Source organism: Thalassophryne amazonica, chromosome 5, assembly GCF_902500255.1.
Source record: "Thalassophryne amazonica chromosome 5, fThaAma1.1, whole genome shotgun sequence".
Classification (NCBI taxonomy): Eukaryota; Metazoa; Chordata; class Actinopteri; order Batrachoidiformes; family Batrachoididae; genus Thalassophryne; species Thalassophryne amazonica.
This window is the reverse complement of record NC_047107.1, coordinates 88,150,024-88,271,919: the sequence shown is the minus strand read 5'-3', so window position 1 is coordinate 88,271,919 and position 121,896 is coordinate 88,150,024. Positions and strand designations below refer to the sequence as shown.

The 121,896-nt window shown below is 41.8% G+C and overlaps 2 protein-coding genes across 3 annotated transcripts; both read left to right on the top strand.

Moving 5' to 3' along the window:
• Window positions 1–1,653: 1,653 nt before the first annotated feature.
• dmrt1 (doublesex and mab-3 related transcription factor 1) lies at window positions 1,654–96,271 on the top strand. 2 transcript variants are annotated; one of them, XM_034170800.1, is made up of 5 exons: window positions 1,654–1,971; window positions 3,733–3,907; window positions 15,445–15,602; window positions 32,055–32,232; window positions 96,070–96,271. In XM_034170800.1, the coding sequence occupies exons 1-5, from the start codon at window positions 1,771–1,773 to the stop codon at window positions 96,228–96,230; spliced, it is 873 nt and encodes a 290-aa protein (XP_034026691.1). In that variant the 5' UTR covers window positions 1,654–1,770; the 3' UTR covers window positions 96,231–96,271. The 2 variants fall into 2 exon arrangements, with proteins under 2 accessions (XP_034026691.1, XP_034026690.1); XM_034170799.1 differs by having other exon boundaries at window positions 32,052–32,232.
• Window positions 96,272–106,746: 10,475 nt separating this feature from the next.
• dmrt3a (doublesex and mab-3 related transcription factor 3a) lies at window positions 106,747–109,795 on the top strand. The gene is made up of 2 exons (XM_034170798.1): window positions 106,747–107,238; window positions 108,646–109,795. The coding sequence occupies exons 1-2, from the start codon at window positions 106,839–106,841 to the stop codon at window positions 109,647–109,649; spliced, it is 1,404 nt and encodes a 467-aa protein (XP_034026689.1). The 5' UTR covers window positions 106,747–106,838; the 3' UTR covers window positions 109,650–109,795.
• Window positions 109,796–121,896: the final 12,101 nt, after the last annotated feature.

Sequence of the window (121,896 nt, the reverse complement as noted above, 5' to 3'; positions counted from 1 at the left end):
TGTCATTCCTATTGTTATGTAATAAATTGCTATAATATAGTTTTTTGCTAGTGCTAATGTATAAATTGGGCGCCGTGTTTCACTCACAACACAAATTCATCGATAACGCAGACGGCACTGTGAAGTGAAAGAATCCACTTGTTGAGGAAACGAGGAAACTTAATTCCTTCAGTATCAGTAGAAATATCTTATGTACCTTTAATCAAACTTTTATTGAGAGACTTTTAACATTTTCTTTTATATGCTGGTTTTATGGTCTATCTGTGAAAAACGGTAAGTGTCTGAATGACATCATCAGGGTGTGCTGTAAAGTGATTGGTGTCCAATTTATGAACCTCTGCTCTCTCTGGAAAATGCTGGTGGTCCAGAAAGCGCACAAAATATTATCACAACCTGATCATGTACTCGGCAGTGACTTCATAACCATGTCATCAGATTGGCGGTATTATGTGCCGATTTGGAAAACAAACCGTTATGCAAATTCTTTTATTCCTTCAGCCATAAGGTTCCTAAATGTACAAGTGCAGAGATGAACTGTGAATGATTCTGAATATTGCCCTGCTGTGCTGTCACTGGTTGTGATTATTGTTGTTGATGTTTGATTGTGGATGTTAATGGTTGTTATCTCTTTTATCATACTTATTCTGTAATTGTGGACGGGCTGAATGTATAAATGAATTTCTCTTCTAGGACTAATAAAGTTATCTGACTCTGACCTCATAGCTCTCCAAGCTCTTCTCAGTTGCCTCTTAGTCTTATGCTGCGTTTACACATAGGCAGGACACGTTACGAATGTCATATTTGCGTTATTCTTGGCACATTCCTGACATTCTTAACTTGACTTAACGCATGCTGAATTACAGTGATGCCAAGTCAGCTAAAAGTCTCATTCCAATGCTCATCAGTGCGCTCCTGCAGGTGTTCCACTTGCTGCTGCGCCCGATGTTTGGGAAAACGAGTGAGACGAGAGCCATGTGGAGCCACACATCTGATTCTCTCCGTCTCCTCCTCCTCCTCTCTGCTCCACTCCATGGCACAGAGCCCACTAAGCACGCAGTCACAACATTCTTCTGCTGTGGATAATCTAGATTTTGAGGAGCAAACTGGAGCGATCTGAATTGTTCAGCAGTTGGTGGTAGGATGAATATGTGTGTGTGTGTGGGGGGGAGACAAATCGCCTCATTCACAACGTGACAGAATGTAATAGCGCGGAACATTATTCTTGAGCGTGTGTAATGGTTCCTGATAATTCTCCAGCAACGGGTGCCATTAATCGTAATGCGTGGTAACAGATTGCAACAGTTCCTGAGGAGACCTGATGCCTCTGCCTCAAATCATCACATTCGTGATCAGAAGCGGCCAAGAATGTACACTTCGTGACTTTCGTGACTTGTTGTTTTTATGTGTAAACGCACCCAACGACCCAGAGACGTGTGCCACTGGGAATATGTGATGTCGTTACAAGTTCAACTCCTTCACCACAGACAGATACACAACTGACAGCTGAATCGAGGAAGCCATTAAAAACCTTAGTCTTGATCCAAAACGATCACAAACCCAGACACACTGATTCCTCCCATCACGCTGTGGGAGAATCCCTCCCAGCAGGACAGGGAGGGGCTGTGACCTTATAGCCTCCATTCCGGCACGGGGACCAGCCACAGCTGGCCGAATTCAGAATTGTTAACTACAAGACACTAGCCAAAGTCTGACTCCTGTCTGTCTTTTTTTCTTTTCTTTTCCTTTTTTTGGGGGGTGGGAGGGTAGGCAATGAGCAAGGACAAGCAGAAAACCAGTCCTCTGTCCCCATACAAAGGCCAGAAACCTCCCAAGATGCCCAAGTGTTCCCGTTGCAGGAACCATGGCTACATGTCTCCACTTAAGGGACACAAACGCTTCTGTAACTGGAGGGACTGTCAGTGTCCAAAATGCAAACTGACTGCAGAGAGACAGCGGGTCATGGCGGCGCAGGTAGGAACCCAAAGCTTAACACCAAAACAACAAAATACCCACACATTGTTTTGCTGCTGCTGTGTTTTACTCCAAAAACCGTTTTACTCGTATTGTGCAAAATCAGTTTTTATAGATAAATATATTTAAGGTCTCACATTAAACATCCACAAAGTGTTGTGTGCATGTCTGTAGACTTTCTGCTTGGTTGAGACAATTTATTATTCTGTGACACAGTCTTTTTAATTTCACAAAACTATAAATAATCTGATTTCAACAAAAACAAATTACACTGTTGTGCACCAGATGACAAACTGTTTAAACTGCTTTTGAAATGCTCCAGATATATTATAAATTGACCACATTGTACAAAATCTGTTTTAATTTACCTTTTACAGTTAGATATATTTAAGGTTTCACATTAAATACTCCCAGTCTTATAATTCATTATATGTATAGAATTTCTGCTAGTTTTTTTTCTGGAACATATGTAGCATGATCTGGTTTAAAAAAAACTTTTGAACAATTGTGCACAGATGTTAAACTGTGCTTTTGAAACATTTCAAACATGTTTTACTTGTGTGTAGAAAATTTCTGATTGGTTTAAATGGATCATTTTTCTGGGACATATTTGACATAATTTTATGCCAAGTTAATCCACTAACCTACACTGTAAAAAAAAGTCTGTGAAGTTAATCAGGAAATCCTGTGAAATCATGACATAAAAAACTGTAAAAATATAAATAATGGAGTCGTGATTAATTTACAGCAATAATGTGTAAAATGTGGAATTAAACTGAAATGTGAATTTAACAGTACAAATGTATTTAAATAATCATAGACCCTTGTAGACTTTACAAATGACTAGTTTAGACACAGAAAAATCACAATACCAAAACCTGTACAATACAGTTAGACTTTACAGATTATAATTTTCACAAATACAGTAAAATACTGATAATTAAGGGTTTGAAAAAAGAGGTGATGTGTCTGTTTAAAGTACATTTTAAGGATATTTAAACGTGAACATTTTACAGAAATTTTATCTTCTAAATAAACAATAAAATTACAACAGGTTTGCACTGTAAAATTTACATATTTTATGTAATTTTACATAAAACTTGTAAATTACAGTGATTATGTAAATGGTTAAAACCATTTACATAGTCACTGTAATTTTTACAGAATTCCCCTGGCAACCACAGCTGCCATAATGTTTCTGTAAAAACAAGGGATTTTTTTTTACAGTGTATGGATAACCTGGCTTTAATTACTTTTAAAGTGTTGCACAAAGACAATAAACTGTTTCAAACAAATTGATTTCAGACAGATACCAGTTAATTTTTGAAGATATTTTAAAAGAGTTTAAACCACTGTTAAACTTGTGTTGTAAAAACCAGACAATATTAGTTATATACTTGTTGCATCTAGTTTAAAACTTGCTGGGGGGGGTTGAAGTTGTTGAGGGTTGACTGATTAAACAGGATCGACACTTCAAATGTGCTGTAAATGATCATTCAGCTATTGTCTTAAAAAAGTATTCCTTTTAAGTCAGTGTAGCAGATAATACAGTCATTACGTTTATTTTATTTTTTTTTGCGTGTATTACATTGTTTTCTTATGTAACTTTAACACTGAACATTTATATTTACAATGCGCACTCCCCATTGGGAGAAAAATCTTAAGAGCAGTTTTTGTTACTTGTTTACGTCACCTAGTCTTCTGTAGCTTGATGTATTTTTTTAAAATGCTTCTCAGAGCTTTATCTCTCTTGTCTTCCAGGTCGCCTTGCGGCGGCAGCAGGCTTCAGAGGAGGAACTTGGGATTTGTATTCCAGTACCTCTTTCCAGCTCAGATGTGATGGTGAAGAATGAATCGGGTACAGACTGCTTGTACTCTGTGGAGGGGGAATCCCCCACACCTACCAGTACCACCACACCATCACTTGGAGTCACAGGTGAAATACCTCTTAAAGCTAGAGGGCCACCCACATTTCACTAAACTGACAAAATTCAGTTTTTCCTGAAATCCAAGCACTATAATGCCAGTTTATTTTTGAAATGTCTTGTAAAATTACAGCTCATTTTAATTAAGAGAGCATATTTATCTGTGAGGAATCCCAGAATTAATATTCTCTTTACTTTTTAATGGTGTCTGCAGGAGGCCATGCGTGTGCGCATGCATGAGCTTTTGAAAAGAACGGAAATTACTTTGATGCAATGCGCGATGCTGACATCCGTGAAATGTCTTGTAAATCACTCCAGAGGCGTTATCAGGTTACAGACACAGCATTTTTAATTTTAGAAGTGTTTATTTCTCACAAGTTTTTACATAATATGTGAGAAACATGTTAGATTTACACATTAAAACTGCAGTTAGTGTTTTCCGCAGTGTTGGAGGAGGAGCCACAGAGAGACGAGCCTCCTTTACTGTACCTCTTTACTCTTATTGGCTGCCACCATGTGCTTCCCATAATATTTCTCGCAAGTCTGGGGAACCCCAACGTGATGTATGACATCACTATTGGTCTCATCAGTTGCTGCCGTAAGTAGTTCAATCTGTGCTTTTGAAAATTTACCCTTCTGGGGAACTTTTTATGATTTTTTTATAGACCATGTGACTTTTTATTGTATTGGTAATGCCATATTATGAATCCCCTACTTAAAGGCTAATAAATAAAATGCCAGTCAAAATTCTTTTTCTGCCTTAAATCTTGAAAAGCTCAGTGGCCCTATACTTTTAACTTATTGGTCCACTTCCTGCTCTCACTCCACTACTAATGTGGAAGCTTTGTCACAGGTTCCTATTTTTGTTATGGTGCATTAACCAGTGTAAACACAACTATTCTCTCTGCAACTAGCATTCCAAAATGGGGTCAGTTGATGAGTGAGTAGTTGTTCAAAAATTTAATTTGTAACTCCATAAAAACTACTGCAAATTCAGCTCTGTAACAGATACAGGTTTATTTCTCATGAGAGAACAGTTTTGTCATTTAAGCGAGAGATACAGACAAGTTGTACTGTATTTGCAAGTGATCGTCTGGTGGTGTGTCGACGTCCATTCATGGCAAAAGATGGGTGTAGACAACAGGCTCGTACATGAAGTATGCACACTTCCCCAAATGACAGATTTATAAAGTAAAACAAGGCTTACACACAACGTTTGAATTTTGGCAAAAAAAACAAACAAAAAAAACCCCAAAACAACCAACCAAACAAACAAAAAAACAAAGAAAGTGCATTTGGATTTCTGCCTTTGTACTTTCACACAATTTATCCGTGATTCTATACAGAGTTTAATAAATGAGGCCGCAGGAATTGAATGGAACTTTATCAGTCACCAGTTTTATTTCAATAAACTCAACTCTCTGTTTCACTGAAGGTGTTGTGATCACTGATTTGCTGCACCATTTGTCTCTACCTTAAGGTTGTTAAAAAGTACAGTTGTGCAATATTTGTTGTTACCAGGATTTTGTACCTTTAAAATTAAAAAAAAGGTCCATAGCTATTATCTTTAGGACAGTTTTTGTACCTTACAGAGAAATGTACCTTTGGGTACAGAAGTGGTACCTTCACTATCTTTATCAGGGCTGTAACCAGAGGGGGCCAGTCAACTCACATTTATATTGGTAAAGGCCAAAATACAAAGGGTTTGCTGAATATGTTGGACTAAACTTCTAACTTCTGAAAAGCCTAAAAATATGGCAGGTAGTTGCTTTAGGTCATGTTTATGTTAATGATATTTCTTCGGTTTTGATCATTATATATCTGCAGGCTACTGAATTAGCATATGTGCCATAGACTGATCTGATTGCTGACTGACCAGGGTTTTGTAAGAATTATTGCTATTTCCACAAAACCTTTTCAGCTTATTTGTTTTCCACACAGTTGCTTGTGGAGAATCCTGGGAATTTGCAGGATCCCCAATAGATTGCTGGACATCATAGCCAGTCAATGCACAGGTACTGTATGGGCTGTGCAAACTGGGGGAAGAGTCCTTGACCATTTCTCAGTGACGTTTGGTGTTTGTCAAGGATTGTGGCTCCTATTCTGCTCAGTATGTGTATGGACTGGGTGTTGATTAAAGTTGTGGAGTCCAGAAAGTTAGGTGGCTTTGTCAGTGAGGAAAGGTTTTTGTGGAATCAGTGGATGCCCTGATTGCAGTATTGAGTGAGGACTCAGTGTCTAGGTTTACCATACATAGGTGTCACTGTGTTGAAGACCACCACCTAGCTGTTGGAGATAGATGGCTACTTTCAGCAGGTGGGGGATGGCCTAGGTGTGCACCTGGGTGGTTGACAACCTGGACCTAGGTTGATTCCGTCATGTGGAGGTTGTGGCAACGCGTGGCACCAACATATGCTACCATTGTCAACCTGACATGACCTCACAGTTCATTGCTGCTGTGCTTCAAACTGTTGTAGCTCTAGGGTTTGGTAAGGTTAGACCTTTCGTATGCGTTTCACCTGAGGCGGTGTTGTGATTTGGCGCTATGTAAATAAAATAAAATTAAATCAAATTAAATTATTTCCTACTACGTTTTACTCTTTATTTTACTTTGTCTTTTATCTGTTTTATTGCCTGTTATAATTTTATTGTTGTTTTTAATTCATTTATTTATGAGAATCATAAACTTGGTGCCCATTTTTAATTATGTACAGCACTTTGGTTGAGTGCTGTAGTTTTAAATGTGCTTTAGAAATAAAGGTTGAGTAGCAAATTTTTTTCTTCACAGCGATTGTCAAGAGGTGGTTGTTCTGCGATATTGTTTCTGTAGCTCTGTAAAAACTAACAACTTTTGCTTTCCTTTTGAATGTAAACTTCATCTCACATATCAAACTTTGTTGTTGAAATGATTTAGGACATGATAAAAATGTTGTTATGGCTATGACAAAATCACAACAATAAAATCAATATGCTGAAACCAAAAACTAGATCAGTGTGAGAATAGTTTGTGGCGATATCATCGATCCATCACCAATCATCTTAAAACAAAAGTAGAATTATCATCAAAAACACATTACAATGTTCCGTTTCATTTCCATTAAATATACATATGAACATATGAGTTTAATTAACATTGATTTACTATTCAATGTGTTGTGGTCATTCAATTTACCTTGTTTAAAAAAGTGAGCACAAACAAAAAAGTGAGCTAAATTACAGCCATTATAAAACTGGACTTTAAAACACACTAAGTGTGTCGTAGGTGAGATAAAGTGGATCAAGTTTGTAATAATCATAAACTGAAATAATGTTCAGTCTTGAGAGTGTCTTAAAGTGTACGCAAAATATAATTCATTTTATTTAGATTTTTATAAGTGAAACAGTCTGCAACAATAAAGTGTAGCTTTGTGTTTGATTATCTTTACAGTTGTTTTCCTGGATCTGCTTGTTTATTTCTGTTTAGGGTAAAAAAGGTTGGATGTAGCCTAAAATAGAAACCTTTTCATTTTTGTTTGAATCAATAAAAATGTAACATTGTGGACTGGGTGTATTACAGATGGAGTGAATTTCACATAACATGATAGGAAATAGAGCTGAAACAACTAATCGAGTTAATCGATTAAAATCGATTATTAAAATAGTTGTCAACTAATTTAGTCATCGATTAGTTGCTAAATAGCTTTGTTTTACCACAAATGTTTTGTTTTTTCCATATAATCAACGGAGCTTTGCTTTGAATCTTGAACCAATGCTTCGAGCTGCTGCTTCGTTGGTTTCATTTGTTTATTTTGCTTTAAAGAGCATATGTCTGTGAGGAATATTTACCTTTTTTTAATGTTAAACTGATCTGTTATGGTCTTCTGAAACAGTTGATAGATGTATTTTATGCTAACGCCGATGCTAAACTATTAGCATGTCTATGGCGTTTTCAGTGATAAAGTTAGCATTAAGCTGCTGGCATTTCAGCATGTTTGTGCATTTGTTTTCTGTATAATAATTAATGGCTCAGCGTTTGTTGTCGTAAAAGAGTCAAATGTATTACAAATTATAATATATATATATATTTTTTTTATTTATATATTAATAATAATAGCAACAATGATAATAATAGTAATAATAACTAATAATGCTACAATACAATATTAGAGAAGAGACATGAGTCACATGTGTCATTGTGAAATGACCACATAGTTTACAAGTTATACAGAGAATGTTGCACATATAATGAGTCAGGCTAAAGTTTTTGACTTAGGTTTTATGGTTAACTGGTTATGCTAATTGCTCATTTGCAGCAACAAAAATACCTCTTTTTTCACCATATATTTTATAACATTTACATGTTTCAGTGTTGTTTTATGGCAACTCAGCACTTTGATAAAGCAATGCCATTTGAAATAATAATTTTTGTTCTTTATTATAAACAGTTTTATTCTTTATTATTTTATATTTCAACAGCCAAGGGACATTTGATGATTTGTTGATTTTCAAGTATTTTAAGTTTTCAAATAATGTTCTGTTGTTAAATAAAGTGATGGAAGGAGAGAAAAATTGTTTCCCTGGCACATTTTTAAGAAATTCCCTGCTAATCCGATTAATCGTGTCGAAACCCCATCAGATTCATCGATGATCCAAATAATCATTTGTTGCAACCCTAATAGGAAAGATAGGACAGGCCTAATATTGATAGTTATATCTTGTGGAAATATCTGGGCCTTGTTGACAGATCGTGATTGCTTTTAACAAGAGTGTTTGTTTTAATTTCTCTACTGTTTTGCACGTGTGCTACACTCCCAAAGCAGCACTTCAGGCGCTTATGTTCAAGATGATAAGAAACTCTTATCAACTGTGTTGAGTTTCTCGTGATAACTGTGTTGTAGTCGCACCAACAGCAACTGCTTGTGGTTTACATATACTGCAGCACACATGAACCTTCAAATCAAGCAACACTTTAGTTATTGATGTCATCCCATGATAATTTCTGTGTTCAACAAGCAAAAGAAAGAATTTAAAAAAAATAGACAGTAGGTGACAAACACACGTGAGGATTTAAAGGAGAAGAGAGATGGAAACTAAATACACAGTACAGTATCAGGATGGCCATCATTTACAGTGCATCTGGAAAGTAATCACAAGGCTTCAGTTTTTTCGCATTTTGTTATGTTACAGCCTTATTCCAAAATGGATTAAATTAATTTTTTCCTCAAAATTTTACACACAACACATACCATACCAACTTTATTTATAAAGCACCTTAAAACAGCCAGCACTGACACATGGTGCTGTACACTTCACACATCATACAAATTAAAACACAATATCATAAAAAAGAACCACAAAATAAAACTAAAATGCAGTTTAAAAAGTTACCAAACTAAGCATCGTGTGTCAAAAGCCATGGAAAAAAATTGAGTTTTTAAACCAACTTTAAAAATAACTGAAGGTGGTGCCTCCCTAACACCCAGAGGTGAGCTGTTCCACAGTTTGGGAGCAATAACAGAAAAAGCTCTGTCCCCTCTGAGCTTTCTTTTTGACCTTGGCACCTGCAGGTGCAGCTGATCAGCCGACCTGAGAGAATGACTATGTATATAAGGCTGAAGAAGCCCAAAGAGATACGACAGAGCTAAACCATGGAGAGACTTAAAAACAACCATAAGAATTTTAAAATGAACCCTAAAATATACCCAGTGAAGTGCGGCCAGGACGGGAGTCATATGCTCCCTCACCTGAACCCCTGTCAATAGCCACACCGCAGCATTCTGGACAAACTGCAAACGGGAGAGAAGCGACTGATTCACTCCCACATAAAGCGAATTGCAGTAATCCACACGAGATGACACAATAGCATGAATAACCGTCTCAAAATGTTGTCTGGAAAGAAATGGTTTCACTGTTGCCAAACATCTCAAATGATAAAAACTAGATTTTACTACTGCTGCAATTTAACAATCCATTTTAAGATCACCATCCATCTTAAAGCTAAGATTAACAATAACATGTTTAAAATGTTCTTCCCCAATACCCCATAATGACAATGTGACATTTTTTAACAAATTCATAAAATTATTAAAAAAAAAATTTAGCAATCACATGGGCATAAGTACTCGTATTCACAGCCTTTGCCATGAACCTCAGAATTCCAATCCCGTTTCCACTGATGATCCTTGAGATGTTTCTACAGCTTAATTGGAGTCCACCTGGGGTAAATTCAGTTGATTGGACATGATTTGGAAAGACACACACCTGTCTACATATAAGGTCCCACAGTTGACAGTGCATGTCAGAGCACAAACCAAGCATGAAGTCAAAGGAATTGTCACACCTCAGAGACAGGATTGTCTTGAGGCACAAATCTGGGGAAGGATACAGAAACATTTCTGCTGCTTTTAAGGTCCCAATGAGCACAGTGACCTCCATCATCCATAAATGGAAGAAGTTCAGCATTCACCAGGACTCTTCCTAGAGCTGGCTGCCCATCTAAACTGAACAATTAGGGTAGAAGGGCCTTAGTGAGGGAGTTGACCAAGAACCCGATGGTCACTTTGTCAAAGCTCCAGCATTCCTCCTTGACAGAGGAGGACCTTCCAGAAGGACAACCATCTCTGCAGCAATCCACCAATCAGGCCTGTATGGTAAAGTGGCCAGGCGGAAACCACTCCTTAGTAAAAGGCACATGGCAGCCCACCTGGAGTTTGTCAAAAGGCACCTGAAGGACTCTCAGACCATGAGAAACAAAATTCTCTGGTCTGATGAGACAAAGATTGAACTCTTTGACATGAATACCAGGTGTCATGTTTGGAGGAAACCAGTTTGGAGAAAACCAGGCACCATCCGTACAGTGAAGCATGGTGGTGGCAGCATCATGCTGTGGGGATGTTTTTCAGTGGCAGGAACTGGGAGACTAGTCAGGATTGAGATAAAGATGAATGCAGAAATGTACAGAGACATCCTGGATGAAAACCTGCTCCAGAGCGCTCTTAACCTCAGACTGGGATGTTCATCTTTCAACAGGACAGTGACACTAAGCACACAGCCAAGATATCAAAGGAGTGACTTCAGGAGAACTCTGTGAATATCCTTGAGTGACTCAGCCAGAGCCCAAACCTGAATCTGATTGAACATTTCTGGAGAGATCTGAAAATGGCTATGCACTGACGTTCCCCATCCAACCTAATGGAGCTTGAGAGGTGCTGCAAAGAGGAATGAGCAAAATTGCCCAAAGATAGGTGCACTAAGCTTGTGGCATCATATTCAAGAAGACTTGAGGCTTATTGCTGCCAAAGGTGCATCAACAAAGTATTGAGCAAAGGGTGTGAATACTTATGTACGTGTGATTTATTTTTATTTTTATTTAAATTTGCAAAAATAAAAAACTTTTTCATTTTGTCATTATGGGGTGTTTGACCAGAATTTTGAGGGAAGAAAATTAATTTACTTCATTTTGAAATAAGTCTGTAACATAACAAAATGTGGAAAAATTGAAGTGCTGTGAATACTTTCTGGACCATCACTATATTTTTGAAAATTGCTACCTAACGCTAAATGAAGTCCAAGACATGTTCAGTGACTTGGAAATGCACATGTATCCATCTGCTGACTTGGCTCAGTAAAACTGGTTGTAATCTCACCATGTCATTTAGGTCCTTCATACTTTTTTTGGAGCAAATGCTTCAGGGGGAGTATTAGCACGACTAAAACCTTTCAGCTTCTGGCCTTTTTAAAGCATTTTTCTTTATTTGCCTGTCACATGCCTAGACGCACCTCACCATCTTCAGACTTTTTTCAGTAAAATGGTTCTGGGGAGCACGGGCATGGCTAACACCTTTCAGCTACCAATTCAAGAAATACAAAAATATAAAGAATAAAAATATCTAAAATGATCTTCCTCAAACTCAAACTGAAAGCAAATCTCTAAAACTTGATATGACCTGTAAATAATAATGTTTTATTGCCAGTTTTCTTCAGACAAGTCAGGGGATGGAAACATTAACATTTCCAAGGCACTAAATATGTTTTGGATTTTATTTACCTCAATTATGAAGAAATACAAAAGTTTCTTTCACCAAAACAACAAATCTAGGCTTGTATCTCAGATGTACACTCTGGCAAATTGTAGTTGAACTATCCAGTCTTTTTGTTAAGAAAATCCTCCTGTACACCACTTCATCACGAAGCTGTATTTTATATTTTTTAATTAATTTATATCAAGTTGTAGAGATTTGCTTTCAGTTTGAATTTAAGGAAGATAACTTTAGATTTATTTATCTAAAGTTGTGTCACTGGTGTGTCACTCAGACAGCAACATTAAGAGGTTATTTAAACATAAGTCCTTCAGAGAGCACAATTCAGAGGTTACACAGGTTTTATACAGAACAAAGGAGGAGTTAATTACCTGTATTTCTTTCAGCCTGAGCATCTTCACATTATATTGTTATTTCTCATGAATCAGCAGTTGCCTGCTCGTTTAAAATCACTGGAGAAACATGTATATATAAGGCAACCCAAATTAAAGGAGAAATGCCGCTTTTAACACCCTGGGCCTCATGTCTGGCATAAAATACGGTTGTTTACTCACAATATAACCAGGGGTGCACATAACTGGTACTCATCATGCATGTGTACTCAACATCATTGATGCACAGTAGAGGTAAACACTTTTCCTACAATCTGTCATTGCTTTCCTCTATGAAGCACTTTCCTTGTTTTCTCCTGTGCATTTATTTTTAGCACGCACAAGCACCATAAGTACATTATATGCATGCCTGAGTATAACTTTGGTGTCATTAGGAGTCCACAGTTCAAACGAAGTGTTCAGTTCAAATCTCAGTCAAACATTTTTCTTGTTCTACTAAGGTGTATTAGAACTTTTTGTGGTACACAGCACCAGCTACTGTACAGGAGGAACCTAGCAGTCAGTATGACTCACTGATTTCAAAATGCAGCTCTTTTCAATCATGATATGTCAATCATCTGTGTCCAATTAGATTTCAGGAGAGGCCAGTACAACCTTAGCTCATGCCAGGAAGTGTTCAAGATTTGACATTTTCTATTTCACTGTGGACTCAAAATTGGGCACTTCCTGTTTTAGTCTCAACTTGCCACTGAATTCCCGCGAGATCCCACGAGATCTCGGCTCGTAGGATCCAGGAAGTGTTTGACATTTGACATTTCCTGTTTCACTGTGGACTCAACTGTGTGAGTCCCTGTTCCATGAGCGGGCTTCATGCCGCTGCGCATCGCTTCGCTCGTATTAAAGAACACGCAATTTTCTGGTGTATATCTTGCACCGGAGAATAAATCTAATAAATAAACCTTCTAAAGTGGTCAGAAACACCCAGTGACTTTTACTGTGGAAAATACTGTAATATATTTCACCACAAATAGGTACAAGCTCATTTTCATTCTGTCATAGCTCTGACAACAAGTGCATGTACCGTATTCAAAACAGAAAATTATCAAGCATGATAATAATATTAATAATAATTATGCAGTAAACACTGACGTTAAAGTAACATTACAAAGGGCATTGTTTTGACATCCTCAGTTATCCTATATACATATATATATATATATATATATATATATATATATATATATATATATATATATATATATATATATATATATATATATAATTTTTTTTTTATCAAGAACAACAAATCCATGTATATACCTAATATAAGATTGGTGAAGACATGCTTGAGTGAGAGCACATTCAATGAAATTAGCTGGATCTGCTTGAAAGCTGTCCAGGTTCTCATTGACATAACAAACCTGGTGCACGTTTGATATTTCAGGTTCAATGTGTAGAATGTTCTCAGCTCTCGCACAGCAGATTCTAACAGCATTAGATGCTTGATTGATTGTCAGTCTTCTGTTGTCCATCACCACCTGATGGATAATATTTTCCTTGGTGGTGGCAGTTGTGGGCTGTCCAGTCCTTGGATCAACTCTCTGTAAATTTATTTGCACGCATTTGGCGTGTTGATAAAGCTACACCATCATATCTTAATGTAGCGACAATATCAGCATGAATGTCCTTGGGAGATAAACCCTTTTCAGCTGATAAGTGATGATATGATGATGCCAAATATTTTGACAGGTACGTGTACTTGCCACCGCCAACTTTCAACATTGCTATGACATGACAAATATGAACTGGAAAAAAAGCATTTAGTGATTCAAAGAATTTAAATCAACACATTATGTGTTAGATTCATCACTGGGAGAATGCAGATGAAGTGTTTTGTCCAAGAACAGATTCAAGCAGCCTGAACGGGAATCAAACCCACATCTATATATCACTCTGGGGCAAAGAGGGAAATCATAACTGCTCATTTTTAAAGTTCATTTAAAACCTTATCTTTTTTCCTTGGCTTTTGACACCATTGAGGCTTAGTTTAATACTTTTTTAAATTGCATTTTAGTGATTCTTTATATTTTTATTTTATTGTGTTTTAACATATGATGTTTGTTGCTGTTTTAAGGTGCTTTATAAATAAAGTTGGTATTGTGTGGTAGCTCATTAATTCATTAATCATAATTCAAATGTCTGGAAGACAAAATATACTCAAACCATATTCTTTAAATGTCATTTCATGGTCTGCATCAGGAATTTCTCTTTTTCACATTTGCTTTGGATTGTCTAATTGCTTCCCTTCTGTTACTGTATTTACTTAAATTACATCAGTTTGAGTTGTTTTCCCCTTTTTAAAATGAAGTGGTCTATTTCAGTCATAATTAATATTGCAAAAATCATAACACTTTAAATAGTGTGAATACCATTTAAAGGCACTGTAGAGGCCACTGTAAGCATTAATGGGAAACGTAAACAGACACAGATAAAATGTTCCTCCCTGGACTGATAGTGAATGAAGGAGGTGGAATATGTCCCTGGTCAAGGCTGCAGAGGAGTTCTGTGTCTGGATTCTGGGTATGAGAGACTGTAATCTTTGGTCACTGGCTTGGCAACACAAATGAAAGAAAGAGGTGCAAAAAGGAGTTGAGTACTCTGTGATTCGCTGATGACAAGAGAGGACAGCAGTGGCCTTTGCTTTCGGTAAAACTACAGTGTCTTCATTGTCTAAGATCAGGGGCTCCCTGAGAAGAATGTGGCCTTGTTGATAAGGAAAGTGCAAAATAATGAGCACTGATACTTTTAATTGCCAACTTCATCCTGATATGCCCACTTTTCTGTCGCGTGATGATGTGTCATGTCAGGTCCGTTGATTTGGAGCCAACCACACTTGTCACCTGCAGATGGTGCTATGGACACTAGTTGAAACCAGGGATGGCTGTGTTTAAAGAAAAAAGGCATCTCAACAGATGACCAGAAAAATTTACAAGATTCTAAGCCTTTTTTTTTTTCTTTTTTTTTTTGTGATTTGCCATTTGTGACATATGATCAGCGGAAGGCTGCTTTCTAGGAATTGACTGACTTCACTAGTGTATCATTTTGTCATAGGCTCAAATCTATGAAACTAACAAACTTTAACCTATAAATAAGCTTTTTGTCTTCTTCATTGTCTCTTTCCTGTGTGTGTTGATCCAGGGGGTCGCTCAGCGTTGTCCTCCAGTCCGTCCCCTGGTGCCAGAGCTCACATTGATGGCATGTCTGACCTGCGGTTGGAACCTTCCTACTGCAACTTCTACCAGCCTTCTCTCTACTCCACCTACTATGGAAACCCCTATAACTATCAGCAATACCAGGTGACTATCCATCACCACAGCATTGTTCTTCATTATGGTTAATAAAATAGGCATTTACAGTATTTTAGTGGCATGCACAGTTTAATACATATAAATGTTATCCCCAAATCACAATTTACAGAAGGACGTAAAGTATTATAGTATGTTTAACTTGACCTGAAAGTAGGGATCAGTCATGCAGAATATCAACATGATACGATAATGATATTTTATTTTTAATCTGCATTTTACTGTAGGGTAACATATTTTGCAGTGCTATTTAGAGGTATATAACATTCTATAAATGATGGTTTGTCTCATTAAGCTATTTTTGCCAAAAAAAAAAAAAGGGTTCACTAAACTGAAAAGCTCCTGAGTGCACAGCATCTCCACCTCCATCATATAACGATACCCAAGCAAAATGAACGAGTACTTCAGCCAAACCTTCTACCCTGGTAAATAGACTGCATTAATATAGCGCTTTTTCGCATTTGCATCAGAAGCTCAAAGCGCTTTACAATGATGCCTCACATTCACACAAACACACTCACACACCGATGTCAGGGTACTGCCATGCAAGGCGGTCACTACACACCGGGAGCAATTAGGGGATTAAGGACCTTGCCCAAGGGTCCTTGGTGATTTAACGGTCTGGCTGGGTTCTGAATTGAGGATCCTCCAGTCTGAAGTCCAGCACTTAACCACTAGACCATCACCTCCCACAAATACGCCTGTTCAGTTTTGGATTGTAGCAAACAGGCTTCCTCTGTGTTTGTAAAAATTTTGACTATCTCAGACCAACACAGTGACATAGTGACAAAAAAAATTATTAAATAAATACATTTTCATTATTAGCATTTTTTAAAAGTTAATTGAGGATTGTGATGGAAGAAAATAATTTTGGCACATGAAATGTAACGCATACTTTCAAACGATTAATTTTACCAGCTGGTGCACTCACATTAATTCCATTTTCTGCTTTTGGAATTGTGACCTAACGGCATTACTTGGCTTGTTAGTGCTGCTGCAAATGTCTTCAGCATGTTCAGTCTGCTAGAAACATCAAGTTGAAGAAACTTCCTCTTTGTGATGTTGAGTTTTGCTGCAATAATCCATGCACTATAAACTGAATGAATGCAATATCGTCTTTGTTCACAGATTTAATCTCTTTACCTGTAAAGTAGATTTACGTGATGTCGTAAGGATTGTCCAACCTGTGCTTTAAAGGGGAACAGAAACGCCCACGGGTTATTGATAGCATGAATAAACACAAAAAAAATGCATTCTTTTGATAGTTCAAGAAACACCAAAGACCATAAAACATCTATAGAAAACGTTGTTTTAGTCATGGTCTGAGACACTTTGACATCGACCGGCTGCTGCCATTTATGCAGGTCAGGCGGGTGACGTCACTGGTTGGGGGGAAGATGAGCCTCGTTCTGAGATTCCCTGCCAGAGGCACCAACAAAGAGGTTATCTATGACTACTAGAGTCCGCATTTCCAATGCTGCTCACTAAACGCGAACGTCCCTTCATGGACAGCGACATGACGCCTCCTAACCGCACAAAATACTGACAAAGTTCCCGGATGTTAATACATTTTCAATGGGGATTCGCGACTGAACACACTCAGAAAAACACGTAAAATACGTGTTAAAATCCCATTCTGACCTGGATATTGAGCCAGTAAAATTAATTAACATTAAATCATGTTAGGAAAGCATTAAACTTACTCTGACACACACATTCCGAAATATTAGTGTTGAAAGTTACACGGATCTGCGCTGTTAAGCTGCGCTGCTGGGCTGAACCCAGCTGCTGCTGCTGTTTTCAACATAGCGCGGCTCCTAAAACCATTATGAAACATTTATTTATATATATTATATTTTTACACAATTATCCTTTATTGACCGAGTTTCATTCATGAAGCCAGTGGTGTGTGTGCACATCTCTGTGTGTGAGTGGTGTGTGTAAGTGTCGTCCATGTCCTTGGATGATACAGGCACAGGCAGGAAACATACACCTGTTTATCAACCAAATGTCACGGACAAAGTGACAAGAATAACCAAAACCACTTACTTATGGAAGGAATTATTGTCTCCCTTGTTCCTCCGTTTGTGGCTTTGCCAACATGCACAGCTTTACGGCATATTCCACCTGTTTCTTGACGAGACTAATAGAAGTACACAGTAAACTGCACTCGTCCACAGCGGAGGAGACCCCAACCAGTGACGTCAACCGGACGCACCCTCCACTGATTTCAGCCAATGGCGATTTACACGTCATTTTAGCAGCAAATTTAATTCAAATAATATTATCTATGCTGTGCTCAAACATTCTGCAAGTTATGAGTAACAATTTTTATAAAGGAATGCACAAACAAATTCTCAAAAAGCTTTCTGTTTCCCTTTAAAGCCAAATTCCAAGTTATATCCTTGCATATTATACCTGTATTAAATTCAAAAGGTCCACAGCCACAGGGTTGGAGGATGAATAATTTACCTACTTTAAAGGCTCAACCAGTGACACTTAGTAGGTAGGAGTTCAAGATTCAAATGGTTGTTTTAAAATGTTTCTTTCTGTGTAGTGAGGTAAACATGTACAGAGACCCTCTCTGTGCTACTGGACACTTCTAATGACATCTTCATTTGTTCAACGGTGACAAGAAGTGGTTTACTGAGAGTGTTATCATTAGGGTGACCAAACGTCCTGTTTTCCCAGGACATGTCCTGGGTTGTTTTTTAGAAAGTGATGAAAATGTCCTGGTTTTCATTCTTTTTCATTGGACCATTAAATTGTTTAAACTTCGAGTATCATTTGAGTATCAAAATATGGTCACCCTACGAGGGGCGTTCAATAAGTAATGCCCCTGACCCACTTCCAGTTGTTTAATCTAGCTGAAATTATTGTATTATCATTAATTAGCCGGTTAGCCTACTATGATTACATTCTAAATCAGTGTTGTTCCAAATTAGTTTTTGTCCTGAATGAAAATATGACTCCAAAACATTAAAAATTAGAGCCTGACTTGAAAATCTTTTGAGTTCCCATTTCATTTTGTTCAGTCAAATGTGATTCGGGCCGTCTTACCCCAGCCATCATATAAAATAAAGCTCGTCTGTTACCTCGTGGGTCCTTGTAGCTTGTAGGATGTCATAAAGAGACATAGTGCAGCAAATAACAGAATATTTACAGAGGAATCCTTCAAATGGTGATACAAGCACCAAATCTGGCAAAAGTACACCTTAGATATTACTCTTTTGACCGACAGGCCACTTGACTTTTCAATAGGCGGCCATGTAGGGGTCAGTTGAAGAATTACATGAGGTCAAAATATAAAAATGCTCCAGTCATATTAAAAATTATGCCACATTATTTGTCTGATTGTGAAGATTCCAAAAAGGTAGAGTTTGGACTATCTGTGACTGAATTCTATAGAGTTATGGGGTAAAAACAACAAGAATGGTGACAAAGTTCAGTTTCAGTTTGTACAGTGGTCAAAAGTTAGAGTTGCTCCAGTTTTGTTCAAACGTGGTGCAAATTATTGGTTGTGTTAATAGGGTTTCAAAAAGGAATAGTTTGCACCATGTATCATGCTTAATTAGCACGTTACGGGGTAACATATGTCACATGTCATAGAATTCAATGGATCTCAACATTATTTGACCTTTACTTTAGAGACCAAGCATTCAACACAAGTAGCTCCATCAACAATTTGCACCATTTTTTACTAAAATTGGAGCGACTTTAACTTTTGACCCCTGTACAAACTGAAATTTACCTTTGTCACCATTCTTAAGGTTTTTACCCCATAACTCCATAACATTCAGTCATAGATAGTCCAAACTATACCTTTTTGGAATCTTTATGATCAGACAAATAATGTGGTATAGTTTTCAATATGATTGGAGCATTTTTATATTTTAACTCCTGTGTAATTCTTCAAATGACCCCTACGCGGCCGCTTATTGAAAATTCAAGTGGCCCGTCAGTTTTTTCAAAAGAGCAATATCTAAGAAGAATTTGTGCTGGATTTGGTGCTTGTATCACCATGTGAAGTATTGTTTCAGTTATTTGCTGCACTAACAGAGGTGTACAAAGGAGCACAGATCTGTTTGTTGTTACCATAGCGCTCTACACAGCACGTGCTGGTTATCCTCGTATACAAAGTAACAGTCACACAGTGACGCTCGATCCTGCCTTAGGAACTCTTTCTGTTGTTTCAGTGATATCAGGACACTATCACTTGTTCTCTGTTTAGAGAACACTCACTGATGTGTTTACAGTGCCATGTCTTTGTGTGAAAATCCCCAGTAAAAGTTAACTTTCTGTGCATGCAGCAGTAATTTTTTATATTAAAAATGTGTATTGCTCACTTTTTATTCAAGATGAATAAGAGGGATTTCTTTAATGTTGCCGCTTAAAGGGAGACGGAGACATCATTGAAACCATAAATATCGTTTCACACACACACACACACACACACACACACACACACACACACACACACACACACACACACACACACACACACACACACACACACACACACACACACACACACACACACACACACATTTGTATTTTCACACTGATTTATGCTCAAATGTATCTCTATTGTGTCCAATGAGATGAGGTTGAGCATTAAACAAATTAGGTCTATAACTCTTCTGTGATCCCTGATGAGGTGGTTTACTTTTTTTATGACAAACGTGTGTCTGCCTCCTCCTATTCACCCAGTAGTAACATCTAGTTTTGGGATCACTGCCTCTGCTAACCTGCCGGCACACGGCAAAGCCTGAATTGCAAAGGTTAATGGTATTGTCTGTCGGCAGAGGAACAAACCGCTACGCCTCAGCGCACAACAGAGAAAGTGAGCACATTAATGCTAATCATTTAGCACTCTTTAGCATAATTTAGCCATCCGCTGTGGTGATTTATGATCTTTTCAGTGATGTTGTCAGGTGCAGACGGCTACGTGCTAAGTTATTTGAATTCAGGGAGCATGTTTTGTTTGTGCATGAAATGTTGATTGTGTGAAGGTGGCGGTCTCGTTTGTGGTGTTGCAAATGCACAGCTGAACAATGTGAGGTTTTAGAAGCTTTATTACTATTAGAAAAAGTGCCGGAACATTTTCAGAAGCAGCTGCTCTTCATTTCATAGGAGTTAGCAGTGAGTGCCAGTGGAATGGGAGAAATATGAAGCTGAGAATCATAGACTGTAGGTCTCTAGGTCACCAAAACACCAGCAGAATCTTTTAATATCTTTCTAATTTCATGTCTCAAAGGGTGAAATAAAATATGTTTTGTGCCAAAGGGCACTCAAAATGTTTGTTTTTTGCACTATTTAAAAAAAAAAGACAAAAAAAAAAAACATTCCATTTGTTCCAGTGGATGTCCTTCTGCAACACACACTTGTCCTTCCTCAGTCTGGCTATGCTGAAGCACAGAGGAATTTCCCTTCTGCAAAATAGTTTTTTTTTAGTTTCTTTCATGTCTCTTCTTACCTGTCCAAAAGAGTCATTTAATGTGGTGCATCCCCAAAATGCTGTGGCATCCTTGAGGTACTCCTTTTTGATTTTGTGTCAGTATTTGTTGCTAAGCACAATGCCATGTCCTTTGTTGGACGTGATCATATATCTTCACTGTATCCTAGGTGATCACAGATTAGTTAAACATATAAATGTCTGCGATTTTCTGATCAAACAGTTTAGGATTTTATGTTTGCATTCAACTAATATATTGAATTAAGCCAAATTTTACTATTTCTATAACAGTTTGTACCTGTAAAACTGAGTTTTTATCCTGTGCATTGGCAAAATTGAGACAGCGGGGTATTGTTTTCACTGGCAGGTTTATGTGTGTGTATTTCTATGTGTTTGTGAATGAGGTGATGTAAAAACAGCTGTTTGGATTTTGCTTAAACTTAGTGGGAATATTATTTGGATAGATATGAATGAATGAATGAATTTATTCAGCACACACAGTCCAAAACAACAACAAAAAACTTACAACGAAGAAAGAAAATGGATTACAATGCATCCGTGTGCCTGAAAGAGTATAGGCAGAAGCAAAGCTTATTAACACCTACCCTTTTCACCAAAAATAAAATTATCTAGTCCAAAAGGAGTCGGGGTAAGTAAAAAAAACCCATCTATTCCCAGTCCCATTTTCATCCACTTCAGACTCTTCAGTTTAAAGACACAATCTGAATGCTACCAAACAAATTCACATTTACAAATTTACATTTACAATTGGCAACACACAAAACTCAGCCTTCTTCAGCAGATACATATCTTGAAAACATCATGTCTTTATATTGATTTTTAAACTGATTGATATTTGGACATCGTTTGGGTTCATCCATCAGGTTATTCCATATTCTAGGGCAACACATGGAGACATAGAAACCTTTCCTGGTCGTCCAAACGCCAGCAATTTTAAAATGATACAAGCCCCGTAAATTTTGTTTTCCCTCTCTATCTAGAGGTGATTAGATTTTGGAGTAGTTTGTTCAAAGGTAAAAGAAAACATGGTCTTGAAAAAACATCTTTTTTTTTTTTTTTATTTCAACAATCCAGAAGCACAGATGGATGTTCTAAAGTGTATATTGATCAACAAAATATTTGTGATTGATTGGTATGAATAACTTCATAAAACACCATTAGACCCCATGTATATTAACTTGTACATTTCATACAGTGCATCCGAATGTTACAGCCTTATTCCAAAATGGATGAAAATCATTTTTCCCTCAAAATTCTACACACAATACCCCATAATGACAACATGAAACTAGAGACATTCATCACGAAATGCCCCGCGCACAGTATTATTTTCCATGCAAAGTGCAGTAATATGTACTTGTATGGGGTAGGTATTTGGTTGAAGGCTTATGAGATCTGTCAATAAAGTAACGGTCCTTTTTATTTTTTTCAAAAACTATATGGATTTCACTCATATGTTTTTACGTCAGACATGCTTGAACCCTCGTGCGCATGCGTGAGTTTTTCCACGCTTGTTGGTTACGTCATTCGCCTGTGAGCACGCCTTGGGAAGGAGTGGTCCCGCCCCCTCGTCGGATTTTCATTGTCTGGAAATAGCAGAATGAAAAGGACTTTTTTTCCATCAGAATTTCTTCAGAAGCTGTTAGAGACTGGCACCTGGAAACCATTCGAAAAATTTATCTGGCTTTCGGTGAAAATTTTACGGGCTTCACACAGAATGACTGTTTTAAGGACGGTCAGCGCGCCGCGCTCCGAGCTGCGACGACGAGGCACAAACCACCGGATCATTTCTAAACGGATGGCTCTGTGGATACGAGACCGTCGTGTGCTCTTTCTTTGGTTATCACAAGAGCTGGACATCAGCCATTTTCTGGCAGATTTCACTTTAAACAAGAGATTTTGTCATGGAAAGCTGCGCGGAGGCTTCGCGCGTCACGACCGATTCGCTGATGAAGCGAGACAAAGGAACACCTCCGTTTCAGAGTGTTAGAGGACAATTTTGGACATGCCTATCTTGGCTTTCAGTGCTTACCAGTTGAGTGAGTATAAGAGAAATTGTGGAGAGCTGGGCATGTCCCAACCTGTCCTCTAACACTCCAAAATGGAGGTGTTCCTTTGTCTCGCTTCATCAGCGAATCGGTCTTTACGCGTGAAGCCTCCGCATGGCTTTCCATGACAAAATCTTTTGTTAAAAGTGAAATCTGCCGGAAAATGGCTGATGTCCAGCTCTTGTGATAACCAGAGAAAGAGCACACGACGGTCTCGTATCCACAGAGCCATCCGTTTAGAAATGATGTGGTGTTTTCTGCCTCATCGTCGCAGCTCGGAGCGCGGCGCGCCAAGCGTCCTTAAAGCAGTCCTTAAAGCTGTAGTAACAGTCCTTATTCTCTGTGAAGCCCGTAAAATTTTCACCGAAAGCCAGATAAATTTTTCGAATGGTTTCCAGGTGCCAGTCTCTAACAGCTTCTGAAAAAATTCTGATGGAAAAAAGTCCTTTTCATTCCACCATTTCCAGACAATGAAAATCTGACGAGGGGGCGGGACCACTCCTTCCCAAGGCGTGCTCACAGGCGAATGATGTCACCGACAGGCGTGGAAAAACTCACGCATGCGCACGAGGGTTCAAGCATGTCTGACGTAAAAACATATGAATGAAATCCATATAGTTTTTGAAAAAATAAAAAGGACTGTTACTTTATTGACAGACCTTGTATGTGTTTGATGTAAACTGGGATATACAATGAAAAAATTGGAGATTGGCATAATATTTATTTAGAGGATGTGACAAACAGTGACCATAAAAAGTCGGTCACAGTCGCCAGCCTTCGAAACAAATACAACCACTGGTGACCTTGAAACGGAGGTCAAGGTCACCGGCCTTCGAACCCATGCAAAGTACTCCTCCAAGGCATGTACCCACCAAGTATGAAGTTTCTGCGAGCAATAGGTGCTGAGCTACGTTGCGGCGAACAAATTGTGGCCAAACAGACGGACGGATGGACGAACTGATGGAAGGACGGACGGACAACCCGGATGCTATATGCCCCGCCTCACGGGTCATAAAAAGGTTTTTTGAGATTTTTGCAAATTTATTAAAAATAAATAAACTAAGAAATCACATGTACATAAGTCTTCACAGTCTTTGCCATGAAGCTCAAAATTGAGCTGAGGTGCATCCTGTTTCCACTGATCATCCTTGAGATGTTTCTACAGCTCAGTTGGAATCCACCTGGAGTAAATTCAGTTTGGAATAAGGCCGTAACATAACATAATGTGGAAAAAGAGAAACACTGCAAATACTTTCCGAATGCACTGTATATTGTGGGGTCTAGAGCACTCAGACTGTGCATCAGCCCTCTGGTGCCTTTCATTTGTCATTTTGTTTCAGAACAACCTAATGCTGTTTTCAAGCCTGGTAAACAGCTGTTTTCTGATTACTGTGACTTACAGATGGCTGTAAAATGTCATTGTACATTAGGAAATAACACAAAGATTTATGAACATACCAGACACCGTATGACTGAAAACCATATATTCTTCATGCAAAATGCCATTTATTATTAGCTCATCTGGGCCGAAGGTCGGCGTCTTCAGCATGTGTAGACATCTTCTTCTCCAAAACTGCTGGACCAATGAAGCTGAAACTTGGTGTGCATATTTCTACCCATGAGGACAGCAAAGTTTGCTCAAGGCATTCCGATCTGATTTCAAATATGGCCGCCATGGTGGCCATATTTGAAAATGTCATATATAGCTAGTTGTCAGCCATTTATTCAACAATTGAGCTGAAATTCGCTACATAGGTAGTACTCAGCAACCCTAAAAATATATCCGAGAGGCTTGGATCTCAGGTTTTTGTGTGATTTCAAATATGGCTGCCATGGTGGCCATATTGAAAATGCCACTGCTGTCCAATTGCTTGGTCAGCAGTTTTTAAAGATATTGAGCTGAAATTTGGTACAAGAGTGGGTAGTAGGTAGCTCCAACAAGTTTTTGACCTTGATACAACCTTTGGAGTTTGACCATGCCCACTTTTCTAACTGAAACTAATGTCTCGTATCATCCAGGTGACTTACAGTGGCCGAGGAACTATTGTTACAGTTTGCATATGTCCAATTTATTGTTACACCACTTCCTTTTGTATGAGATTTTAGTGTGTTCCGATACAGTTAGGTGTATATAATCTATGTTAAGAACAGAATGGCGCAAAAACAGTTGATACACAGCTGCATCTTGTGTCTATGTATGTATACAAGCTTTTTAGGGTGGGTGGGGGATCCCATATAATGGTAACACAAACATGAGCTCATCCTGGTCTGGTATTAGTTCCTGGTAGTCAGATAGCAAATTTTACACAGCTGTAATATACCACAGTACTATTTGTGTTAGTCAGCATATAATGAGAAATATTAAGGTAGCTGTTGTCTTGCAGCTCTTCCTACTGCACATTAAAAACATGAGAGGAAACACTATGGTCTTTATCAGTGTAAAATCATCTACCACCTCCTGTCACCTCCTCTGCACTCACACTGTCATGCTGGTGGATGATAATAATATAAGAATAATATAAGGGTGGTGTAGAGCATCCAGACTGTAGATGGTGCCAGATAAGAAGAGCGGCCCTCTCAGGCAGGGAGGTAAGAAAGCCCTCCCATTGTGTGTCTACCTAAAGAAAGTGTGTGTGTGTATGTATATATATATATATATATATATATATATATATATATATATATATATATATATATATTCAGTGCATCCTGAAAGTCCTCACAGCGCTTCATTTTCTCCACATTTTATTATGTTACAGCCTTATTCCATAATAGAGAAAATTCATTTTTTCCCCTCAAAATCCTACTCACAACAGCCCATAATGACAACATGAAAAAAGTTTTTTTGGAAATTTTTGCATATTTATTAAAAATAATAATAATAATAAAAAAAAACCTAAGAAATCACATGTACACACCCTTTGCTCAATACTTTGTTGATGCATCTTTGGCAGCAAGTACAGCCTCAGGTTTTCTTTGAATATGGTGCCATAAAAATAGTTTGTCATCATCACCTGCATGCCAAAATTATTTATTTATTTATGGCAAATTTGACTGACTCCCTCGCAGGGGAGGTGATAGTCTAATGGTTAAGCGTTGGGCCTGAAACCAGAGGATCCTTGGTTCAAATCCCAGCATGACCGGAAAATGACTAAGAGCCCTTGGGCAAGGTATTTAATCCCCTAGTTGCTCCGGGTGTGTAGTGAGTAACCTCACATTGGGGTGAATGTGAAGCATCATTTGTAAAGCACTTTGAGCGTCTGGTGCAGATGGAAAAGTGCTATATAAATGCAGTCCATTTACCATTGACGGCAGTACAGGTGATGCAATAACCGACACATCTGCAAAAGTTATGGAATGATTTGATTTGGTGTGATATGGTGCAAGCCCCTACAATTATTTGTATGGGCTGTCCACTGTTTACTCTGCTTCTCGCCACATGACCACTAAGATAGGCTCCATCCCCCCTGTGGTCCTTAATTGTAATAAGTGGGTATAGAGGGTATAGAAAATTAATGATTGAATTAATTAATTCAATTTTCATGGTCGATTAGAATGGGCTACATGTGGCATTACGTAGCAGTCAGCATGTAGCACTGTGTAGCCTGGAGCAACTTGAGACTTAATTGGTAACACAGGTGTGGGTTCAGTACACATTCAGTCAGTTTGTTCAGCAAACGGCGTTCGTTAGGGCAGCAGCATAGAGATAATCCAATGACGTTAGCAGAAGGTCAATCAACAGTTAAATATACAATGTCGGAAGTCCAATATATGGCAAGTTAAACCCAAGAAACAGGCAAGCACAGAGTTGGTAAATGGAGATCAACATACTGGAGATAAATGCAAGAAAGCTGGTACACAGATGAGAAAATCTGGCACTGCAGTGAGTGAATTGACAGTTAAATAGTGTATAATCCAATTAATCTGGAAACAAACTTGCACGTGATTCCGAAAACCAGAGTATCTAGGAAGTAAAGTCATCAACATGCACCAGAAGCAGAACTGTCAAAATAAAAGTACAACCAGAAGAACACAGAGGAGATATCACTCATCGACTAGTAGATTACTCTAGTACAAACCATGATATAGACACTTCAAATATAACACGTTGGAGATCATAATAGAAGGAATAGAAACCCAGTCATCAGGACACTGGAATGTGAACCATGACAAGTTTATGATAACACTGTGTTGTGAGAAGTAGCACGCTAAACAGACAATAATTTTGTTAATCCCAGGGCAGTATTTTGGGATTGCTCTGCCTTAGTGAAGGCACATGCTGTCTGAGTACCATTCCAGTTTGTAGGGTGTCTTCATTAATAAGCACACTAATAAGTACATTAATAAGTCGTAATAAGTCATACGTACACACACAGAGCCTCTTGGCTGTTATAATGTAGATGCTTGCTGTGTCTGACGGTTTCCTGAGAAGTTGTCTGCCTCATTTTGAAAGACATTTTGATGCACATACTGTTTGTCATTTTAAAAGAGCAGTAAAGTGTCACTGCTCTAAATAAAGAGTCTTTGTCATCACATGGTGATTGCACGTCTCAAAGAGCAGCGTGTAAATCACTGACAGCTGCTTAACAGTCTGCATACAGTAGAATGCAGCCTCAAGTCTACTCATACTTTCGCTACATTTATTATACAAAACATCTGAAACGTCATCTCTAGCACCTTGTCCTGTAAGTGTATGAAATTATTCTGTCAGATATAGCTTAACACCAGTTACTCAGAAAGATATTTATAATGTGTGAAGCGGTCAGTTCATCTATCGAAAATGGTGTTTATGTACATTCACACTTAGCAGGCAGAAAAATATTCCGGTTCTTCTCACATTTATTTTTGCACCGATGACAACTACCAGACCGACACTGACTACAGTCAGACGTCTCACTGCATTGCCAAGTCAGGTATGCTGATGCTGACATGTTTTTCTCCCCCATAAAAATGTACAAATTCTTTTTGGCAGTTCTCCTAATTTTGCTCCACTGATGAACTTCACACATATTCACAAAATATTGATGGAGTTCATTAAAGTGATCATTGATTCAGCCTTATTTATCTGTGAGTTACTATTAAAAATGTAATAGAAATTATACTCATCTCACCAATGTATTTTGGGAAAGGTTTATAAAGTGATAACTACTTATAAGGAATCACACTGTCAGTGTGAACCGCTGATTTAACCTTTGCTGTCAGCCTGTGAAAACAGTCAACTAATGCAAACCTTTGTTATGACTATGCCAGAACTTTTGCAAAGGTTTATTTATTTATCTTTTTTTTTGGTGTTCTGTGTGTCCTGTATAATGTAAGCTTACTACACCTTCAAGACTCCAATCTCTATTGTATTTTTCATGGCCTAATACTAGAGTGAGTGTAGCTTAAATAACAGTTTATAAAGCTGTCTGAGAATTGATGGTGTGGACAATACGGGTGACATATTACAGGCTGACAGGAATCAAATTCCATAAAAGTGAAATTGAAAACACTCAGTAAGATGGCCTTGCTGCTGAGTAGACAGCATGTTTTAAAGTTTTCAGAGGAGTGGAGAAAGCCACTGCTCCATGTTGCAATTCATTTTCTTTATAACATGCCATGGTCTTGTGAATTCACCCACTACTATTTTTCTGTCACATTTCACTTCACTTGGACATTTTTATAATTGTTTTTGTCATATTAAGCTACTAGTGTGACATAATTGTAAAATAAATGTAAGGTAAGTGAGTAGTGTTCATATGAGAGTAAAAAAAATTCAAATGTACAAAAATGCAATGTTCTGTGACAGACCCCCCCTCCCCCCCCCCGCCACCATATCCATTATTATTATTATATTATTTTACTAAAATGCTATTATCTCACTGTGCATATGTTGACTACAATCATTATATGCAGTAAAATACACAAGTGTGAATGGAAAATCATTATAACTAAAAAATAAACATAGAAAATTTCAAAACTTCACCTTACTACTGCACTGCTTCACCTCAGGAAGCTTTGGTGGCTTGTGTGACACTCACCTAATATTATTGTTGGTGTGGTCGATTGCATGCAATAATACACCTGGCATACATTGTTTCAGGTGACAACAGACACAGTAACATGTAATATCATACACAGCAAAAGTGAAGTTAAAGCAATAATTAAACTACTGTATTTTCTGTACTATATGTCATACGTTAGTATTTGTCTCATCTGTCTAAAAATGTGCCATTACGAGAAAGAATGTGGCAATGCTCTAAAAGTTGCATTAGCTTTTGAAACATGATATTCCTGTTTCATGCATCAAGAAACAAAATTTATAATGCAAAATATGTGTTAGCTAGCAAATGCTAATGGGCCTATTAATGTTCTTGTGCACTGCACAAAGAACTCCACTGCAGAACTAAAGTATACATGTTTATGTCTCTAAATGTAAACATTTTTAGATGAATATACATTTTTTAAAACTTTTATACAGTTAGCCTTACCTTAGCCTGGCTGCACTCCTCATTGCAGTTCCGGTTGTCTCACAAGTTGAGTGTCAAGCATGTGAAAGTTATTTCCTATCTTTATTCAAGAATACAGCCTTTCAGTTTGAGAGCATAATTTATTAAATTTGTTCTGTTGCTAGACCCAGCAGGTTGTCTTTATTCAGCTCTTAGGAGGTTGCCATCCAGGGTCATGGTGCAGTACCACCACTGTGTTTACGAGAATGTGTATCAGACAGTGCATCATTCAGATAAGTTTACATGCCACATGTATAGACATATATCAGATGTACAGTAGTGTTCAGAATAATAGTAGTGCTGTGTGACTAAAAAGATTAATCCAGGTTTTGAGTATATTTCTTATTGTTACATGGGAAACAAGGTACCAGTAGATTCAGTAGATTCTCACAAATCCAACAAGACCAATCATTCATGATAATGCACACTCTTAAGGCTATGAAATTGGGCTATTAGTAAAAAAAAAGTAGAAAAGGGGGTGTTCACAATAATAGTAGTGTGGCATGCAGTCAGTGAGTTTGTCAGTTTTATGGAACAAACAGGTGTGAATCAGGTGTCCCCTATGTAAGGATGAAGCCAGCACCTGTTGAACATGCTTTTCTCTTTGAAAGCCTGAGGAAAATGGGGCATTCAAGACATTGTTCAGAACAGCGTAGTTTGATTAAAAAGTTGATTGCAGAGGGGAAAACATATACGCAGGTGCAAAAAATTATAGGCTGTTTATCTACAATGATCTCCAATGCTTTAAAATGGACAAAAAAAACAGAGACGCGTGGAAGAAAACGGAAAACAACCATCAAAATGGATAGAAGAATAACCAGAATGGCAAAGGCTCACCCATTGATCAGCTCCAGGATGATCAAAGACAGTCTGGAGTTACCTGTAAGTGCAGTTAGAAGACGCCTGTGTGAAGCTAATTTATTTGCAAGAATTCCCTGCAAAGTCCCTCTGTTAAATAAAAGACGTGCAGAAGAGGTTACAATTTGCCAAAGAACACATCAACTGGCCTAAAGAGAAATGGAGGAATACTTTGTGGACTGATGAGAGTAAAATTGTTCTTTTTGGGTCCAAGGGCCGCAGACAGTTTGTGAGACGACCCCCAAACTCTGAATTCAAGCCACAGTTCACAGTGAAGACAGTGAAGCATGGTGGTGCAAACATCATGATATGGGCATGTTTCTCCTGCTATGGTATTGGGCCTATATATCGCATACCAGGTATCATGGATCAGTTTGGATATGTCAAAATACTTGAGGAGGTCATGTTGCCTAGTGCTGAAGAGGACATGCCCTTGAAATGGGTGTTTCAACAAGACAATGACCCCAAGCACACTAGTAAATGAGCAAAATCTTGGTTCCAAACCAACAAAAGTAATGCCTCGCAGATGTGTAGAAATCATGAAAAACTATGGTTATACAACTAAATACTAGTTTAGTGATTCACAGAATTGCTAAAAAAGCAGTTTGAACATAATAGTTTTGAGTTTGTAGCGTCAACAGCAAATGCTACTATTATTGTGAACACCCCCTTTTCTACTTTTTTTTTTACTAATAGCCCAATTTCATAGCCTTAAGGGTGTGCATATCATGAATGCTTGGTCTTGTTGGATTTGTGAGAATCTAGTGAATCTACTGGTACCTTATTTCCCATGTAACAATAAAAAATATACTCAAAACCTGGATTAATCTTTTTAGTCGCATAGCACTAATATTATTCTGAACACTACTGTATCAGCTACTGCCATCTTGTCGTAAGTTGATTGAAAATATGCCGCAGGACCACCCAAACAAGTAAAAAAACAAACAAACAAAAACAAAACAAATATACCCCCCCCCCCCCCAACAACTTAACTGTCAAGAAAAATACAAAAATTTACCTTACTGCTTCACCTTAGGAGGCTTTGGTGGCCACTCTGCCACTATAGTTGGTTGAAATTATGTACTGTACTCAACGCGCCCATGATTAATGCATATGGTAAGTCCAGTAGCTTTGTGCCCAGATTTGTGCTCAGTTTGTGCACATTTTCAGTTGCAAAAAATGAAATGCATTTGTGCCACTCATTCTGTGATTCATTTATTCTCTCTGCCATGAACTTAGCACCTCCAGAATGAGAGTAGTGTGTGTGTTCCTCTTATAGTTATTTTTGTGGTTTTCTTGTCTTGTGGTCTTGAGCCTTCCCTCATGACATGCAATTTTATATGATAATGCAGCACATCAAACCCACATTATAAACAATTTTCAGAAAATAGATTTTGATATTATCACAGAGGGGAACAAGCTGTCCAGAATACATGTGCTGATGGATCGAAGAAGGCCTTACATTTCTACTTTTAGAACCTGAGACTTTTTGTAATAGTTTCTTCTTCTTTGTGCAGTTTTCACAATAATCTTGAAAAGTTTTGTTCTGTTTGTGTTAACTTATATAAAGCAGATGCCTCATGGTGATGGTCGCCTGTCTACCCACAGCATGTCATCTCAGTTTCGAATGCATTCATACTACCCACCACCCACCTACCTGGCTCAAGGCTTGAGCTCAACTTCCTTCAGCAGCAGCAACAACAACAACAACAACAACAACAACAGCTTCTGCTCTGAGACTGTGGCAGCCTGTGAGTAACTGACACACTTACTTTCTCAGGCATCCTAAACATTTAATGGGACTTTATCATAAGTATAGGATTTCAGTGTTTGAACCCACTTGATAAAATTCCATTTTCTGTGACATAGGTTGAAATTTAAATACTTGATTCCTGCCTTTCCTGAGTACCATGGTGTTCATTTACTTGTGATATATTGTTATAGTCAAGTTGCTGATACTTAAAATGGTTTTGGGTTAGTTAATACATGTTATATGACTACTAAATAGATCTTTGTCATTTGATTGGTGGATTCTGTGTCACTTGTCATTCATTATTTGTCCCATTGTATGGATGACGTTACTAGAGTGCATTTTTGGGCTGTTTGCTGTCCATTTTTTTCCCATCTGTTTCAGTCTATTGCATGGCTGCATTAGCTTTTTGTAAAAATTATTCCATGATGCAAGGAGGCTAAATCCACAGTTGGCACAGTGTTTGTGGAGACAACTTTAGAAGCACCTGCAGAAGCTCTTTTCACTGGATTCAGGAAAGCAGATGTGTGTTTCTACATATATATATCACTGAGCAGAGTGTCAGTGAGCTGCCTGCTGGCTGAAGTGCATTGCTGGCCTGACACAGAGCTTACTCTACCTCCTGCTATCAGCTTCCTATAAGTCAAATTTCAAATCATGTGGATCTATTTTGGTGTCATATAAAACAAATAATGGAATTTTTTCCAATCATGTCATGTAAAGAATATTTTGATTCATTGAATGATGGAACCCTATGACAGACTAACATCCTGTCCAGAGTGTGTCCTACTTCATGCCCTATAACTGCTGGGGTAGGCTTTTTCACAATGCACCACCAGAAAGTGTATCCAGTTAACACTCATTGTGATTTGTTCACAATGACCTATTGCATCATCCAAGACCATTTTCAAGTAATAAAAAATTGAATTCAATAGCATACTAGAATTAACCCATTGGCTTCCATTAAAAGTAGTAATTTACAGCACATTGGAAAGTATGCACCCCTTGGGATTGCAATTTTTTTTAGTGTTTTATGATATCAAACCAATTTCAAAAATTCTGGCAATTTCAGACAATAATTTTCAAGAATATGCCTTTCAGTCTCAATGGGAAAACAAGTCTTTACAATGTATATTTAAAAATATGAAACTCAAAATAATGGAATGCACAGGTGTGGGCCCCTTTTAACCCTAACTGTAAACCCTAACTCTTTTACAGCCGGTGTCACCGACTGAACGGTCCTCCCTAAAAATCGGTTCCCCCTGCCTTCACAGCGCATGTGTCAATTTGGAGCTTTCAGCAGCGACTCCGATTATCGCCTTGTTTATGCTTGAAGCTGCCTTGTTTCTGCTTGGAACTGACTTTAGAATGTCTTAAGAGGTTTTACTTTGTCAATCTGATGGTTAATAATCACATTATTCCCTTTGATCAATTTGGGTGCAGAGAGTCAGACTCTCTGAGTCAGACTCTGACTCAGACATGCTGCTGTCATGCTCTGATCACTCCTCCATTTTTTATTATGAAATAATGCTGAATTTATGTGGAAATTATATCTGTCGCTGAGATATGATGACTGGAGTACAGTTTTAAGCAGAAACGAAGTAATATTCGGTGAATTGCTGCTGAAGCTCTGGAATGATGCATGCGCAGTGAAAACAGGAAGGGACCAATTTCAGTCCGCGACACCGGTTTTCTTTTCACAAATCAGGGAATGGATATAAGAACATTTCCAAATGGAGTTCATTTAAATCAGTCATTAGCAAGTAGAAACTGAATTGTATAGTAAATCTGTCTGGAGTAGGCTGTCCTCAAAAACAGAGGGAAGCCACCAAGACACCCATGACAACACTAAAAAATGACAAGCTTCAGAGAAATAAATTATATTTATTCAATTATGAAAAGAGAGGTCAACTGGAGTGAATTTGGAATCAGTGAGACTTTTTTTTGTCTCTGTCTTTACAGTAAAAGGTGTATTGTTTGGTTCTTTCTGAACTTTCCAGAATTGGTGTGTGACTCAACCAGCCTGGGTGGTGCTGCCGATTCAGTTTTTCTGTTGGTGGCGCTCTTGTCTTGTCCATTATTGTTACACTGCTTGTGAATGTTGAACATTTTCTGAGTCAATTCTTCTGGTCACCTTGCTGTCTCTTCAAAATTAATTACTTCAACAGTATTATAATAGTAGAAATAGAGAAATAGTGTGTGAAAGCTGTGGCTTTCCAAAACTGAATGGTAACTTCACTAAACCAACCAGTTGTGCACAGTGAGTACAGAGGTCACTATAACAGTTAACTTAAAAAAGCGTGCATTAGCAGCATTAATAGTAGTAGACTTGTAACACATTTTAACAGCTTCACTGTTCATAGTGACAAACATTTCAAATTCATAAATATTTCAAATATAAATTTGTGAGGGGAAATAGGGACTTTGATTTTTGCAGCATCAACGTCCTTATTTAGTTGAACTAAACCTGTGACAGCACCATCTCCACAAAATAAAAACACCCACATTTGTACCTGTATTTGTTTATGACTTTCACCTGTTCGTCTCCTGTGAGGGTCCCATGTCAGCATCATGCCGTGAACGTCTACGCTCCATTACAAGACAACAACAGCCAACGGGTGGTCCCTCATTTGGGATCAACTCAGACTCCCACATCAGAGAACAGGACCTCCTAAACTACTGGCTGCAAAGATTTTTTTTTTTTTTTTTTGCTTGTAAACCCTTAAAAGAAACCAGTTTCTATGTACAGATTGCATGTTCTACCAAAGAATTGTGTTTTACAAATCCATTTAAAGATGTTTGAATTTATCAGGCTGAATCTGCAGGCAGCACACGGTGGCTTAGTGGTTAGCGCTGTTGCCTCACAATGAGGTCCTGGGATCTCTTCCCGCTTGGTCCTTTCCGTCTAGAGTTTGCATATTCTCCCCATGTTTGCCTGGGTTCCCTCCGGGTGCTCCAGCTCCTTCCTACGTCCGGACACATGCAGGTTAGGTGAAGCGGTGACTCTACATTGTCAGTAGGTGTGAATGTGTTGGCCCTGTGATATATTGGTGGCATGTCCAGGGTGAACCCTGCCTCTCCCCCAATGAATGCTGGGATACGTTCCAGCCCCAACCTGCCCCCATGGCCCTAAACTGTAATAAAGGAGTTTAGAAAATGGGTGGATTGATGAATGTCTCTGTTGGTGTTGTGTCCAGATTAAAGACGGTCTCATTTGTGCAATTTTAGCAGCTAGTTAAAAAAAAAAAAAAAATGAATCTGCAACATGATAGTGAGAATTAGGATGTTTAGCATGTAGTTGCAGGCCAAACTTTGTGAATATTAAACACTTTCAAATACCTCAGACCGCACAGCTCCCTTCATTCACAATGGGACTGAAGAATTCATGGAGCTGCTATTGTTATCATGACTAGACATTAACACAATAAATTAATCACGAATGATAAATTCAGAGCAATAATCAGTAGCGATAACTAGCAGGGGTGGTGGCCAAGTGGTTAAGGCGCTTGGTTTCGAGTTCAAATCCGGGTTCAAATCCCACCCCTGCCACATTTCTCCATGTAATGTGGAGTTGCGTCAGGAAGGGCATCCGGTGTAAAACCTGTGCCAATTCAACATGCAGATCCACCTTGGATTTGCTGTGGTGACCCCGAGTGCAAACAAGGGAGCAGCCGAAGGGACTTACTAATCAGTAGCGATAACTACAAGTCACAAAGGTTAATAAAATGCAGAGTGCATCAGATGTCCCATGCACATGTGCAGTGGTTTCTGAGAATGCAGCAGCTGGTGTCACCACCTTTTATCATGTATTCCTTCACCTTTCTGTTAGATCAAAAGAAAAATACAAATTAATCAAAGTGGACCTTTATCCAGGTAGTGCAGATGAATAACAGAGCACTGCATCTGTAACCTTTGGATTTAATATGTCACAGACAGTGAAAGCAAACCTGCCATCAGGTCAGGTCATGTCTGTGCACACGTGCTGGCACCATGCATCACCGTATCCACCATCACACTGAACAATCATGGCTCTGATTGACAACCACCCAGGCAGACGTCTGGTGCACCCCCACCTCCAGAGAGCAGCTGTCGAACTGCTGCAGTCAGGTGATACGTGGGTGTCCTCTTGACTTTTTTCTGCGACTGGGGTTCCTCAGCTTTGAGGCACGTGCATGCTGGATCATGCTCAGAGAAGGGCACCGCATGTCGTAACTCACGTTCCTTCACAGTCAAAGTAATACACCTCATCCGGGTCTCACTAAGTTACTGCACCTTTGACACAAAGTCATTCCAGCAGTACCTAGTGATTGTTTGACGAGACAACACCAAAAATCTCCTATTATTGTGTTAGATCACTAGTTAGAGTCTAAGTCTGACAACCATACAGTAACAATGGAAGAACCAGGACCCACAAGACTTGGACCTTCATTCTCATGCACATATACTGGCATCACGTGATGGTTGTTGGTTGAGTGCTTGGGTGTGAAAAGAGACTGCTTTGGTCACAAACAGCAAGTTGCTGACACTGAATCCCACTGAGAATGACTCTTGCATATTCCTTGCCTGGCACAGAGAGCAGTGTAATACACCTGTAGCTACTGCAGTCCAGGTGCTCACCCTTTCTTCCCTTTCCTTTCTGGAGATGGATTGCAAAACCTGTATTGCAGTCTCTTGTGAATGAAATATATAAAGTCAGAATTTAAAAAAAGGCTTGAAAACTAAAAGGAAATAAACATTTTTTGTTGCCTGCTAATAATCCAAAAAACAAGGATGAGCTTTGATCCCCTCTCACTGTATTGCCTCCTTCACTGTATGAGAGTGTCAGTGTGAGCAGAGGTCAGCTACAAAATGCCATTCCTGTTAAATAACTTGGTTTGAATGACTCGTTTCTAAAAGCTGAGTGGGAGGTTTGGTGAAGGAGGCTTTCTGGCCAGGATTCATTCACCACCCCGTCTCTCCGGTGACTGAAGTCAACTAACCACTGCCAGCTCACACGAACAAGTGACCTTGATGTGGTGCCTCGCTCGGTCGTATCTTATCCACTCAGTAGTAAACAGCTGAAGTTGCGGTGTTCTCGTGTGAGCAGATGTCTAACATGTAACTGTGCTGCTAATATGTTTTAATTACACCATCATCAAAAAAAGAAAGGGCTTAAGTTTTTGTATTTTCTTCTACTTCTGGAACAGTGTGGATTTGACTGAACATGTTTTCACCCCGGGCCCTGGATCCATCCAAATGGAGGAGATAGCTGTGAGTGCTGAGCTCCTACCTGCCCCTCCCTGTCTACCTGACTGCCAAAGAACACCCCCTCAGATTTATCTCCCTCCCTGGATAAGGCTAATCATTTGGCCAAATACCGAGATCCAAATAACCTTCAGGAGTGCCACGCTGTCCTTTCCCTTCTTTGCCTCCTCCTCCTCCTCCCCCCTGCTCCTCGCCCTCCTCTTCCACACACCCCGCTGTCTCCGCAAAATTGCCTTCTGGAGTTAGTGAGCGGGAACAGTTAAGATTTACAAACAATGATGAAGCTTGTCATGCGTCTTTCTCCATCCGTCACGGCGGGCCAGGCGGAGCTGTGGGGAGAGCCATCCTGGTGTTCTTCATAAAAGCCAGCTCTCTGTGAAATACGCCCCCGGTTGGCCTGTTTACTGCCCCGCACTCGTCAGCAGCCCTGCCGCCGTAAATCGCCAAGCAGGAGGTGACAGTGCAGTCCATCAAACTCCCACCCCACCTCACTGCCCGCCCAACATCTCACCTCACACTGTCCCCCCTCCAGATATACATATACAGACACACACACACACACACACACACACACTGTTTCTCCACAGACACCAACCCCACCCCATCTCCCTCCTGGGATCCAAGCAGGAGGCTCAGATCAGCGCCACCAACAGAGTTATGGCTGTTTCAGGAGATGGCTTCAAACATAATAATCATCTCAACTCCAAAAATGTTCTAACTTTGCACTGTATATTTGCTGCAGCAGCTTTCTGCAAAGTTTGTTTTTTTGTAAAATGCTAATCATGCTTCAGCCAGGCGTAAAATCAAACTCTTGCGTGTATTGCTCGCTATACATTTGTCTGTTTTGTTATATTAGTGTCAGCACTGAGCCAACAGTAATTTAAATGCAAATCAGATTGTTGAGATATTGCAGATGTTAATGCACCTAATCGATGGACCTGTGTGAGCCCATTAAGTTAGAAAGCCATTACTATCTTTCTAGATGATATTCTATTGATTTTTCTCACTTGAATCCATAGTGTACTGTACACCAAAGTGAGTTACTGCATATAAAGTCTGTTGTTTCAGGTTCTCAGCCTCCCCTAAAAAAAAAGGCTCAGGAAGGAAAAAATGACAGATTGGAGTCTTTGTTTCGTGTGTAAAATGGGTTTTTACCTGCTTGCAGATCAAATTACTTGAAACTTACACTTGCTCATGCCCACACACTTTCTCTCTCTCTCACGCACACACACACACACATGCACATACATACCACACCCGTGGCCGTGTTAATGGCGGCAGTGTCAAAGGGTTTTCTCACTCTTCTGGATTTATTCTACCCAAGAAAAATCAGTATGTCTCACCTCAGAAGTCACCTTTCAAAGAGGAGTGTTGTTTCCTGTCGTGTAGCTGCCAGAGTTCGGTCCCGTGGTCACCAGCAGGCTGAGCATCACTCACCCCAATGTATGACAACATGTGCACTGAGGTGAGTGAGGTTTTTCTACCTGAAAATAGAGTTTTGCTACTTTTGAGGTTTCTTGAAAACACTTTTTGAGTTATTAGTGAATACTTAGTGTAACAGGAATACTACTACTACTACTACTACTACTACTACTACTAATGCATTTTATTTGTACAGTGGTCCCTTGTTTATTGTGGGAGTTGCGTTCTAAAAATAACCCGCGATAAGCGAAATCCGCGAAGTAGTCAGCGCTATTTTTTGCAATTATTATAGATGTTTTAAGGCTGTAAAACCCCTCACTACACACTTTATACACTTTTCTCAAACAGGCATTAACATTTTCTCACTTTTCTCTCCTGTGTAAACACTCTCTTTTTTCTTCTGGGCGAGAAGATTATAAACAGACAAACGCAGAACTCTCCCTTTGCTCACTGCCTCCGGAGGTACGGATGCGAGACCTGCAAAGATTCCAAGTCCTCTCTCGGTGGTCACGGAGCTCTGCGGCTGCGGTCAACATCCGCATCAAAACAGCGAGCGTAGTCTCTGGACCTGTTGCCAGATTTGGCGCAGCTCCGCACAGCAGACAGGAGGGCAGTGTGAGTGGCCCGCTGCTGCGTTTACCGAGCCCGCAGACTCAGTAAGCGCATCGGAGGCAGTGAGAGCAATCGCAGTGATGCCGACCGGTGCCGCGACCGGCCCGCCTGATAAGGACGCAGAACACAATGCGCTGTTAAAAAAAAAAAGCATGCAAAATTGCACTAAAAAAAATTTGCGAAACTGCGACACCATGAAAGGTGAACCGCGTTATAGCGAGGGACTACTGTATAGCACTTTTCAATGCACTCAGACAGTTTACAAAGTTTACAACAGAATATCACATTAAAAATTCAATAAAACATACAATACAATATCAAACATTAAAACGATTTAGAAAACTGTCTGCTGGTAATTAAATTGTGAAGAAGTAACCTTTTGATGCCTTAGGTATGACATAAGTACTTACACTGGCAAATATTTAAAGCACGTATCTCTTAGTTATCTAGAAACGGAGCTTTATTACTGCAGAACGGTTCGGAAAATTTCCATTGGGATTAACAGCATCATGACATGTTTGTACAAGTCAAGGTGGCAACCAGTATTTGCTTTGTGTTTAGTGGAAATTGATATACTATATTTTAGGATCACTCACTCACTCACTCACTCACTCACTCACTCACTCACTCACTCACTCACTCACTCACTCACTCACTCACTCACTCACTCACTCACTCACTCACTCACTCACTCACTCACTCACTCAACAGCTCCAGCAGAGGACCCCAGACTTCCCTTTCCTGGGCCACATTGACCACCTCTGACTGGTGGATAAAATCTCTCCACCTAGTCTTGGGTGTTCCCTGGGGTCTCCTTCCAGATGGATGTGCCTGGAACAACTCTCTAGGGAAGTGACCAGGAGGCATCCTTACCAGATGCCCGAACCACCTCAGCTGGCTCCTTTCAACGTGAAGGAGCAGCGGCTCTGAGCTCTCCACAGATGACTGAGCTTCTCACACTATCACTAAGGGAGACACCAGCAACCCTCCTGAGGAAGCCCATTTCAGCCGCTTGTACCCGCAATCTAGTTCTTTCAGTCATGATCCAAACCTCATGACCATAGGTGAGAGCAGGAACGAAGATTGACCAGTAGATCGAGAGCTTTGCCTTTTGGCTCAGCTCCCTTTTTGTCACAACAGTACAGTAGAGCGATACCATCCCTGCTGCGCTAATTCTCCGGCCAATCTCACGCTCCATTGTCACCTCACTCGTGAGCAAGACCCCGAGGTATTTGAACTCCTTCACTTGGACCTCATTCCCTACCCGGAGTAGGCAATCTATCGATTTCCTGCTGAGAACCATGGCCTCAGATTTAGAGATGCTGATCCTCATCCCAGCAGCTCCACACTTGGCTGCGAACCGACCCAGTGAGTGGTGGAGATCACAGGCCCATGAAGCCAACAAGACCACATCATCTGCAAAAAGCAGTGATGAGACTCTGAGCCCACCAAACCAGAAACCCTCCTCCCCTGACTATGCCTCAATATCCTGTCCATGAATATCACAAACAGGATTGGTGACAAGGTGCAGCCCTGGCAGAGGCCAACCCACACCAGAAACGAGTCCGAGTTACTGCTGAGCACCTGAACACAGCTCTCGCTTTGTGAGTACAGAGATTGGATGGCCCTGAGAAGGGACCCCTTCACTCCATACTCCCACAGCACCTCCCACAATATCTCCTGGGGTACCTGATCATATGCCTTCTCCAAGTCCACAAAACACATGTAGACTGGATGGGCATACTCCTAGGACCCCCCAAGAGTGAAGAGTTGGTCAGTTGTTCCACAGCCAGGACGGAACCCGCATTGTTTCTATTCAGTCAGAGGTTTGATTATTAGAGCAGGAGCCCACAGGGGTCAGCCTAGCTGGAAAGGTAACAAAATTTGTTGTGCCCAGCAAGGATCTATGTACTTGGACAAACAAAGAAACGGAAGTCTGCTGGTTCCCTGCTGGTGGGTTTGGTCCTCAGGGACAGGATAATACATGGAAAATGTGAGCTAGCTTAGCTCTTATAAGTAACAAAGAAAAGCAAGTAAAAATGTAATAAGCATAATAAAGTGTAGTAGAAATGACAAATAACAGAGGTTTTTGGTGGTGGGGTACCCCTGCTAGACCTAAAAAAAAAAAAAAGGGCACCAAAAATCATGCTAGATTAGTTCGTTGGGGTAACAACTTGAAACCAACTTCAAATTTATCAGTAGGGCCCACTTCAACAGAAATGAGCAGTGACAGACATTTTCAGTGGTGGGGGGTCCAAGCCAGACACCCTCAAAATACCATGCCAGTAACTTTTTTCATAAAATACCCAGTCAGCATGGATAAATCTAAACCTTTTTCTTTGCTCCAGTCCAACAATATATCAACACATAACCCATCCAGTGAATCTTGCATGACCAATGCCAGAGGATATTTTCAAGCCAGAGTCAATAGGCTTAGATAAATCACAAACATGTATACAACTGAATCTGTCTGAAATTTCCTGATTACTTCAAAGCCCTAATTTTAGAAGCCAGATATTGAAGCTCTCTAAATCAAGGACACCAAATCCAGCTACCGCTCAGAATCTGAAGGAGTCTGCCCCAAACATTCCAGCACAGTTAGACCTGCTTTTTAGGACTCTTCTAGGTGGCCTAACACCAAACTTTCGTGGGGTGCATAAGGATGATATTGACCGTAAGGTGACGTCGATGGCATCCAATGCCATTTTTAATGTCACCAGAGGAACAGTCAAACCATGGAATCACACTGCTTTGGGATTAGGGATAGCTTCACTTACTGGATCCATGCTCATGCTGCAAATTTTGAACAGGTCAGGGCACAGTATAAGTTACAGCGAGGCGAAGGGTCTAGAGACAGAATTTGCTTATTCCATGGAGTCGTGCGATCGCCATGCAACAGATGGCATAAAGTTGAATCCAGGCCTTGCAACAGCATCTGTGTGGGATAATAATGACGCCAATGTGACGCCAATATGACTTAGCTGTTGCTTTGAAGGCTTACTCAATTCAAGAAATCGAAAGGCCACTCTTTGACAAATTGTTGATAACACTTGGTAACTTTCATCTAGAACTTGCATCTTCAGAGCAGTTGGTAATTTCATTTCAGAAAGCGGGATAAAATATATCTTGGCAGAGGCAGACATACTGGCGGAGGGATCAATGCTTGGCTTCATAAATGGGAAGTTCTATAATACGTGCAGTCGTATCCACGAACGTCTCACAAACGTTCTGGAGTAGAAGATGTACCAGCGATTTCTCTTAGAAGTGCCAGTCGAGGAGTATGAAGGATTGCAGGAAGTGATGAAGAATGTCCCCACCAATCCCACTGAGATGGAAGAAGGACACCTTGAACATCCAGTCATCTTGGAACATTTGAGAAAGTTCAAGGATTTCTTTCTGGAGGTGCGCAACTGTGCAGTTTTGGGGTATATACATGTTCCTCATCAGTCGCATCCACAGGGAGCTGCAAAGATGCATGTTATGGATGGCTACATCAGTGTCTTTCCAGCAGTGTTAGATGTGCTCTTTCTCCTACACTGTCCAAATTATGCCAGATGGGGGACTGTCTTCATTCAAAGATTGTTGACTGCAGACCCAGCCTTGTGAGACGTTCTTCAAAAAGGAGCTTTTTCTGTCCGGAGAACCTCAAAGAATTACAGCAGATCTGCGGCTGATCTCTCTCTGGAGCAATCCATCAATAGGGACTCCGCATCAAGTATGAGGGGCGTTGTTTCTTTACAGAACTCTGAAACTGCATTGCGACGTTGGTCAATCACAATGACACAAAAAGCTTTGGCTGTGACTGAACTTCAAGCACTCACGTGACATGAAATTAGTGAAGAGGCAACTGCGCAATGCCCGGCCTTCAGGCATCATAAAGGACAACGACCAAATGAAATCCCTCAGTGAGAAAATTGATGAGTCTTGCAGTCCTTTTACGGTGGATGCTCCGACAAGCTTAGTTAATGTTGCGACTGGGTATGCAGCGTCCAAGACCACTGAGGACTACCTGCTGACAACTCTCCAATGGGGATCGGATGCCAGGGAAAAATTCAAAGAAGAGTGGAAAAGTAACAGTGGACATTTTCTCCAGCCAGTCAAAAGGACCAAGGTACAGAACTTTGCTGCTGAAAATGTCAAGAGGAAGGTCAAAGTACCAGCTCTGCAGAAAGACATTACCAGTGCTGAGAACCTGCAAGATGCTTTCATCCGTCTGACAGTGGCAGTCGCAGAGGAAACAGCCTTCGACCTTTGCAATGTCCTTTCCTTCCCGATCATCTTGTATCCCCTGTCAATTGCACACTGTGATGGGTCGCGTGTGAAGACGAAGAAGGCAGCGCTGCTCAACAAGCTGGAGTCCATGCAGAGGGTTCTGTTTACAGAAAAGGACCTTCCACAGGAGTATGCACAGATCTTTGATGGTGGACTGCCGCAATATGGAGCCAGGCTTAGTAAAGGGTTACTCCAAATCACATTTTGGAAAGTGATGGGCTTTTAATCATGTAAATGATTCGCTCTAGTCCCAAATGCGAGCGCTTTAATGGAAATACTGTTGTGTGGGCCGCTGAAGAGGAGGTACTGCTGGCCCACCACCACCAGAGGGCACCCTGCCTGGAGTGCGGGCTCCAGGCACAAGAGGGCGCTGCCGCCTCACAAGAGCAGCCGGGGTGACAGCTGACACTCATCACCTGTGACAGCTGTCACCACTCATCTGATCTGCATCGGTATATCAGCAAGACGTCATCTCCACCTCTTTGCCGAGATAACGTTCTACCTGAAAGGTAATATCCTCAGCCTGACTGCTTGATAGAAAGCCCTTTTTTTTGTGCTTTTTGTGAGTGATAACAGACTTTTTCTCCAACGAGAGGTGGAGGTAGCTTCCCTGCCGTGCAGATTGCTGGGTGCAGACGCACCCACGTTTAATTGTGTTTTTGTTCCTCGCCAGCAGTACCAGGTCCGACACGCGGAGGCAGTGGCCACCTGGGAGTTCGGGACTTGGCGGCTCCAGTATTCCCGGGGTCTGGTGGCGGAGGAAATCGTGTGGTTCCGGTTCTGCTTTGGACAGACGTCTCCTATCTTCGAGCCTGCCCACACGACACCTTGTAATTTGACCGCTGATCTATTGTGTAATCTGTTGTGTTTGTTGTGCACGTTCGCAACAGTAAAGTGTTGTTATTTGACCTATTCCATTGTCCGTTCATTTGCGCCCCCTGTTGTGGGTCCGTGTACTTACACTTTCCCAACAGGATATCTCGGCCAACGTCATGGATCCAGAGGGGCGTCAACCGGCTGTTGAACGGCCAATGGAAGAACAGGGTGCACAGGCGCCCGCAGGAGGAATGATCGGTGAGTTGCAGCGGATCCTCACCGTTTTCACGGCTCGGTTGGATTTAATGACCGAGCAGAACGTCCTCCTTAACCGCAGGGTGGAGGCTCTCGCCGCGCAGGTGGAGGCGCGCCCTCAGGGCGCTGCTGCGGCTCTCCCTCCTGTCGATCCTGTGCGTAACAGTGACGTTCCACTGGTCGTTCAACGACCCCTCCCACCTTCCCCGGAAGCATACATAAGCCCTCCAGAGCCGTACGGAGGCTGTGTGGAGACGTGCGCGGACTTCCTTATGCAGTGTTCGCTCGTCTTCGCACAACGTCCTGTCATGTACGCGACTGATTCTAGCAAGATAGCTTATGTAATTAATCTGCTTCGCGGCAAGGCACGCGCTTGGGCTACAGCGCTTTGGGAGCAAAATTCACGGCTCCTTCTGACATATGATGGGTTTGTGAGGGAGTTCAGAACAGTGTTCGATCACCCAAATAGAGGAGAGACCGCTTCAGCCGTGCTGCTGTCAATGAGACAGGGGCGCCGGAGCGCAGCTGCTTATGCAGTCGACTTCCGCATCGCGGCTGCGAGGTCCGGCTGGAATAACACTGCCCTCCGCGCCGCCTTCGTAAACGGACTGTCGTTGGTCCTAAAGGAGCTCCTGGTGGCTAAGGACGAACCGCGGGATTTAGACGGGCTTATTGATCTCGTTATACGATTAGACAATCGGTTAGAGGAACGCCGTCGGGAGCGAGGCGAAGGACGTGACCGGATACGCGCCGCCCCTCTCCCTTCCGGGTTCGAAAAGGGGCCGCCCGCCCCACGCTCCACAGCCGCAGCGCTTTGTGGGGCAACAGCTCCCCCTGTTGACGTTGTTAGGGAGACGCACAGGGCCAAAATGGGAAGGCTGATCCGTGGAGAGTGTTTTCCTCTGCAGCTCAACAGAGCACACACAGAGAGACTGCCCCAAACGGCCAAAACGTCAACACTCGCCCTTAGAGACTGGGCTAAGGGGGGGTCAAGACATTCAAGTGAGACACACACAAATTGCCACACGACTCCCAGTCACAATCCTGAGCGGGGATTTAAACCCTTCAAGCCCGAGCACTGGTGGACACGGGGTCAGAAGGGAATCTGCTAGACAGCAGATGGGCAAAGGAGGTAGGGCTCCCTCTGGTGGCGCTTCCTACGCCATTGCAGGTGCGGGCACTAGATGGCACCCTCCTCCCTTTACTCACACACAAGACACCACCAGTAACTCTGGTGGTGTCTGGAAACCACCGGGAGGAGATTGAGTTTTTTGTAACTCCTGCCACCCTCCCGCGTGATTTTGGGCATCCCATTGGATGTTAAAACACAATCCCCGGATCGATTGGCCGTCTGGGGTGGTGGTTCAGTGGAGCGAAACCTGCCATCGGGTGTGTTTAGGATCCTCGGTTCCTCCCGGTTCCCAGGCTAAGGAGGAGGTCAAAGTTCCCGCCCAATCTGACGGCAGTGCCAGTTGAGTACCACCGATCTTGCTGACGTCTTCAGCAAGGATCTGGCACTCACCCTTCCCCCGCACCGTCCGTACGATTGTGCCATTGATTTGGTTCCAGGCGCTGAGTTCCCGTCCAGCAGGCTGTACAACCTCTCACGAACCTGAGCGCGAATCAATGGAGACCTACATCCGGGACTCATTAGCTGCCGGGCTGATCCGGAACTCCACCTCCCCGATGGGGGCAGGTTCTTTTTGTGGGCAAGAAAGATGGCGGACTTCGTCCATGTATTGATTACAGGGGGCTGAATGAGATTACGGTTCGCAACCGATACCCGTTGCCATTATTAGATTCCGTGTTCACCCCCCTGCATGGAGCCAAAATCTTTACTAAACTGGATCTTAGAAATGCGTATCACCTGGTTCGGATCCGGAAGGGAGACGAATGGAAGACGGCATTCAACACCCCATTAGGTCACTTTGAGTACCTGGTCATGCCGTTCGGCCTCACAAACCGCCCCCGCGACGTTCCAAGCATTAGTTAATGATGTCTTGCGGGATTTCCTGCACCGATTCGTCTTCGTATATCTAGACGATATACTCATCTTTTCTCCGGATCCTGAGACTCATGTCCGGCATGTACGTCAGGTCCTGCAGCGGTTGTTGGAGAACCGGCTGTTGTGAAGGGCGAGAAGTGTGAGTTCCACCGCACCTCTTTGTCCTTCCTGGGGTTTATCATCTCCCCCAACTCCGTCGCTCCTGATCCGGCCAAGGTTGCGGCGGTGAGAGACTGGCCCCAACCCACTAGCCGTAGGAAGCTGCAACAGTTCCTCGGCTTTGCAAATTTCTACAGGAGGTTCATTAAGGGCTACAGTCAGGTAGTTAGCCCCCTGACAGCCCTGACCTCACCAAAAGTTCCCTTCACCTGGTCGGATCGTTGCGATGCCGCGTTCAAGGAGTTGAAACGGCACTTCTCGTCTGCACCCGTTCTGGTGCAGCCCGATCCTAGTCGCCAGGTAGTGGTTGAAGTGGACGCCTCGGACTCAGGGATAGGAGCTGTGCTTTCCCAGAGCGGGAAGACCGATAAGGTCCTTCACCCGTGTGCCTATTTTTCCCGCAGGTTGACCCCGGCCGAACGGAACTATGACGTCGGCAATCGAGAGCTCCTTGCGGTGAAAGAGGCTCTAGAAGAGTGGAGACATCTGTTGGAGGGAACGTCCGTGCCATTCACGGTTTTCACTGACCACCGGAACCTGGAGTATATCAGGACCGCCAAGCGCTGAATCCCAGGCACCCCGCTGGTCACTGTTCTTTCGAGCCGTTTTGACTTCCGGATCACCTACCGTCCCGGGACCAAGAACCAGAGATCGGATGCCTTGTCCCGGGTACATGAAGATGAAGTCAAAACGGAGTTGTCGGATCCACCGGAACCCATCATCCCGGAGTCCACTATCGTGGCCACCCTCACCTGGACGTAGAGAGAACCGTCCGGAGGCCCTGGCACGAAGCCCGGACCCCGGAACTGGGCCGAAGAACAGACTTTACGTCCCACCAGAAGCTAGGGCTGCAGTCCTGGACTTCTGTCACGGCTCTAAGCTCTCCTGTCATCCAGGGGTGCGAAGAACCGGGGCAGTTGTCCGGCAGCGCTTCTGGTGGGCGTCCCTAGAGGCCGACGTCCGGGATTATATCCAGGCCTGCACCACCTGCGCCAGGGGCAAGGCTGACCATCGTAGGGCTTCGGGTCTGCTCCAGCCGCTGCCCGTGCCCCATCGCCCCTGGTCCCACATCGGCCTGGATTTTGTCACGGGTCTCCCGCCGTCCCAGGGCAACACCACCATCTTCACGATAGTGGACCGATTCTCCAAGGCGGCCCACTTCGTGGCCCTCCCGAAGCTCCCGACGGCCCAGGAGACAGCGGACCTCCTGGTTCACCACGTCGTCCGGCTGCATGGGATCCCAACAGACATTGTTTCAGATCGCGGTCCCCAGTTCTCCTCGCACGTCTGGAGGAGCTTCTGCCGGGAACTGGGGGCCACAGTGAGTCTCTCATCCGGGTACCATCCCCAGACCAACGGGCAAGCAGAACGGGCCAATCAGGAGATGGAGCAGGCCCTGCGTTGCGTGACAGCCGCGCACCCGGCGGCCTGGAGTACCCATCTGGCCTGGATCGGTATGCCCATAACAGCCAGGTGTCGTCAGCCACCGGCCTCTCCCCTTTCGAGGTATGTCTGGGGTACCACCCGCCTTTGTTTCCAGTGGTTGAGGGAGAGGTCGGTGTGCCCTCGGTCCAGGCCCACCTACGGAAGTGCCGTCGGGTGTGGCGTGCCGCCCGTTCTGCCTTGCTGAGGGCCCGGATGAGGTCAAAGGCCCATGCAGACCGTCGGCGGACCCCGGCCCCTGCGTATCGGCCAGGGCAGGAGGTGTGGTTGTCGACAAAGGACATCCCCCTCAAAGTGGACTCCCCCAAGTTACAGGACCGTTACATCGGTCCCTTCAAAATCCAGAAGGTCATCAGTCCAGCCGCAGTGAGGCTTCAGCTGCCGGCCTCACTGCGGATCCATCCTGTATTTCACGTGTCCCGAATCAAACCACATCACACCTCACCCCTCTGTACTCCGGGTCCGGCACCGCCTCCTGCCCGGATCATCGATGGCGAGCCGGCTTGGACTGTGCGCCGGCTTTTGGATGTCCGTAGGATGGGCCGGGGCTTCCAGTATTTGGTGGACTGGGAGGGGTACGGACCTGAAGAACGCTCCTGGGTGAAGAGGAGCTTCATTCTGGACCCGGCCCTCCTGGCCGATTTCTACCGCCGCCACCCGGACAAGCCTGGTCGGGCGCCAGGAGGCGCCCGTTGAGGGGGGGGGTCCTGTTGTGTGGGCCGCTGAAGAGGAGGTACTGCTGGCCCACCACCACCAGAGGGCACCCTGCCTGGAGTGCGGGCTCCAGGCACAAGAGGGCGCTGCCGCCTCACAAGAGCAGCCGGGGTGACAGCTGACACTCATCACCTGTGACAGCTGTCACCACTCATCTGATCTGCATCGGTATATCAGCAAGACGTCATCTCCACCTCTTTGCCGAGATAACGTTCTACCTGAAAGGTAATATCCTCAGCCTGACTGCTTGATAGAAAGCCCTTTTTTTTGTGCTTTTTGTGAGTGATAACAGACTTTTTCTCCAATGAGAGGTGGAGGTAGCTTCCCTGCCGTGCAGATTGCTGGGTGCAGACGCACCCACGTTTAATTGTGTTTTTGTTCCTCGCCAGCAGTACCAGGTCCGACACGCGGAGGCAGTGGCCACCTGGGAGTTCGGGACTTGGCGGCTCCGGTATTCCCGGGGTCTGGTGGCGGAGGAAATCGTGTGGTTCCGGTTCTGCTTTGGACAGACGTCTCCTATCTTCGAGCCTGCCCACACGACACCTTGTAATTTGACCGCTGATCTATTGTGTAATCTGTTGTGTTTGTTGTGCACGTTCGCAACAGTAAAGTGTTGTTATTTGACCTATTCCATTGTCCGTTCATTTGCGCCCCCTGTTGTGGGTCCGTGTACTTACACTTTCCCAACACATACATTGCGATCAGACAGGACATTTTATCTGATGTGAGCGAAAAATCTGCTGTACAAAATCCGTTATATACAATGTTTATTGGAAAACAATGCTACAATTTTGGGACTTTTTTGTCTGGTGACTGCGAATATCTGATTTATATGATGACGGTTTAGGTGAGTTTTACTGTACATGGGACTGAACAATAAATTTACCTCTCAAAGCTTTGACGATGATGTCGGCTTCCATCCCACAAAACTGTCTTTATTTTCCCAAATTATTCTTCTGTTCAGACCTGAAGGGAATCTGTACATCTTGAAGCCCTTGTTGTGTCTATTTGTGCCTCCAAATGCACAACAACCCGCCATTTTCAGCAAATAAATAAATAAAATAGCTGGATTTACATGCAGACACATTAACAGCAAACACTATTTTGAACCCAAGGTGGCACCATGAGTCACGTGACCCATTTTTTTCAGCTCCTCATGTCGCCACTTTCTCTATCAAGGCATTCTACTTTTGGGTGTCTGGCTCTCACGCTCCATTGTCCCCTCACTCTTGAGCAAGACCCCGAGGTACTTGAACTCATTCACTTCGGGCAAGACCTCAATCCCTACCCGGAGTAGGCAATCCATCGGTTGGCCACTGAAAATGTCTGTCACTGCTCATTTCTGATAAAATGGTCCATACTGATAAATTTGAAGCTGGTTTGAAGTTGTCACCCCATAAGCTGAGCTAGTTCAGCTGCAGGGTGTAGTACTTTTGGTCATTTCTAATACACTTTATTATGCTTATTACATTTTTACTTGCTTTTCTTTGTTATTTATAAGAGCTAAGCTAGCTCACATTTTCCATGTATTATCCTGCCCCTGAGGACCACACCCACCAGCTGGGGACTGGCAGACTTCCATTTCTTTGTTTGTCCAAGTACATAGATCCTTGCTGGGCACAACAAATTTTGTTACCTTTCTAGCTAGACTGACCCCTGTGGGCTCCCCGTCTATATCAGCTGAACCTTCCTTTGCAAGACCCTGGAGTAGACTTAACCAGGGAGGCTGAGTAGTGTGATGCCCCTGTAGTTGGCACACACTCTCTGGTCCCCTTTTTAAAATATTAAATATTTTAGTATTATAGTATTATAGAACATATAGAGAGGTGAAGAAGAGAGTGCAGGCAGGGTGGAGTGGATGGAGAAAGGTGGCAGGAGTGATTTGTGACCGAAGAATATCAGCAAGAGTGAAGGGGAAAGTTTACAAAACAGTAGTGAGACCAGCTATGTTGTATGGTTTAGAGACAGCGGCACTAACAAAAAGACAGGAGGCAGAGCTGGAGGTGGCAGAGCTGAAGATGTTGAGATTCTCTTTGGGAGTGACAAGAATTGACAAGATTAGGAATGAACATATCAGAGGGACAGCTCAGGTGGGACGGTTTGGAGACAAAGTCAGAGAGGCGAGATTGAGATGGTTTGGACATGTGCAGAGGAGGGACCCAGGGTATATAGGGAGAAGGATGCTGAGGATGGAGCCACCAGGCAGGAGGAGAAGAGGGAGACCAAAGAGGAGGTTCATGGATGTGCTGAGAGAGGACATGCAGGTGGTTGGTGTGACAGAGGAAGATACAGAGGACAGGGTGAGATGGAAACGATTGATCTGCTGTGGCGACCCCTAACAGGAACAGCCGAAAGACAAAGAAGAACATATTGAATTTAATCATTATAAAATTAAAATTAATTATTATAAAATAATGTTCTTATCAATCAAAAAAAAATTAAAGATGTATAAATCATACCATTATTTGAAGGCACTCAGACTGCATTAGACAGTACTTTTGAATGAATTTTTGGACAAAGTGTCCTTTAATTCAATGCTGTTGTTGAGTTGTTGTTGTGTATGGCCTTCCTTTTAGGATGTCTGGTTTATATTGGCTACACATTACATACAGGCCCTTAGAGACAGGAAAAAGCATTGCTTTTGTTGTGTGGGCCATTGAAGAGGACGTACTGCTACGGGATTTCTCGGCCAGCGTCATGGATCCCGAGGGGCGTCAACCAGAGCTTGAACAGCCAATGGGAGAGCGCGGTGCACAGGCGCCAGCAGGAGGCGTGTTAGGTGAGCTGCAGCAAATTCTAACCGCTTTCACTGCTCGGTTGGATCTGGTAACCGAGCAGAACGTTATTCTCAATCGGAGGATGGAGGCTCTCACCACCAGGGTGGAGGCGCGCGATCAAAGCGCTGCTGCAGCACCTCCTCCTGCTGGTCCCTTGTCAGACACAGATGTTCCGCTGGTCGTTCAACGACCCCCCCCCACCGTCCCTTGAAGCATACATAAGCCCTCCGGAGCCGTACGGAGGTTGTGTCGAGACGTGCGCGGACTTCCTAATGCAGTGTTCGCTCGTCTTTGCACAGCGTCCCGTCATGTACGCGTCAGACGCTAGCCGGGTGGCTTATGTTATTAATCTGCTTCGAGGAGAGGCACGCGCCTGGGCTATGGCGCTCTGGGAGCAGAACTCACGGCTCCTAACATCATACACTGGGTTTGTAAGGGAGTTCAAACAGGTTTTTGATCATCCCAACAGAGGCGAGACCGCTTCGAGTGTGCTACTGTCAATGAGACAGGGGCGCCGGAGTGCAGCCGAGTATGCAGTCGACTTCCGCATCGCGGCTGCGAGGTCCGGCTGGAATACCATTGCACTCCGCGTCGCCTTCATAAATGGACTGGCTCCGGTCCTGAAGGAGCATCTGCTGGCTAAGGAGGAACCACGGGATTTTGACGGGCTTGTCGACCTGGTTATACGCTTAGACAACCGCTTAGAGGAACACCGTCGGGAGCAGGACGGGGGGCGTGACCGGGCACGAGCCGTCCCTCTTCCTTCCGGGTCCGAAAGGGTGCCGTCATCCCCACGCTCCACAGCCAGAGGGCCCCGTGTGGCAACAGCTCCCCCTGCTGACGAAGCTATGGACACGAGCAGGGCCAAAATCTAATGACAGACAAAGGAGGCTGGCCCGCGGGGAGTGTTTTTTCTGTGGCTCTAGTGATCATATACAGAGGAACTGCCCCAAACGGTTAAACTACAACGCCCGTCCTTAGAAACTGGGCTAAGGGTGGGCCATAACACGCACGCGGGGAAACCCCGTAGATCCGCACGAATCCCAGTCACGATCCTTAGTGAGGAGTTAACCCTTCACGCCCCAGCACTCGTAGACACGGGGTCAGAAGGGAATCTGCTGGACAGCAGATGGGCAAAAGGAAGTGGGGCTCCCTCTGGTGGCTCTGCCTTCACCTTTGAAGGTACGGGCACTAGATGGCACCCTTCTTCCATTAATCACACACCAGACACAGCCCGTAACATTGGTGGTGTCTGGGAATCACAGGGAGGAGATTGTGTTTTATGTAACACCTTCTACCTCCCGAGTGATTTTGGGTTTTCCATGAGTGTTGAAACACAATCCCCGGATTGATTGGCCGTCTGGGGTTGTGACGCAGTGGAGCGAAACCTGCCACCGGGAGTGTTTAGGATCCTCGGTTCCACCCGGTGTGACAGCTAAAGAGGAGGTCAAAGTCCCCCCCAATCTGACGGCGGTACCGGAGGAGTACCACGATCTTGCTGACGTCTTCAGCAAAGATCTGGCACTCGCCCTTCCCCCGCACCGACCGTACGATTGCGCCATCGATTTGATCCCGGGCGCTGAGTATCCGTCCAGCAGGCTGTACAACCTCTCATGTCCGGAACGCGAATCAATGGAGACCTACATCCGGGACTCCTTAGCTGCCGGGTTGATCCGGAACTCCACCTCCCCGATGGGCGCGGGTTTCTTCTTTGTGGGTAAGAAGGACGGCGGACTCCGTCCATGCATCGATTACAGAGGGCTGAACGAGATTACGGTTCGCAATCGATACCCATTACCTCTGTTGGATTCGGTGTTCACGCCCCTGCATGGAGCACAAATATTCACCAAACTCGATCTTAGGAATGCGTACCACTTGGTTCGGATCCGGAAGGGAGACGAGTGGAAGATGGCATTTAACACCCCATTAGGTCACTTTGAGTACCTGGTCATGCCGTTCTGCCTCACAAACGCCCCCGCGACGTTCCAAGCGTTGGTTAATGACATCTTGCGGGACTTCCTGCATTGGTTTGTCTTCGTATATCTAGACGACATACTCATCTTTTCTCCGGACCCTGAGACTCATGTCCAGCATGTACGTCAGGTCCTACAGCGGTTGTTGGAGAACCGGCTGTTTGTGAAGGGCGAGAAGTGTGAGTTCCACCGCACTTCTTTGTCCTTCCTGGAGTTCATCATCTCCTCCAACTCCGTCGCCCCTGATCCGGCCAAGGTTGCGGCGGTGAGAGATTGGCCCCAACCAAGAAGCCGTAGGAAGCTGCAACAGTTCCTCGGCTTTGCAAATTTCTACAGGAGGTTCATTAAGGGCTACAGTCAGGTAGTTAGCCCCCTGACAGCCCTGACCTCCACTAAGGTCCCCTTCACCTGGTCGGATCGGTGCGAAGCCGCATTTAGGGAGTTGAAACGCCGGTTCTCGTCTGCACCAGTTCTGGTGCAGCCTGATCCTACTTGCCAGTTCACAGTGGAAGTGGATGCCTCTGACTCAGGGATAGGAGCCGTGCTGTCCCAGAGCAGGGAGTCCGATAAGGTTCTCCACCCTTGTGCCTATTTTTCCCGCAGGTTGACCCCGGCAGAGAGGAACTATGACGTCGGCAATCAGGAACTCCTGGCGGTGAAGGAGGCTCTTGAAGAGTGGAGACACCTGTTGGAGGGAGCGACGGTGCCCTTCAAGGTTTTCACGGACCATCGGAACCTGGAGTACATCCGGACTGCCAAGCGGCTGAACGCCAGGCAAGCCCGCTGGTCACTGTTCTTCGGGCGCTTTGACTTCCAGATTACATACCGCCCCGGGACCAAGAACCAACGATCGGATGCCCTGTCCCGGGTGCATGAAGAGGAGGCCAAGGCCGAGTTGTCAGACCCCACAGAGACCATCATCCCCGAGTCCACTGTCATGGCCACTCTCACCTGGGAGGTGGAGAAGACCGTCCGGGAGGCCCTGACACGGAACCCGGACCCGGGGACCGGCCCGAAGAACAAACTGTACGTCCCACCAGAGGCCAGAGCTGCGGTTTTGGACTTCTGTCATGGTTCCAAGCTCTCCTGTCATCCCGCGGTGCGCAGAACCATGGCAGTGGTCCAGCAGCACTTCTGGTGGGCGTCTATGGAGGCTGACGTCCGGGACTACGTCCAGGCCTGTACCACCTGTGCCAGGGGCAAGGCTGACCATAAGAGGACTTCGGGACTCCTCCAGCCCCTACCGGTACCTCATCGCCCCTGGTCCCACATCGGCCTGGACTTTGTCACGGGCCTCCCGCCGTCCCAGGGCAACACCACCATCCTCACGATAGTGGACCGGTTCTCCAAGGCGGCCCACTTCGTGGCCCTCCCGAAGCTCCCTACGGCCCAGGAGACAGCAGACCTCCTGGTCCACCACGTCATGTGTCTGCATGGGATACCAGCGGACATCGTCTCAGACTGTGGCCCTCAGTTCTCCTCTCAGGTCTGGAGGAGTTTCTGCAGGGAACTGGGGGCCACCGTGAGTCTCTCGTCCGGGTATCACCCTCAGACAAACGGACAGGCAGAGCGGGCCAACCAGGAGCTGGAGCAGGCCCTCCGTTGCATTACCTCCACGCACCCGACGGCCTGGAGCGCCCATCTGGCCTGGATCGAGTACGCCCACAACAGCCAAGTGTCGTCAGCCACCGGCCTCTCCCCGTTTGAGGTGTGTTTGGGGTACCAGCCCCCATTGTTTCCGCTTGTGGAGGGAGAGGTCGGTGTGCCCTCGGTCCAGGCCCACCTCAGGAGGTGCCGCCGGGTGTGGCGGACCGCCCGTTCTGCCCTGTTGAAGGCCCGGACGAGGGCCAAGGCCCATGCAGACCACCGGCGTTCCCCGGCCCCTGCATACCAGCCCGTGCAGGAGGTGTGGTTGTTGACAAAGGACATCCCACTTCAAGTGGACTCACAGAAACTCAAGGACAGGTATATTGGACCGTTTCCCATCCCCTACAGCTGCCAGCTTCACTGCGGATCCATCCTTTCTTTCATGTGTCGCGGATCAAGCCCTACCACACCTCACCACTCTGCACCCCTGGACCTGCACCGCCTCCTGCCTGGATCATCGACGGGGAGCCGGCATGGACCGTGCGTCGGCTCCTGGACGTCCGTCGTAAGGGTCGGGAGTTCCAGTATCTGGTGGACTGGGAGGGGTATGGCCCCGAGGAACGCTCCTGGGTGAAGAGGAGCTTCATCCTGGACCCGGCCCTCCTGGCCGACTTCTACGCCTGGCACCCGGACAAACCTGGTCGCCAGGAGGCGCCCGTTGAGGGGGGGCTCCTGTTGTGTGGGCCGCTGAAGAGGAGGTACTGCTGGCCCACCACCACCAGATGGCGCCCTGCTTGGAGTGCGGGCTTCAAGCACGAGAGGGCGCCGAAACCAGTGGAGTGACAGCTGTCACATCATCACCACCAGCTGTCACTCATCTACGTCAACCTCCATAAAAGCCGGACTGCAACTCCACCTCCCCGCCGAGAAATCAGCTACCATTCAGGTAATTCTCTGCTGTATCTATAACGAATAATCGTCTGATCTCATTTGCAGCCGTTTTCCTGTGACGGTGTCCTTATCTGTTGTATTGGCGTTCGGTGTGGACTGCGACGGCTTCGCCTCACACCCCAAACCAGATAAGTGATTAGACAGGAGCTGCACGAGTGTGTGATTGGAGGTGGAGGTGCTCCCTCCCAAAGGAACACAGACTGTGGGATTACTGTGTGTGCGAACTCACACTCATCAATACTGTTTCTGTTCTCTGCCAGCAGTACCGGGTCTGACTGCTGAAGACAGTGGCCACCTGGGGCGCAGGGCTTGGCGGCTCCGGTGTTGTTCAGATCCGTTGGTGGTGGAAGCTGTGTGGGATCCGGCTCTTCTCTCGCCAGACGTCTTCTATCTTCGAGCCTGCCACACGTCACCTTGTGCATAATTGACATTCCACAATATTGTTATTGTCTGTACTTTGTTGTGCGATTCACAACATTAAATTGTTACTTTTTGGCTTATCCATTGTCCGTTCATTAACGCCCCCTGTTGTGGGTCCGTGTCACGACACCTTCCCAACAGCTTTGCTTTATTGCTTACTGAAAGGTTCCCCAAACTGTGAAACGTTGCTTTACATATGTTCATCTGAACACCACGTGATGTTTTTTCTTTCTTTAGTCCACAAATGAGCTTCTTCATGGTGTTGCTGACTACAGACCATCTGTCCTGACTGTTCTGAGCCTCCTGACTTCCTCATGCTTTACCATGTGAGAATTATTTGTGGAAGTGTGGTGTTTTCAAAATACCTCCTCTTAAAAAAAATTGTTGACAGTCTTTAAAGTGATGGTATAATGGAAATTAGAATAAATGAACATGAAGGTGTATTAGGGTGACAATGGGCCTCCTTCTTTGCTGTCTAGATGTTTAAGTTCCCTCGTTGGTTCCCTAAGTTATCTAAAATTCTTGCCTCTCAAGTGAGTGTGTTTGGAACTTCCATGGACTGGGGCTTTCCAGTTTGCTTTCTGACTATAAATAACTGGAAGGTAATGCATGCAGAGCAAGTGCCTCTGTAGATTAAGAGGCAATACCAATATATAGACCAGAGTTCAATTCCAGGATTGTGGTTCAGGCTCCCTGTCTGTGTCCTTGACCAAGGCACTTGATCTGCTTTGCCCAGTCCAGCCAGTCTAATCGTACCAATCGTGGCTTGGGAAGTAACCTACAGTGAACCGATGTCCTGTTCAAGGGGAGTTGTGGCATCTCATCCACGTCACACGATAATATTTGGGGATAAGCACTAGACTGATTGGCCTTTGGGCCTATGTAGGGAAAATAATTTCATAATCTCCGACACACTTGCCACAATTAATGGAATGCGTTTGTTGAGAAGCTCCAGTGTATGCATCGCACAAGTGTCCTGGCTGTTTTTCAACTAAAAAGTCCTTTCATGATTTTCCACAAAAGGAAATTATAATTCAGGAGCGCCTTAAATTAATTTTTGGAGTCATGTTAAATATTTTAACAGTGCACTTAGGGATTACCCAAAGTCCAACATGAACTTTAAATAGGAGTCCAAATTGTGATGTGTAGTCCAGTGATGCTGTGCGCTGACTTTGTACTTCCAAAAAAAAAGAAAAAAAAAAGACTTCAGTTAGTTCCTCGGTCCAGCAAAAAAATCACGTCAACTTTTCATCCGAACACCTCTTCATGCCTCCAAATGGCTTACAGCGGAGTGGATTTTGTGTGTGTGTGTGTTAGAAGAACTAGCACCGTCAATTAGCTTTTTCAAATTGTCGTCTGTCAGCAACACAAACTCCGCCATGTTTGTTTTAAAGCTAAGCGCCTCTCCACCTAGTCCGACCTTCTAAATCAAGGATCACCTCCAGATTATTTGGAATTCTGATGACACATTTCAGTCAGCAAACGTGTTTCTGTGAAACTGTTTCAATTGTAAATTGTAAGAGTGTGCAGTTAATTCACAGAATGATAATGTTTGATTGAAGACATTTTGCAATAAAGCTGGTTTGCGTCCCTTTTAAATGTAGTGTCTAATTTTTCCTTTGTCACTATTAAAGAGGCAACGCCCTATCATGACGGTTTGGCATATTTGAGACTACACAGTTTTATTTTGTCACATTGTTCTGCAACATTTTTACAGTGTCGATGCAACCTTGTAGCAACATCGTGGCAACATTAGATTGTTTGTTGGGCTGATTGAAAACAGGTGTCGTTCATGTCGCATTAAGTTTTCCAGTTTTTCCTGGGTTGACAAGCGCGACTCCAAAAATGACAGAAAACTGACTTCAATTTTAGATGTTGTATTATGTAGATGCCTTCACTCAACAGCTCATCTCTACCTCAGCATGCAAGCTGAGCACACACACATTCTACCCCTCTCTTCACCCTGCACTCCAAACCCCGCCCTCAGATGGGCGGGCCATTTCCCCTCAATGTGGATCACTTAAAGCAAAAGAAAACCCACTGATAATTTACGATTGGGTTGATAGATTATAATATTGAGAGCCCATATGAAAAGTTGTAGGCATGTGTGATCATTTATGTAAAAGTTAAGAGCGTTTTTGTATGGCTGGTCTAAAGCCACCAGTTGGCTGCTATAACAGCGATGTGTGACACACTGCACTCAAGGCGAGCTGTTTCTTCTGCGCACTGCATCAGAGACTAGTTTTAATCTACTGGTAACAGCAAATTCCCCCCCCCCCCCCCCCCCACACTCTCAGGTTCAAATGGTCTGTGCCGCAGAGCATGGATTTTCAAAAAAATGAACTGAATTGTTACTGAAAATCAGTGGCTTCGGCTCAGCGCCAGCTTGTGGCTTTGAAGCTGCAACTCGCTCTGAGCGAGTTCAGTTAATTTTCCGGATCGCTTGGTAGTATGTTCCAGCTGGAAGCTGGAACACATGTTAAAGTTAAGAGCAGGTCGAATGGTCTGGAATGGTATGTTTCTGCTGGAACAGGTGGAATGGTATGTTCCAGCTTTCACCTCATGAAATATTCGTGCCATTGAACTCATAAACATTCATTATTTGTGTATTATGTATTTGACATTGTTAAAAAACATTTAACTTGTCCTTCAGTAAGCAGTTGTCAACACTTACACAAACACAGACTCTACACATAAACATTTGTACAGCGCATCCTTGAATCAATGGTTTATCAGCAGCTTTCAGTTCACTGTCTGTATAAACAGAACAGAGAACAGTAGCAGTGCAGAAAAAAGTTGCCAGCTGTTATAATATTATTATTTTATATTAATATTTAATATTAATATTTTCTGACCTCAAATCACCAATGTTACTTGTGGTACTCAGCTTTCAGCTGAGGTTCAATGCTGCATCTAGAATTAGCTATCAGGGTGGATGGTCAGGAATTGCTGGACACAAATGCACAGTTCAAACAGCTCTGGTTTTTAGCAGTATTTACTGTAGTGGATTGCAGAGGTCAGTACGCAAGTAGGCAGTCAAAGAAAAGCAGCAGTACAAAAATCATCAGGCAAAAAGGCGTGGTCGATGCAACAGGCTGTAGGTCAGGAACACACAAGGAGGCAGGTAGGACTATGGAATGCAGGTACAGAGTTGGAATGAAGGCACAAGGCACGACAAACTGGTGAGGAACTAACACACCCAGTGAGCTTATATAACCCCAGGTGATAATCAACAAATCAGGAACGCGTGTGCATGGAAAGCAACAGAACAAGGGCGATGCCAGAGAGAGGGAAACACCCATCACCAAGAACGAAGAGAAAGACAAGAGAAGCAGAGACAGACAGACCCAAGCAGAAAAATCCAGCAAGAGAATAAACAAACAAATCGAATGAGATACAAAAAATAAACAGATTAAAGGAAACAAATAAAAACAGATAACCAAACAAAACTCAAACCCTGAGATTAGCTGAGCGAAACAGTTTTATCACCCCATTTCTTCCAGTATTACAACTTCATTAAAGCTATAAGGCCACCCAAATTTCACTACATACACACATACATACATCTTCAACTGCATATCCGGGCAGATCCCATATCAGGTCACGAGGGCAATGCACCAGCAGGTGACCCCAAGCACCCCTTTCCTGGGCCACATTAACCTCCTCTGACTGGGGGACACCGAGGCATTCCCAGGCCAGTGTGAAGATATAATCTCTCTAAATCGTCCTGAGTCTTCCCCGGGATTTCCTCCCAGCTGGTTGTGCCTGGAACATGTCCCTAGGGAGGTGCCCAGGGCACATCCTTACCAGATGGCCGAACCACTTCAGCTGGCTCCTTTCAATGAGAAGGAGCAGCGGCTCTACTCTGAGCTCCTCACGAATGACAGAGCTTCTCACCCTGTCTCTAAGGGAGACCCCAGCTACCTTCTTGAGGAAACCCATTTTGGCTGTTTGTATCCGCGATCTAGTTCTTTTGGTCATGACCCAACCCTCATGACCATAGGTGAAAGAATGAAGATTGACCAGTAGATCTAGAGCTTCACCTTTTGGATCAGCTACCTTTTGTCACAACAGTATGGCAGAGCGAATGCAACACCGCCCCTGCTGTGCTAATTCTCCGGCCAATCTCACACTCCATAGTTCCCTCACTCCTGGAGAAGACCCTGAGGTACTTGAACAAGTTCTCATTCCCAACCCAGAGTAGGCAATCCATCGGTTTCCTGCTGAGAAACATGGCCTCGAATTTAGAGGTGCTGATCCTTATCCCAGCCACTTCACACTTGGCTGCAAACCGAACCAGTGAGTGCTGGAGGTCACAGGCTGATGAAGCCAACAGGACCACATCATCTGCAAAAAGCAGTGATGAGACTCTGAGCCCACCAAACTGTAGATCCTCCTCCCCCAACTATGCCTTGATATCCTGAGAAGGGACCTCTCACTCCACACTCCCACAGCACCTCCCACAGTATCTTCCGGGGTGCCCGATCATGCGCCTTCTCCAAATCCACAAAACACATATAGACTGGATGGGCATACTCCCGGGCCCACTCCAGGATCCTTGTCAGAGTGAAGAGCTGGTTGGTTGTTCCAAGGCCAGGACGGAACCCGCATTGTTCCTTTTCAATCTGAGGTTCGACTATCGGCCGAACCCTCCTTTTCAGCACCCTGGAGTAGACTTTACCAGGGAGACTGGGTAGTGTGATGCCCCTGTAATGGGCACACAATCTGGTCCCCTTTTTTAAATATGGGGACCATCGCCACAGTTTACCACTCCTTCGGCACTGTCCCAGACCTCCTCGCATTGTTGAAGAGACGTCTCATCCAAGACAGTCTCACCACACCCAGAGCCTTCCGCATTTTTGGACGGATCTCATCAATCCCCGGGGCTTTGCCAATGTTGAGTTGTTAGACTACCTCATTAACTTCCACCAGGGAAATTGATGATGATCCCCCATCACCTTCCAGCTGTACCTCTACAACAGAGGGTGCTCCAGTCTGAAGAAAGAGTTCTTCAAAGTGTTCCTTCCAGCACCCAATTACCTCCTCATTTGAGGTCAACAGAGTCCCATCCTTACTTTAGACAGCCTGGATGGTTCCCTGTTTTCCCCTCCTAATATGCCTCACGGTCTGCCAGAAGCACCTTGGTGCCAACTGAAAGTCTTTCTCCGTGGTTACTCCGATGTCCTCCCACACAGCAGAGGCTGGTTTGCCTCCCTCACAGCAGAAGCTGCTGCCCTTCAGGCATGTCAGTACCTTGCAACTACCTCCGGAGTCCTCCAAGACAACATATCCCAGAAGGACTCCTTCAGTCTGATGGCTTCCCTGACCACCAGTGTCCACCACAGTGTTCGAGGGTTGCTGGCCCTTGAGGCATCTAAGACCTTCAGGTCACAGCTCTCTGCTGCAGCTTCAGCAATGGAAGCTTTGAACATTGTGCATTCTGGTTCAATGCCCCCAACCTCCACAGGGATGCCAGAAAAGCTCCACCGGAGGTGTGAGTTGAACATCTGTCGGACAGTGGGTTTACCAGGTCTGTCCAAAGCCCTCCCCAACCCTCTCATCCAACTAACCACCAGATGGTGATCAGTTGACTGCCCTGCTCCTCTCTTTACCCGAGTGTCCAGAACATGTGGCCTCAGATCAAATGATATGATCATAAAAGTGATCATCGATCTTCAGCCTAGGTTGCTCTGGTTCCATGTGCACTTATGAGCATCCTTATGTTCGAACATGGCGTTCGTTATGGACAGTCCACAGAATACTAGCACAGAAGTCCAATAACAAACACCTGTTTAGGTTTAGATCAGGGAGGCCATTCTTCCCAATCACACCTCTCCAGGTGTCGTGTCATTGCCCACATGTGCATTGAAGTCCCCCAGCAGAACAATGGAATCCCCAGAAGCCTGAATACTCCGAACTGCTGCTCGGTACATACGTACAAACAGTCAGACCCCACCCCCCCCACCCCCAAGACACAGGGAAGCAACCCTCTCATCTACTGGGGTAAACTTCAATGTAATGGCGCTTAGCCGGGTACTCGTGAGTATCCCCACACCTGCTCAGTTCCTCACACCTCAGCAATTCTACAAGAGAACAAGGTCCAACCTCTATAAAAGAGAGTGGTCCTGGAGCCGAGGCTGTGTGTGGAGGCGAGGTCCATCTGATGTAACTGGTAGGGATCCACCTCCCGCACAAGCCCCGGCTCTTTCCCCTGCAGTGAGTTTACATTCCAGGTAGCTTCTTTTGCCTGGGTCTGGTCCATTGAGGCCCTCGACTTTCACTGCCACCCATGGACAGTGCACCCAACTCCAGCGGTTCCCCCTGCGGGTGGTGAGCCCACAGGATGGAGATGGACTAAAGGCGCATTTATTCTCCCTCTCATATGGTTAACATACCAGTGTAGTATGGAATTGTGTTTCCTCTCCTTTTAATTCATATTATTAGTAACAGAACAAGTCTCAGCCTCACTGTATCTAAATTCTGTGTCTGTTACTGAAGCACAGGGCTAGCTGCCGGCAACCACTTTAGTAATCTCTTTGCTTCCGGGTTGATTTACTGCTGGTGAACTAAAACCCCAGGTGCAGTTAATTCCGGCCGACTGATCCTGCTCTTTTTTCCCTGTCCGAGGCACTGACAAAACCCTCAATGGATGCTGGCCTTGCACTCCAAGGCACTGGACTGACCTCAGGATGCCCTACCTGTTGCACCAATGACTGGAAGTCGTGCATCTTCAGGACTAACCAGAACTGCACATGGACACCGATAGATTAAAGACCCAAGATGGACTGCTTTTTCGGTCAATTAAAGACTCTGTTTTTGTTGCTCTTCTTTTTTTCTGTTTCTGTTTTTCCATTTCTTCTGTTTGTTAAGAAATTCTTGTGAATTACAGTAGTGTTCAGAATAATAGCAGTGCTATGTGACTAAAAAGATTAATCCAGGTTTTGAGTATATTTTTTATTGTTACATGGGAAACAAGGTACCAGAAGATTCAGTAGATTCTCACAAATCCAACAAGACTAAGCATTTATGATATGCACACTCTTAAGGCTATGAAATTGGGCTATTAGTAAAAAAAAAAAAAAGTAGAAAAAGGGGTGTTCACAATAATAGTAGCATCTGCTGTTGACGCTACAAACTCAAAATTATTATGTTCAAATTGCTTTTTTTTAGCAATTCTGTGAACCACTAAACTAGTATTTAGTTGTATAACCACAGTTTTTCATGATTTCTTCACATCTGCAAGGCATTAATTTTGTTGGTTTGGAACCAAGATTTTGCTCGTTTACTAGTGTGCTTGGGGTCATTGTCTTGTTGAAACACCCATTTCAAGGGCATGTCCTCTTCAGCATAAGGCAACATGACCTCTTCAAGTATTTTGACATATCCAAACTGATCCATGATACCTGGTATGCAATATATAGGCCCAACACCATAGTAGGAGAAACATGCCCTCTCTACTTTTAAGATTAGGCTTAAAACTTTCCTTTTTGCTAAAGCTTATAGTTAGGACTGGATCAGGTGACCCTGAACCATCCCTTAGTTATGCTGCTATAGACTTAGACTGCTGGGGGGTTCCCATGATGCACTGAGTGTTTCTTTCTCTTTTTGCTCTGTATGCACCACTCTGCATTTAATCATTAGTGATTGATCTCTGCTCCCCTCCACAGCATGTCCTTTTCCTGGTTCTCTTCCTCAGCCCCAACCAGTCCCAGCAGAAGACTGCCCCTCCCTGAGCCTGGTTCTGCTGGAGGTTTCTTCCTGTTAAAGGGGAGTTTTTCCTTCCCACTGTCGCCAAGTGTTTGCTCACAGGGGGTCGTTTTGACCGTTGGGGTTTTTCCGTAATTACTCTATGGCTTTGCCTTACAATATAAAGCGCCTTGGGGCAACTGTTTGTTGTGATTTGGCGCTATATAAATAAAATTGATTTGATTTGATTTGATCATGATGCTTGCACCACCATGCTTCACTGTCTTCACTGTGAACTGTGGCTTGAATTCAGAGTTTGTGGGTCGTCTCACAAACTGTCTGCGGCCCTTGGACCCAAAAAGAACAATTTTACTCTCATCAGTCCACAAAGTATTCCTTCATTTCTCTTTAGGCCAGTTAATGTTTTCTTTGGCAACCTCTTCTGCACATGTCTTTTATTTAACAGAGGGACTTTGCGGGGGATTCTTGCAAATAAATTAGCTTCACACAGGCGTCTTCTAACTGTCACAGCACTTACAGGTAACTCCAGACTGTCTTTGATCATCCTGGAGCTGTCAGTGGGTGAGCCTTTGCCAGTCTGGTTATTCTTCTATCCATTTTGATGGTTGTTTTCCGTTTTTTCTTCCACACGTCTTGGTTTTTTGTCCATTTAAAGGATTGGAGATCATTGTAGATGAACAGCCTATAATTTTTTGCACCTGTGTATAAGTTTCCCCTCTGCAGTCAACTTTTTAATCAAACTACGCTGTTCTTCTGAACAATGTCTTAAACGTCCCATTTTCCTCATGCTTTCAAAGAGAAAGCATGTTCAACAGGTGCTGGCTTCATCCTTAAATAGGGGACACCTGATTCACACCTGTTTGTTCCACAAAATTGACGAACTCACTGACTGCATGCCACACTACTATTATTGTGAACACCCCCTTTTCTACTTTTTTTACTAATGGCCCAATTTCATAGTCTTAAGAGTGTGCATATCATGAATGCTTGGTCTTGTTGGATTTGTGAGAATCTACTGAATCTACTGGTACCTTGTTTCCCACGTAACAGTAAGAAATATACTCAAAACCTGGATTATTCTTTTTAGTCACATAGCACTACTATTATTCTGAACACTAGTGTATGTAAAAACCTTGTATCTGTTAAGCAGCAGCCTAAGCAGTGGGTCACACCTCTGAGTCTGGTCTGCTTGAGATTTCTTCCTCATTATCACTTGAGGGAGTTTTTACTTGCCACTGTCGTCTGTGTGCTTGCTCAGGGGGTTTGGTAAGGTTAGACCTTATTTGTGTGAAATGCCTTGAAGCAGCATTGTTGTGATTTGGCGCTATACAAATAAAATAAATTGAAATAAATAAATTTAATAAGGAGCCAGAGAGATCAGACAGCAAATGTTACTGCGCCTCTCTACTCTGATTGGCTATCACCATGGGCTTCCCAAAATTTCTTGCGAAAGTCTGAGGAAACCCCCATGGGATCTATGACATTGCTGTCATTGACTGTATGGTTTGTTACCGTCGCTGCCGTAAGTAGCTCAATGTTGTCTGTTCTTTTGAAGATTTACCCTTCAGGGGAACTATTTATTAATTTTTTCAAGTCAATGCAAATTTTGTTTGTATTGGCAATGTCATCTTATGAATCTCCTACTTAAAGGCTAATAAATAAAATTATAGTGGGGCCAAAGAAAATTGTTTTATGCCTTAAATTTTAAAAAGCTTAGGTGGCCCTATAGCTTTAACGCCACCCTTGATGACATGTATATTTCATGGTAATGGATCCAGATCCTTGTCTAGAGCTACACAAAGTTTCAGATTTTTTTTAACCTTTATTTAACCAGGAAAAAAATTCCACTGAGATTAAGTACCTCTTTTCCAAGGGAGTCCTGGCCAAGTTAGGCAGCCGCAAATACAAAGCACAGTTGCAGTTGTCTGTAACTGTAACGGTAGATGTCTGTCATTGGTTGTAAATGACAGGTCACTGCATGTTGAAAAATGCTTTATTTCTGTGCATAAGAGAAACCAAAAATACAATTACTCAAAATACAGATTCGGATCCTCATCAACGTCGATGAATGGATAGGTTAGTCCTCATAATATGTTCCACCATGTTTTGTGGTCACCAGGTAAAAATGTTTTGAGAATTTTGAAAAATTGAACAAACACAACAAATTGTCCATCTGCACTGTTTGAATGATTTCCTATTGTACAGTACCACTTTCCCATTCAATTGAATGGGAAAGTGTGCCCAAACATTTGACTGGTAGTGTTGTTTAAACACCCCTAAATGGTGAAGATGTTAAAAATACGCAGAATAGATTGACAGCTTTTTTTATTGTTATTTCTCAATTGTTGTTAAATGACATATACAAATTATTCTACATTGTATACATTTTTTAAGTACAGTAACCATGGCTCGGCTGATGTGATTATATTAAAGCCACAGCACAATTAAAGCAGCAGAGACAAGCATCCTTGTAGATTCTGTTTCATGCCTCGAAGGGCCTTATTTAATGTTGAACTGATTGTCTGCAGATTTGTGGTTATATTGGACAAGTTCTGTGTGGCCTGTTAGACTGTCCTCTACCCTGCTGTGTAACTAAGTGCCTTGATAGCCTCTGGGGCTGTGGCTGAGCTAAATACTATTGTAACTGTCTGATCAATGCACAAGAACTGTTGTAATGTGTTGTACAACACCACCATTAACACAGTCCTGGGGCTGTGGAGACATTACGTGACCAGGACTGTGTGGTTTATGTCCTCGTCCCCTCACACCCTCCACATCTGAGAGGCTTGAAGAGAAATTCAGTGTGACATCTACTGGCTGTTACATAATGCTATTATTAGTGGAAAGCTGCACACATTATAGTTTAGTTGCATTGTTGTTCTCTGCTTCAGCTACAGATTAAATACTCAATACTCCAGATGTAGTCACGTCATTTAGTGGGGAATTTGTTTCAATATGTAAGCTGTATCTCTTTCTACAAGAAGTATTACTGCAAGTTGTAGAGGAAGAGAACTCGGGCGAATATCGGCCATTATGGGTGACTGGGCATGGACGGAGGGACTCAAAGAATGCATACCGCAGGACATCTGCATGTTATTTGCATTATTATCACTTACTGAGATACACAACACATTAACAATATTTAATGTCATTTCAAAACGCACGACACCAGAATCACAATCAGAATTTCTTTATTGTCCCGTAAAGGGAAATTAATGTTGCAGCAGGAGCACACAAAGGGACAAGGTACACAAAGATAACAATATCAACAGTGAAAATAAGACCCAATTAAAAGTCTAAAGTCAAGCATAATAAGGAAAAAAAAAATAATAATAAAATAAAAACAATAAAAACAATACCCATACAATGTCAAATATTCAATCCAGAGTCCATGCCAAAAACAAAAGTATTGCAAAAATGCAATATGTGGATGTGCAAATAAGCAATAGTAGTGCAAAATAAACAACATCAAAGGCTAATTGCCACTGAGTAATAAAATTGCACTAGGGATAAACGAGACCTGAAATCTTTTAGTCCTCCTCATAGGAGCCCTAAAACGACGGCCTGAGGGCAGACGCTCAAACTCTTTTTTCAGTGGATGATTAGAACAATCCAGAACAGCATTAGCCTTTCTCAGGACCTGTCTGTTATAGATGGACATTACCCCAGCCTGCTGACTACCTGAGATTTTTCCAGCAGTTTTGACAAGGCTGCCAAGATGACTCTTATTTGAATAATTCAAATTTCCAAACCAAGCAACAATACAAAAAGTCAAGACTGATTCAATAAAACTTCTATAAAAAAGAGTCATCATCTCAGAAGAAACCTGGAAGGTTCTCATCTTCCTCAAAAAGAACAATCTTTGCTAAACCTTTTTGGAGATAGCATCAACACGAGGTTCAAAGCAAAGTTTATTATCAAGGACCACACCCAGATATTTATAGCTCTCCACCATCTCAACATCAACATGTTTAATAACAGTTGGTGATGGAAAACAGGTAGACTTCCTAAAATCAATAATCATATCTTTAGTTTCTGACACATTCAATTCCAGAAAAGACTCCTCACACCAAGAGACAAAGTCATCAACAGCAGGCCCATGGTCCTGCTCATCTCCCTGAAGAAGACTAACAATAACTGTATCATCAGCAAACTTTAAGATATGTCTGTTACTGACACTGCTGCGGCACTCATTAGTGTACAAAATAAAGAGCAGGGGTGACAAGCAGCAACCCTGAGGAGAGCCAGTAGAAGAGGAGAGCACACGAGAAAGAACACCGTTGACTCTCACACACTGTGACCTATGAGTTAAAAAGTCAGTTATCCAACTAATCAGGTGAGGATCAAGTTTAAAATGATGGAGGAGCCTATCAGCAAGCAAAAAGGGTTGGATGGTATTGAATGCTGAGGAAAAGTCTATAAATAAGAGTCTGGCATGTGTCTTCTGCCCCTCCAAATGCCTAAACAAAAAGTGCAATAATGTTACCACTGCATCCTCGACACCTCTGCCAGCTCGGTATGCAAACTGCAGTGGGTCAAGCTGCTGTTCAACATGCAACAAAATTTCTGATCTGATAGTCTTCTCAAAAATCTTCATCACTAAAGAAGTCAAAGCTATAGGCCTGAAATCATTAAATACTTTTGGGGAGCCACTCTTTGCTATTGGAACAATAACCAAATGTTTCCAAAGCTTAGTTACTTTGTGCAGCTCAAGAGACCGTGAAAAAATATAATGGAAAATGCTGCTCAGCTGATCCGCACAAGTTTTTAATACTTTGCCACAGATATTATCAGGTCCAGGGCTCTTAGCCTTAGTTTTCTTAAAAAGATTTGCCACATCATCCACATCAATAGAAAATGCTGGAGACATTGTCAAAGTATCTTTAAAAACACCTGTCCGTGCAATAAAATTCTGATTTTCAAATCGAAGATAAAACTGTTTAAATCAATCTGCTAACTCTTTATCTGAAGTAAAACCATCCAATGAAATTTTGTCATTCCCCTTCCTCAGTAACCCTGTCATTGTTCTCATTCCATTCCAGGCTTTCCTCAAATTGTTACTGTTCAGTTCAGCCTCAATTTTATCTTTATACCTTAATTTTGCCTTTTTTATTTCAGACCTCACTTCCTTCTTTAGTTTTCTTTCTGTAAGGTCATCACCCATATCAAAGGCAATTTTCCTTTTGTGAATAAGTCCCCTAATATCCTTAGAGAGCCATGGTTTATTAATAGGAAAATTTTTTACCTCCATAGAAGGAATCACGGAGTCTCTGCAAAATGAGATATAGCTACACACAACATCGGTGAGTTCATCAATATCTGAGCAGTCCTCCTGGAATACAGACCAGTCTGTGCAATCGAAATCCTTGTAGGGCAAGTGAACTGTCATTGCTCCAGACTTTGACCTGCTTTTTGCAAGTCTTTTCCCTCCTCAGCACAGATTTATACGTGGGAAGGAGGTGAACAGTGTTATGATCTGAAGAGCCCAGTGCAGGTCCTGCCTCAGATTTGTACACCCCTTTAATAGATCCATAACACAGATCTAAAGTTCTGTTACGCCTTGTAGGACAGGTGACGTACTGATAAAAATTTCTCAGTGATTTCTTAAGATTACAGTGATTAAAATCCCCCAAAATAAAATTAGGAGCATCAGGAGAAATAGATTGCAGGTCGTGTATCACTTTAAAGATTGTGTCTGAAGCAGATCTGATGTCAGCTTTGGGGTGGATGTAGACCACCGTGACAAATATTTGAGGAAATTCCCTTGGGAGGTAGAACGGCCTCAGTGACACAGACAAAAGCTCAATATCAGGTAGGCACAGCCGCTGGCGCACAGTTACCTGACTGCACCATCTGCGGTTTATGTACAAGCATACTCCTCCTCCCTGAGTTTTACGCGTCGCTTCACTGTCCCGATCCAAACGCACAGGAACACCGAAGCCGCTATGTTCCAGAGAAGAGTCACAGTCCGAATCAGACAGCCATGTCTCAGTAAATGCTAAGACACATGCATCCCTGAATTCCCGTAAGTGAAGAACATTTCCCTGTAGTTCATCAGTCTTATTCCTCAAAGACTGGACATTTGCCATGATCATAGGAGGCAGAGGAATATGGTTCTTACTTTGAAGTTTCCTGATGCGCTGACGCACGCCCGCCTCTCCGTCCACGTTTCCCGACATCTCGGCTTCCCAAAGCTCTTCCGAAATACAAAAGATAAATCTTTTGTAGAGTTTTTGACCAGCCAAGAGTGTGTGGGATCATTCCTGGCTACACAGTGCCGTCTTAATCCTATGAGAGCCTCCCGTGTATACGTGATTGTTTGGGAGTGCTCATAGCTCCAGGTAAAATTCGCAATAAACAATGCGAATAAGAGATAAATCATCTCCATTGCGACAGGGACTCAGTTAAAGCAATCACAAATGTACAGGTTTCCAAAAACAAACACTTAAAACAGGTTAAAAAGAACTTAAAATAGACACACAGAGAACACCAGCTGCGTGTTGCCACAAGAGCAGCGCCACCCACTTTCTAAAGGCCCCGGAAGGAAGGAAGCACTCCTTGAGCTTGATCCATCCAGATGGAGTCAGACTCGTCTGGAGTCAGACTCGTCTTGACTCGTCTTGTCGTGTTGGCTGGTTCGCCAGTGTGTCCTCAAGCTTGACTCCTGTTCATTGTCGAATTATCTATGATACAATCATCCGGAATATCCATAATGGGACCAACACACACTTCTCGCCTTTTCATCTTTTTGTCTGCGGACAGTTCTTGGGCTGTGCGCTATGACGTCATCAGTTTATGCACAGCGGGCCGCCCGTTACTATAGCGTAAATGTAAATCTATGCTACCAGCCCAGCAACGCTGTAAGTGATAATAATATACAATAATCCTAGAAGAAGTAAGTCCAATATTGGTACCGCTGTTTATCTCCAGACTCCACAGCAAATGAAAGTCTGTGACTCTCACTGGATGGGATACCAGTCTGTCACATTTTACTTATCCAGCTAAGGTTGGTGCCCATTTCCAGCTGGTGGACTGGAACAATGCCAATGAAGTGTCTTGTCCAAGGACACAGATAGGTAGTGTGACCAGGTCAATATATTCATAGTCCAACAACTATCCCACTGGTCTGCCTGCTCTACTAAGAAAAGGCGTGTTAAAAATAAATCATGGCAAGCTTTGAGATGTCAATTAATTTACAGGGTTTCCAAAGAAAACATGTCAGAAAATCATTTGACTCTAATTCTGGCAACGGCTAACCTGAATTCTGTTTTTTGATGTATGTGAGGAATGTCTTCTGATGTAGTTTGAGACTGATCCAATGAGGATGCCGTTTACAATCGAGCAAAAAGGGAAACTGGAAATCTACTCTGAGACCAAATTGATTGTGCAAACCCAACAACAATATCAACGTCATTTTGCAGTTAGAAAAGCTCCAGACAGAAAGACAATATGGAGGATTGTAAAGAAGTTTCAAACTGATAGAACTGTTCACAATGATAATAAAGGGAGATCTGACTGAATCAGAGGAGCGGTGCACATAATGAGCACATCTTGTGAATGCCAAAACTCTTACAAACTGAGGTGAAATTAGAAATGAACACCAGAGATAAAATTGCCTGAGATATGCTTAAAGATGACGTATGAGAAATATCAGTATCCAAGAGTATATAGATTTTCTATGCCTTTAATTTTGTGGCACTATTTTAAAGAGTACTAATTGTTAAAGGAACCAGTCCTGTCAAGGCCTGTGCTTATCCCCAGATACCTTATTGTGAAGCAGATGAAGGTCTATGGGTTACCCTGGACTGGATGCTAGTCCATCACAAGTTAAGTGGAATGGTGGATTAGTGGTTAGCACTGATGCCTTACCAAGATTGAGTAGAATTACTTTGAAATGTAATCCAAAAGTAATCAGATTACAAGTAATCCAAATGTATGTACATACATACATGTAATCCACATGTATTCTTTCTAAGTAATCCTACCCAACCTTGTGCCTTACAGCATGAAGGTTGTGGGATCGCTCCCCGTCCTTTTTGTGTGCAGTTTGTATGTTCTCCCCATGTCTGTGTGGGTTTCCTCCCACAATCAAAAACATGGTTATTTAGGGTCTGCACCTTTCTCTGCTCATGACCAAAGCAGTGTCTCTAAATCTGGGTGTCGGATTCTGGCTGCCCACTGCCCCTAGTGGTTGGATTGTTTCTAACTGTAATTAGGATGGGTTAAATGCACAGGACGAATTTCACTTTATGTATGTACAATGACAAATAAAGGCTGTTAATACTTCACCAGCCAACACTGGTACCCATTTACAGCTGGGTGGACTGAGATGATGTAGAAGATAATGAAAGACACACACAGGTAGTTTGAAGCACATCTCTGGAATCAAAACCCTGGTTTATACATTAATTGTCCAACTCCTATGCCACAGATCCACCTGCTTGGCTAAGTGTGAAAGAGCAATAAAAAGAAAAACTAAAAAAAACCAACTTTGTTTACATTTGGTGCTTTACCAACATATGAATGAAGACCTCCACCACCCCACCCACATACAGTATATGCTGAAACCGCAAAATATCTGTAAAGTACTGCATGGGATATCTACAATACTGCTCAAGAACACTAGAATTGCCTATAATATCATACAAACTAACCTTTCTTACAACAGTACAGTAGATGTTATATCGCAGAAAAATGTCCATACTAGTCACGATGTGTTGTTATGGTGTCTTCCTCCCTAATCGTGCTCTTGTAGTCGCTTTGCTTGTGATGTTTCGAGGAGCAGAGGAAGCTCAGAGGGGATTGACAAATTATCTTTCTCTAGCAGCTCTCTGAAACAGCTGAATGACCAGGATAAACACATTTGGTAGTTTTAGCACCCGTGAGAGGTGTCCTGTTTTCCATAGCAATATATTTCACTCTTCCTGTGTCCTTTACTATGGTATTTTTCTTACCCTGTCGGCTCAAAATGAATCCCTTGTTCACAATGCACTGATCGAGAAGTCCTGCAAATATTGATCGGCTGCCTCAGCTCATTATTGTATATCCATAATCTTTGGACAGATCATGTCAAAAAGCCCAATGCTAGAGTGACAGGCCATTTTGTGAGTTGATGGAGCGCAGTAGCCAAAATTTAGATTTAGCATAGGGACAAGGTCTCTGTCACGCCTCTCCGGCAGTCATTGCCACTGGGGACAGATTGGCTAACAATGCAGGAGCAAAGGTTCCTCTCTGCTTAATTAGCTTTTGACCTGAGCACTGATGCCTTCTGTTAGCATGCCCTGGCCAAGCATGCCCTCCAGTCCCACAGTAAATTATTAAGGAAAGCTGCAGTTAGTGTGGCACTATGTACCAGCTGTGCAAGGGATAGCATTTGAACAAGTGTCCCAGCAGTTCCTCATTTGAGGTTTGAGAATAAAACATTTGTAAAGAGGATTTTACTGCAGGTATAACGGGTATATTCTTTATGATAATTGATGTAATTGAGAATAGACAATCAGTAAGACATGAGAAAATTTCAAGATCTTCTGCTTTCCTGTTGCTTAATGCTGATGAATTATACCTTAAATGTAGTTTTTTTCTGGCCGACTGATTCTGTTTTCTTTTTTCTCTGTCCGAGATGCTGCTGGATCCACGTGCTGGATTGGATGATTTCTGTGGCGGATGGGAGACAGACTCTGCTGTAGAAACAGATCCAACGAATGGCTCGATGACCCCCACCCCCCTCCCCCCCGACAGTGGACTGGATGCCTGAATGGACTCTCGTCAATTGTTGTTGTGTTGTGTTCTGTATTGTAAACCTTTTTGGTAGAATTGCCTAAGCAGCGGGTCACCCCTTTGAGTCTGGTCTGCTTGAGGTTTCTTCCTCAATATCATCAGAGGGAGTTTTTCCTCACCACTGTTGCCTGTGTGCTTGATCTAGGGGTCGGTAAGGTTAGCGGCTTGAGGCAGCTTTGTTGTGACGTAGCGCTATATGAACTAAATAATTTGAAATTAAAATTACTGCTGTCTGTCTCTAGCCTTTCATTTACACTAGAATAGAATAGAGCCGTTATTGTCATTGTACATATACATACATACATACAATGAAATTTATCCTCTGCATTTAGCCCATCCTAGTTACAGTTCGACGCCAACCATTAGAGCATTGGGTAGCCACAGTCTGGCGCCTGGGGACCAACTCCAGATATATATTCCAGAACTTTACTCCATAACTACTCCATGCTGGGTCCACCAACCACCACAGGTTGTATCCTCCTTTGCTAGTTTTGGTCTGTCTTCCTGGTCCCCACATGTCTAAATTTCCACCCTGCCACAGGCTTTAATAGAGACCTAATACTTAAATAATTGCTTGTGATGCTTTGTGGAAGATCTTGACAATTTCATTGTTTCTCACAGGTACGTACTATGTGGGACATAATTCACTCGGATGAAGTCAGAGACTTTGACTGTACTCTTCATAGCAGTCACAGCAATTGTGTATAGGTCTACTCTGATGTCTAACAATTTATTGGGGATCCCTCAAATTCTGAGGATGTCTCACTGAGGAGCTGTCTCAGCCAAATCAAATTCTGTGAAACTTAAAGGAAGAGGGACCTTTATTGTCATTGTACATACATTGATGCATACAGCAAAATTTGTCCTCTGTGTTTAATCCATCCTAATTACAGTCAGAGACAAAAAAAAACAAAAAAAAAACAAAACAAAAAAAAAAACAATTAGGAGCAGTGGGCAGCCAAAGTCTAGTACTCAGGGATCAACTCCAGATCTACAGACAATGCCTTAATTAAGGGCAGCAACAGGAACAGACCTAATGTACATGTTTTTGTTTTGTTGTTTGTTTTTATGGTACTGGGTTAAAAACAGAGTGCCCAGAGGCTTGCAGATTCTCCTAAATAATATCTTCTTTACCTTCTGTGCCATCAAAGCCCACTTTCTGGAATTTCCACCAAGCTATGTGCTATGAATCCTCTGGAAGATGTTCACAATTCCTTCAGAGATGAATAATGCTGGCTCCAAAGCACTTGCGACTTCCAGGGTCTTTCGGTGAACAGACTCTCACTTTGGGTGACCAGTTTTGTCCATGTATGGAAGGATTTAGGTTTCATCCAAAGTATTTAGTAATCCATTTCATTTTGTAATCCCTTAGTTTATGAGACAGTTTTTTTTCAATTGCAGGTTTTCACACTCCAAGTAAATACAGCAAGTATTGTACTTTGTATGACAGATCTTAGGTCAGTCACAAAAGCATATTTGTAGTAGAAATATAATGGGAACTGACAGCACAAATATATTCATATTTATAAAATGATTATTCTAAATATTGTTGTAAATTTATTAGATGTTAACATCTTAGAGTCAGTAGATTTCAGCAACGATTTGAAGCTGAGGGTGAAGGTGTTTGGGCTGAACATCATCTAAGAGGTTCCACTGTTCAGTGGTCAGTATTTAAACCCTGCCTGCCTGTCTGCTCTTTGCGTTTTCTGGGCCATTAAGTTCAGCTATTGGCCTGATGATGAGCCAGACGACCGTATCTTTTTCCACAGAAGGGAGTGTCCATCTCTACGAGGGTCGTCCTCAATGAAGCGCACATGGGACCCTCTCAACTCGTCCAGGGACGTCGTGCTTATTTATTCTTGTTTTTGACACTGCTCGGTTCATTTTAATGGGAGCCATTTCATCCCAGGTCAACCTTGTCATGTGACAGGCGACTCTTCATTCTTAAAATTGAATTTTTGCTCCATGGATAATAGCACTCACTAAGTGCTTCTGTCCCTGGCCAGCATGGACACATCAGATTGTTTTTAAGTAACGTGAAGGCTGCGCATTGAACAGTGTCATATTGTGTTGAAGGAGACAGTCCCTAACACAAAAGTGTCACCTTAACTTTGAAACTGATTGAAAGAAGTGTTTTCTCAGGAGCTAACAAAAGCCATTCTGTCACTTATTCACATTGTTAGTAACCAGTAAAGGTTTGTTTTGGGGAAGTGGTAGTCTCCAGGTTAGAGAAGCAACTTTTCAACCAGAGGGTTGTAGATTTGGTGACTGAGCACTCCAGAAAAAATTGTACTATGTAGATGGTGAAAGAATAATACTTTGCTGTCTTTACCACCTCCAAGGTACCCTTGAGCAAAGTTTCTTTGAGTATCGACCCGAGTGCTGTCCATGGCAGCTCCTGTCGTATGTGTGAATGGGTGAACTTGGGGCATTATTTTAAAGTGCATTGTGTCTTTCTTTTTATGATATACCACGTATTTGATTTGGATACACCTTATTTTTTTTCTGTCTTGCAGATGGGTTTGTTTTGGTTTTGGATCCTACGACACTAAGAGTGGCAGCATTTTGTAGTCTCACTGAAATTCTTTGATTGTGTCTGTTTGTACTTGATTGGCTTCACACCTGAATGAGATAATCAGCAGAGGTGGGACAAAGTCACCACCAAGTCACTGTCAAGTCATGAATCAGCAAGTCTGAAGTCAAGTCTCAAGTCATATTGACCACCAACTGTTTGCAAGCTGACTTGAGACTTGACTTAGGACTTGCAGATTGATGACTTGAGAATGACTTGACAGTGACTTCGTCCCACCTCACCTAATCAGCTTGTGGCAGAGGAGGCAGACATGGAAAATGTGTAGGTTAGGTGGCACTTTGGACTGGCCAAACATTTTCCCTATCTTTGTAAACAAGAACATCAACAAACTAACAAGCAAACAAAAAATTTCCTTTTTATTTCATGCTGTTAGTTTTGAATAATCTACCTTTGTTACATTTTGCAGCTCTGCCCTGAATATTTGTATTTTTTAAACAAGTAAAATATGTTAACCAAATTTCCTTAAAATTTATATAGTTTTAGTAATCACGCCACTAAACCAACAAGCAAACGTGATGATGGCAGTAGTTACATACAGAACCTACATTTCTAGGTTCCACATGTAAAATGCCTGAGAATAAAGTAATTGCACCCTTTCCCATTATTTTTTTTATTTATTTATGTTTGCATCATAATTAAACAACTAGATTTGTGAATGGACAGTTTATTGCATATTATTTATTATTTGTGAATTATGATCCATTCGGTAGCTTAAAACCCAATAATATAACAAAATACTACCCTAATTTGCTATTAGAGTTGACATAATTTACTGCATTAATTTGAAACTAGTGTGTTGCTCGTGGGGATCCCTGGGCTCCAAATTGGGTAGTGTTTATAAAATAGGTAGCTGACATTTTTCAAGGGTGGTAATAAATTAAGCAAACTTGTATAATGAGTTGGAATGGCGTGTGAGTCCAGAATGTTTTTAGAAACTTAAACCCCAACTAGGACTGCAAGCAGTCATATACGGGCCCTCGTTCCGCGCAACCGCCTACCCAGGCCAGTGGGTGCTCTTGTGACCACATGTGGGCATGTGCATGCAGGGGCAACCACTCTTCACACAGAATTTTAAACAAATCACACAATGCATCAAGGAGTTATGACATGTTGATTGTTCATCCACTAGGGGGCGCTCAGTGTACAAACAGAGGGGCTGGGTGTGTTCAGGGGCCAACCGCCATCATACATGTGAAGTTTCAAGTCAATCAGGCAAAGCATGAAGGAGTTATCATGACTTGATGTTCCATGGCAAAGGGTCAAAATGGCGGCACCATAGCGGCCACACCCTTCAACATAGAGAAAAGCTTTCGATAACTGTTGGTCAGTATCATCTTTGGATGCTGTCAAAGAAATTTGAAGTGCATTGGACAAAATCCCTAGGAGGAGTTCGTTCAAATACAACATGTGGAAATCACGTCAAAATGAGAAGAAAATTCAAAATGGCGGACTTCCTGTTTGGAGTAGACCCATGGTGCAAGAGACTTTTTTGTACGTCTATGCAAGTCACACGTGTACCAATTTTCATCTCCCTACTCCAAAAAAAACCCTATGGGGAGGGGGTTTTGAAAGTTTCAAGGGGGCGGTATTGAGGCATTTTGCCCCGCCCATGGGCGACGCCCCTATGAATTGTAAGAGGTTGTCGTGCTCGACCTGTGTATCAATTTTCATGATGATGTGCCAAAATTAAAGCCGTCAAAAGGAAGAAGGAAATTTCATGGCGAATGGGCAATATTCGGTACGCCGCCACACGGACGCCGTTACTCGTAACTTCACGGCGTTTATCGCCTATGTTCACCAATTTGTTCTGCATGTTTTAAAAGTGGAATGAAGTTGATTGGGTTAAGTATGTGACATCAGGACCTCTTAAAGTAAAAATAGGACATTTCCCACCACCACCGGGGGGCGCTATGGCGCAGGTGGGAACTTAAGATATGTAGACATTCAGGGCGGAGCCCGCATCATGTCCAGCAAGTTTGAAGGATCTACGATGAAGTATGTTGGCGTGACAGCCGTTCGAAGTGAAATGGCGTGCTCCGAAGAGCCCGCCAAAGTTTGACGACCCCTAGCAGCCATGCCTTTTGACTTAATTAGAATCTTTTGATAACTTTTGATCACCATTGTGTTGTGATGATTTTAGGACGTTGCCTACTCGGGCCCTAAAAATACTTACAAGAGGAACTCAACCCTTTGTTATTTATGTAATTTTTAATGTAAATTTACTGTCTTAATGTATTTATAAATTGTTTAGGTTCTTGTTATCATATACACAATTATTATTATTATTATTATTATTATAAGCATTATTATTTTATTTTATTATTACTTTTATGTTGTCATTTGATTGTTAAATTGACCACAGTGGAAGTAGAGAAGCTTGAATTTTTGACTGGACTGGGTTGCTTGACGTGAGGACGTTTCGCTTCAAATCACAGACGCTTCCTCAGCTAAAATTCTTGCTCTGGTAGTGTGACTTCTGTCTTGATTCTTGTGGAGAAGAATAAACCAGAAGCCAACAAAAGCTGGAGTTTTTAACCTAACCAGACCCCTCCTACCGAGAGGCCGACTGCTATAGGCTAGTGACCAAACAATAGCTCTAATTAGCACCTATTGTGCTCTAGTTAGCACACAGTGCTATAGATAGACACAATAGACTAAAGATAGACTAAAGATAATTTACTGCCCCCTGATGGGATGGCGTGTTTGTCGAGAATGTAATTAGCAACATTACCCAATATCCATAGTTTCTCCAAAAATATTAGTCTTATCAACATTTTGTTTTTGTGGCGTTCATCCTTCACCCAAAATATATAAGCAAACCAAATGGCAAATGTCAGTGGTCCCCAGTCACCTGCATGCATGCAGAGATTTTTGTTTTTACTGCATTCTGGCTGCATGCAGGTGCATTTAATTTTTACATACGCACAAACAGAGATGGTGGCAGAAGATATTAAAAGCAATAATCTTTTCACCCATGGTAAAGACAACATGATACTTAAATAAATTGGCTAAACCAGTTGAAGTACAAAAACACAATAAATCAATAACATGAACAACACTGTTAAACTAACATGAACCACAATAACAACATTTTAAACACCAAAACCCTGAACTAGTGATGTTAAGCTCGAGTCGGTGTGCTCGACACGGCATCGAGCTTTTTGAACCGGAAGTGTCACTGAGCAGCGTTTCGAGCACGCCCCCATCACGTGACCACTGCGAGCGAGGCCTCATTACGTCACACCACGTGTCGAGCTTCACGGGAAATTCGAATAATCTGGGCGTTCCAATACGACCCGCCAAGTATTTAAATGAGATCTGAATCGTGGCTCAAACCGTGTATTTTTGAAAGGAGGAGATTGCTAGCGACATTGTTATTGCCAGTTACCACGTGAATCTGAGCCAGGGAAAGCATAGTTAGAAGGAGAGGTAGTGAGGCAGAAGCGGAGCCAATTAAATCCCAGCACCGTTGAAATTATTATTTTTTTGAATAAAATTGAAAGTTGCACAATCACCGTCTCCTATCCCCTCTATTCTAACTTACAAATTACAGTAACATAAGCACCAGTTGCAGAAGCACATGCCTTTCTCACTTTACCGGTCACATTTTATCCAAATATAGTTTGAGGAATGATAACACAAATCTACATATCGTCTACAATGAAGGCTTTCATAACCATTATGTGTGCATCTGTAGGGACTATTTATTACATTAACAAAGACACAATAATACATATGACATTTTTTTAATTATTATTATTTTTCAAGAACAAACCACATCAGTCATAAATTAATGCAAACATTTGTCAGGGCACTCGCTCAGGGTAATTCTCAAAGCAATCCAGCAGATGTCACCCTTCAAACTGTATCAAACGCGTCGAAGCAGTGTGTCGATTTTCAGCCAGTTGTGTCGCAGTGGCTCATTGGTTCATGAGGCTTCGAAATTGCCATCACTACCCTGAACTCCCATGGTGCATTGCAGCATAATGTCCATTGTTTATGGATTATCTAAAATTGATAATTTCTCCAAAAATATTAGTCCTATCAACTTTCCATTTTCGCAGTGTTCGTCTTTGACCCAAAACACATAAGCATACCACACAGCAAATGTCAGCTCTCCCTGTCACACAAATGCAAAGGTGTTTGTTTGTTTGTTTGTTTGTTTGTTTGTTTTCTGCAGTCTACTGCAAGCAGGTGCTTTTAATTTTTACACATGCACAAACAGAGATGGTGGTGGAAGACATCAAAAGCAATACTCTTTTCACGCATGGTAATGACAGCATGACACTTAACTAAACTTACTAAACCAACTGAATTACAAAAACACAATAAATCAATAACACTAACACTGTTAAACTAATTTAAAACCCCAAATCCCCAAACTCCCATGGTGCATTGCAGCATTATGTCCATTGTTTATGGATTAGCTAAAATTGCTAATTTTTCCAAAAATATTAGTCCTATCAACTTTCCATTTTCACAGTGTTCGTCTTTGACCCAAAACACATAAGCATACCACATGGCAAATGTCAGCTCTCCCCTGTCACACAAATGCAGAGGTGTTTGTTTTTTCTGCAGTCTAGCAAGCAGGTGCTCCATCGTTTGCTGCTTAGCTAAAATTGTTCATTTCTCCAAAATATTAGTCCTATCAACTTTCCATTTTCGCAGCTTTTTACACATGCACACAGAGGCCACTTGGCTGTTATAATATAGATTAAATTTTCTGCAGTTTGTCACCTTTATAGATTATTATGTTACTTGGAAATGATCAGAATCGCAGTTGATTCCTTATATGCTTTCTAAAGATACAAAGTCACTGCAGCTTACTGCAAAATCTTGTGTTTACTTAAATGTTATCTACCCTCATAACTCTTGTGTACGGTGGATGAGTGTGGAGTATGAAACCCACAGAGAAAGCTTATCCCCAGTGGATCAGACTGAATCTCCTCTCACATCTGGGCTTTTGTTCCTGTCTTTGGTAGCGGCAGAAATGATTGCACTTTCATTCACTCCCTCTCTTAACAGGACAAGTGGGAGGTTAAAAAACGCTTCCTTTTGTTATTCAACACAAAGACTGTTTAATAGTTTGGAAATCTTATATATAGAGTGCTGAGTGACTGTGAAAAGGCCAAAAGTTCATTCATCAGAGTATGTTCGGTTTAAACCATCCAGCTGGTAAAGCTTGTGTTGTTACACACTTTCTTTCTTGGGGCAGAAAAACTCTGTTATCCACAGTTATATGTCAGTGTGAAGTTCACAGGATGAGATGTAACAATGGTAGTTCTTTCTGCTCACATCTGTTTCAGCAGCTGAGACACTGGTCAGCTCAGGGGTTTTGTCTCAGGGAGCTAATCTCAGGGAGCTTTCAGATCTGCCTAATTAATTTCATGCAGACTTTCAGGTTGGTATGAACCAAAATAGCAGGAAGGAAAGCTGCCTTGTGTCCAAATCCTTGGTTCGATCAGAAGAGATGGTCTTGGTTTGGATCAAACTGAACTGTTTGGTTGCTTTGCAGTACGCAAACACTTTTTAGATGGTTTGGACTTACTGACAAATCTCAGGAAGTGGAGGCAGGTTATTGTCATCCATTAAACAGTGGAAGAAGAAACAACAGTTTGGGCGTTTTGCACGTTATACGGTGCATTTGGAAAGTATTCACAGCATTTCACTTTTTTCCACATTTTGATACAGCTTTATTCCAGTATGGTGTAATTTTTTTCCCCTCAAAATTCTACACACAACATCCCATAATGATAACATGACAAAAGTTTTTTTTGGCTAATTTATTAAAAATAAAACACTAAGAATTCACATGTACGTAAGTATTCACACCCTTTGCGCAATACTTTGTTGATGCACCTTTGGCAGCAACTTCATCCTTAAGTCTTCTTGAATATCAATCAATCAATCAATCAATCAATCAATCAATCAATTTTTTTATATAGCGCCAAATCACAACAAACAGTTGCCCCAAGGCGCTTTATATTGTAAGGCAAGGCCATACAATAATTATGTAAAACCCCAACGGTCAAAACGACCCCATGTGAGCAAGCACTTGGCTACAGTGGGAAGGAAAAACTCCCTTTTAACAGGAAGAAACCTCCAGCAGAACCAGGCTCAGGGAGGGGCAGTCTTCTGCTGGGACTGGTTGGGGCTGAGGGAGAGAACCAGGAAAAAGACATGCTGTGGAGGGAGCAGAGATCGATCACTAATGATTAAATGCAGAGTGGTGCATACAGAGCAAAAAGAGAAAGAAACAGTGCATCATGGGAACCCCCAGGCAGTCTACATCTATAGCAGCATAACTAAGGGATGGTTCAGGGTCACCTGATCCAGCCCTAACTATAAGCTTTAGCAAAAAGGAAAGTTTTAAGCCTAATCTTAAAAGTAGAGAGGGTGTCTGTCTCCCTGATCTGAATTGGGAGCTGGTTCCACAGGAGAGGAGCCTGAAAGCTGAAGGCTCTGCCTCCCATTCTACTCTTACAAACCCTAGGAACTACAAGTAAGCCTGCAGTCTGAGAGCGAAGCGCTCTATTGGGGTGATATGGTACTACGAGGTCCCTAAGATAAGATGGGACCTGATTATTCAAAACCTTATAAGTAAGAAGAAGAATTTTAAATTCTATTCTAGAATTAACAGGAAGCCAATGAAGAGAGGCCAATATGGGTGAGATATGCTCTCTCCTTCTAGTCCCCGTCAGTACTCTAGCTGCAGCATTTTGAATTAACTGAAGGCTTTTTAGGGAACTTTTAGGACAACCTGATAATAATGAATTACAATAGTCCAGCCTAGAGGAAATAAATGCATGAATTAGTTTTTCAGCATCACTCTGAGACAAGACCTTTCTGATTTTAGAGATATTGCGTAAATGCAAAAAAGCAGTCCTACATATTTGTTTAATATGCGCTTTGAATGACATATCCTGATCAAAAATGACTCCAAGATTTCTCACAGTATTACTAGAGGTCAGGGTAATGCCATCCAGAGTAAAGATCTGGTTAGACACCATGTTTCTAAGATTTGTGGGGCCAAGTACAATAACTTCAGTTTTATCTGAGTTTAAAAGCAGGAAATTAGAGGTCATCCATGTCTTTATGTCTGTAAGACAATCCTGCAGTTTAGCTAATTGGTGTGTGTCCTCTGGCTTCATGGATAGATAAAGCTGGGTATCATCTGCGTAACAATGAAAATTTAAGCAATACCATCTAATAATACTGCCTAAGGGAAGCATGTATAAAGTGAATAAAATTGGTCCTAGCACAGAACCTTGTGGAACTCCATAATTAACTTTAGTCTGTGAAGAAGATTCCCCATTTACATGAACAAATTGTAATCTATTAGACAAATATGATTCAAACCACCGCAGCGCAGTGCCTTTAATACCTATGGCATGCTCTAATCTCTGTAATAAAATTTTATGGTCAACAGTATCAAAAGCAGCACTGAGGTCTAACAGAACAAGCACAGAGATGAGTCCACTGTCTGAGGCCATAAGAAGATCATTTGTAACCTTCACTAATGCTGTTTCTGTACTATGATGAATTCTAAAACCTGACTGAAACTCAGTCAGGTTTGACTCATATGCTGAATATGATGCCACATGCTTGGTACACCTACGTATCTTTGAGCAGTTTTGTCCATTCCTCTTTGCAGCACCTCTCAAGCTCCATTAGATTGGATGGGGAGCGTCGGTGAACAGACATTTCCAGATCTCTCCAGAGATGTTCAATCAGATTCAGGTCTGGGCTCTGGCTGGGCCACTCAAGGACATTCATGAAGTCGCTCCTTTGATATCTTGGCTGTGTGCTTAAGGTCATTGTCCTGCTGAAGAACCGTCACCCCAGTCTGAGGTCAAGAGTGCTCTGGAGCAGGTTTTCATCCAGGATGTCTTTGTACATTGCTGCATTCATCTTTCCATCAATTCTGACTAGTCTTCCAGTTCCTACTGCTGAAAAACATCCCCACAGCATGATGCTGCCACCACCATGCTTCACTGTAGGGATGGTGTCTGGTTTCCTCCAAACATGACGTCTGGAATTCACACCAAGGAGTTCAATCTTTGTCTCATCAGACCATGATCTGAGAGTCCTTCAGGTGCCTTTTGGCAAACTCCATGCAGGCTGCCATGTGCCTTTTACAAAGGAGTGGTTTCCGTCTGGCCACTCTACCATACAGGCCTGATTAGTGGATTGCTGCAGAGATAGATGGTTGTCCTTCTGGAAGGTTGTCTTCTCTACACAGGAATGCTGGAGCTCTTACAGAGGGACCATTGGGTCCTTGGCCACCTTCTCCCGATTTCTCAGTTTAGATGTGTGTTCAGCTCTAGGAAGAGACATGGTGGATTTGAACTTCTTCCATTTAGAGATGATGGAGGTCACTGTGCTCACTGAGACTCTACAGACTCTACTGACAATTCCTTTGACTTCATGCTTGGTTTATGCTCTGACATGCACTGTCAACTGTGGGACCTTATTTGTAGACAGGTGTGTGTCTTTCCAGATCATGTCCAATCAACTGAATTTACCCCAGCTGGACTCCAATTAAGCTGTAGAAACAGCTCGGGGATGATCGGTGGAAACAGGATGCACCTGAGCTCACTTTTGAGCTTCATTGCAAAGGCTGTGAATACTTTTGTATATGTGATTTCTTGGGGTTTTTATTTTTGTTTTTAATAAATTTGCAAAAATCTAAAAAACAAACAAAAAATTTTTTTTCACATTGTCATTTTGGGGTATTGTGTGTAGAATTTTGATGAAAAAAAAAAGAATTTCATCCATTTTAGAATATGGCTGTAACATAACAAAAGGTTGAAAAAGTGAAGCGCTGTGAAAACTTTCCAGATTCACGGTATCAAAACAAGAAGATATGGTATGAAAATTTCAACTTGATCAACAAATTATTTATATTTACCTGATTAAAACCGGATGACTCTCACTGTTTGTCATTTCTCCTCATTAAACATACACCTGTTTGTCCTCGGCGGTAAAATTTCTTTATTTATTTTTTACTTTTGATAGCTATTTATTATTTTTTTCTATTCCAACTGAACTTTTTTTTTCCACCATTGAAATGGAACAATTAGCCAAATTGACAACAAGCCAGCATCAGGCACGCACACGTCTACAAATCAATCAATGTCTACTGCAGGGAGACTTAGCCTGCCAAAGTGTTGATATCTTGGTATGTTGCATTTTGCACAAATGCAATATTGCAGTGTGAAACCAAACTAACTGGACCAAATGCATACAAACATAATGAACCTTGGTTCAGGTGTATAAATTTGTGTCGACATATCAAAACATTAGATAAAAATGTAGCTATTTTTGATTTTAAATCTCAGCCATGCAACATAATGTAACAGTTGACGACAACTTACACTTGAAGTTTATTTACTATGGACGAATTATAAAAATAATCTTTTATGTATTTTTAGAATTGATATGAATAGGGCTATTATGTATAGGACTGTAATTTTTGCTGTTTTACATTTTACATATTATCTAAAGGATCTTTATTTGCCCTGGTAAAAAATTTGAATAAGTAAAAATGCAAAAATACAAAGAAAAAAAGACATGATGCATTTCAATATGGAACAAACAAACAAACTGCATTGCATTGCAATGGCAGATGTAGAGAGCAGCGACTGTGGTCACAAGAGCTGAAGGTAACATCAAACATGTTAGCGCTTTTTTAGAACTCTCCAACAAACTACTTTTCCTAGCAAGTCCAAGATGAATAAATAAATCATTTTCAAGGTGAAATGTCATCTTTTGGATGAAGATGCCAGCTTTGTTATGTAATAAAATTATAATATTAGAATATAATAAAATTTTGACGTATGAAGGTTTAGGAGTGGAAAGTAAAGAATATAGTTGGGGAGGTAAGGATTTACAGTGTGCAGCGTGCAAGGCCTTGAAAATTTGAACATACCTTTAGTCTGTTACTTGGCTACATATCAGTCAGTCAAATGTTTGGCAAAACTGTTCATTTTATTAGACATCACCTTGTTGCCTCAGGGCAGGTAGAAAGTTGGTTATCAATATGTAGACCTGGGTTTGAATCCCGCTCTTGCTACCTGTCTGTGTCCTTGGACAAAACATTTATAATCATACATCAAAGATCTGCACTCTCTCATTCTGCCCATCTGTCAGGACCTATAAGGACTTGTTTTTAACATTGTTGTCAAGTAAACGTGATGGCGATTATTTCATACATTAAAATTTTAAATACACTGCAAAACATTCAGGTGATGTGACAGTGAAATTACAATTACAGATCTAACATTGGTGATAATTGAGATGTCTGCCGTTTCAGTACGCTGACATTAATCTTTGTTAAACAAGAGCAGAGGACAGTAGAATGCAGCAGAGAACATGTGTTCAACAGTAGGTCGTGATTTAACATCCCCAATGAAACTAACACGTCCAGTTTCATTCAGCCTTTAATTACATTGTAGATTTCCTGCTGATGAATAGGCTAAGAATTAACCGTGAACAACCTAATTCACAAGTGCTGCCCTTTCTTTTCACCCCCACCTACTGCTGATTATTGCTGTACAAGTGGACCACTGAAGATAAAAAAAAAAAAAAAAAAAAAAAAAAAGAGCCGGCTGCACTTAGCTACACAAACATTAGTATTAACGATTGAGCTGCCAGTTTGGGATTGGTGACAAACTGCAGACGGGCAAAAATTGTAGTTCGAAACCAATCAGGAAGTTAATGAGGAGAAAAATTACTCGTCTTTTCCCCTCCCTTCTGTGCCGAGGAGGAGACAGTGAGAGGGTTGGCAGAGAGTGAATGATGAGGGAGCCTGAATGAGGCCAAACAAGGCAGGGCGTTTTGGAAAAACGCTGGACATCAGCTCTTATTAAGGGACACAGTTTCCTGATGTGGAGGCCGACAGCAGCACCGTGGTGACAGAGCGCCATAGAATGCCAGAAGAAACCTTCTGGCAGGGTGTTAAAGCAGGAAAGAAGATGATAGACAGATGTGAGACTGGAGGGAGATGCAGAGAAGCTGTGATTTCAATATATTTCAGTATCTTCACCCACCCCATATTAGACAGTGGTGGGCACAGCTAACCGAAAAGTTACTTTTGATAACCACTAATCCGCTAACTTAAAAGTTAGCTTTTATAACACCAAACTGATAAACCGACAAAACATTTAGCGGAAATTACAGCTAATCGCTAACTTTTAGTATTGACTCAGTACACTGTCATCTACTGATAAGCCAGTTTTGAGTTTAAGCACCACAGGGGCTTCTGAGTAAATTCAAACACCATCAATCAATCAATCAATCAATCAACTTTTTTCTTGTATAGCGCCAAATCACAACAAACAGTTGCCCCAAGGCGCTCCACATTGCAAGGCAAGGCCATACAATAATTATGAAACACAGTCTACGTCTAAAGCAACATAACCAAGGGATGGTCCAGGGTCACCCGATCCAGCCCTAACTATAAGCCTTAGCGAAAAGGAAAGTTTTAAGCCTAATCTTAAAAGTAGAGAGGGTATCTGTCTCCCTGATCTGAATTGGGAGCTGGTTCCACAGGAGAGGAGCCTGAAAGCTGAAGGCTCTGCCTCCCATTCTACTCTTACAAACCCTAGGAACTACAAGTAAGCCCGCAGTCTGAGAGCGAAGCGCTCTAATGGGGTAATATGGTACTATGAGGTCCCTAAGATAAGATGGGACCTGATTATTCAAAACCTTATAAGTAAGAAGAAGAATTTTAAATTCTATTCTAGCATTAACAGGAAGCCAATGAAGGGAGGCCAACACGGGTGAGATATGCTCTCTCCTGCTAGTCCCCGTCAGTACTCTAGCTGCAGCATTCTGAACCAACTGAAGGCTTTTTAGGGAACTTTTAGGACAACCTGATAATAATGAATTACAATAGTCCAGCCTAGAGGAAACAAATGCATGAATTAGTTTTTCAGCATCACTCTGAGACAAGACCTTTCTGATTTTAGAGATATTGCGTAAATGCAAAAAGGCAGTCCTACATATTTGTTTAATATGTATAATATCACGAACCAAAAACGAACAACGAGCCAGAGCTTTTGTCTTTATGCACCCCGCTGGCTGCTGCAAAGAAGTGTCATTTATTTTTCACACACAACAACACAGACGGTGGCAGAAGACATCAAAAGCACTTTTCAGTCATGTCACAATATAACTCTTCACCAAACGGACTACACTACTTGAACTATAAAAACACATCAAACCTATAACACTTACGAGGTCTATTAGACAATAAACCGACCCTTTTATTTTTTTTAACTATATGGATTTGAATGACGTGCGATTCCACCAATCATGCTTGAACCCTCGTGCGCATGCGTGAGTTTTTTCACGGTCGGTGACGTCATTTCCCTGTAGGCAGGCCTTGAGTGAGATGTGGTCCCGCCCTCTCGGCTGAATTCCTTTGTTTCACACGCTGCTCCAGACGGCGTGCGTTGCTTTATCAAAATTTTTTCTGGGCCTGTGAGGAATATCCGAGTGGATACTATTCGAGAAATTAAGCTGGTTTTCGGTGAAAAGTTTAACGGCTGATGAGAGATTATGGGGTGTTTCTGTCGGTGTAAGGACTTCCCACAGAGCGGGACATCCTGCAGCGCTTCCAGGCACCGTCGTCGGCCTGTTTCGACCTGAAAACATCTTAATTTAAGGCTTAATTCACCCAGGACGTCGTGAGAGAACAGAGAAGATTCAGAGTAGGCCGGCATGAGGACTTTATGCGGACATTCCACTGTTTAAGGACATTTTTTAATGAAAGACGTGCGCGCAAAACGACTCGGCGAATCTGTGTGTGCCGCGACAGGAAAAACACCTCCATGTTGAAAACCATTTGTAAAATTCAGGCGGCTTTTGATGGCTTTCAACAAGTGAGTAACTGAGAAATTGTTTAACAGCTTGGGCATGTTCCAACTTGCCCGTTAAGGTTTCCAACGGAGGTGTTTTTCCTGTCGCGACCCCCCGCGGTCAGGTCTGGCCCGACATGCGGCTCTGCCCGCACGTTCTTTCATTACAAAATGTCCGTTAACAATGGAATGTCCGAATAAACTCCTCATGCTGACTTCTTCTGAAAGTTCTCTGTTCTCTGACGACTTCCTGGGTCAACAGAGCCTGAAATGTGGAAGTTTTCAACTTGAAACGGCGAGACGCTGCTGCCTCGAAGTGCAGATCGCCGTCAGGCGCCGTGGGCCGTCCTTACGGCGACACTACCAGACTAAAATCTCTCATCAGCCGTTAAAATTTTTACCGAAAACCAGCTGAATTTATCGAATGGTGTCCACTCAGTTGTGCCTTACAGTTTTTAAAAAATTTTGATCAAACAAAGCAGCAGTCTCTGAGCCATTCCTAAACAATGAAAAAAACGACGAGAGGGTGGGCCACTCCTCACTCAAAGACTGCCCACAGGCGAATGACGTAACCGACAGGCGTGAAAAAACTCTTGCATGCCCACGAGGGTTCAAGCATGTCTGATGTAATCACACATGATTCAAATCCATATGGTTTTTGAAAAAAAAAATAATAAGGTCGGATACTTTTCTAATAGACCTCGTACAACACTGCTGAACCAACATGTACTACAATAACAATAATAAAAAACCAAACCCCGAACTCCCATCATGCATTGCAGCAGCAATCAACAGTGTGTCTGCTTTAAAGACTGTGTACATGCAAATCCTTACTTTTTAAGTGAAAAGACACTTACTGCTGTATTTTTATCTAAAGACAAAACTTAGGTGAGTTTTCTTGGGTGGGAAAGCTCATGATGAGGTGTAGATTTTATCAGTCGCATTGAATGCAACATGGGTGAGCTGTTCCTGCTGCAATGCATTATAGGAGTTCAGGGTTTGTTTTATTTATTGTTATTGTAGTATATGTTGGTTTACCAATGTTGTTAATATTACAGATTTGTTGTGTTTTTATAGTTTAAAGTAGTGTGGTTAGTTTGGTGAAGAGTTATGTTGTGACCTTGCGTTTGATGTCTTCTGCCACCATCTGCTGGTGGAGGGCTGAGCTCCTCACAGCAGCCTGACTGGTGCAGACACACAACAGACAGGTTTTAGGGTTATTTTAGGGTTTACAAATGTTTTTGACTGATACTTTACTATTCCAGCAAAAAAAATTTTAGTGGACTGAAAGTTCACTAACATTTTCTTCCACAAGCTTCCACTAAATTTAGTGGATGCTAATTGGTCCACTGATAGTTTTCAAAGTTAGCTGAAAAGCTAATCTACTAATGAAAAAGTTAGCTCCGCTAATTAGCAGTTAGCAGATTAGTAGAAATGTGCCCACCACTGATATTTGAATATCTTTTACCACCTCAAATACACACTTTTATTCACACACTCACCAGCAACCTTCACAGAAATATCTGTATTCTGGTTTTTTGATTAACTGCAATGTCCAATTGTAGTATTTCTGCCGATGAAAATACACAGAAAACAGCTTTACAGTTCTGAAAGAACATAAAAGAAAAAGTAAATTAAAGGCCAGAACAGGTCTTTTATATTTAATACAGTTGACAAACGGTGTAAAAAGAGTCGATTCCTGTTAAGCGGCTTAATGACTGTTGACTCTGCAGTGTTGCTCCGTGCAGCAACTGCAGAACAAGTGATAAAGTGGCAGCGTGCACAAGCTTTCATGTCAGTTGTAAAAGAGTTAAGGCTTTTCTTTTTTATTACCTGCTCTTTTGAAGTCACAACTGCTGGGAGATTTAATTTACTATAAATCCTTAGTTTTGGTAAGAATAGTTTTACTGTGTAGTCATATTTATATCAGATGAATACAGTGCTGACAGAGAGACTCGTGTATTTTGCAGCCCTCATGATACAACACTCCTCTTTTGTTTGTATTTTCCTCCTTTTTATTTTCTCTCCCCACAGTAAATAGACATTTTAATTCTATGTGTGCTGCTGCACTGTCTATCCTGGAACACAAAGCAATTTCAATTTATCATCTTTATAACTTTGAGGAGTATCCAAGAAAATGATTTGTGGTTCACTTCCTATGAAGTAAGAGACTTATTCATTTTTCAAATGTCTGAATATTCTTTAAGGATGTAGAGGCATCAGTTTTATCCTTTTCTTCTTCTATACTTTATTTAAACTCAATAACATCATAGATCATGACATAAAATGACAAATAGTAGGTTAAAATGACAAGATCTCTTCATGATGGTTGAATATGATAATAGCAAAGGAGAGTTATTAAAATTATTTCTAAAGCAGGAAGGGAGTAAAGTTAAACTGGTAAATTAATATTTGCTTATGTAGAAATGGACTCAATATAAATCTGATGATAGTGTCTGTACAGAGCAGACTTGAAGCATGTCAGACATTTGCATTCCCTGATAAAAAGTGGAAGCTCACTGTGTAAACTCGCACTATTTATGCTAAAAGAGCGCATAAGAATTTCCAATTTGGACAAAGGCACATAAAAAACTTTATTGGCAACAGATCTTAATGTCATATTGGTGGCTGGATAAGAAGGTCACCGATATCAATGGCCTGTCAGGAGAGCTTGGGAAGAGATGCGTTGCAGTGGCAGTTCTCGCTTAAGACCCCAGACTAGGACGAGGATAGATCTCTATCTCTGCACTCATCTTTTTTGGTCTGGTTGCTCCAGTGGCTTCTTCTGAGTGTCATGTCATTTCATGAGGCTCATATTTAAATGCTCTTTGGGTGTCCTGTCTATTTGTCACTGTACTCTCCTGCTGCAATGAGTGATATCTTACTGAGGGACACTTTATTCACGTCGACACTCACGACTGCCCCTGAGGTGACGCTTCTCGGTTTATTGGTAATTTTGTTACACATACAGTCACTGACAGGGTTGGTTCCGAGGACTGACCCCACACACGTGGAAAACCATGTGTTAAAATAGCTCAATCCTCCTTGATTTCACAAATTTTGGAGGATGCAAGGTCCTCATTCCGTCATCCAGAGTGGCACTGATGGACATAATGCACTAGTTGTGGTGGTGTAGTGATGTTCTTGTAGGAAGACACTGGGCACTTTCTGTGGAACTACAGGATCTACAGAAGTAGCCAGTTTGTGAGCTATGACCATCGACCCATTGTAGACAGGCCAGGTCAGGTCAGATCTGGAAGCACGTGCTGGTATTGTTGCATCCACTACATCCATCACACTATGGAACTATTAGTAGCAGTAGATCAGGCATCACGCCTAAGAGGTTCATATGACAAAAATATACTTCAATCTGAGTGAACATCAAAAACATAACTACTTTCCAGAAATGTTAGTAGCTCTCAAGGTATCAAAGAAATCATTAGGATTAAGCTGAACTGTAATCATAAATTCATCTACTGGCAGGAGAGACTCCACAAGGAATCTCCTTCCTGTCATGCTCCTGCCCATGATGGGTTCATGTCCTAGGTGTTGGGTTCTCCAGGTTATGAATCTTCTGTGTTTTATTTATATTATGTCAGGTTCCCATGGTCATGCTTCAGTTATGATTGGTTTTGTTTCTTATAGTCCCTGTGTCTCTTCTTTGCCACATATTTAGTTTTGCTTTGTTAGGGTTTCACTCTTATGTTGCTTTAGTCTTAGTTTCATTCTGTTGATCACATTTACATTATGCTTTAGTCACAGGGTTTTGTTAATATTTGTCTTCAGTGTTGCTTATCTGGTTATGTTCCACTTGTTATTTATTGCATTTTCTGTTTATCAGTTATCTTGTTCTATTTATTGCATTATTCTGTAGTCACTGGGTTTGTTATTCTCTTTGTTTGTCATCATCATGTATTGTATTCTGTTCACATTTGTCTGTCAGTATCAGTTCCACACTAGTTTGGTTTTATATTAGGTTTCTTGTTTTTCCCCTTTCCTAGACTAGTCACAGTATTTCTTACTTTTGCCCCTTTAGTTTTGCTCACGCTAATTGTTTGTTTGTCTTGAGCACTTCACATTTTTCACAGTTAGTTTTTCTGTCACTTACTTCTCTTGCTTTGCACTACTTTGTTTTGCCCTTTCGTACACTCTTGCTTTTCTTCCCTCTTCTTTGAATCACAAAACCACACCCCTTTTCTAGAACCTTCCATGCCCCTGCTTCACATTACCTTGATTAGTCTCCTCCCTATTAATACCTTCACAGTCTCACTACTCACTGTCAGATTGTTGATTTCGTGATTTCATGTTTTTGACCTGGAGGTAGTCTTGCCTCTGATAGCCCCTGTATTTTGACCTGTGCCTATTTTTTGACTACGCCTCAGTCTCTTGTCTGTCTGCTACCTCTGCCATGCTACTGGACCACATGTGTACTGACCACCTGCCTGTTGAACCAATTAAATCCCTTTTTTGAACTCTATCAGTTGTGTGAGTTTGCAGTTGTTTCCATACAGTTTGTGCCACGCCTGATACTTCTAGTGGAGTGAGCTGAAAGTGGTACCACAATCAAACATGGCAAAGTATCCACTTGATTCTAATTTCTGTTTCCCAGTTCTTGTTTTATATGTTAGAATGGTGTCTCCATCTGACTGAGATGATGTTGGACTGTTCTTTATCTCTGGGTAGTTCAGAACAGGAGGACTGTGCTTGCCTTGACATCCCATGATGCTTCACTGCCAGTAAACCCCATGTCTTCTTTTGGCCCTTTAAAGACAACATATATTAACCGCTGCAATAGACATGAATGCATTTATGATGGTGCTTGCCCAAAGAGCACACGTCATCATCTTCATAAAGGAGATTCTGTTTTTGTTGCTATTTGTTTGTCTGTCTATCAGCTGGATATGTTAAAAGGACTTAAATTAATTTCAATGAAATTTCATGGAAAGCCAGAACTTGGTTCAAGGTTGGTACTGGATCTTGATGCTGCCTTTTATCTTTAATCATGACTTTGATTATGTTCAACAGATGGAGTCTGTCTTTGATCCCTGATCTTTGTCCCTTTAATCCAGATCCTACCTTTCGGCTTTGAGCCAGACTGCACGGACACTAATCAGGAGTAACATTATGAATTTTATCCTTGATCTTTAACATTTGATCTTTGATCCTAATCCAGCCTTTGATGTGTGATCCTTATTTCTTTGATCTTGATATTGTCTGTTTTTCTGTCTGTCAATTAGGGATGGTAGGTACGAGGGACGATTGAGAAGTTTTGAGGCTGACCCAGAAAAATCAGGGTGTGGTTCACACTTTTTTCTGGTTAAGGCTAAAAAATGATCAGTCACCCCTTGTAACTTTAAATGAGTGTAAATGAGTGTAAGTATGTATTGTAGTGTATGTATTAATGAGTGTAAATGAGTACAGATCAGCTAATCAGTGTCACAGAGTAACAAAAAGACTCAGAATAATTGACTCTTTGATCCTGATCATGGCTTAATCATGTTTTTGAGTTTTGTACTTTGATCTGTATTCCTTTTGGAGTGATTACAGGATCAAAGCAAAACAGACAAACAGAAACAAAAACTTCTTTCTTAGTGAGGTTCAAAGATCAGGGATCAGAATCAAAGATGGCTGGACAGGATCAAAGATCAGCTGTCAAAGTTCAGTGATAAGGATAACAGATATAAGAATCACAGCTAGGTGAAATCGATCAAAGGTCATCAGGACCAAATTCAACGTCAGTGGTCACCAGTCAAGTTAAAGATCACTGGTTAGCATTTAATATCACAGATTATGATCACAGGTCAGCAATCATGATCAAAAGACCATCAAAGCTCTTCAATCAGGATTTTTTACTATCATTTTATTACTATTATTTTACAACTTTTGAGATTGTTGCAGTTGATTGTTTAATCAGAAATTGGAGCACACAGAAGCCGTTTGATCTCATGCACATGGTGCTCAAAGCCAATGATTGTGATTGGTCAGTTATCCTGTAAATAGGAAGCACTTGATTTGATATCTAAGACTTGTGCTGTAAATTCAAAGTATCATTAATAAGGCTTTAAACAGCCTCCTTAGTTGTGACTTTATCTGTGCTGCCCCTGTGTAGCTGTGATGGTGTGCGAGCAGCATGAGCTACTGCTCTCGTACATGAGGACTGTCCGTATTGAACAGGTGCCATTAGGGGTCATCTTCTGCTGTGCTCCTCTGGATCTGTGACCAGGACTCTGTCTGTGTCGCCCCTGCAGCCTTCTCCCCCAGCAGCCTCACTGCTGCCCACGACTCCACCATGGGCTGTCACTCCATCAACTCCTTGGTTAACTGCGATGTCAAGGCTGAGTGTGAGGCCGGCAGCGAGTCGACAAACTCCTCCGTCGCGTCCATCGTCGCAGGTCACAGTGCCAAATGAAGGCGCAAAGGTCAACAAGACAATATAAACCAAAAACCAATATGCAAAAACTTGATGTTCTTAAAAATAATAATAATAATAATTTCATAGTTCAGTATTGCTGGAAGTTTTTCCTGATGTGTTTCTGATCAGAAGTCACAAAAATGTAACTTTCATATGAATGACTTTATTAAAATATCCTGTATTTTCATTATTTAAAAATTGGGTGCACAAAACTAAGCTTAAGGCTTAGAAACAAAAGATTACTTTAAATTTCACTCTTTGGAAAATTCAAAACAAATCCGTGATTATATTTTAACCAATGACTCTGTGTGAACTTTGCAGTTACATTGCCATTTTTCTTTGAATGATTAATGTTGGCTAATTATACAGTCTATATGAAATAATTTTTGACAATCAGAATACAGGCTTATTGCTTTGATAGACTTGTGAGCACTAATAAGAAGAAAACTGTGAACTCTCACTGCTGGTACACATGTTGTTTTATGTGGAGTTTTCATTATTCATGTTAGTTGTCATTTTTTTCAGTGTTTCTAATTTGTTTTCTAACCCAGCAGACAAGGATGATGCCAACCTTTGATACTTTACAATGTAGAACATTAACAACAAGATCCTTTTGGAAAGGTCAACAAAATTTCAAAAAGCGAATGAAATTTTTACACAATTCTAGTTTTGTGATGGCGGTAAATATGTCACGGAGTCAGAGTTTAGAGCAGAGAAGTTCTCCTGGCAGGACGTGTCTGGGGCACAGAGACGTTTGCACACGAGCATCTGAGACATGAATCATGTTTCCCGGCATCCTGCTGGCGTTTGATGAGCACCGCTGCTTATTTATGGCGGCGGTTCGGTGGCATAATTTCTCCCAGATAATTTGCATATCTATTGTGTATTTAACCCTCACTTTCCTGGATGATTGCACCGCGCACGGGTTACTTTTAGCAACTTTTACTGGATCTGATGGAGGATAAATGACGGTAAACAAAATCACTAGAGCTTAAGCACATTTGGTTGCACTGTTAATTCTTGTTAATTACCTTTAGGGCAAACATTTTTTATCATTTCCTACATTATGCATTGATGACGTGTGTTCTTTGTTGCCCATTCTGGGTTGTGGTTTTAACTGTTAATTGAAACAGCAACTTTGGCGGCATTTGTGAAGCTGACTGTGTTCTTTATGTTTTTTGGATGTTTTATGGAGATCCATTTGCTTCGAACGTGTTTGTGTTTGGCTAAGACAGCAACAAAAGTAATTTGGAGTTTATGTTGCTACAAGTTTTTGGGAAATAAAAACGTTCCAAGTGATAGAGTGTAAATGTGATTGTGTGCACCAACAACAGTATAAAACAGACAAAGAAAATTACTTGTATTTTCTTTCTGCTGCGCTGTGGGAACATTCATTGGGTTCTACCCCATCTGTTGTAATCAATAACGTGACCATCTTGTTTTTCTATGAAACGCACTTACTCTTAATTTCATCCACCAGTGGTTTTAGAGAGAAGAATGTGGAGTTACCTATAAGGGTTTGACATTATAAATCACCTCTTGAGACCAAATTGTACAGCAGTATCGATTGATCCTGATATATCACTTAAATTTACTGTCACTTCTGTTTTCAATTAAAGATACAATCAGTCAGATAATGACTTAATTGGATTTTACAGAAGATTGAGTTTTATTGCCCCGTGCTTTACGAGTTTAGTTAAAGAAGGCCATTTTATCAGTGTTGTCAGGGGCGAGCGGCTGCTGCCGCCTTGTCCTTCTGTAGCTGCTGCTGCTGCCCTGTGTACAGCACAGGGGAGAAAGTGTCACAGGATTGGTTTTCCTTGAGCTGCCTTGGCTTCCATGAATCATGCCCTCCCGTAATAGATAAAATCCCACCATGACACCTTCTGCTGGAGTAATGGCAGCTCTCTTCCAGCTGGAGCTGTGGGAGAGGATGCTGCAGGACAGCAGCAGGCATAGATCGAGCTGCAGGGGCTAAATGCAAACTGTTGAGAAAATGGTTCTGTCACAGATAAATTAATTACCAATTACGTCTCTGTCGGTTATGATAATTGTGTATGCTCAATTAGTGTCGGTACTGCAGAGTGTGCTGGAGTGTTAATGGCAGTCTTTTTGCAAATATAACTTTTTAAACATTTTTCCAAAGCAGACAGGTGTTACGGTAATGACATGCTGATCATAAAAGAAGAAGAAGATCCTTTTACTGTCATTATATATACAACAAAGTGTGTCCTCTGCATTTATAGTTAGACATAATCCAACCACGAGGCTGCCACAGTGCACTGAACAAGTCCAAATGTAGACACGCGGCCTCGGTCAGGGGCAGACCCTAATGTGCGTGTTTTTGATTGTGGGGAGAAACCGGACCATCCTGAGACATCCCGTGCAGACTCCACACTGAAAGGAACTGGGCATGGGTGCAGTCGATCCAAAGACCTTCTTGCTATGAGAGAAAAGTGCTAACCACAGAGCCACCGTGCTGCCTTCAGCTAGCTTGTAAACTTTTTGAGCTAAACACTTGTACAACCAGTGGCCTTTGCCACCAGGAGGCAAAATCTCTCCTGGGGAAACTGTGTTAATAATAATAATAATAAAGGTATTTCAAAATTAGAAAGCAAATCTAAATAATGTTAAATATGTTTACTTGCATGGGCTCTGCAACATACATTAAATAAACATCATATTTTGTATGAATAAATCCTCGATTGTTACTTTCAAGACATGGAGATGGACTGCTTATCTGCCTGGGTGGTTGCCATCCAGGACCTGGGGTGGTTCTGTGGCATTGGCACAGCACCATCACGTTTCCAGACGTGACCTGGTTACCTGGTCATCTTAATGATTAAAGTAGAAATGGCATTGTAAAAGAGGTGACCAACATCCAGATGGTAACTGTGGTCAAACGATGTGACAAACGCACAACAAAATCATCACAACACTCCACCTATCTGGACTTTGTGGCCAAGTGTCCAGATGAAAACCTCTCAAGAGTGAAAGACACATGAAAGCTAACTTAGAGTCGACCAAAGTCCCTTTTTCAAGGATGGAGACCAACTTTAGTCACTCTGATGTCACAGAAAGTGTAGCACTCAGTGGAGAGGTCTCATGGCATCGACACCCTCAGTCATCTGAGGATTCATCCAATGTCCAGTGAAATAAACGACAGCATTCAGCTTCTTCCTGACCTGCAAACGATGGCATGTTCTCTTCTCAAGGTGATGCATGCTAATGCTGTGATAAAACACTACTAGGTAACCTGTGGCAACTCTGTAGGAATTTGCAATGTATTGGGGTTTTTTTTTGTGTAGAATTCCCTTTTTGGCTTCATCAGTGACCTCCAATGTGCACTAAGTAGGTTTGAGGACAAATATAAATGTGACTGGGATGAGGATCAGCACTTCCAAATCTGATACTATGGTCCTCTGTTGGAAAAGGGTGGACTATCCCCTCTGGGTCAGGGGAGAGTTATTGCCACAAATGGAGGAATTCAAGTTATCTTGGGGTCTTGTTGACAAGTGGGAGTAAAATGGAGCGTGAGATCAACAGATGGATTGGGGTTGTATCTGAGGTCCTGCAGCCACTGTACGGGATCATTGTGGTGAAGAAAGAACTGAGCCAGAAGGCAAGACTCCCGATTTACCATCCAATTTAGGCTCCTATTCTCATCTTTGGCTATGAGATTTGGGTAGTGACTGAACGAACAAGGTGAATGATACAAGCGGCAGAAATGAGGTTCCTCCATCCAGTATCTGGGCTTACACTCAGGGACAGGGCGAGAAGCTCAAATACCCAGGAAGGACTCAGATTAGAGACGTTGCTTCTTCGCATTGAAAGGAACTAACTGAGGTTCAAGCATCTGGCGAGGTTGCCCCCTGCTCGTCTCCCTAGGAAGATTTTCCAGGCACATCCAGCATGTCCAGAGAAGACACATGCTGAAGAGATTAATTTATATTTCCCACCTGATTAGGGACTGCCATGGGATCCGCCAGGAAGAGTTTGAGAGAAGTGTGAGATGAGTTGCTTAGTCTGCTGCCACGTGACCGGGACCTGGATGAGCTGCAGAAAATGTACAAATAAATGAACTGATGAATTCCCTTGTTTTCTTTTGCTACCATTATGGAAATTGGTTAGTTTTCATGCTACTCTTGAAAATAACCTGGATGACTCAGTATGTATACAGTGCATCCGGAAAGTATTCACAGCCATAGTCACTTTTTACACATTTTGTTATGTTACAGCCTTATTCCAAAATAGAGTAAATTCATTTTCCAATCAAAATTCTTTTGAAATTTTTGCAAACATTAAAAATAAAAACTAAGAAATCACACGTACATAAGTATTCACACCCTTTGCTCAATACTTTGTTGATGCACCTTTGGCAGCAATTACAGCCTGAGGTCTTCTTGAATATGATGTCACAGTCTTGGGGCACCTATGTTTGGGCAGTTTGTGATGGTCTCAAGCCCAGCGCTTTAACCACGAGACCATCACCTTGCCTAAGGTGTGAATACTTCTGTATATGTGATTTCTTAGTTTTTAAATTTTTGTTATATTTGAAAAAAAAAAAAAAACTTTTTCACATGGTCATTATGAGGTATTGTGTGTAGAATTTTGAGGAAAAAGAATTAATCCATTTTGGAATAAGGCTTGTAACACAACAAAATTTGGAAAAAGTGAAGTGCTGTGAATATTTTCTGGATGTACCGTACCAAAAGGCAACTGGTAACACTTTTAGTGTTATTTATGTGATACCTTGGGGTGAGACTGCTGTTAAATGCTACACACTGAGTAAGTCATCTTCATTTGACAGGTTATGAAATCTTTGGGATCATAAATCTTGGCCAGAGGATATAACCATTTAACATTAAACTGTGCCATGTTTGGTGACATTAGCTTTAATCTGGTATTGCATTTGAATGGCAGGAGACATGATGTAATGGTCTTGTGGCTTTGGTCTTGGACATTTTAACTGAAAGTTAAATATACCTCTTCAATGCTCATTAGGTCCACATCATAAAGCTTCTAACCAGGCCCATTTTGCTTGACCATAGTGCTATATTTTAGCCATTCGCTCAAGGAACTGCTGCTTTAGACATTAAAAACTAAACTTGAAATATGCTGGGAAGGGACAATCTGGGGAGAGCTGACATTTGTCATTTGATATGCTTATGTATTTTGGGTCAAGGATGAATGCCACCAAAATGGAATGTTAACAGGAGTAATATTTTTGGAGAAGCTATGGATATTAGCTAACACTGAGCACTGGATGTTGCTAATTACAGTCTGGACTCACAGTCCATTCCAGTAGGGGTGGGAAATTATCTTTATATTAAAGGCGTGAGTGCGTGTGTGATTCAACCTTTAATTAACAAGAAATAAAAAGGTTGACTTCCTGTTCTAAAAATTGTTGAGGTCTAAAGTTCTAAAAACATTCTGGACTCACACGCCATTCCAACTCATTATACAAGCTTTGCTTAATTTATTACCACCCTTGAAAAATGTCAGCTACCTATTTTATAAACATTACTCAATCTAGAGCCCATGGATCCCCACGAGCAACACGCAAAAATATTTTTTAATAATTGTAATTCTATTATATGATGCAGTTGTAAAAGGTGAGTAGAACACTCAGTAGTTTCTTGCTAATATTGTTTTAATATGAATAAAGTTGTAAAAACAAAATAACCTTTGGAATCACTGCAAAAGTACTTTGACACTTTTACTTTAAATTTAAATCATTAAAGACAGAATGGAGACAATACTGCAGTTCAACTGGCTGAAAACTTTCTAACTTGGAGGATTTATAACACCAAGTCCAGCTGTTTAACAGTCACCTGTACAAAAAGAAGAAATGACAGAAAACACTTTAACTACCCAAATAAGATCTCACGTGTTTATAGTAACAGAGGGAGACTAAGTTAGAGCGGGGGGAGCTGACCCCTGCTGAGTGGGGTTATTATAAGGTACTGATTGGGGGCGTGGCTGCCCCTCAGAGGGCCTGTCACAGAGGAGCTGAGTTAAGGCTCCCAGGGGAGGCGCGACACTCAATTACCGACATCTGAATTAAAGAGACGTTTCCAGAAAGACACAGACAACATCAGTCAGCTGCATGTGGCCTTCCGAGACCCACCAGTCTGAAGAGCGGGAAACTTTCTCTTTTTTAATGCACAGTGTTGATAGAAAATATATAAAAACCATTCATGGTTATATAGTTGCTTAAATCTACTTGTTTTAAGAATAACCAGAATCATATTTCCAGTAAGAGGCAACACGAGGATCTTATGAAAGTTTTCTGTGCAGATTTGCTACAAATGTTCACATTTTGCATACAAGTACATTTGAAGTGAAAATGTAAATTTTTCTTTATTTAATTGTTTAATTTTTATTAAATAGTTATGAAAGAAATAAACTGTTCATAATTAATTATCATGTATGTACTTTTGGGGAGCATGGTGGCTTAGTGGTTAGCACTGTTGCCTCACAGCAAGAAGGAAGTGGGATCGATTCCCACCTATGGCCTTTCCATGTGGAGTTTGCATGTTCTCCCCGTGTTCTGGTGAGTTCCCTCCGGGTGCTCCGGCTTCCTCCCTCATTCAAAGACATGCAGGTTAGGTGGACTGGAAACTTTAAATGGTCCGTAGGTGTAAATCTGTTTGTTTGTCAATTTGTGGCCCTGCGACAGCCTGGAGTCCTGTCCAGGGTGTACCCCGCCTCACGCCCTATGACTGCTGAGAGAGGCTCCAGCCCCCCGAGACCCTTAATTGGAGTAAGTGGGTATAGGAAATGGATGGATGGTATGTATTTTTTTTTTAAGTATATCATGAACATAAGCTCAAATTGCATTTGTACATTTGAGATTCCAAATCATGTCAGTGTTTTTTTGTGATTTCATCACTTTTTTTTGCATGGTTCTTCAGTTTTTAAAGGACAACAATTGACACAAGTTGTTATACTTTACAAATGTTACACAGTCAATAACTGGCTGAGGGCTGAACATCACAGACAGAAACAAATGATGATGATTCCTCTCTGCTGATCCTCAGCAACACCTTCAGGTTTAACTTTAACAACAGATGTATATAAAAGTTTGTGTAGCCCTGTGCAAAATAAATTAAAATGTTTTTATGATATCAATTAAACAGTGAAAACAATCCAAGCTTGTTTTATACTATTTTAAAAAGGAATAATCTTGAAGAACAAGTTCACCTTTTTTTTTTTTTTTTGATTACCAGGATAGGCTCCACCCCCAGTCCTTAATTGGAGTAAGCGGGTATAGAACATGGATGGATTGTAACTTATTTCCTGTTTCCTCCGTTTTCTCAAATTCTAAAAATATGTATTATTGAAAGTGTTACTAAATGTATTACACCATATTATTAAAATGTTATAATAGTTATGATTAATATATTTGTAAATGTTACTGACTTACTAAACTTCATTAAAAAAAAATACTTCTTAAATGATTTGTACCACTTTGTAACTGCCAAAATTTTATTTTTTCAAATGTTAAAAATAAAAGCAAAGGTTTCAGAGAATTTAATCTATATCATGAAAAACTAGACTATCGAAGAACTAACCATATTACATTCAAACAAACCCTGTTTATTTTGTAGGTTTAATGCTGATCACACACACACACACACACACACACACACACAAATTATTACTTTTTCATCATCTTTGCTTGATGTTTTTTGGACTTTTGCACAGTATTGTTTTACAACAATAAAACTGTACAAATACTCCAATACAAAAGTAAAAGTACTACTGTAACTGTAGTACTATTTTCATGTATTTCCACCTTCAGGGTATAGTGTGGTCAAGTCTGACATACTGTGAAGTCAAACATATGAAGTAAACATAAACTGGAAGTATTCCAGTAAATGCACTTTGTATTGAATAAACTTGAGTTTAAATATTTCCACACATCCCAAATATTACAGGACAGTTTACTAATAGTGTCCCTCTGTTGAATCTAATAAGGCACATATTGGTTGTAGCAGATATTAAAATTTATTTGTTTGTGATGTTCATGAAGTCTCGGCATAAAATCTTTACATTGTCATCAAACTCTCCGAGGAAAATCACACTGAGCGCCAATTACAATTCCGCCGGCTGTATAAACAGATTATTTTTTTTCAGTGTTATTGACATGAACAACATGAATAAATTTATTGTGCGTTGTGGTAAAGCCTCCTACTCCCACAAATCTATTGGGCCGGCACAAAGTGCAAAGCCACTCTAGTCACCTTGAAATTTCCTCTGCTATTTTCCAATTAAAAGCTTAATAGCCGTGGAGACGGGCTTCATGTGGGCAAGTTTACCGCACTCTTATTCTCTAAGTAGGATCCCATTATGTGCATGAATAAACCTTTTTAGGGTCCGAAATGGGCCCGGGCTCTGTCCGGTGTTGTATTTCAGGCCTCTCTATTAGACCACAGAGGGACATCGGCGTCCTGACAGATTGTTTTCTTTTTAAAGCACTTTTTTTATTTATTTTATTTGTGTGAAACTAATTACGTTATGTAAGGGTGCACATTCTGAATAAATTACATCTGTCAGCCTCAAAGGGCTGCATTGACTTCTTATACACACACACACACACACACACATATATATATATATATACATATATATATATATATATATATAATTTAAATTTTAAGTATCTCTGAATCTTTGACATCTATTCAGTATATTTCTTAAAGACAAAACTGTTTTGGGAGCATTTCTCACTTTTTAGAGCTCAACAAACTGAGCTGATAATCTGCACATATACTGTAAAGTGTTTTCTTGTGTCATTTATAGTTCATGTTGAGAAATTTAAATAAAAGTTACCCCACCCCACCCCCACCTTTTACAACTGGTGCAAATAACGTTCCCTGAAAACCATCTTTCTTTCTTCTCAAACTGGAGGCCTGGGGACCAGATAAGGCCCACTGCATAAACCTTATCATACGGCCCACATCATCAGTTTCAACATGAAATTGCAAAATAAAGCACATAAGGGAAAACATCTTTTTCCTGTCAAAACCTCAAGCCCATTTACCCCGACATTTTGATAAAGCAAGAAAACATGGAGAGTTATTGAGAGAGTCACCAAGGACAGTTCAGGCACAGCCGTGATGCTTTGCTGCTAAGTTGCTGAATACCAAGAGGAAGGTCTTGGAGGCATATGATCTTGTGATCGCCTTGGTCTCTTTGTTTGCATGTTAGCAAGACACAATAAGAATATGATTCTGTCAAACTTGGCAGGTACAGTAGGTACACTGGGCCTACAGGTGGGAAGAAGAGTCTGTGGCAGGAAACCAACTACCAATTTTGCCAAAACTTGTCATCAAATATCAAAGACAAATTGTGCCATAAACAGTTTCCATGATTTTGTTGCGGATCGGTCAACCATCAGTCAGGGGATAAGGATATATTTTTGGCTGTCATGCTAATAGAAAATGGCACATTTTATAGAAATGAGTTCATGCAGTTTATTGTCCATGAACTTAAATGTTAAAATGTCCAGATTACATCTCTACAAACCTGATACTTTTGATCTAGTATGTTGTCATCTAGAGTTATTAGTTTATATGTTAATATTAACATTACAAAAAATTTATATATATATATATATATATATATATATATATATATATATTGTTCTGCAGAGAACATTGATATGGTTCCCAAAACAGCACTGGGGGAAAGGACAGATCGAGTCTAGTATCATGCACATCACTGCATCCACCACACTATTGAAACATTCTCAGCTCTGGAAGGCAACCATCCAGGCAGATAACCAGTCCATCCCCACATCCTGAAAGTATGTAGCTGTGTCTCTGCTGCAAAGAGGTGAAACATGAAGGTCCCTGTGGCCTTTTCCTGTTGCTGAGGGCCTCAACACTGGAGCACCTGCACACATACAAACACTACATGGTCAAAATGTCATGTTAGTCTTTGTTTTTTTTGGGGGGCTATAGCCTGGGATTTTTTTTTTTTTTTTTTTTTTTTTGGTAGCCAATCAGAAAGCAGAGATGATACAGGACAGACTGATGCTGTGAATTTTGGGACTGATGCACAGACTGTACTACTTTGACAAACAAACATTGGGAATGTAACGGAGAGATCAAAGTGTTTCAGTGTTCACATTTCAATTCTAGAATGAACTGAACTACGGTTTGCATTATCTTGTATAAACAGCGTGGATCAGGATTTGCAGAAAATTAATCACTGATTTGATTTTGAGCCTTAACCTCAAGTAAGTAAACAGACTTTGAGATTATTCTTGTTCAGGCTTTGGCTGTCATCTCTGCAGCTGTTGCATGATTATCTTCAATATCTGCAGCTTTTTTTTTCCCCTCCAGCCTCAGGTGGGCCCCTTTTTTGCCGCTGTGCACGCGTCTCGATAGTGGTGACTCTGTAAGTACGTGCACATGAGCCTGATACACATCTGTGCAGTGAGTTATAGGTGGATCCTGCACGGCGAGCCCACACCCCTCCTGCGCACAGCAACAGCTCCGTCTGAAAGCTGTGCGCACACGCACTCCTCACCTCACAGCAGATGCGCTTGTGCGTCTTAGAAAACACGCCGCGTGTCACCCCCGCCGGGACAGAATGAACGGCTACGGGTCCCCGTACCTGTACATGGGGGCCCCGGTGTCTCAGCCGCGCGCTCCGCTGCAGAGGACCCCCAAGTGCGCGCGGTGCCGGAATCACGGCGTGCTGTCGTGGCTCAAAGGTCACAAGCGCTACTGCCGCTTCAAAGACTGCACGTGCGAAAAGTGCATCCTCATCATCGAGCGGCAGCGCGTCATGGCTGCGCAGGTGGCGCTGCGGAGGCAGCAGGCCAACGAGAGTCTGGAGAGTCTGATCCCGGAGAGCCTGCGAGTGCTGCCGGGCATCAGCGTGGCCGGACCCGCGGAGGGGAGCCAAGGCGCCCCGCCGAGGACGGACGAGCTGGAGGTGCGGTGGAGCGGCGCGGAGGCGGTGCGCCCCGGAGCGCAAAACTGCGCAGGTATTTATAGGAAGAACACAAGAATAATAACAATCTAATTATTATAACTATTATTATAACATACATAACTACATTATTATTATGTAGTTAGGTATATGTCCCACTTTTTAATTAATTTGACTCAAAATAAACTTTTCCAATGTCAGTTTCTCTGTATTTTATGTATTGTTTGCTTTGTGAAGCACTTTGTGATGTCATGTCTGTGAAAGGTGCTATATCAATAAAATTTACTTACTTATGTACTCAAAACATTTACAAAACCAAAGACCTTGGATTCACTTAAAAATAGATTATTTTAAAATAGTGGAACATTAATTTTTTATGTCAAATTTGTGAATTTACTTTCTTTTATTTACATACAAAATAAATCTACTCCTCCCACCAAAATACTCCAGTATTAGTATCAATTCATGTGTTTAATATAATACACTGAAAAAAGAGTCTGTTGCAGTTACATGATTTAAAATACGTACATCAGTTGCACATGATCAGAATGTGTCCAAATAATATTATTTTCTTATGTACCTCATTGAGAAATACAACAAAATTCAGATTTGGACATATTCTGATCACGTGCAGCGATGTACATATTTAAGTCATGTTTACTTTTTTCAGTGTGGACATGATTTACTTTTTCTCTCAGCGGTTATTTTACAAACCGTTTAGAAAATTTCACAAAAATGTCTTTGCCACATTTTTATTAAATAAATGTGTATTTTCCTTGCAAATTCAGAAGTAACAAACCTGGTGCAACATTTATGTTTGAAACATTAATATAATTTATTGTCTGTTTAACAGTCTATGTAGGATTTACGTTTTAATAGACTTTATATCGGTGTGTGTCTGTGTGAATGTGAGGCATAATTGCATGATGCAGATGGAAAAAGCGCTATATAAATGCAGCCCATTTACTATATATATATATATATATATATATATATATATATATATATATATATATATATATATATATATATATATATATATATATATATATATATATATATATATATATGTTTGATTATTGTTGATGTTAAGCAGCAATAATATGTGGTGATTTAATTTAGTATTACACTGGATTTTTTTATGATTTCTTATTCCAATGACACCAGATCAAAGTCCTTGTGCGAAGTTATTTGGCAATAAATTTGATTCTGATTGTTGTGGGTGATTGCGCCCCAGAAAACAAGTTCATCATTAAATCCTGCTCATTACGCACTAAAAAAAATGAACTTTGATAATGTGGAAGTTTTTATTGCCTGTGGATTTGACAATTTAATTATATATTTCTATTTTTTTTTTTATAAGTGAACATTCTCCCGTTCCTTATATCTGCATCATACAGATAAAAAAATTGATGTTTGTCTTCATTATTTTTGCTGACTTTTGTTGCGGATTGTGTTGCAGAGAACGTAGATGAGGCTCCTGACGACGTGTCGGCTGCTGAGAACGGAGGGAGCTCCAGCGAGAAGGAGCAGGACCCGGTCAGCTCCCCTGAAAGCTCCAAACCAAACTCCTGCTACACGCCGGAGCCCCCGGAGGCGCAGGGGGAGGAGAGCCGCTACGGCCTCTCCAAAGTCGGCGCCACAGACAAGGAGGCCAAAGCGGAGAGCCCGCAGAAGTTTCCCATCAGCCCCGGGGAGCAGAGCGTGCTGATCGAAGGCCTCGCGGGCTCCATCAGTCTGCCGTTCAGCCTGCGGGCCAACCGGCCGCCGCTGGAGGTCCTCAAGAAGATCTTCCCTGCGCACAAGCCCCCGGTCCTGGAGCTGATCCTGCGGGGCTGCGGAGGAGATCTGGTGGGAGCCATCGAGGTGCTGCTCTCCAGCCGGAGCCCCGATGGGAGCACACACACGCACGCCGAGCCGCACCCGGACTCCCTGGTGCTCCCATCCAATGGACACCTGTTCGAGCACACTCTGACCTCCTACCACCCCGCAGCCTCCTCCGCCAAGTGGTCCATGGGCTCCGCTTTCCGCGTTCCCGAGTCTCTGCGCTTCACGTCCGACTCTGCTGCCAGCGTGGTGTCCCCCGGCCCGCTGGGTGTCCCCCTGCAGCACGCGTCCTTCCCGCAGCCCTCGCGCTACCCGCTCATGCTGCGCAACTCGCTGACGCGCGGACACCAGGCCGGCCCGTTCGTGCACGGTGACGTCACTCTGTGGAACACTCTGCAGCAGCAGTACCAGCTCCGCTCGGCGGCCCAGTACGTGTCTCCTTTCTCCCCGGCAGCTCCGGGGGGCTCCGTGTTCCGCGCCTCCCCCATCCTCCCGTCCAGACCCTCCGAGGAGCAGCGCGTCTCCATCCAGGAGCAGGGCTGCGCGCTGGGGCCCAAATCTGACCTCTACTCCCCCGAGGAGGAGTACGAGGAGCGCTCCGACTCCGCGGACTCTCGCGTCCTGAACTCATCCGCCTGAAGCCCAACGTGGTGACGTCATCTGCTCCTCTAATGTGGTGAATGTAACAGACTGTGATCGTCTCCTGTCTGCATGTTTGTCAAAACTTTCAGTGCATGTCAGCAGTATGTGCCAAATAAATCCTCAGAGTAACAGATTACATTGTTGTCATTGTAGAATACACCCAGTGTGACGTCACGGCTTTCACACGTGACCACACGGGCGCAACGAACTCTTTGCTCGGGTGAAGTCACACATCTGCAAGTTCAGGTTTGGTGAATTAAAAAAAAAAACATCACTACATCGCTCTGCAACTTTTAACAATTATACTGCTGCAAAAATATTTATCGCCAACATTATTTAAAATAAAATACCAAAATGATCAATACTTTATAAAATAAAATAAAATAATCAAAATTATCAAAATCACATTTGTAAAAAAAAGCCTTCAGTCATATAGTTTACTTTCCTGACTATTACTCTGAATCAATCTCCAACTTTTAACAATTATACTGCAAAAAAATGATCTCCAACATTATTTCAAATCAAATACCAAAATGATCAATATCATCAAAATCACATTTGTCAAAAAGGCCTACAGTCATTTACGTTTCTGACTCTGAAATAGATTTCTCTTTAATTTATTTTTCTCTCGTGTACAGTGGTGTGCAAATGGTTTCAGCACATTTAATGTGCCCAAAACGTTTAACTATAATGATAATCAATTAAATAGCCATTATTTAAAAATATAAAGTAAAATGTGTGGCCCCTTTTCACCTTTAAAAATACCCAACTTTATGGGATTTTAGGTGTTTTTAATAATCAGTTCATTACTGAGTGACCATCAGTATTTGTCTTTATGTTGTCATGTTGAGCAAGCCACCCCCCCCCCCCCCAAAAAAAAAAACTTGATAATTTATCAGTACTTTAATAGAATAACAAAAAGGTCACATTAGATTTTACTGGAATATGAAAGACTGGACATTTAAAATTACATTTTCTGTTGATCCACCAATGAACAAAGAAATCAAACACTACGTGTTTTTTAATCACAATTCCACAGTGCCTGTAAGTTTTATGTAATCCTGTTGAAGCATGTATTGTCATAGTTTTAAGTAATATTTGAATGTACATCTGGTTTAATTGAAAAATTATTGATGTTGCGCATCTTACTTTGGATTTATGATATTTAATCAAATGCACTATTACAGAAAATACAATTTTTACAAAAATTACATTTGGCAGTTGCTGAACTTGTCCCATTTAAAGATTCTGCAACAGTGAATATTTTTAAAGAGAAGATCAATTTTCATCACTGAAAGTATTCTGTTGAGCACCTCATCCTGTTGATCAATATTTAGGAATACAAAACCCGCCACTGTAGAAAAAAAAACAAACAAAAAAAACAAACAGAAAATTCCTTCTTCTCTCACTAATATAGCCAACCAAAGAAATACACAATATTTAAGTCATGTTTTGTGATATGCGCATTTAAAGTAATCAATTTAGGTTATTTGAACTTGAGTGTTGATTGCTCACATTTGTTCAGTTTGTAAGAAGGTGAAGGATTAAAAATGTTTTCCACCACAGATCAGATTAATGCTGAATCATCTCTGAGAGCAAAATATGTTTTAGTATTTTTGAAATTTTGTAGTGAATGGACAGTATCCAGAGAGTGAGTCTGACTAATCACACCTACCAGTCAACGCAAGCTGCCAATGCACGGCTTAAAATGTGGCAGAAACAACAGAAATGTTAATTTTACCAATTATTTAAACTAAATATGTCATAATAAATAAATAAATAAATGAACAACGTGACCTGATCCCGGATGAGCAGTTGAAGATGAGTGAGTGATAAATAAGTAAATAACCTTTTAAATGTTTCAGTTCACCAGCTTCTTAAAGAAAATGTGGATGCTGATTTCACACAAATTCCTATAGATTTTCTACTAATTTAATGTGAATAGATTTAATTTACAGTTATCTGTTATATCATCATCATATGTATTTTTTAACAAAACACTTTCCATACAGCATGAAAAATACATAATAAGCAGACATGATCAAATTAAAGATAATGCTCTCTGATTAATCTGTTAGGATTCATGAGAGTGGTTTGCATTTTTATATAATTTAATAATGCTAATAGAAAATCTAATATGATATTAGAGGTTTAGTGCAACCCAAGGGTTAGGGGAAGGAGAAGGTTAGAGATAGTAAAATAAAAGAAAAAAACCATGTCACGAAAATGTGATTCATTCAGTGACGGGAGCACGAAAAAAAGCATGAGACTGAGCTGGGCTGAACACATCATGTGCAGTGTATTCCTGCATTTACATCCCATGTAAACATCATGGACAGCAAGAATAAACAAACAAACAAACAAACACTGTAAGCTAATTATGAAATGATCATGACTTTATGACTACATTAAGGTGATAATTGTGATGTCTCTTGAAGGCATCATCATCCCACTGTGCAGTAATGCCCCTTTTTGCTTCAAACTGAATGGCACAGATTGGATACATTTATACAAACAAACATGTTATAGTAATGTAGATGTGCAGATGATGGTGGGTTTTACACAAATGGTGGGAATGACTGTGGTGAATATGTATTTTCAGAAGAAGCACAGGTGATGTATAACAGTGGAGGAAGGTGCCCACAGGTGGGCTGTGTCCTGCAGGAATCTGAACGAGACTGAAGTCTGTGGCGGGGGAGCACATACAAAGACAGCATTCAATGGTGGTTGATATGATGACTTGGTTAGGAAGAGCGTGAAGGCTGCACCGAGTAACAGATGGTGGAAGAGACAGGCAGTTGGTGATGACTGTACAACTACTCCAGATGTAGTGAGGGAGCTAGGAAGGCGGTGTGGTACTTAGACAGAGGAAGGAAGGCAAGGAGAGTTGGTGGTGGAATAAAGAAGTACAAGAAAATATAAGCTGTACATGGAGATGCAACCTAAAGGCAAAAGCTAAGGCAAAGGTGGATAATGAGCCAAATGTGACTAATACTGTAGACAGGGGCTTGTACCTTGTGGCCAGTCAGAGGGACCGAGCTGGAAATGATGTGCAGCAGAGGATAAAGGATGGCGATGGAAACCTGTTGAAACGTTATGCGCTGCATCTGGAAAATATTCACAGCGCTTCACTTTTTCACATTTTGTTATGTTACAGCCTTATTCCAAATGGATTAAATTAATTTTTCCCCTCAAAATTCAACACACAACACCCTATAATGACAATGTGAAAAAAGTTTTAGTTTTTGCAAATTTATAAAAAAAAAATAAAAAAAACCCCAAACAAAACAAACTTAACAAAGAAATCACATGAACATAAGTATTCACACCCTTTGCCATGAATCTCAAAATTGAGTTCAGGTGCATCCTATTTTCATTGATCATCCTTGAGATGGATCTACAACTTAATTGGAGTCCACCTGGGGTAATTTCAGTTGATTTGACATGATTTGGAAAGTCACACACATGTCTACATATAAGGTCCCATGGTTGACAGTGCATGTCAGAGCACAAACCAAACATGAAGTCAAAGGAATTGTGTGTAGACCTCCATAATCTGTAAATGGAAGATATTCAGAGCCACCAGGACTCTTCCTAGAGCTGGCTGCCAGTCTAAACTGAATGATTGGGGGTGAAGGTCCTTAGTCAGGGAGGTGACCAAGAACCTGATGGTCACTCTGTCAGAGCTCCAGCATTCCTTGGTGGAAAAGATGAGAACATTCCAGAAGGACAACCATCTCAACAGCAATTTATCAACCAGGCCTGTATGGTAGAGTGGCCAGATGGAAGCCACTCCTTAGTAAAAAGGCACATGGCAGCCCACCTGGAGTTTGACAAAAGGCACCTGAAGGACTCTCAGACCATGAGAAACAAAATTCTCTGGTGTGATGAGAGAAAGATTGAACTCTGTAGTATGAATGCCAGGTGACATCTTTGGAGGAAACCAGGCACCATCCCTACAGTGAAGCATGGTGGTGGCAGCATCAAGCTGTGGGGATGTTTTTCAGCAGCAGGAACTGGGAGACTAGTCAGGATTGACTGAAAGATGAATGCAGCAATGTACAGAGACATCCTGGATGAAAACCTGCTCCAGAACGCTCTTGACCTCAGACTGGGGCAACGGTTCATATTTCAGGTCAATGACTCTAAACACACTGCCAAGATATAAAAGGAGTGGCTTCAGGACAACTCTGTGAATGGCCTTAAGTGGCCCAGCCAAAACTGCCCAAAGATAGGTGCACCAAGCTTGTGGCATCATATTCAAGAAGACTTGAGGCTGTAATTGCTGCCAAAGGTGCATCAACAAAGTATTGAGCAAAGGGTGTGAATACTTACGTACATGTGATTTCTTAGTTTGTTTTACAAATTTGCAAAACTTTCCAAAAAACCCAAAACAAAACCTTTTTTCATGTTGACGTTATGAATTGGTGTGAGTAGAATTTTGAGGGAAAAAAATGAATTTACTCTATTTTGGAATAAGGCTGTAACATAGCAAAATGTAGAAAAGTAAAGCACCGTGAATACTGTCCAGATGCACTGCATTACAGATATTTGTAGGCATGCCCTACCAAAATTAAGAGTATTAAAATAAAAGTAGTTCTGGTGTGGTCTGCGTGGATCCCAGATGTACAGATTAATAAGATTCACTATGTGCACTGATGAGGGTTAAGTAAGAATCTCACATTCTGAAGTTTACAAAGTGACATAAGTTTCATAAATGTTTACTGAAGAATCAAAGGTCAAATTGTACAAACTGGCTCCTACAGAATGTAAAATAATACTTATGAAATTATTATCACTGTGGCATTAATATCAAAGCCAGCATTTATAAGAGTCAGTTGAAACATTTCTAGGCTGAGTATGAATGAATTAAATGTAGATCACTAAAATATACCATTGATTTAAACTCTGGATCAGTAATTGTCCTGGGGATTTTGTTTATTTGTTTGTTTTTTCCTGTAGCTTTATGATGAAAGTTGGTGTCAGTGACTATTTATCAAAATGGGGGTGAAAAAATTGACTTGCGGTGTCATCAAATACTTGAAAAGGAGGGTTTAACTCCCAAGGACGTTCTCACTGATATAGTTGCAACATTAAGAAATGACATTGTATTTTAATCAACAGTGTAAAAATCTGCAGATTAATTTATGACAAGCGGGTGAAGACCTCAAGATGATTCAGCTGGACGCCCTGTAACTGCCAATTTCAATTTATTTTCATTTATAGTGCCAAATCACAACAGAGTTGCCTCAAAGCACTTCACAAAGGTGAGGTCTAACCTTACCAACCCCCAGAGCAACAGTGGTAAGGAAAAACTCCCTCTGAGGAAGAAACCTCAAGCAGACCAGACTCAAAGGGGTGACCCTCTGTTTGGGCCATGCTACAAACATAAATTACAGAACAATTCACGGACGAATATACAAGAAATGCTATTGGCGCACAGGACAGGAGGATCGCCAACACGAATACAACTCCCATCTCTGGATGGAGCTGCACCTTAAACAGAGAGAAAAAACAGAATCAGGCATCAGAAAGACAAAAAATACTGTACTGCCAGTCCATGAATAATTTTATAGGTTAGTAGCAGAACCTTGAAATCTGATCTCACTGAGACAGGAAGCCAGTGAAGGGATGCCAAAATGGGTGTAATGTGGTCAAACGTTCTGCTTTGTGTCAAAAGTCTGGCTGCAGCATTTTGAACCAGTTGGAGACCCCTAATGCTAGACTGCGGTAAACCAGAAAATAGAACATTGCAGTAGTCCAATCTAGAAGAGATAAATGCATGGATCAGGGTCTCAGCATCAGCCATAGACAGGATGGGACGAATCTTTGCTATATTTCGCAGGTGGAAGAAAGCAGTCCTAGTAATATTTCTAATGTGGAGGCCAAAGGACAACGAAGGATCAAAAATTACCCCAAGGTTCCTCACTTTGTCAGTGTGATGTATGACACACGAGCCGAGGCTGAGCGTTAACTGGTCAAATTGATGCCAGTGTAACGGCTGCACTCTGCATTGTGTTGTTATGACTCCGCCCATTCGCTCCCCTCGGGACGCGAACTCACGAGCTCCGGCATGGGAGTCGGACTCTCTAACCAGAAGGCTAAAACCCAGGGCTCTGGCCTTGTGACCAGAGAATCCTTTTGAGCTGTTGGGAGTGAGATTTACTAACTACATCTGCACAGCGACACCTGCTGGCCTCCGTTACACTCACCCCCCTAAACTCACTCCCATCCGGATCACGGCACCATTGTAGCGGCTGCACTCTGCGTTGTGTTGTTATGACTCCGCCCATTCGCTCCCCTCGGGACGCAAACTCACGAGCTCCGGCATGGGAGTCGGACTCTCTAACCCAGGGGTGGGCAATTAATTTTTACAAGGGGCCACATAGGGAACCTGAATCATGTCCGAGGGCCAAACCATCGAAAACTCCCTGTCTCCCATTACAAATTTTACAAAAAATTACCTATTTAATAGCTTTTATAGGTAATTTTTATTATTGTAATGATATGTAAATATTTAAATATACCTAAATAAACCTCTCATGATTTGCAACGCACAGACTTGACATTTGTAATATATGTAGTAATAATAATCAGACCTCATGAGGGCCAGACAGAGACATGCAAAGGGCCGCATGTGGCCCCCGGGCCGCAGTTTGCCCAGGTCTGCTCTAACCAGAAGGCTAAAACCCAGGGCTCTGGCCTTGTGACCAGAGAATCCTTTTGAGCTGTTGGGAGTGAGATTTACTAACTACATCTGCACAGCGACACCTGCTGGCCTCCGTTACACCAGTATCTCACTGGACCAAGAACCATCATTTCAGTCTTATCAGAGTTTAAAAGTAGGAAGTTTCTAGACATCCAACTTCTCACTGCTGCAAGGCAATCTTCTAAGGATTTTATGTGAATGAGATTACCAGCAGTTATCGGCGTGTATAACTGAGTATCATCTGCATAGCAGTGAAAGGTAATCCCAAAATGCTGCAATATGTACCCAAGGGGTGCTGTATAAAGGGAGAAAAGCAGGGGGCCTAAGACAGACCCCTGTGAACCCCAAATTTCATGTCACTAAGGTTAGAGGTAGTGTTACTGTACAAACACCAACACCAAGGAAAGCATTAATAAAGGTCAGTGATTGTGATAAAAGGTTAGCAGTCAGGATCAAAGTTCAACCAGCAGGATCACAATTTAGAGATCAAGTTCAAATTTCAGCAATCCAGTTCAGATTCAAATATGAGCAACCAGGATCCAAGATTCAAAGATGAGCAATCAGCAACAAAGATCAGGACCAAAAATGAGTGATCAGATTCAAAGATCAGGATTAAAAATGAGTGATTAGTGTCACAGTCCTCCCCTGCCTGTTGTGGGAGGCTCCCCATGGCAGGCAGGGGTGGGGCTGCTTGAGTGGTGGCACCTGTGCTGTGCTGTTAAATTGTTTGTGTTGTGCTCATTCACTCTCTCTGCTCTCTCCCCACCAGGTAACCCATTTGGTTTGTCTTCAGTTCATTTTTTTGTTTTAGTTACTTTTGGTTTTCACACGCCAACATATTTGCACCTACATATTCATGCGCCTTCATGCACTGCATACACCACTGATTCTTACTTACATTTGCATGCCTTGTATTTATGTTGCATTTTATTATTGTTTGTTAAATAAAATAAAGTTTTATTTGTTATTATCTATCGTCCACCTGGTTGTTACTGTGAGTTTCTCTGTGAATTTTCAGACCTTTTGTCTGACTTAGTGCTTGGCTCAGATAAGATAATTATAGTGGGCGATTTTAACATCCACACAGATGCTGAGAATGACAGCCTCAACACTGCATTTAATCTATTATTAGACTCAATTGGTTTTGCTCAAAATGTAAATGAGTCCACCCACCACTTTAATCATATCTTAGATCTTGTTCTTACTTATGGTATGGAAATTGAAGACTTAACAGTATTCCCTGAAAACTCCCTTCTGTCTGATCATTTCTTAATAACATTTACATTTACTCTGATGGACTACCCAGCAGTGGGGAATAAGTTTCATTACACTAGAAGTCTTTCAGAAAGCGCTGTAACTAGGTTTAAGGATATGATTCCTTCTTTATGTTCTCTAATGCCATATACGAACACAGGGCAGAGTAGCTACCTAAACTCTGTAAGTGAGATAGAGTATCTCGTCAATAGTTTTACATCCTCATTGAAGACAACTTTGGATGCTGTAGCTCCTCTGAAAAAGAGAGCCTTAAATCAGAAGTGCCTGACTCCGTGGTATAACTCACAACCTCGCAGCTTAAAGCAGATAACCCGTAAGTTGGAGAGGAAATGGTGTCTCACTAATTTAGAAGATCTTCACTTAGCCTGGAAAAAGAGTCTGTTGCTCTATAAAAAAGCCCTCCGTAAAGCTAGGACATCTTACTACTCATCACTAATTGAAGAAAATAAGAACAACCCCAGGTTTCTTTTCAGCACTGTAGCCAGGCTGACAAAGAGTCAGAGCTCTATTGAGCCAAGTATTCCTTGAACTTTAACTAGTAATGACTTCATGACTTTCTTTGCTAATAAAATTTTAACTATTAAAGAAAAAATTACTCATAACCATCCCAAAGACGTATTGTTATCTTTGGCTGCTTTCAGTGATGCCAGTATTTGGTTAGACTCTTTCTCTCCGATTGTTCTGTCTGAGTTATTTTCATTAGTTACTTCCTCCAAACCATCAACATGTCTATTAGACCCCATTCCTACCAGGCTGCTCAAGGAAGCCCTACCATTAATTGCTTCGATCTTAAATATGATCAATCTATCTTTATTAGTTGGCTATGTACCACAGGCTTTTAAGGTGGCAGTAATTAAACCATTACTTAAAAAGCCATCACTTGACCCAGCTATCTTAGCTAATTATAGGCCAATCTCCAACCTTCCTTTTCTCTCAAAAATTCTTGAAAGGGTAGTTGTAAAACAGCTAACTGATCATCTGCAGAGGAATGGTCTATTTGAAGAGTTTCAGTCAGGTTTTAGAATTCATCATAGTACAGAAACAGCATTAGTGAAGGTTACAAATGATCTTCTTATGGCCTCAGACAGTGGACTCATTTCTGTGCTTGTTCTGTTAGACCTCAGTGCTGCTTTTGATACTGTTGACCATAAAAGTTTATTAGAGATTAGAGCATGCCATAGGTATTAAAGGCACTGCGCTGCAGTGGTTTGAATCATATTTATCTAATAGATTACAATTTGTTCATGTAAATGGGGAATCTTCTTCACAGACTAAGGTTAATTATGGAGTTCCACAAGGTTCTGTGCTAGGACCAATTTTATTCACTTTATACATGTTTCCCTTAGGCATTATTATTAGACGGCATTGCTTAAATTTTCATTGTTATGCAGATGATACCCAGCTTTATCTATCCATGAAGCCAGAGGACACACACCAATTAGCTAAACTGCAGGATTGTCTTACAGACATAAAGACATGGATGACCTCTAATTTCCTGCTTTTAAACTCAGAATAAAACTGAAGTTATTGTACTTGGCCCCACAAATCTTAGAAACATGGTGTCTAACCAGATCCTTACTCTGGATGGCATTACCCTGACCTCTAGTAATACTGTGAGAAATCTTGGAGTCATTTTTGATCAGGATATGTCATTCAGTGCGCATATTAAACAAATATGTAGGACTGCTTTTTTGCATTTGTGCAATATCTCTAAAATTAGAAAGGTCTTGTCTCAGAGTGATGCTGAAAAACTAATTCATGCATTTATTTCCTCTAGGCTGGACTATTGTAATTCATTATTATCAGGTTGTCCTAAAAGTTCCCTGAAAAGCCTTCAGTTAATTCAAAATGCTGCAGCTAGAGTACTGACAGGGACTAGAAGGAGAGCGCATATCTCACCCATATTGGCCTCTCTTCATTGGCTTCCTGTTAATTCTAGAATAGAATTTAAAATTCTTCTTCTTACTTATAAGGTTTTGAATAATCAGGTCCCATCTTATCTTAGGGACCTCATAGTACCATATCACCCCAATAGAGCGCTTCGCTCTCAGACTGCAGGCTTACTTGTAGTTCCTAGGTTTTGTAAGAGTAGAATGGGAGGCAGAGCCTTCAGCTTTCAGGCTCCTCTCCTGTGGAACCCGCTCCCAATTCAGATCAGGGAGACAGACACCCTCTACTTTTAAGATTAGGCTTAAAACTTTCCTTTTTGCTAAAGCTTATACAACCCCTGGCAAAAATTATGGAATCACCGGCCTCGGAGGATGTTCATTCTGTTGTTTAATTTTGTAGAAAAAAAGCAGATTACAGACATGACACAAAACTAAAGTCATTTCAAATGGCAACTTTCTGGCTTTAAGAAACACTGTAAGAAATCAAGAAAAAAAGATTGTGGCAGTCAGTAACTGTTACTTTTTTAGACCAAGCAGAGGAAAAAAATATGGACTCACTCAATTCTGAGGAATAAATTATGGAATCACCCTGTAAATTTCCATCCCCAAAACTAACACCTACATCAAATCACATTTGCTCGTTGACATTAACCCTATGTCAGGGGTGGGCAATCATGTGCCATAAAGGGCCGAGACACTGCAGGTTTTCCGTGCAACCAGTCACCTCAGCAGGTGAATTCATTAATGATCAGGTGTCTCAGCAGGTGATTCCATTGACAACCAGGTGTTTATGTTCAGAGGAGAAGCTCATCAGCAACCCACCTGCTGAGGTGAATGGTTGCATGGAAAACCTGCAGTGTCTTGGCCCTCGATGCCCACCCCTGCCCTATGTCATGAAATTGACCCTATGTGTCTTTTTGCAAGGAATGTTTTCACAGTTTTTGCTCTATGGCAAGATGCATTATCTTCTTGAAAAATGATTTCATCATCCTCAAACATCAGAAAAGTGTCCAAAATATCAACGTAAACTTGTGCATTTATTGATGATCTAATGGCAGCCATCTCCCCAGTGCCTTTACATGACATGCAGCCCCATATCATCAATGACTGTGGAAATTTACATGCTGATTGCTTTTCTTTAGCCCATTGTAACCTTGTTTTTTTCTGTTTAGGTGTTAATGATGGCTTTCGTTTAGCTTTTCTGTATGTAAATCCCATTTCCTTAGGCGGTTTTCTTACAGTTGGTCCACAGACGTTTGACTCCAGTTTCCTCCCATTCGTTCATCATTTGTTTTGTTGTGCATTTTCGATTTTTGAGACATATTGCTTTAAGTTTTCTGTCTTGACGCTTTGATGTCTCCTTGGTCTACCAGTATGTTTGCCTTTAACAACCTTCCCATGTTGTTTGTATTTGGTCCAGAGTTTAGACACAGCTGACTGTGAACAACCAACATCTTTTGCAACATTGCGTGATGATTTACCCTCTTTTAAGAGTTTGATAATCCTCTCCTTTGTTTCAACTGACATCTCTCGTGTTGGAGCCATGATTCATGTCAGTCCACTTGGGGCAACAGCTCTCCAAGATGTGATCACTCCTTTTTAGATGCAGACTAACAAGCAGATGTGATCTGATGCAGGTGTTAGTTTTGGGGATGAAAATTTACAGGGTGATTCCATAATTTATTCCTCAGAATTGAGTGAGTCCATATTTTTTTCCTCTGCTTGGTCTAAAAAAGTAACCGTTATTGACTGCCACAATCTTTTTTTCTTGATTTCTTATAGTGTTTCTTAAAGCCAGAAAGTTGCCATTTGAAATGACTTTAGTTTTGTGTCATGTCTGTGATCTGCTTTTTTTTTCTACAAAATTAAACAACTGAATGAACATCCTCCGAGGCCGGTGATTCCATAATTTTTGCCAGGGGTTGTAGTTAGGGCTGGATCAGGTGACCCTGAACCATCCCTTAGTTATGCTGCTATGGACTTAGACTGCTGGGGGGTTCCCATGATGCACTGAGTGTTTCTTTCTCTTTTTGCTCTGTATGCACCACTCTGCATTTAATCATTAGTGATTGATCTCTGCTCCCCTCCACAGCATGTCTTTTTCCTGGTTCTCTCCCTCAGCCCCAACCAGTCCCAGCAGAAGACTGCCCCTCCCTGAGCTTGGTTCTGCTGGAGGTTTCTTCCTGTTAAAAGGGAGTTTTTCCTTCCCGCTGTTGCCAAGTGCTTGCTCACAGGGGGTCGTTTTGACCGTTGGGGTTTTTCCGTAATTATTGTATGGCCTTGCCTTACAATATAAAGCGCCTTGGGGCAACTGTTTGTTGTGATTTGGCGCTATATAAATAAAATTGATTTGATTTAAATAAACTATTTT

What these genes read in the sequence shown, in the direction of transcription:
- dmrt1 (XM_034170799.1), top strand. Translation starts at nt 1,771, where the DNA reads ATGAGCAAGGACAAGCAGAAAACCAGTCCTCTGTCCCCATACAAAGGC. An exon ending in ATAACTATCAGCAATACCAG is followed by an intron (nt 15,603 to 32,051) that starts GTGACTATCCAT and finishes ACTTATATAAAG; the next exon opens with CAGATGCCTCATGGTGATGG. An exon ending in CTCTGAGACTGTGGCAGCCT is followed by an intron (nt 32,233 to 96,069) that starts GTGAGTAACTGA and finishes TCGCCCCTGCAG; the next exon opens with CCTTCTCCCCCAGCAGCCTC.
- dmrt3a (XM_034170798.1), top strand. Translation starts at nt 106,839, where the DNA reads ATGAACGGCTACGGGTCCCCGTACCTGTACATGGGGGCCCCGGTGTCT. An exon ending in CGGAGCGCAAAACTGCGCAG is followed by an intron (nt 107,239 to 108,645) that starts GTATTTATAGGA and finishes ATTGTGTTGCAG; the next exon opens with AGAACGTAGATGAGGCTCCT.